General features: G+C 48.2%; 37 protein-coding genes across 37 annotated transcripts; 18 read left to right on the top strand and 19 right to left on the bottom strand.

The window, feature by feature from the left end:
• Window positions 1–1242: 1242 nt before the first annotated feature.
• K441DRAFT_619183 (acyl-CoA dehydrogenase NM domain-like protein) lies at window positions 1243–3195 on the bottom strand. Its single transcript, XM_067645863.1, has 5 exons — window positions 2996–3195; window positions 2649–2897; window positions 2325–2537; window positions 1934–2251; window positions 1243–1881 (listed from the first exon to the last, which is right to left on the bottom strand). Exons 1-5 carry the CDS (start codon window positions 3104–3106, stop codon window positions 1360–1362), a joined length of 1413 nt encoding a protein of 470 aa, XP_067499214.1. The 5' UTR covers window positions 3107–3195; the 3' UTR covers window positions 1243–1359.
• Window positions 3196–4930: 1735 nt separating this feature from the next.
• Window positions 4931–7313, bottom strand: K441DRAFT_680953 (DUF803-domain-containing protein; the record flags this gene model as incomplete). Its single annotated transcript, XM_067651420.1, has 2 exons — window positions 4931–6252; window positions 6359–7313. 2 exons carry the CDS (start codon window positions 7311–7313, stop codon window positions 4931–4933), a joined length of 2277 nt encoding a protein of 758 aa, XP_067499213.1.
• Window positions 7314–12506: 5193 nt separating this feature from the next.
• K441DRAFT_667324 (uncharacterized protein) lies at window positions 12507–13258 on the bottom strand (the record flags this gene model as incomplete). Its single annotated transcript, XM_067649816.1, has 1 exon — window positions 12507–13258. A coding segment is annotated over exon 1 (465 nt), but the record flags the coding sequence as incomplete, so codon positions are not given.
• A 1877-nt stretch (window positions 13259–15135) lies between these two features.
• Window positions 15136–16236, top strand: K441DRAFT_273772 (uncharacterized protein). The gene has a single exon (XM_067640898.1). The coding sequence runs from the start codon at window positions 15319–15321 to the stop codon at window positions 15820–15822; it is 504 nt and encodes a 167-aa protein (XP_067499211.1). The 5' UTR covers window positions 15136–15318; the 3' UTR covers window positions 15823–16236.
• Window positions 15971–19413, bottom strand: K441DRAFT_644558 (cap binding protein). Its single transcript, XM_067646760.1, has 7 exons — window positions 19151–19413; window positions 18852–19053; window positions 18533–18800; window positions 18038–18472; window positions 17525–17988; window positions 17285–17466; window positions 15971–17218 (listed from the first exon to the last, which is right to left on the bottom strand). Exons 1-7 carry the CDS (start codon window positions 19233–19235, stop codon window positions 16353–16355), a joined length of 2502 nt encoding a protein of 833 aa, XP_067499210.1. The 5' UTR covers window positions 19236–19413; the 3' UTR covers window positions 15971–16352.
• Window positions 19414–20032: 619 nt separating this feature from the next.
• On the bottom strand, window positions 20033–20671 carry K441DRAFT_273733 (uncharacterized protein). The gene has a single exon (XM_067640897.1). The coding sequence runs from the start codon at window positions 20541–20543 to the stop codon at window positions 20172–20174; it is 372 nt and encodes a 123-aa protein (XP_067499209.1). The 5' UTR covers window positions 20544–20671; the 3' UTR covers window positions 20033–20171.
• A 500-nt stretch (window positions 20672–21171) lies between these two features.
• Window positions 21172–22701, bottom strand: K441DRAFT_680951 (Pkinase-domain-containing protein; the record flags this gene model as incomplete). Its single annotated transcript, XM_067651419.1, has 5 exons — window positions 21172–21311; window positions 21369–21803; window positions 21883–22237; window positions 22291–22374; window positions 22432–22701. 5 exons carry the CDS (start codon window positions 22699–22701, stop codon window positions 21172–21174), a joined length of 1284 nt encoding a protein of 427 aa, XP_067499208.1.
• Window positions 22702–25091: 2390 nt separating this feature from the next.
• On the top strand, window positions 25092–25701 carry K441DRAFT_667321 (uncharacterized protein). Its single transcript, XM_067649815.1, has one exon. The coding sequence runs from the start codon at window positions 25276–25278 to the stop codon at window positions 25594–25596; it is 321 nt and encodes a 106-aa protein (XP_067499207.1). The 5' UTR covers window positions 25092–25275; the 3' UTR covers window positions 25597–25701.
• On the top strand, window positions 25505–26083 carry K441DRAFT_273675 (uncharacterized protein). The gene has a single exon (XM_067640896.1). It carries the CDS (start codon window positions 25644–25646, stop codon window positions 25971–25973), a length of 330 nt encoding a protein of 109 aa, XP_067499206.1. The 5' UTR covers window positions 25505–25643; the 3' UTR covers window positions 25974–26083.
• A 1530-nt stretch (window positions 26084–27613) lies between these two features.
• On the bottom strand, window positions 27614–31266 carry K441DRAFT_273650 (uncharacterized protein). Its single transcript, XM_067640895.1, has 2 exons — window positions 28019–31266; window positions 27614–27895 (listed from the first exon to the last, which is right to left on the bottom strand). The coding sequence occupies exons 1-2, from the start codon at window positions 31052–31054 to the stop codon at window positions 27809–27811; spliced, it is 3123 nt and encodes a 1040-aa protein (XP_067499205.1). The 5' UTR covers window positions 31055–31266; the 3' UTR covers window positions 27614–27808.
• An 894-nt stretch (window positions 31267–32160) lies between these two features.
• On the bottom strand, window positions 32161–33748 carry K441DRAFT_689898 (Pkinase-domain-containing protein; the record flags this gene model as incomplete). The annotated part of the gene is made up of 2 exons (XM_067652345.1): window positions 32161–32292; window positions 32342–33748. The coding sequence occupies 2 exons, from the start codon at window positions 33746–33748 to the stop codon at window positions 32161–32163; spliced, it is 1539 nt and encodes a 512-aa protein (XP_067499204.1).
• A 4569-nt stretch (window positions 33749–38317) lies between these two features.
• K441DRAFT_699686 (Pkinase-domain-containing protein) lies at window positions 38318–41496 on the bottom strand (the record flags this gene model as incomplete). The annotated part of the gene is made up of 7 exons (XM_067653175.1): window positions 41237–41496; window positions 41105–41174; window positions 40811–40960; window positions 40254–40647; window positions 39783–40195; window positions 39594–39731; window positions 38318–39511 (listed from the first exon to the last, which is right to left on the bottom strand). The coding sequence occupies exons 1-7, from the start codon at window positions 41362–41364 to the stop codon at window positions 38318–38320; spliced, it is 2487 nt and encodes an 828-aa protein (XP_067499203.1). The 5' UTR covers window positions 41365–41496.
• A 160-nt stretch (window positions 41497–41656) lies between these two features.
• K441DRAFT_644549 (trafficking protein particle complex 1) lies at window positions 41657–42475 on the top strand. The gene is made up of 3 exons (XM_067646759.1): window positions 41657–41776; window positions 41830–42043; window positions 42107–42475. Exons 1-3 carry the CDS (start codon window positions 41740–41742, stop codon window positions 42369–42371), a joined length of 516 nt encoding a protein of 171 aa, XP_067499202.1. The 5' UTR covers window positions 41657–41739; the 3' UTR covers window positions 42372–42475.
• A 402-nt stretch (window positions 42476–42877) lies between these two features.
• Window positions 42878–44733, bottom strand: K441DRAFT_619161 (Low temperature viability protein). Its single transcript, XM_067645862.1, has 2 exons — window positions 44614–44733; window positions 42878–44546 (listed from the first exon to the last, which is right to left on the bottom strand). Exons 1-2 carry the CDS (start codon window positions 44631–44633, stop codon window positions 43103–43105), a joined length of 1464 nt encoding a protein of 487 aa, XP_067499201.1. The 5' UTR covers window positions 44634–44733; the 3' UTR covers window positions 42878–43102.
• Window positions 44734–44889: 156 nt separating this feature from the next.
• On the top strand, window positions 44890–46989 carry K441DRAFT_680945 (P-loop containing nucleoside triphosphate hydrolase protein; the record flags this gene model as incomplete). The annotated part of the gene is made up of 3 exons (XM_067651418.1): window positions 44890–45027; window positions 45111–45770; window positions 45814–46989. The coding sequence occupies 3 exons, from the start codon at window positions 44890–44892 to the stop codon at window positions 46987–46989; spliced, it is 1974 nt and encodes a 657-aa protein (XP_067499200.1).
• A 441-nt stretch (window positions 46990–47430) lies between these two features.
• K441DRAFT_667316 (uncharacterized protein) lies at window positions 47431–48469 on the top strand. The gene has a single exon (XM_067649814.1). The coding sequence runs from the start codon at window positions 47854–47856 to the stop codon at window positions 48058–48060; it is 207 nt and encodes a 68-aa protein (XP_067499199.1). The 5' UTR covers window positions 47431–47853; the 3' UTR covers window positions 48061–48469.
• Window positions 48470–54872: 6403 nt separating this feature from the next.
• On the top strand, window positions 54873–55426 carry K441DRAFT_680944 (uncharacterized protein; the record flags this gene model as incomplete). Its single annotated transcript, XM_067651417.1, has 2 exons — window positions 54873–55107; window positions 55227–55426. 2 exons carry the CDS (start codon window positions 54873–54875, stop codon window positions 55424–55426), a joined length of 435 nt encoding a protein of 144 aa, XP_067499198.1.
• A 2844-nt stretch (window positions 55427–58270) lies between these two features.
• Window positions 58271–59047, top strand: K441DRAFT_583032 (uncharacterized protein; the record flags this gene model as incomplete). Its single annotated transcript, XM_067644483.1, has 1 exon — window positions 58271–59047. A coding segment is annotated over one exon (777 nt), but the record flags the coding sequence as incomplete, so codon positions are not given.
• A 1631-nt stretch (window positions 59048–60678) lies between these two features.
• On the top strand, window positions 60679–62507 carry K441DRAFT_734773 (uncharacterized protein; the record flags this gene model as incomplete). Its single annotated transcript, XM_067654287.1, has 3 exons — window positions 60679–60705; window positions 61411–61765; window positions 61851–62507. The coding sequence occupies 3 exons, from the start codon at window positions 60679–60681 to the stop codon at window positions 62336–62338; spliced, it is 870 nt and encodes a 289-aa protein (XP_067499196.1). The 3' UTR covers window positions 62339–62507.
• A 132-nt stretch (window positions 62508–62639) lies between these two features.
• On the bottom strand, window positions 62640–64719 carry K441DRAFT_644531 (glucose-inhibited division protein A subfamily; the record flags this gene model as incomplete). Its single annotated transcript, XM_067646758.1, has 2 exons — window positions 62640–64051; window positions 64101–64719. Coding segments are annotated over 2 exons (2031 nt in total), but the record flags the coding sequence as incomplete, so codon positions are not given.
• A 137-nt stretch (window positions 64720–64856) lies between these two features.
• On the bottom strand, window positions 64857–66097 carry K441DRAFT_667311 (ssDNA binding protein). The gene is made up of 3 exons (XM_067649813.1): window positions 65722–66097; window positions 65433–65521; window positions 64857–65322 (listed from the first exon to the last, which is right to left on the bottom strand). The coding sequence occupies exons 1-3, from the start codon at window positions 65994–65996 to the stop codon at window positions 65237–65239; spliced, it is 450 nt and encodes a 149-aa protein (XP_067499194.1). The 5' UTR covers window positions 65997–66097; the 3' UTR covers window positions 64857–65236.
• A 127-nt stretch (window positions 66098–66224) lies between these two features.
• K441DRAFT_734769 (uncharacterized protein) lies at window positions 66225–67242 on the bottom strand (the record flags this gene model as incomplete). Its single annotated transcript, XM_067654286.1, has 3 exons — window positions 66225–66844; window positions 66899–66992; window positions 67121–67242. 3 exons carry the CDS (start codon window positions 67240–67242, stop codon window positions 66560–66562), a joined length of 501 nt encoding a protein of 166 aa, XP_067499193.1. The 3' UTR covers window positions 66225–66559.
• A 620-nt stretch (window positions 67243–67862) lies between these two features.
• On the top strand, window positions 67863–69896 carry K441DRAFT_667310 (WD repeat protein; the record flags this gene model as incomplete). The annotated part of the gene is made up of 1 exon (XM_067649812.1): window positions 67863–69896. A coding segment is annotated over exon 1 (1526 nt), but the record flags the coding sequence as incomplete, so codon positions are not given.
• Window positions 69897–71071: 1175 nt separating this feature from the next.
• Window positions 71072–72705, bottom strand: K441DRAFT_619141 (uncharacterized protein). Its single transcript, XM_067645861.1, has 2 exons — window positions 72215–72705; window positions 71072–72142 (listed from the first exon to the last, which is right to left on the bottom strand). The coding sequence occupies exons 1-2, from the start codon at window positions 72419–72421 to the stop codon at window positions 71363–71365; spliced, it is 987 nt and encodes a 328-aa protein (XP_067499191.1). The 5' UTR covers window positions 72422–72705; the 3' UTR covers window positions 71072–71362.
• A 3958-nt stretch (window positions 72706–76663) lies between these two features.
• K441DRAFT_689889 (multidrug resistance-associated protein 1) lies at window positions 76664–82116 on the top strand (the record flags this gene model as incomplete). The annotated part of the gene is made up of 10 exons (XM_067652344.1): window positions 76664–76948; window positions 77050–79723; window positions 79883–80043; window positions 80135–80238; window positions 80450–80479; window positions 80534–80571; window positions 80626–81543; window positions 81596–81664; window positions 81722–81795; window positions 81865–82116. 10 exons carry the CDS (start codon window positions 76664–76666, stop codon window positions 82114–82116), a joined length of 4605 nt encoding a protein of 1534 aa, XP_067499190.1.
• A 2235-nt stretch (window positions 82117–84351) lies between these two features.
• On the top strand, window positions 84352–86649 carry K441DRAFT_734768 (uncharacterized protein; the record flags this gene model as incomplete). Its single annotated transcript, XM_067654285.1, has 4 exons — window positions 84352–84492; window positions 84624–84846; window positions 84897–85445; window positions 85763–86649. The coding sequence occupies 4 exons, from the start codon at window positions 84352–84354 to the stop codon at window positions 86647–86649; spliced, it is 1800 nt and encodes a 599-aa protein (XP_067499189.1).
• Window positions 86650–88176: 1527 nt separating this feature from the next.
• On the top strand, window positions 88177–89404 carry K441DRAFT_464369 (uncharacterized protein; the record flags this gene model as incomplete). Its single annotated transcript, XM_067641804.1, has 3 exons — window positions 88177–88356; window positions 88413–88547; window positions 88598–89404. Coding segments are annotated over 3 exons (1122 nt in total), but the record flags the coding sequence as incomplete, so codon positions are not given.
• A 3569-nt stretch (window positions 89405–92973) lies between these two features.
• Window positions 92974–95405, bottom strand: K441DRAFT_667305 (uncharacterized protein). Its single transcript, XM_067649811.1, has 4 exons — window positions 94371–95405; window positions 93542–94309; window positions 93377–93465; window positions 92974–93332 (listed from the first exon to the last, which is right to left on the bottom strand). Exons 1-4 carry the CDS (start codon window positions 95204–95206, stop codon window positions 93298–93300), a joined length of 1728 nt encoding a protein of 575 aa, XP_067499187.1. The 5' UTR covers window positions 95207–95405; the 3' UTR covers window positions 92974–93297.
• Window positions 95406–95587: 182 nt separating this feature from the next.
• On the top strand, window positions 95588–97000 carry K441DRAFT_582878 (uncharacterized protein; the record flags this gene model as incomplete). Its single annotated transcript, XM_067644480.1, has 4 exons — window positions 95588–95696; window positions 95794–95857; window positions 95921–96092; window positions 96143–97000. 4 exons carry the CDS (start codon window positions 95588–95590, stop codon window positions 96998–97000), a joined length of 1203 nt encoding a protein of 400 aa, XP_067499186.1.
• Window positions 97001–97349: 349 nt separating this feature from the next.
• K441DRAFT_644515 (PIG-X-domain-containing protein) lies at window positions 97350–99147 on the bottom strand (the record flags this gene model as incomplete). The annotated part of the gene is made up of 5 exons (XM_067646757.1): window positions 97350–98158; window positions 98223–98613; window positions 98666–98729; window positions 98800–98939; window positions 98995–99147. Coding segments are annotated over 5 exons (1557 nt in total), but the record flags the coding sequence as incomplete, so codon positions are not given.
• A 162-nt stretch (window positions 99148–99309) lies between these two features.
• Window positions 99310–100898, top strand: K441DRAFT_644511 (DUF1183-domain-containing protein). The gene is made up of 2 exons (XM_067646756.1): window positions 99310–99595; window positions 99646–100898. Exons 1-2 carry the CDS (start codon window positions 99425–99427, stop codon window positions 100420–100422), a joined length of 948 nt encoding a protein of 315 aa, XP_067499184.1. The 5' UTR covers window positions 99310–99424; the 3' UTR covers window positions 100423–100898.
• A 123-nt stretch (window positions 100899–101021) lies between these two features.
• On the bottom strand, window positions 101022–101861 carry K441DRAFT_583179 (uncharacterized protein; the record flags this gene model as incomplete). The annotated part of the gene is made up of 1 exon (XM_067644489.1): window positions 101022–101861. A coding segment is annotated over one exon (840 nt), but the record flags the coding sequence as incomplete, so codon positions are not given.
• A 1875-nt stretch (window positions 101862–103736) lies between these two features.
• Window positions 103737–104688, top strand: K441DRAFT_644506 (uncharacterized protein). The gene is made up of 3 exons (XM_067646755.1): window positions 103737–103961; window positions 104014–104106; window positions 104169–104688. The coding sequence occupies exons 1-3, from the start codon at window positions 103834–103836 to the stop codon at window positions 104293–104295; spliced, it is 348 nt and encodes a 115-aa protein (XP_067499182.1). The 5' UTR covers window positions 103737–103833; the 3' UTR covers window positions 104296–104688.
• Window positions 104689–104730: 42 nt separating this feature from the next.
• On the top strand, window positions 104731–105773 carry K441DRAFT_619124 (uncharacterized protein). Its single transcript, XM_067645860.1, has 2 exons — window positions 104731–104906; window positions 104960–105773. Exons 1-2 carry the CDS (start codon window positions 104771–104773, stop codon window positions 105700–105702), a joined length of 879 nt encoding a protein of 292 aa, XP_067499181.1. The 5' UTR covers window positions 104731–104770; the 3' UTR covers window positions 105703–105773.
• A 3288-nt stretch (window positions 105774–109061) lies between these two features.
• K441DRAFT_644500 (SGNH hydrolase) lies at window positions 109062–110936 on the bottom strand. The gene is made up of 2 exons (XM_067646754.1): window positions 109520–110936; window positions 109062–109467 (listed from the first exon to the last, which is right to left on the bottom strand). Exon 1 carries the CDS (start codon window positions 110787–110789, stop codon window positions 109551–109553), a length of 1239 nt encoding a protein of 412 aa, XP_067499180.1. The 5' UTR covers window positions 110790–110936; the 3' UTR covers window positions 109062–109467; window positions 109520–109550.
• Window positions 110937–115489: 4553 nt separating this feature from the next.
• On the bottom strand, window positions 115490–116959 carry K441DRAFT_273169 (uncharacterized protein). Its single transcript, XM_067640894.1, has 3 exons — window positions 116740–116959; window positions 116297–116548; window positions 115490–116240 (listed from the first exon to the last, which is right to left on the bottom strand). Exons 1-3 carry the CDS (start codon window positions 116825–116827, stop codon window positions 115603–115605), a joined length of 978 nt encoding a protein of 325 aa, XP_067499179.1. The 5' UTR covers window positions 116828–116959; the 3' UTR covers window positions 115490–115602.
• Window positions 116960–118193: 1234 nt separating this feature from the next.
• Window positions 118194–119431, top strand: K441DRAFT_273105 (uncharacterized protein). Its single transcript, XM_067640892.1, has 2 exons — window positions 118194–118751; window positions 118802–119431. The coding sequence occupies exons 1-2, from the start codon at window positions 118441–118443 to the stop codon at window positions 119328–119330; spliced, it is 840 nt and encodes a 279-aa protein (XP_067499178.1). The 5' UTR covers window positions 118194–118440; the 3' UTR covers window positions 119331–119431.
• Window positions 119432–132991: the final 13560 nt, after the last annotated feature.

The following is a 132991-nucleotide window of genomic DNA, read 5'->3' as shown; positions in this document are numbered from 1 at the left end:
AGCCCTGCGCCTCCCAATCATACAAAAAATTTAACATCCCCTCACGTGACTGCGATAGATAGATGTGGCCACACGCTCGAGGAGTGGGTTCAAGGGACCGAAAATTGGGAGGAGCTCTTTGAGCTGCGCATGATGAAGGATAGGGGTACTATGGTCTTCGCCAAGACAGCTTGGGGGAACGGCGATATCCCGGGTTAGATGACTAGCGTTTTGAAGCCAGACGGTAACGAGTCCATTGATCCTGTCGGACAGGGGAACTGGGTCAGATTCATCAACCATGGCTGTAAACCTTTGATGAAGTTCTCCACGATGTGAGCAGGCAAGACAAGGCTGGTTGTTATTAAGGCTATCAAGAATATCAAGCCGGTATGGAGCTAACTATCCATTATGGCGATAAGTACTTTAAGCCTGGTCGGATTTGTCGCCGTGTGAGGACAAATCGCATTCCAACAAGGGAGGATTGAGACAATTTTGCTTCGTTTAATATTATTTGCACACACAATTTCTTCTAAATGTACATTTTGTGACCTGTATTAACATGTGAAACATTCCTGCGTCTCCTAGAGCTTCCCAACTTCTCCTATAGGCGGCACGAACTTGCACGAGCCTTCTTGGTGCTTTTACGCAGGATGAAGCAGAACAAGTCCCCAGCAGAGCAGTTGACTGATATCACTCAAAGCTCAAATCAGAGTCGGCTGGTTTAGTGAGAAATTAGGATATGCTCGAAATTATTTACCCAGCTTTACCTTTCTACAAAGGAAAGCTGAATTATTGAGATGTACAACTTCATCCTACTACTCTCTCTTCAATTCACAACCTTCACGTGTCTTGTCCTTTTTCACTTATCTTCGCCCCATTGGCTACTGCATTCACCTCCGTGTTTTCCAATGGCTGTTTCTCTGCTCTGCAACGACTCAATTCCTACAAACCGTCCAAGACCACCAAGATAACCGGGGAGGGGGGCTTGAGAGCAGCTGAGTCAATCCTACTAGAACTATGCGATATGCTTCTAATCGTCCATTATCCGCTTCGAGGATAGGTGAGAAAGGACTTCTCGAGTCTGGCGTTGATTACAACTTGACCGTTGTTTAACTGACGACTAAAGCTCGAATTTGGAAAGAATGCGCTCTCGTCAGCCAAGGACAGGCGAGAGTTTACACAAAAATACCTTTAGATGGTCGCTTTCAGACTTTGAGTTAAGTCAGGGGACGGCCTTTCTTTAGTATTCAGCTAGTGCTCTGTCGTCTGTGATCAAATAGCTGGAGGATCAATGAAGGCACTTCAACTATTGCTGTTTTTTTTTTCACTTTGTCCAAATATCAATAAATACACGGTTCGCCAGAGCCCCTCTGTATCACCCTACAACTTGCTCACCTTCCCATTTACTCTATTCAATTGCAGCAGATCCGTTTTCTGAATGCCATACTTCGCCAGTAACCCCTCACTCTTCTTTTGCTGGGCTTCGATCCTCACCTTATGTGCCGGCCCCCGCTTGTTCTCATTCTTACCGAGCTGTAGAATATGTACCTCATCCGGGCCATCCACAATCCTCATTGTCCTTCCTAGGGCATACATGCTTGCTAGAGGCGTATCCTGACAGACACCGGCGCCACCATAGGCTTGGATAGCCCGGTCGATAACGGCCAGGTTCATTTCTGGAACAAGGACCTTGACTTCGGCAATCTCTTTGAGAGCGCCTTTAGCGTTGGATTCGTCAATTTTGATGGCAGCGTTCAGGACTGCGAGACGGGCGGCGTCGATTTCGATGCGGGAACGGGCGACTCGCTCGATCATGATACCATGCTTGTGGAGCTGTTCACCGAAAGGCTTCTTTTTAGGGTCATTGATACGTGCGAGGAACCATTCTAGCGCTTTCTCGGCCTGTGATGGGATGAGTATTTGAGGAAATGGGGTTAATTGATGAGGTTCTTACAGCGCCAACACTCCTCATGGCGTGGTGGATACGCCCTGGGCCAAGACGGCCCTGAATAATCTCGAATCCCCGTCCCTCGCCGAGAACCATGTTGGAGGCTGGTACGCGGACGTTGTTGAATGAAATGTGACCGTGGCCATGTGGGGCGTCGTCATAACCGAACACGGACAGCATGCGGTGGATAGTGATGCCCGGAGTGTCATGTGGAACAAGAATAACGGACTGCTGCTTGTACTTATCCTGGTTGTTTGGATCCGTTTTGCCTAGGACGAGGTAAATCTTGCAGCGTGGGTCACCGGCGCCGCTGCTCCACCATTTCTAAGAGTGTAATAGATCAGTTTGCTTTCTATGTAGGCCATAGAAAATTAAGTCCATATGAGAAGCCTCTTACCGATCCGTTGAGGACCCAATCGTTACCATCCCTCTGTATTTGCATTTCTATGTTGGTGGCATCACTTGATGCAACCTGCGGCTCCGTCATCAAGAATGCAGAGCGGATCTCGCCATTAAGTAATGGGTCGAGCCACTTCCTCTTCTGTGCTTCATTGCCGTACTTCGCAAGAACTTCCATATTGCCTGTATCAGGTGCAGCGCAATTGGTAGCCTATGCAACATTCAGCATGATGCCCAGCATGAGCTCCTCTCATTATTTAGCTTCCCGAACTCCATATCATTTCATATTCACCCTTGTACATTCTCAAGACCATATGCATACCTCACTGGCCGTTCTGCTCTTCCCTAGATATTCTGCCATAAGCCCATACTCTAAATTGCTAAACCCAGCTCCTTCCTTGAAGTGGTTCTTCGGCAGGAACATGTTCCACAGCCCCAGTTTCTTCGCCTTGGCTTTCAGTTCCTCCATGACTGGCGGGTGGCTTGAGAAGCGCTGCTCTGTGGTTTCGCCAATCTGGCGCGCGAAGACCGCGTCGGCGGGAATGCATTCTTCTTCGACGAACTTCTCGACCTGGTGGACAAGACTTAGTCAGTACGGGGCTGTTGTGACTTTCGAAGCAAGCCATGACGAAGAAAGAAACGCAAATGAAGAAGGTGAGAAGAGCATACAAGGTCCAGCGTCTTCATAGCCCTCTGGCTGACAAAAGGTCGAGCGATGGCGGGAACCCTGGCAGAGGCAGAGAGATGGCCATTCTGGCTGTTCTGGAGGAGCTCAGACATTTTGCAATTTTTCGTAAATGTTAAGGAATAAAAATTCAGGCAATAGGTGAAGAAGGGGAAGCAATTGATGCTGACACAATTGACTCGGCCATGTCGAATATTTAGTAGGTGCTTCGGCTTCTGGTGGAGCTTACCCCAGCTCGCGCTCCCCGCATTGTGAGTGGCTGCATACGGGTTCGATTTGTGCCGAGGTTGATCACCGAAACGGGCAAAGGAGGTGCAGGCGCTCACATTATCACGATAATATCATCCCATATATTTCGTATGCGACCCCTGTATCAACAACGAGCATGCACCGGAAACATTACTTTTACCGAAAAAAGAGTTGAGAGTCTAAAATTTTCAAAGATATCCAAAATCTAGCCAGAGACCTCTATCTCTGTCACAACTTTGCTCCTCTCAATTTTCACATTATTTCGGGATATGTATACTCTTCTCAACGTCGAAAAGAGAGAGATTCGCCTTGTTACAGTGCTGATAGGTTAGTGGGTTGATGAGGTTCAATGTGAGTGGTGTCTCTTACAGACAGTCCTAGCTATGAGGTAAGTGACATAAGATGACTGGGCATGATATCCGTACAAACGTTGAGGTTTGCGGTTTTGATAAAGGTTATGTTTATCTCGTAATGATATAGCTTCGTTGGTGTACCCAATTCTTTCACCGTTTCTATGAAAGGCTATTCCATACTAACTAACCGCAAGGCTTTATCATAATGCTATGGTTCCGCTGAGGATAGCCATCCAATATTGTTGAATGGACAACGACATGACGTAACAAAGAATCTTGAATCAGCTCTTCAGTGCCTCCGATACGCCAGAAATCTGAGAAGTCTTTGGATTGATGCTCTATGAAGCCTGGTGTCATTTCTCAGAATCTTCGCCATTCAAAGATGCGCAGGCTTCTCTTGGAACCTCTGACGAAGTTCCCAATCCCATCAGAACAACAACTACCCACCGCACTCTTCACCACGACTAGAGGCTACTTAGGTATAGGACCCCATCTGAGAGGTCACGGATGGCCATTGCGTGAGGAAACCTTCGTCCTTCCCGGTGGCCAAACACCGTTTCTCCTCCGTCAGGCAGGCGAACGATGTGTACCTGGACACAGGACCCAGCCATGTTACCACCTAGCTGGAGACTGCCCGTGCATGGTTTTATGGATAGGGAAGGCATGAAGGACTTTGAAGCACGGAAACAGAAATTTTTCCTCATTTAAGAGCTGCTCGTCCCTGAAATGTTCCGCCCTAGGAAAATTTTCAAAGAGACAATTTAGGAACTCGTTATGTCTGAACTAAATACCATTTTGCTCACCCTCAGATTGTAAAGCACATTCAGTCACACTGCTATGCAGCGGGTATTAAATTTTCCGGCTGACTGAAGTTGAAACAGATGCTCGATCGTATAAAGGCCCCAGACAACCTTGACCTCCCCACGGAAACCCCGCCTANCATGCAGAATATTCAACGCTCCTTCCCCCATTACAAGGTATACAGTAAGATCTCCATACCCTAGAATGAGAGCTACCATCTCTCGGCAAAATCAAGTACACAGGACCGGAAATACGACCGGACCACCCGGTACAACAAGTCCAGCGAACTGCAACAGTAGCAGAGAACAAAGAACGGTATCCACAAAGGTTAGGGAATCACATCCCAAAGGTGAAAAAGGCCCCAAGCCCCACAAGACGCCATACTATGCAGCCCTCCAAGAACGCACCGAAAATGCACAACCCACCCCCTTCCATTTACCTCAAGCCTGTACCCCAAACTAATTCTAATCCCCATCTCTCTCAAAAGGACCAAGCTCCTTCCAGTAGTTACACTAATTACCGCTGCGGCGCCCATGCCTCATCTCCCACACTCCCACTCCTCCCAGCCTCCACAGCGCCCACATCCTCCACACTCGTATTCGCGCTGCCCCTCCAGCCCCTCCATAGCTCCCCCAACGTCCCACTAAGACTCCGTCCCCTCCCTGTCGTCTCGCCCTCAGTGCCTCTACGCACTATCTCCCGTTCGCGCCCACCGTCGTCCGGCCCGTGCTCGTCGCCGTCCACGGCAATCGACCCGCGCCATCGGCTCGGCGTATGCGGCTCCACGCTGCCATTGCTGTTGTGATGGTGGCCGCCGCGCAGACTGCCGCCGCGGCGCAGCTCCGCGACGACGGCGCTAAGGCTGGAGCCGAGCGGGCTGGCGAGCAGCGGGCCCGCGATGGAGTTGCGCGCGGAGAGGCGGTCGCGGTCGTGGTCGCGGTCGCGCGAGCTGAGCCGCTCTGCGGTACCACTTCGTCGGAGGCGTGGTGCCGTGACTGGCGTTGCAGGCAGTGCGTCTGCCGTGTGCGTCGTGCCTTTTGGCGTGCGTGGCCTTGTTGCAGGGGCTGAGAAGGGGGCTTGGGCATCTGTGGGGAGGACGGGGTCGGAGACCGAGGTGAATAAGGGTGCTGGGGCGGGGCGGAGGACTGGTGATGGGGAGGGAGAGGCCGGTGCAGAGGATTCCCAGGGATTGGTAGTGAGAGGGGATGGAGCCTCTCGAATGGAGGATGATGGTGTCTCGAAAGCGGGTGTCGGGTGTGTGGTATTGTGAGGCGTAAGCTTGATGATAGGTGTCGAGGGAGCGGAGGCTGAGGCGTGGTGCATAGTTCGTCCAATGGCAATTGGAGGGGATGAATCACGCAAAGTGGAGGAGCGTCGTGTGCTCGTACCGGCTTCAATGTCTTCAGGGCCGTCCGTGTCCACGGAATCACGGTAACGCTCGCCATTGATAAGGTTGATGGCATCTTCAGGCTCTGGGTCCCTATCTTCCTGTTCGTCGGTTCGCCGAGGTCGACCACTAGTAATGAGCCAGACGCCCATAAATGTCATAGCACAGCCCCCGATGAATTTGCCAGCATCGTCGCCGGGAGTTTTTTTGAAATCCCGGTAAAGTACCGCAGAGCCTAGAATAACGGATAATGTGAAAAGCACAAATTGCGTTGGAATAACTTGAGTTGCGTCGAAATGTTGGAGAGCACGGTTAACATATTTAATCTGCATTACAGCGGTGAAAATCAGGACAGCGACGAGGAGGTACGTAACAGGGAAGGTGAGGGCACGCCAGAGGGTGTATGAAAGGAGAGAGGCAACGCCCTTGGTGGAGAGGGCTGTATAACCGCCTGTAGAACACGTAATTGTTAGTCCACCACATAATAAAATTCAGGCGCAGAGAATTACTAAATCTTATCCCAGGGAAGGAGTCAGTATGAGGAAATTTGCACTCACCGAATAATCCAACTAGCCCTAAATCGATGAATATACTCTTTCCACCATATTTGTTGCTAGCTGCCATCAACCCAATTATTACCGCAACTGTGATTCCAAGGTAAGTCTCAAACTCCCATGTCCCGATTAACTTCCAGATCTTCCCCGGTCCTAATTTAGGGTTATTGTCGCTGGCTGACAGCACCACAGTGACGGCACCAGTAACTGCTATAAACACACCCACCCCATCGCGTTTCCGGAAGGGCTCTTTGAGCACAAAAGGAGCAATTATACAGTTCGAGATGAGAGCTACGACGCCTAGAGGAGAGACGATGGACGCGGGTGCAAATCCATAGGCAAGGAAATTCCCAGCTTCGCCAACCGTCATCATGATGATGCCACTCCACCAGTACGGTGAATGGAGGTACGACTTCTGTTTGAAAGCCGCTTCAGCGCGCGAACTGGAGGCGGAACTGGATGTTGCCGTATCGATAGATGGGCGGGATGGGCTGTGCCGAGGTCGGGAGTGGGGGTAGGTTGGTGGAAGAGAGGCAATTAGAGGGTTGGATTCGCTAGCTAGATGTTCATCATCTCCATTTCGATCTAGGGCTTCCTCCTCTTCTTCAAGCCTGTACTCGGCGTCTTGAGGCGGATTATATCTAGGCGTAAGGTTTGCTTTGACTCTTTCTTCCGCAATAGTGGCTTGGTTTGTACCGTATGACTTTTTTCGTCCTTTTCTTATTCGTTCCTTCTCTTCCCATTCTCGGATCAAGCGTATATGCGCATACCGTTGCATGTTCAGCGCGAACGAGATCAGGATGTTGCCGATGATTGCCGTCACGATACCAATGAGCGACGACCAGTTCTCCCGGCCCATACCGGGTACTATGGAAGTCGGAGTAGATGAGGGCGGAGCAAAGGTAGTGGGAGTCGCTAAGCCAGCAGCATTGTGGAGGGTTGGTATGATCATGGCCATTAAGAGGAAGTTTGATGCCGGTTCCGGGGATGACGATGCGGCGTTAGCGGAGGTGTTTGCCTAGAGTTGGATGGAGGGCTGCGAAGGCTTCGTAGCGGACGCATGTGCAGGTACTAGGCAGTTAATGTAGTGGTTGTAGTGTGCGACATGCTCGATTCCTTGTGGTCTCGAGATGCGCGTTGTGTTGGTGGCAGAGGGTGAGTTCGTCGATATGCGAGCTTCCAACGTGGACGTTTCACATGACGAAGTTGATCCGAGCTTCCAACACCGGTCTTGGCATTAGTGGCTTTGTGGTCGTGCATAAGGAAAAATAACTTTTAAAATATCGGTGGAGGTGAAAGTGCAGCCAAATTTAAGGGGTATAGACATTCCAAGCTTCATCTCGTTAAGCCCATGTAGTAATTTAGCTAGAACGAGCATGCACTCAGGTCAGGTATTTTGGATTCCCGTTCATGCGGTACGGTTGAACCCACAATATTGGTTAACGCTTACGGTTACGTTGAAGATGTAGCTGAACGGATTTCTGAGGAAAACCCTTGAGGCGGAGATTCGCGTTACACAATTGGACGCATGCACCTGGTAGAAGACTTCGGTATTCAGGGAAAAGAGAGGTAATGTTTATTGTTGTTAATGTACAGCTTTGCAAGGCATTCTAATTAAAACTGCATTTCGTGGTAGGCTGGATGCATTAGAGCTCCGTATAGTGACGCTACTATTTCGTCATCTGCAGACGCCGAAATCCTACCTATTAGGTGACGTGTTACTCGCTTATTGTTCTTGCCGAAATATCGTGAACTCGCGCCGGAGTAAAGCCGGTCATCGCGCACCACCCAATTTCACATAGAAATCGATGCAATTGATTATTTTTGCTTGCACACGCCGTTATAATGGGCCGTTGTCTTCTAATTAAGGTTATAAACCAAATTAAGCTTCGTTTAGATCTTGATGAGTATGTACCTGATATAGCGGTCGCTTTAGGGCTGTTAAAAACAACCGTTTATAAGCTTCAATTAAACTGGGACCTTTGGGGCCAACCGTACGCGCCACCTAGTATAAAACTAGGTAGACCGGGCCTTCTTTTGGAGTATTAAAAGCAGGTCAGTATTCTTGGTATAGTATTAAGTTTTTTATTAACGTTCCTACCTACTTATAGCAACTGCTTAAGTATCTTAAAGATAGGCCTACTGCGTATCTTGATAAGATGCAAGACTTCCTCTTTAATAAATTCAACATCTAAGCCTCTATTACCACTATTCGCCGTGTTCTTAAGGTAGCTTAGTAGTCTTAAAAGGTAGTCTCTAAGCGTGCCGCTTAGTAAAGCTTATTGCTCTGTTATACGTGGCAAAGTAGGCAAAAAGAATAGCTCGCTAACTAGCTTATCTTTCTTAATAAGTTGGCTTTAAATAAGAGGACTAGTAATAGAAAACGAGGCTGGGCGCCAGTTAGTGCAGACTGTAAGGTATTAACGCCATATAAAAGATCTAAATAGTGGAGTATCTTATCGGCGTTAACGCTTAAAGGCTATATAGACCATATTATCTTTTAAGGAGCTTTTATAAGTGAGCTTTTTAAGGCTTTTATAAAGCATAAAGTTCTACCTAATTATACACCGTACCCAGGGCCGCGATTAATTATTATACTGGATAACGTATCTATCTATAAGTTAAAGCGGCTTTAAGAGCTTTACGACCAGGCGGGTATTATTCTTAAATTCCTACCACTATATTCGCCAGATTTTAATCCAATTAAAGCAACTTTTAAAGGTCTAAAGGCTTAGATAAAAAAAAACTATATACTAGCGGTTAACTTTAAGAGCTTTAATAGATTTTTAGAGTTTATAATTAGTTAAGCTTATAGAGTTTACACGGAAGGCTATTTTAAAAGGGCTAGCTATATAGTAGAATAAGGCTCTTTATAGAGACTCTCTATAATCTACTCTCTACTCGTGGTATACTACTCTCTACCATTTAAACTCTCCTATTTTCTCTCTTATCCGCGGTAGCGTGCCAATTGGAAAGCCATAATCCTTCCAGATCTTAATTATTATATCTTTTAGAGATCTTATTCTATTAATATCCCAATCGTCCTTTACTAACGTATGCCTAATTAACTCTAGAATCTGCCTTTAACGCTTATTAAAATGGCTTAGCTAAGCTATCAGCTAATTAAATAACTGTAAGAGGATCTTATAATAATCCGTTTCTAACCGTACTAGGCTTAACTAAGTAGGCGGCTCAACACTAGAGGGAGGCGGGGGTTAAGTATGCTGTTGCTAATTTAGATATCTTATTAGTCATCGGGAAAATATAGTACCCTTTCAATGGCCTCAATGGCTGGTGGTTGACGCAATTAGCGCGCAGTTGAGGTCATTTGGCAACTCGACCGACTAGCCTATATCGTGTTTTTTTAACACGCAGCCTACGCGTAGCCTGCGCGTAACCTGCGCGCAACCTACCAGCAATCTACGCATTTGGCAACCATAATTATATTTACCTCTTTTATACTAATAGCATATTTTAAATAAATAAAAGCTACTTTAAAGCTATTTATAAGGCTAGCAAAATAAATATTATTATTTTAGATAATTTAATATAATATAGCGATGGTTCTCTTCTACCTATCTACCTATTAACTTACCTACCTGCCTACATTACCTACCTGTCTACATTGCCTACCTGTCTATATCGCCTACCTATCTACATCTACTTGCCTATCTACATCTACTTACCTATTTATATCTACTTACCTATCTATATTTACCTACCTATCTACATTACCTACCCGTCTATATCGCCTACTTATTTATATCTGCTTACCTATCTACATCTGCTTACCTATCTATATCTGCCTACCTATCTACATCTACTTACCTATCTGTATCTGCTTACCTGTTTATATCTACCTACCTATCTACATTTACTTACCTATCTGCATCTACTTACCTATCTATATCTACCTACCTGTCTGCATCTACCTACCCGTTAGTATCTCCCTGTTTATGCCTACCTGTCTATACTACCTTAATTCAATTAATCAATTGAATCGTTTATAGTGTTCGCTGGCTAGTTGTTGTCGTCTAGCTCTAGCGACAGTCGTCTGGTTCTAGCAATGGTCGTCTAACTCTAGAGACGGTCGTCTGGTTCTGGCGACGGTCGTCTGGTTCTAGCGACAGTTGTCTGGCTCTGGCGATAGTCGTCTGGCTCTGACGACGGTCGTCTGGTTCTGGCGACGGTCGTCTGGCTCTGGCGACGGTCGTCTGGTTCTGGTAACGGTCGTCTGGTTTCTGGTAACGGTCCGTCTGGTTCTGGCGACGGTCGTCTGATTCTAGCGATAGTCATCTAGTTCTAGCAACGGTCCTCTGCTGGCTGCCGTTCTAGTGCCTCCCTAGGTAGGGAGGATGTAAGGAAGGAAGGAAGGGTAAAAAATAAGGCGGCTACATAGGCAGAGACACGTGTAGACGCTATCGGGAATTATAGCGGGGACCCGATGCAGAGCTTCGTGTAGAGCCCTCCGTACGCAGAGCTTCACGCAGAGCTTCGCGCAGAGCCCTTGTGCAGAGCCTCTGTACGTAGAGCTTCGTTATAGAGCTTCGTGTAGAGCTTCGTGTAGAGCCCTCCGTATGCAGAGCTTCGCGCAGAGCCTCGTGCAGAGCTTCGTGTAGAGCCTCCGTACGCAGAGCTTTCGCGCAGAGCCTCGTGCAGAGCTTCGTGCAGAGCTTCGTGCAGAGCCTCCGTACGCAGACCTCGCGCAGAGCCTCGTGCAGAGCCTCTGTACGTAGAGCTTCGTGCAGAGCTTCGTGCAGAGCTTCGTGCAGAGCTTTCGTGCAGAGCTTCGTGGCAGAGCTTCGTGCAGAGCTTCGTGCAGAGCTTCGTGCAGAGCTTCGTGTAGAGCTTCGTGTAGAGCTTCGTGTAGAGCCTCGTGGCAGAGCCTCATGCAGAGCCTCTAAGTAATAAGACTATATAAGATTGTATAAGATATATTAGATAATATATAATAGTTAAATATATAGTATACAACTTTACCTAATTGCATGTTAAGAAATATACAGTTACCTTTTAAAGTTGCTAAGTAGGTCAACTGCGTATATTATTTAACTTTTAAATATATTAAGTTAGTCAATTACCGTATCAATTGCGTGTTAAGTTAGTTAAATTGCGTATTAAGTTGGTCGAATTGCGTATTAAGTTAGTTAATTGCGTATTAAGTTGGGTCGAATTGCGTGTTAAGTTGGTTAATTGCGTGTTAAGTTGGTTGAATTGCGTGTCAAGTTAGTCAAATGCGTGTCAAGTTGGTCAATTGCGTGTCGAGTTGGTTAAATTGCATGTCAATTACGCGAAACGCGAAAATCAAAGTCTACTTGAATCTCATCCTGCGAATATTTTCCCGATGTAAGTTTAACTCCTAAACGGTAATTAGCTAAATAAGGTCCTTAACTTACTTAAATAGTAAGCCTCCTACTACTGTTAGCTCTTAACTTTTTAGTAGCTGCCGTTTTATCTTCTAAGCTAATAGCTAATAGACTATATTTTACAATAGCTCCTTAACCGTTAATATATCTAATTAGATCTCTCTACTCCACCTTTAAAGGATATAAGTATTAATAGGATAGTGGTGCTTAACTCGATTAGAATTATTTCTACATCTATTTTACTAGCAGGTGGCTCCTTTATTAGAACAGTAGCTATTAACACAAGGCTACCTACTTATTAGAGCCAGAATCCTATTACTAGCAGCTTCCTCTACGGCAATAATATTAGAGAGATTGGCTTCTTGGATTTAGGTAGCAGTTTTTTTACTAGATCTTACTACTTAGCTAGAGGAAGGTGTTAATAATGGTGCTAGTATCTCTTAGAGCTTCTCCTTAATTATATATAAGGTAAGATCCAAGTATAATAACTTAGTAGGATTCTGCTTATAAAGATCCTTAAGCAGCTTAGTTACCTTATATAGATTATAACAATTACCAATCTTATAGCGGAAGTAATTAGTCTTTAATTGCTTCTTATAGGAGGCAGCGGCTTTAAGGCGATTAATGATAAAGATCCGCGGTAGGTACTTAGCAATAATACTGTCTTGCTAGCGCTCAATTAGGTGGTAGAAGAGGTTAGTGGTGTTATATTTTAAAGATACCGCACCGGGTAAGGCCTCTCTCCTATATACTGCCTTCCACCGACTCATAAAGCTAATAGGAAGCTCCTCCGGCTCCTCCTCTGGCTCCTCCTCCGGCTCCTCCTCTGGCTCCTCCTCCGGCTGCTCCTCTGGCTCCTCCTCCGGCTGCTCCTCTGGCTCCTCCTCCGGCTGCTCCTCTGGCTCCTCCTCCGGCTGCTCCTCTGGCTCCTCCGGCTGCTCCTCTGGCTCCTCTTCCTCCTCCTCTTCCTCCTCCTCCTTATCTAGCTCCTCCTCCGGCTCCTCCTCCTCCTCCTCCTTATCTAGCTGCTCTGGCCGCGGTGGCGAAGACTCTACAAATATTGGTGACGGTAGTTGCTGCGGTGGTTCCGTACGACGCCTTGCTTGACGATTCGAAGACTTCTTTAAAATGAGCTTTAAACGACGCTTTAGAGTCCTTTTAGAAGCCTGCGTCGGCGAGGTAGTAGACAATACACGCTTGCGATTTTGGCCCTTATTGGCGCGACCAAATACACATGTAGGCGGCTCCATGGTCAACACCAGCAATTCTATACAATTGGCTTAATGCAGCTAGACCAAAGTATGATTTTACGCCATAATTGTTGGGGGTGGAAGGTGTGGGCAAGCAAAAATAATCAATGGCATCGATTTCTATGTGAAATTGGGTGGTGCGCGATGACCGGCTTTACTCCGGCGCGAGTTCACGATATTTCGGCAAGAACAATATATAACTATATTGTTCTACGCAGCGTATCCGGCAAGTCCTCCATATCGGTAAGCGCAACCTATACTGTATACGTTAGTTGAAATGAGGTTCTTGGCACCGTTTCAATATATAGCCTTCGATTCGAGCTCCCGTTCTGTATTCCATATCAATCTAGAGCTCTCGTATACACGCCAGGGTGACGACTTCTTGTAATATGGCGACTCCACGCGCCCCGATCGTGATGCTGCTTCCTCCATCTCGCCTGTTCATCTTATATGCGCGTTCCTGTGCACTGCGGGCGTCGCGGGTGTCGCGGGCGTCGCTGTAACTCTACTACGGCTCCTACGGGAGGTGGGCGAAGGTGTAGAAAGTGTTGACCGCAGAGAGGGCGTTGGCCGAGGAGTCTCCATTATTACACCAAAGTAAGGAGTCGCGATAGTGGCGGAGAGGGGCTCACTCGAATCGCTCACCGACGTCAATCACGCATTGTGCGAAGTCAAATCTGGAACCTCATCTGGAGCCTTACCGAACAATCGCCTTAATTACGGATTCAAATGAGCCATGGTAGTAACCGCCACTAATTAAAACGGGCGACACTAAAAGGCGCACAGACCGAACAGATTATGATACCCTAAACCTTCACACTCTCCCTCCAAACCGTGAGATTTCAACTTTGCATCTGCAAAACATGGAGAGTCATAACGAATTCAAGAATGTCGATACTGTTTCGGTATGGTGTTCGCAAGGCGCCCAACGGCGCGTTCACGGTCTCAGAATATTCATATTGCATAGCATAGGATATCCGCTATCCCATTAGGGTACTACGTTATCGATAAGGGTGTACTCAATCCATGCCTCCTGATTGGCCAAATTCTTATCGATAACGTAGGAAGATAATTGGCGGGTGATGGGATAAGAATACCCTGTACGGTCGCACAAAGCTCTACCAAGGCTCTCTAAAAACTCTGCACGAAGCTCTACTCAAAGCTCTACTTAAAGTCCTATCTGGAGCTCTAAAGCTCTACTCACACGCAGCACTAATATACTAGGAAGTCTTATAATCATCTCTACAAACGTCTCTACGAACGGCTGTACAATCGCGCATACAATCGTCTGCACGAACGTCTACACGAACGTCTGTACAAACGCCTATACTTCTAATATGTAGTCAGAAAGGAGTTCTGTACCTGCTGTAGGCAGTATAGGCCGCTCGATCGGTTCAAAACAAACCGCCTTGGTGCGCGTTATAAATCGTGTATAGGTTGCAGTTTTAGAACCCTTACCCTCCCCCCCTACAACCCCTAATATATAACTTATATATAGGCTTCAACTAATCTTACTTTATAGAGCAGAGGAAGAAAGCGCCGCCACCCGTCAGAAGAGATCGATCCAAATGTCCTTCTTCCCGTCAGGTCGATAGACCTTTCTTATCCAAAACAACGCGTATATCTATATAGAATTCAGCCACCACTCCACTAATGTGACATGGCGATAGCGAAGCTCGCACGGTCGTTCGACCCTCGGGTGATTTTAACTTTCTCAAGACCGGAAATCTTGAAAGAGGGTTTGTAGCAGAGGGCCGGCAACTAACAGCTGAAATGCGCCATGAAATGGACCCTGGTGGCTTTGGTGGTGTGTATCAGGGCTCCTGCAGGCAGAGCGCCAGAGTGCTTTACTTATGCCGCGTGAGACGGATCCCGTAACTAGCGTACAACCGGTCATGCCACTGTGAGGCCAATATCGTACGAGAAAGCGTTCTGCACGTCGCACCGCGCGTGGGGGCTTGGAAAATCTCGAGAGATCCATGCCCGCCGTACTGGGTTCGTGTTAACTTAGTGCTAGAACGTGGAACACGCACACTTGCTAATTTGACATCTGAAGTCGTGCACCTAGTCGTTGTACTGCACTGTTTTGCACAAAGTACAGATTTCATCATGTTGGGCTTCTTTCTGCTTGCAAAATTGTTGAGTAGGCTGTGGTCAAAAAGATTAGTGAAGTGACTGTTAGCAATCTAGCAGCACGATCAAAGTATTCGCGGGGTCGTGCAGAACGAGCATAATAATAAATCGCAGAGAACTCCACAACTTCCACAACCTCTATCTTGGTCTTTTCTATTCTAGCGATTAACAGCCTTCCGACCTCCAAATCTATGTTATCCTGACTACCGTTACAATGCATTATACGCAAATATCGTTGCTTCTCCTTCTCACTCATCTTCTCGCCTTCACCAGTGCGGGTCTAAATGACATAGGCGGAATGTTTCCTCCCAGAGACCTCATTGGGGACATAGGAGCGAAAGCCGTCGAATCCCTCTTACCTCGAGCTAACACTCAAATCGTTGTCCGCTGTGTAGTCTTTTACTCGCTTGATTCGACGATCGTGCCAGCTCCGGATATGATCCGCACCGTCAGTGTTCGGATCACAGGTCTCCCTGAAGCCGATAATCACGTTGATGCGTTTAAAAAGGAGGTCGAAGACGCCTGTTTCGCCGACAACCTAAAAGAATACACGCCTCGCGCAAATCTGGCGAAGGATGAGGTTGCTGTCACTATGTCAATCAAAGCTATAATACATTTTACGAGTGAAGGTGCCGCGCCAGAGAGCTGTCAGGAAGACGCCATCAAGAAGTTTACGGGCCTAACAGACTTCTCTGGCTGTGATTACCCCGCACATTAAAGTCCACCTGCGGGACGATCCTGCTATCGACCTCAACAGAAGTGAGTGCTTTGAAAGAAATGCCCTACTGTCTGAGCCAAGGGACTTGTGGGTACAGGTGCCTGCATTTGAGAGTTTGTTCCAGCTTCGTCAATTTCGATATATTTAAGGGTCTTTGGACAATTTTGTATTTTCATCCAGGAAAATCCATTGATAGATTTCTGTCACCAAAATTCCCTGTAGCCATTACTCTAACCCAAGTATAGGCTATGGTCAAATATAAATAGAAGTACAAGAGGAAGGCAATTCCGGAATGCTGTACTCTCAGAATGCAGCGAGCCTAAACCAATACAAGAGAACATGTGACTCCTAATCCACCACCAGCCTTTATTCCAACGAATTTTCTACGCAGCTATCCGAAGGCTCTCCGACCACCCACCGTGACAGCCAAAGAAAACCCCTAAGTGAGCACAAAGCTCCTTACCGATCCTTTGTTTTACTCATTAAGCCATGCAATTCCCCTATGAGTTTCTCAATTTGGTATTTTAAGCTTAAACCATATCGTCCTCACCGTTCATAACCTCCGTGGCCTCCATAATCCCATTTTCTTCATCCACCGGTTCGGCGTTGAGGGCCTTGACCTTCGCCTCCACAGCCTCCTCTCCCACAACTGCTTCCTCGACCTGCGCCTTCCGAATAAACACCGTCTGCCATCTCTTTCCCCACGCTTTAATCAGCGCCGCATCCTCAGCGCTCAACTCCCCACTTCCTTCCTTCTCAATGAAAGTGTTCGCAATGCCCTGAGCGACGGCCCTGACCGCATCGTCGATCAATTTGAAAAGCGCGCGCATGGCATCGCGCTCCTTCGCGAGCGTCTCATCCAGCATCGCAACCTGCTCCTCCGGCAGGCCCTTCTGCAACCTGGCTGCCACAATCTGGCGGACGCGATTCGTGACCTTGCCGACGGTGCCCGCGACCATCTCGAAGATCCAGCTCTCCGACAGCGCCTCGCCGGCGCCGAGATGGTCCGACAGCGCCCACTGCACCACGCACATGGGCGACAGGATCGTGTAGTTGAGCAGCTTGTCGACGATGTTGACGGCGATGCCGGGCTGGTCCTTCCAGTACTCGACCACGCTCGCTACGATCTGCCGGCGTGCTAGCTCCGACTGCGGCCCGATGGCTAGGAGGCGTTCTTTGCTGCGTTCGATGCACGAGAGGACGTGGGAGAGCGACTTGGAGCCGATGTAGCAGATGCTTGTGACGAAGGCGTCCGTAGACGGAACTAGGACATCGATGATGCCGGCATCGGCTGCTTGCGTGTGGATGGAGTTGATGGTCTCCTGGATATGGTCTTCTGATGCCTTTTTGCGGATCTGACTACACAGCTGGCGGCCTTCCACGGAGAAGGGGGTTTCTGTGCAAGTAGGTTAGTTGCTACTAGATTGTGTTGAGAAGACTTAAGGTGGGAGATATAACATACGTTCGTCAGCGTACTTAAAATCCGGAGTATCCTTGTCCTTACCCTCTGGGATAAGGGGATGGTATTTCTCAGGGAGAGTAGCACGGATACGCTTTGCGAAGGAAAGACGAATCTCTTTGTCTAAAGCACCAATAATGAAGGCTTTCTTCGGGTGCATGTTCGTGCGGTCGATGTCATCAAGCCTTTCAAGGGGTCAGATTGTCCGTCCAAACTTCAAAATTAAATAGCAGGATTACTCACCACTCCGTCCACTTCCACCTAAACTCAAAGTTACTCAGATGGTGTGAGAACCAGTCTAGAAATCGATAGACAAGCTCTAAATCCATGACGTCGAGATTTTTGAACAAAAATCTAATTGCTCTTCCTAAGCTTGGCGCTATGGCGGCCGGGGCGATCTTGCAGCTCTCTGTAATGACCGAGTGGTAATAGATAAGCTTGTGTTCTGGATTAGGAAGTAAGAAGATCTGAGAAAAAACAGCGTCAACTGCCATATCTTCCGGCTTCCATGTCGATTTGTCACCGGCTACATCGCGAAGCTTATCGAAGGGAGTCGCGCGCTTAACGAATGTTTCCGGTTGCCAATAGCAATCCAGGTCAATGAGGAATTTGGCCGTTGCGGTACGGTTGAAGTCCAGGATATTAATTGTATCAATAAGTGCATCTCGGAGCAGGGAGGCTGCAATATCTGTGGTTTTGGGGACAGTCTATGCCCGTTAGTATGTCTCTATAGAGATTGGAAAAGCAATCACTCACCTCGACATCCTGATCCGCATACAATGAAAAATATGCCTCCGGAAACAGCGGTGTCGGTCCAGGATTGACAGGGGAAGGAATCGTAATATTCGGGAAAGTATGCATGGCGGGTGTAGTAACCATTGCATCTTCGCCTTCCCCCTCGCGAGCAATAGGCTTAGAAAACCTCGGAATGCAGGAAAGTTCCCAGCCGCGAGCAGCTTCATTTTGCAATTGCATCTGCAGCAATCCGATGATACTGTGGTAAGGAACAGGTTTCTCCTCAGTATGGCCAGTATATGCCTCCACTAACGATTCTATGGGGAGCCTCATTGAAGCAACAATCTCAGTCTTTTGGAGTATGTCCATGGCCTGCTCTTCAAGGCCAGAGCCTGAAGATACAAGAGCATATGGGAGTGTAAGGAGGATGATCTTGACAAGTTCTAGTCCGACAACCTGCCCATTTAATCAGAGATAATGTCTCGCGAACCGACGCTTGACAAGCGGACAACTTACATCGTTTTCGTTTGCGCTCTGTAGGTCTACAGCGCTGTCAAATAGCTTATGGAGTATTGAGAAGACACCGTCTCCATCGAATAAACTCTGTAGACAGGCCAAGAATCGGAGTAGTAGCTTGAACTCCCTCCAATTCCCAGAGTTAAGAAACTCTTGTGTTCGTTCTGATACGCGTCTAAGGGCCTCTTTCGTGACTTCTGGCTTCGATTCGTTTGCGTAGAGGACGACCGCCCCAGCGAATGGGATTTTGAATGGCTGTTCAATGATACTAGAAGGCGTTAGCCATCAATCGCAGAGGCCAAAACATAGCAACACTGACAGTTTCACAAAAACATCAAAAAACTCGTTCCTAATTTCCTCATCTTCGAAGTTTTCCTCCAGCAGCCTAGCGATGTCCTTTGCCTCGTCCTCGGGGAGTCGCATAGGCGACTCGGCAATGCTCAGAAGCATCTTGCGCAGCTTGCTCGCAGTGGGCTCTTCATAACGCCTGCGCGTTGGGCGGCGGTCGAAGTCATCGTCATCTAGAATGCATTACTGCTTAGCATATTCCAATTGAGTGCGCGTGCAAGCTCTTCAAGATGCCGGAACGAAGTGCTTCAATAACTCGCAAAGGCTTACCTCTAAACCTTCTCTTCCGATTCCCGTTCCACCGTCCCCGTCCTCCCTCACCTCTGCCCTCAGGTCTTACATCCAGATCTGCCATCGCGTCAGACAGCTCTTGCTCGATAGGTCCTCCCCAGCCGTATGAATCTGCAGTTTTGAAAATTCGAGAGCTCGTCTCAGGGCGGTACGAATCGACGGCGCGACGCAGTAGTGGTCCGCGTGGAAGATGATGATAACTCCGGCGATGAAAACGGCTCTGATCTTGAGCTTGTGAGCGCGATGCTTCTTTCGGGCGAGGCGGAGGAGCCGCCCGCGCAGATTCGCCGTGATTCCGTAGTTTGTCATGTTTGCTGGATGATGGCCCGTGCACGAACGCATTTGATTGGAAATGTAGATCAGAGGCTGATGAGGGTGCGTTGGGAATGCTTTGAAATATGCCGTTATCTGTCATACTGGAGGGTAAATGATGAAACTAGTGAATATAGAGGAAGTCCTCTAGCCTCGGGCATAGATATGATCAAAGTGCCTTTTAGTGATGAAACCGCTGTCAACGGAGGATAATTCAATAGATGATGAAGCACAATCGAGTGAGTCTATCAGAGCAACCAAGTAGAAGTAATTGCATCAGAGGTAGTTGATTGTGGGTAGCCAGAGCTCTGGCGGGTTAGAGGGTTCGTTAGATATTCATCCCAGGACCAGAAGTGACAGATGCAAGTTATTGCACTCTTAAGGAACTGCGCGTAGGGTCTTGTCCTGAATTGTTTGCTTAGCCTGCGAATAGCTGTTGATAGGTGATATCGGTGGTGCTCAATGGACCCTATTAGAGGATCACGGATATTACTCGGGCGTAAATGGCTTTAATGGTTAGAGAAGTTATGAGCGAGGTCGCCAATAGCTGTGAATCAAGTAAGAAAGCGTTTTATTCCTGATGCTACTTAATACACCTGCACTGCCGTCCGAGGTTCCGCTCCAAAATCAGCAGCCGCTTCATGACCATTCCAAGCTATAACCCAGACCGCCGCCGGAGGCCGTTTCTTCATCCCAACTGCAAACATGCAGAGGTGGAGGGGCTGAGTAGGAAAATCGGCAGCCAGCTAGCATGTGTACTTATCGAGACTGAAGCCACTCTCCTAAACAATGTCTTTTCGCAAGCAAACAGAACCCTTGAGAGGAAAAAGAAACCATGCAAAGAGCCCGAAAAAGACAGGAGTGGGATGCGTTGGCGACGGAACAGGTTGGCCTCGAGAATTGTTCTGAGGTCAGCATAAGGGGAAGCGGGGGAAGCCACCACAACAAATACCCAAATTGAAAAAATGAGAACGAGAAAAAGTCTACTTATCAAAGAAGAGCCCCCGGGGGCAGACAAAATAAATAACAAAGCCTGATCCATTTCTGATTCCCTCGCCATCCCTCTCACCCTAGCGAGATAAAAGGCGACCTGTTACTCGCTACCCAAGCCATCGTCCCGCAAGTCAATTGCAAGGGACGAACCAGTAGCATAGCCGTCTCGCCCGTGATTCGGAATAAAAAAATTAGAAAGACCACACCTACATGCAAACAACCACATCCGCAACAAACCCGCGATATCAGAGCCGAGTAAATCCCCGCCAGTTTCCCATGTTCGTGCCAACCATCCCCGACTTTTATCAGCTACCCGTTCCACATGACATTTCGATCGCCGATTGCCAGCGAGCTTGAAGAGAAAAGGAGGAAGGAGGAAGAAATACATCTACGCGGCCTCTCACGGCAAATGGGTAGGAACGGGGGAGGATTAAGGATTCAGAAGCAGATAACAAGCCAGTCCGATAGGAAAAGGACGAGTGACATTCGTAGCATTTTCAGACGAGCACAAGGACTGCAGAGGATGGGCCTTTACATGGTGGTGTGCGCCATCCAAGAAACCGACGCCGGAATGAGTTTCGAAGAATTTGCGTGCGCCCAGAAAGAACATTTAGGTTTCAGGGGTGAAAACAAGCAAATGCCACACCGCTTAATCGAAAACATGATGTCGTGACGCATGCTTTTAGCTGGGAGTGTTAATCTAGCCGAGCCATCATTTCATCTTTCGTTAGTGGCTTGAAACTAGGAGATTCAAAATCTAAGCCCCGAGCTGCCAGGCTCGGGCGCGCATGCGGCGGAACCAGCTGCCGGTTAAGATGTGGCGCGATCGAAAGTTCTGGTGATGGTTAGTACAAACCGACTAACATATTGCGTTGGATCAGTCTAGACATACCATGAAGGGTGAAATCAAAGAGGTTGGGGAGATCTCTAGAGGTCCCATTCGGATGACGTGAATCGGGGAGCCGAGTAGTCGGGTCCCTCAACTCATCAAAGAAGGGTTGAACTAAGGCATCAATGGCGGAGAGTCGTTGCGTCGGAGTATACTCTAGGAGTTTCGAAATAAGATCAATGGCGTGTGGGTCAGCCTTTCGGAAGACCTGTTGTATTGTGAGTGACATGACACCTTTGGTCCACGCGTGCGAATCTACCTTGTTGAATGGATGAGGCTTAATTTGAGGAAACTTGTGTTCCATGTAGTTCGGATTCATGGTCCGAATCTGGTCTCGCGTGGGTGTCCCGAGAACCTTGATAATCTCCACTAGTTGGTCGATACCCGATTCTCCTGGAAACAACGGTTGCCCGAGCATGAGCTCTGCCATAACACAACCTGTAGACCACACATCTAGGAATGTCATGGATTAGCTAAGCAGAAACGGTAGAATGCAGGGACTGGGTTAATGACGTACCAATTTTGGTAGTGTAGTTTGTCGCGCCAAAGATGAGCTCTGGTGCTCTGTAGTATCGCGAGCAGATGTACGAGACATTTGGCTCATTTTCCACCAGAATCTTCGCGCTTCCAAAGTCACACAGTTTCAAAACACCAGTAGTTGGGTCAAGTAGCAGATTCTGCGGTTTGATATCCCTGTGGCAGATTCCTTGCGAATGAATGTATGCCAGCGACCTGAAGAGTTGGTAGATGTAGAGTTTGACCTCAAGAATGGGCATGACGGTTTTCATCTTGTTAAAGTACCGCGAGGCTCGGTAAACGGTTTCTGGGACGAATTCTAGAACTAGATTGAGGTAAACTTCGTCCTTCTGTGGCTGGAAAAGTCAGTAAAGCCACTCGAGTGGACTCTGCGCGTTGGACCACATACCCGTTCCCCATTGTTATAGAAAAAAGCCTTGAGCTCGACGATATTTGGATGCCGGACGATGCGCATAATCTGTAGTTCTCGATTCTGCGAAAAGTTAGCCATCCAGCATAAATCCCACCAAAGCCGCGTCCGCAAACACACCTTGAAGCGCTTGTCTTGTAGAACTCGCTTGATGGCCGCGTCTTCGCCACTAGGCGACAGCTTCGTCTGGAAAACTACTCCAAAAGAGCCGTTCCCGACGATTTTGCATTGTGTGTATGCTAGGTCTTTATATTCGCCGGTCTGTCCATCTTGAACCTTCTCACGAATTACCTCTGCGGCTTCGTTAGCATGACGAGATTTGGAGAATAACAACGTCAAATTACCACCCATCCGTAGACTCGAAAACGCCGATGGCCGATTCTGTGTCATCGTGCCGTGTGTCTCAACAGTGTGCTCAAAGAAATGTGGATTGCTATCGAGAATACGGCGGGCTGTAGTTCAGGAGCTGATGCGAGGAGCGCGGAGTCTGGGCGATGAAGTCCGTAGTGGGCGAGAGAAGCAGCAAGATGCTGTCGTGGGAGCGGTCGGGTGGTGGAGCAACGCAGGAGTCGGAGGTGTGTGTGGTTTTCGTCACGGCTGGTGGGTGGTTGATCAAGTGATTGATGGGGTTGTTGAGAGTGGTAGTGGCTTGTCGCTAAAGAGGCAAAACACAAGCACTGAGAGGGTGGTGGTGGTGAATCGCAGGGTACCGCCTTGGATAAAGATGAATTCGAGGTTTATTTATCTGTTGTTGAAGCGGTGCGAGAGATGACGAACGGGATGATGATGTTGGAGTGTGAGTGCTTGGAAGCCCCGCTACCAGGACCGGGTGGAGCTAAGATTCTAGTTGGTGCGTGACCTTGCAAGTGAATAACGGTACGTCTCACGCTGGCGGCCAGTGAAGGGGCGCTTCTGGGTCCAGGCGGGAGAACCAGAGCTGGCGGAGAGGTGCACGATTGAGGAAGAGGGCCGTAGGGAGAGTGGGTCGAAAAGGGATATTAACGCAGAGTTAGATTTCGAAGCTGTCGCGGTCAGTCACGATTCGCTGTCTGACGGCTGCGATGGAGTTGTGCTGCTGCGCGCTGCTCTCTCCTGCTGCTCCTGCTTCCAATCTTAGGGCAGGTGGCACGTGAAGGGTCGCAGAGGGCCAGTGAGAAGACGCGAGACGCTGAGAAGGTCGGCTAGGGAGCGCCTGTGTGGCTTGGGGAGAAGGTCAAGTCTGTGCTTCAGGGCCTGTTGGTAATTCAAACGGCCTGCATTGGCAACACGGCTGGGCAACGAGCATGGCGGCATTGGCAGCATGGCAGTAAGTTAGGGCATCACAGCAGCAGGGCAGCATCGCGGCATCGAATTGAGCTCTTGGGCAACTGGGGGGCGATGCGGAAAGCACAGAAAGCACAGGAAGCACAGCAATCAGATCAATTGTCTGAGCTATCTGGCCGCAAACACGAGAGACCTGTCCTGCCTGTTGCCAGCACTCTGGCACGCCCGCCGTGGCTGCGGCCTGGGTTGCGTCGCCGCGGTGTGCGGTTCCCAGTGGCATCAGTGGTGGCATCAGTGGAATGGCATCGGTGGCATCAGCGGCATCGGGGATGGGCATCGGGATGGCTAGGCGTGCCGCTCCTTTAGGGAGATTTGCATCACCATGTAATCAGAACAGGAACACCTCAGCCGTCACGTCTGCTGATTCTGCCCTCGTCTCAGCATCCCCTCTGGCCACCACCCGCAAGCGCCCTGCCTCCTTTGAGCTCCACTTTGGTCGTGTTGTCCAGGGCTGGAGCATAAACGCAGCAGGTCAGCTGTCCACTTGGGCAAATCCTCCCGTCCAGCCAAAAAAGGTCGGAGCCACACCACGGCCCAGCAGCAGCAGAGCCTCCCTCTCCGAGCGCTCGTTCCAGCTCTCCCATTTAGTTCGCGCCCAGTTCCGGCAGTGTTTGGTGCCTGAGCAGCACGCCCACAGCTCCTCTTCCGGGCGTCTAACCGCGCCTCTTGCTCGCTCCTTACCGCCATTCCGCCCTGTTCAAGCCCGCCGAAGTCTGCATCTCACAGAAAACACAGAGTAGGGCGGTTCAGCGCTGCGGCCCTTGCCTCGATCGGTTCACACCTGCAGCAACCGATACGCCGGCCGGGGACATGCCAGTCACCATGACGAGCGGTGCTGACACAGATTTTGTCGCCTCAAGCGCACCGCTCAGATTCCCACTGAAGAGAGAAACAAAGGATGGATTACGCCGTGATGCCGCGCCGTGTTTCAGATACATAAGCAGTGACAGCTGAAACCGATCTCACATCTAGCAAGGCGCAATGCTCGCGAGATCCAGTATCGTTCGGGAGGCAATAGATAGCGACAAAGTACAAGAGCCAGCCGTTTGGTTGTCTTGCACAAGGGATCCGCGGCGATACGTCAACCTGCAGCCATCTCAAACGTGCCCTCCCGTCTGCCACGGCGGTTGGGATTCCGAGGGGGAACGGGCTCTCCAATCAGACCTAATCCGGCATAAATCGAATGGTCGAAATATTGATACTCACACGTGACTGAGAGATTAATGCATGCAAGGTTCCGCAGACCAATATTCAAAAAGCTTCGCTGCGCTTTTTTAACTTCGGAATATTCGGAAGGTTCCAGCAGGGCACCTAGTGGCTGTCTGAGACCCTTTAGTACTCTTGCAACGCGATCTTAATAAGACCACCTGGTGCTAAACCGTCCTTTGGACGTAAAGGATCGTGACACCAACCTCAGAGCAAGTCTAACCGACCACTAGCAAGGTAAAAGGCAATTGCATCGATCGCCAATCGTTAGATTAGAGTTGCAGAAGCCAGTGTCCATGCTTCAGGCTTCAATAATCTGTTTCTATCTCGTTCAATCAAGCGTGCAGAATTTCAGCCTTGCACAGCCTCTCTGTGACATGAAAACGCGCCTCCGCAGCTCAGTCGAATGCCTGCAAATCGAGATCTTCCAACATCATGTCTTCACCTCCATCGGTATGGGAAAATTATTATGGTTCAAGCCACGTAGACTTCTGTCCGGACACAGTTCCTCCTATTGGGCCTAGCCGCTTCCTTGACCCTGGCGTTAACGGTGGTGTGTACGAGACAAGCTTCAACGGCGCGACTCTAGCGTGGAAGAATATATACTGCCGACATGCTATCAGGCTCAATGACCGCGGGGAGATTGAATCGGTAGAAAGGCTTCGACACAAGCACATCATCAGCATAGTAGGATCTTATGCCCATGGGATATGGCTCGGACTGCTGTTCTGGCCTGTTGCTGTCTGCTTTCCTTGAGGACCTAGAGAAACTTGGCTAACGATAAAGAACCAAACGAAACTTGGATGGACACAAAAGGCCGACTGAGAGCAATTTTTAGGAACGAGCTGTACGAGGTATATCTCAGCAGGCTCCATCGTTGCTACGGTCGCACTGCAAATGCTCTTTCTTATGTCCACCAACAACGTATTAAGCACAAAGATCTCAAACCACGAAACGTCCTGCTCACGCACAATGGCCTTTGGATCACGGATTTCGGAGCATCGACGGACTTCTCCGCTATCGGCGCCAGTGACCAGGAACGCCAAAATATCGTGCACCTGAGGTGTCTGAGCGCCAACCAAATCGTCGATCAGCGGACATATTCTCTCTTAGCGCTATGTTCCTGGAAATGACATGCCCTTGTCGAAATTCCTTTCGAAGACCTTAGGAGTCTCAGGCCAGAACATGATCGATCATTTTCAAGCTAACATTAGGCGCATCAACTCATGGTTTTCTCCTTTGAACCGGTTACCCCGTGCCCATGAGCGGCGCCTCGCTTTTGAATTAGACAAATGCTTGACCCTGATCCAGATGAGCGGCCCAAAGCTACAGATATCTGTCCAAGTCTTTATTTCATGAGTAAATTAAATTACAAACAAAAAGAGACCAGTTTTGATAAGTTTTACGGACCCTGTTGCGAGCAGCCTGCGCCAGAATTAGCATGCAACGAACAACAAGCGGAGATTGAGCGCCTACGTTCTCAGAATGCTGCGCTAAAAAGTCAGCTTCATACCCAAAGCGCGTGGATCGATAACCTGTCCAAAGGGATCTTTTCTTCATCACGCTTTAGCTTTCAAACACATCCTAGCCGGGATGGTCTCGCCAATCAGTGATCTTTTTGGATTGGAGTGGAGCGACTGCTAGCCTTGATAGGCAAGCGTTAATCCCGTTTAGGATAAACCACAAGTAGTTAATTTAGGCTGGAGTGGATTCCCAGCAAGGGCCCAGGGGAGGGAAAAGAACAGGAAGAAGTCGAAACAAAGCTGGGGCTTCGAGGCTCTAGATTCAATGGGTAACGGCTACGATTATGAAAGTTGTGATTGCCAGGCAGCGATGGATGGAACTGAGATCGAATCCACCTACTCCATCCTTTGGGGTCCCTTGGACCCTGTGAAGCCTTAAGATTGTGCTCTACGGTCTTTAACCACTCGAATAACAGTTGCCCATGTTTCTAAACGGCCCTCCAGGGGACAATAGACCGCTTGCCGAACATTCTAAGTGGTTAGACTTCATCAAACCCTTCTCCACATGCTAAAGAAAGTCTTAGAAGAAACGGAGCTAGCCGTAATGAAGCAGCCTTTCGGAGTTGGAAAACCAGGCTTGAAACACCATACTTTATCCTATAAAGTCATGCTTCTAACTATAGCCTTTCACTACCGCTAGGTGGATCAGGCCGTATGGGGTTTTCGGACCTCATATTCTTACATTTCCGCTGAGGTATGATCATGAAGTCGCCTGACAAGAGTGGAACTGATCCCGAGTCTATTCTTATCAACAGTTGATGCATGTATTAGGTCAATTTGAGTGTTGATCAAACCCTGCAATTTTTCTAGTCGCCAATGAGGTCCTCATGGCAACGTGGGAATTTTCAAAGGGGAACGCTGCATTACAGGTTTCCATTTACCCCTTGGTAGTGAACAGTCAGATGGTTGCATGGTGACTAGTATGATACTATCCCTGCCAAATGCAGGCGAAAGCAGCCACGCCAACCCCCGCACATAAAGGAGAGACGTCAAAAGGGAGTTAGCCATCGAAGTACCCCTCTTCATCAGACAATGCTTGGTGACTTTAACCACCATACACCGTCTCTTTGCATCTCGTTGTAAGTGCTTGCTGATCCTGCTAACCAAACGGTACAAATTCGCAACTTTTCGAGTAACAAGCAGAGCCACTTCGGCGTATTGGTGTCTTCTTACAGCTCTCTTTAGTTCGGCACATCAGATTATAGCTGAGGCGACTTTTCCAGAGACGATAATCTGATCATTGCACCCTCAACCTCAGCCCCCCCTCCCATCTCACCCTCAGCGCACCACCACTCACAGCCTTATAGACAGCAGAAATCGGACATGACATTAAGTAATAGGCGCGCTCCGCCCGCCACGAAGAACTAGTCAACCGCCCGAACACAAGGCCCGCCGTTACATTCCAGACGCCCATTTAAATGCACCGGCAACAGCATAATTAAACATCAGTACACCATGAAATCCAGGCCGTCCTCCCCAGGCCCAGACGCCTCGCCATCATCGTCATCATCAGTGTGCTCGTTATCCCCCTCCTCGTTCTCCTCATCCTCCTCATCCTCTCTAATCCTGTCATCATCATCCCCATCCCCATCACTACTTCCCCCNCCCCCCCNCCCCAACGGACTCCCCCGCCGCACCGCACCCGCACCCCCAACCCCAGGATCCGACCCCGCGCGCGCCCCCCTCAACATCCCAACCGCCCTCTCCACCTCCTCCCAACTAGGCCTACAATCCCTCGACCCCCTCGGCGTCGCCGGCCCGGACTGTGTCGCCAGAACCCTAAGCCCGCGCCGCGCCGCCTCGGCCGCAATCTCGCGGCCCAGCTGTTGGACCTCGCGCTCGGCGGCGCTGAGCGGGAGACGTGCGCGGGCGGCGCCGCTGTCGCGCTGGCCGTCTGCGGTAGCACCTGGGGGTGTCGGGGGGGAGAACTCGAGCCGGACAAGAGTGTGAGCGTCGGGGTCTGCGTCGGCGGGGTCTGAGCCGCCGCCTCCTGCTCCTCTGATTGTTGATCGCGCTCCGCCGCCCCTTGATCGCGCTCCGCCATGACTTGCATCCGCATCCGCGCCCCCGGCCTCCCCGCCACTACTCCCCCCCGTCTCGCAGCGCCAGATACCGCGGAAGCCCCCGGCCCCGGCACCACCACCACGGCGCACGCTCTCCGGGCTCGCGGGCGGCGTATCGAACCCCCTCTTCGCGGCCAAGCTCGCCGAATGCACCAGCTGCTGCACGATTGGCGCATCGAGCTGCGCGCCCAGCGTGCCGCTCCTCACGAACAGCACGAGGCCCAGGCACAGCAGCAGCAGCGTGCTCTGCACGACCGCCATGCGCTTCTGCCACACCAGCTCGTCGGCCAGCAGGCTCAGGCGCGCCGAGACGGCCCCCATCTCCGCCTCGTGCGACTCGCGGTGCGACTCGAGTTCCAGGATCGTCGATTGCCACAGCTGGTCGTACTGCACGCGGTAGGCCTTCAGCTCGGCGAGGACCGAGGTGTTGAGCGTTGCGAGGAAGGTGGTCGTTTTGGTGAGTTGCCGCTTTTCGACGTGGATGAAGGCGTCGCGTAGGATGCGCGACTGCTCTTCGATGTACTGCAACGAGAGTGTGCTGTTGGATTCGAGCTGTTGCAGCCGCTTGTGGATCGATTTGAAGAAGGATTCTTGGGTTGTCGGGTTGGCGGGCTGTGGTTGCGTGTGCGAGGGTAAGGGGCGGGTTTGGGCTTGGTCTGTGGAGGGGGAGGGAGGTTTGGTGGGTGGGGCGCTGGGTGTGTCGTTTGTGGACGGCTTTGAGGCGGCGTGGGAAGTTGAGGCTGAGCTGTCACTGGTTGCGTTTTGCGAGCTACTCGTTGGCGATGAGGCTCCCATAGAAGTTGAATCGGAGCCAGAGGGAGCCGGATCGCTACGTTCGGCTCCCCCGGACGCGGCAGACGCCGTACCAGCGCTACCCCCGTGTGTGCCGTTGATAGGTGAGGCCGATGCCGCTTTACGAGCATCAGAAGGAGGCTGTGATCCATTCTGGGTCTCTGAGGTAGACAGTTCGATGTTTGTCAATTGTGCTGGCTGAACAGACTCATTTTGTGAACCCTTCTGAGTATCCTGAACCGGTTCTGGCTCGGCATGGTGGCTTCGTGGGTTTTCTTGAGTTACCGACTGAGACGCATCTTCTTCCTTGCGGAACTCTTCTACACTTGACGGCTCCGTAACTTTAACATGCTCTGATGGTATCTCGAGAGCCCCCCCTGCTGCGTCTTCCTCAGCTACCGGCATAGCAGTAGTGACCGGTTCCCCCTCAGCCTCTTCAATCGGCTCTGCAAAGTCATATTCACCTCTTGCCGCTTCCTCCTGATGTCTGAACTCCTCCATCATGGTTGTGCCATGAACTCTCAGGAGACTGACCGGACAATAGTATTCGTTGCCATAGTGACTCAAGAACTCCAACCGTAAGTACCTCGCCCAAATAAGCGGGTTCTCAACCAGGAAAGCCTGGATGTCTCGTGAATTGCGGGCTTCGAACACTCCAAGCTCTTTCCACCGGTCAAACTTGACAGGATATCGATCCGAGACGCTGATGCGGAAAGTGCGGAACATGGAAGAAAAGAACTCAAAGTTTGCCAGGACGATAGTATCGATGAGGATGTCGTCGCAGAGCTCGACTATGATGAACTTGTTTTGAGCAGCACATTCGTTGAGCATGTAGCTATCCTTATTCTCAACGAGAACCGAGGAGGAACTCTTGCACTGCTGGTTCGTTTTGAGGACGGTAGCGGCGCAGTCGAAGGAGGCATAATTGAAACGTTCTTTGCACGTTTTGCCAGCATCTTTGCTGCGAGCTCGAGAGCTTGGGGGGACATTTTCGCCCTCATCACCGGTCTTGGAGGCATCAGACCGCTGGCGTGTTCCAGAAGCCCAGCTGGCGGTCCCGCCATCAGCTTGCCCAGCATCTCCAAACCCTCCAAAGTCCAGTTCTATCTCAGCATCTTCACCTAGCGAGTCCAACGCGTTGTTGATGCTCACAGGCCTCCGTCTACCTCCAGAACCGCTCGAGGCACCCCGACCTTGTCCAACATTCTCAGGCGATTGCCCAGCGCGGGCAAGGTTCTGTTTTTTCCACTCTTCGAACGAAAGGAAGTTCGCATTGTCAAGGGGAGAGTCGGTCTCGACTTCCGGCTCTGTGCTTGCCGTGCCGGTGGGAGAAGGAATGGCGGGGGATGCACCAGCCGCAATCGAGTGTGCTGGTGACGCGGAGTCTGGAGCTATATCTCCTGTTGGGCTGGGTAAGCTGGGTTCTGGGCTATCAGGTCCGCTTTCGGTTCCCTTAAAGCGGTCTCCCGCCCCATCTCCCCACCACCGCAGTACCAGAGTCCCAGCAGAAGCTATAGCCTCCGAAGCCTCTGCATCTGCGGCGGCAGCTCTCGAAGATGCCGACCAGCTCGTCTTCAAGCATTGCTGCGGCAACGTGTGCGTGATGTAGTTAATGGTGCGAGATTGACATGTCGATGAAGAGTAAGCTGCAGGGAGCTTCACAGAAGCGGCTGTAGTGGTCGAAGAGGATTGAGAAATCGAAGCGGAAGCTATCGAAGCTGAAGAAATGGACGGGGATTCCAAGCCGGTGGTTTCATTTGTGCTCTGGGCTAGTGGGATGCACAAAAGCAATAGTAGGTTTGCCCATATGCAGACATATGCGCCAATCGTGGGCATTGCTTGGGCGCATTCTCAAGCAAGCTGAAAATGGAGCTGGAGGTTTGGTGCGCGATTTTGCGGCACTATGAAAAACACGGAGAATTTTAAGAGAAGGCGGTTGTTTTCAATAGGCGGTGTCGAGTTGTTGACTTTTTTCGAGTTTGACATGGTGTCAAGAGGACCTGCAGCGACCTATTGAGGCGAGATCGACGCCACCAAGGAATTTCCCTCGAATCGTCTCACCCACCAACCTGCTAATCCTAGAGTGCAAGCCAAGCCCCCACACCGCATACTACGGACTTAATAATACAGAAAACATAAGACTACAATTTTCACAGCTTTACTAACTCCGGAAGGCTATCCAAAGCCACTATGTACATTATACAAATACACTAATCAAACTCCGCCCTCACCTGCATAAGCACAGATACCACATCGAATACTCACACATGTAATCCACTCAATAGAAAAGTTATCACGTCGTAAAGGCATGCCCATGAACCTAGTAAGCGCGTAGGGCGCAGCACGCAGCACGCAGCACGCAGAACGCAAAACGCAGCAAGCGTATATTTGCGTAGCGCGTAGCAACGTAGCAACGTATCAATGAAAGCACAGAGAGGGAGAAGTACTTTCAAACCGTGCACAAAATCAAATACCGAGAGCGAGTGAATGCTCCAGAGATCCCTCCCAACCCCGGTCCTGTCCGGTTCAGTCATATGCAAGGTCTATAGCCTCGCAGCCGTCCCGCCTGATCTTTCAAATGTCCGCCCATCCGCCTCTACCTCCTTCTCGAATTCCTAGAATAACGCCGTGCTAAATATACCGTAGAACGCCATGCAAAGAACGAACTAGATCTGAATATACAAAAGGTGCTTAAAGAAGAACGAGTCAAGTGTGCTTGCTATGCTATTGTAATACGCATGCAAGAGTATGAAGCGCCGAATGCGTCAACGCTTAGTCGCAGCAAGGTAGGTGCGTAGATTTCGGTAAAGAGAGCTGGAGGCCAGCAGTGTGCCTCGAGGAAAGGATAAGGAGATATTGAGCACCGGGGGGCCGAGGATGTCTCAAACGAGCTGCCCTAGAAGAGCTGCTAGCTGAGGTTCCCTTTTGCCCTGCTCCGTATGTCAGAAGCCCTCGTCGCCAGCACGGCAAACTTTTATCTCTTTAACCCATTCCGAGAACAGAATTTGGTGGGCTGTGAGACGGCGCGCGGGATTCGGGTCGAGAATCGAATAGATCACGTTACGGCATTGACGCTGTCGCCGCATTAGTGGTGAAATCTCTGAATGGGGTTGGATGGCTTACCCTACGCAAGACCTCGATAGGCCTGTACCCGGCTTCTTCCCTACGGTCTTCGAGATACCTGTCAAAAAATTCATCTTCACCTCTCTGTGCGACTCTCCAGAGGTGTCGGCCCGTTCGCATGGCCATGTAGATGATACCGCAAGCCCAGACATCGACTGCTCGAGGATCGAACTCTTGGTCGACGTACTCCTCAGGAGCGATGTAAGGAGCCGAGCCGCAAAGTCCAGCGGTCATGTGGGCCTCTTTCTCCCAAGCCATGCGGAAGCATTCGCCGTTACCGAAATCGGTGATCTTGATGGAGCCATGCTGGGTGAGAAGGAGATTCTCCGGCTTCAAGTCTCGGTGCGCAACGCCCATCTCATGCATATATTCGACTCCGCGCATGAGTTGCTTAAAGAAACAGTCGGCTTCGGTGACATCGAGCTGCCCCGCCGCAAGAACTAGAGTGTAGAGATCTCCGCCAGAGCAGTATTCCATGACCTCACAATACAAGCCCTTGTCGTCTTGAAGAAGATCGAGAGTATTGATTACATTAGGATGGGCCATTGACGAAGAAATACAGAATTCGGCCGTGAGACGTTTGTGGTATTTCTTCGCCGACTCTCCCGGTCGCTGCTTGAATTCTTTGACAGCATAGAGCTGCTCGCGCTTCGGATCCTTGGCGTCAGTCTTGTGGGCGACCCGCACAATGCCAAAAGCACCACGACCAACGACCTCCTGGCATTTGCCGTACTTTTGCGCAAGAGTTTTCGAGGTGTCGGCCGTGTTCTTTGCCTCTGCCAGTTTTTCCTTTTCGTTTCTCATAACGTCTGCCCAGTTAGCCATTAAGCTTAGCGGCTGCTCGTCCTGGTTGCCCTCCCGCCTCTTGCCTGTCATGAGATTCTGAAACATATCCGAAAGTGTCTCCTGACGCTTGCCCACTTTTAGGTGATGCTCGTGGGTGCCATCCTCATTGATCCAGAAACGCCTGTAGGGTTGTTGGGTTGCTTCTTTTTTCTTGTCAGCCCCGCTTTTCTTGTCGGCCTGTTTTTTCTCAGTAGTTGACGTCTGTTGCGTAAGCGGAGGCCGCCCGACGATGGATGGCGCCGGCGAAGCACCGTTCATCCCCTTGTCCATCATCCTGTCCGGCTGGGCTATTCGTGCAGAGTCTCTGCTCTCGGTATCCTTTCGAGTGAACATGCCATTGATGCGCGAGGACATTGTCGGCTTCTTCGGCTTCAGGCCCGGGGTGTTATTAGACTGCAGAGAGTTTGTGCCAGCGCTTTTCGGAGGTGATAACGAGAAGTTGCCGTCTAGCTGTGAGAGTAGCGAGGAGGTGGTAGAGGAGGACCGTACGGGTGAGGTTATGGTCTTGGGGCTTGTGCTTGGGGGACTGCTCGCAAGCTTGTCGGTGGCAGTCGCAGCCATTTTTTAATGTTATCGCGAGACCCAGCCGAGTGTGTTGAGACAGAAGCTTTGAACGTGGAAAAGGTGGTTGGTGGTGGTTCCGTTGAGACTGGAGTCTCGCGCGGCTGGGGCAAAGCCCAGAGTTGAAAGGTTTAATACCCACAAAACGGCCGACGTGACAATTAGTGCTTGGACATCAACGCGAAAAAAGAAGCCTCCCGCAGTATGTAAGAGTCGCTGATACTGGTAGCGTCAAGATTTTGCCGATGGCAAAACCTTGGCATCGGACGGGCAGTACGGAGAGAGGCTCGTAGATTCGATATTGCTGACAAAAGCGGCGAGGATGGTTTAGAAAGCTGGGTTGGAGTTGAGTGTGGCTGTGTCGCCGGGGTCGGGGCGATACGAGGGCGAGGTGGTGTAACAGAAATGTAAAGTTGACAGATTACTCTCAAATAATGCGAATTTGGGAGGTTTGCGTAGTGGTGGTGGTGGTGACGGTGGACTCGATAGAAATAGGAAATAGTGGGAGGGTGAAGGGGAATGATTGCTGCGGGGGCGAACGCAGATGGTCCCAGGTGGTCGCAGGTGGTCGCAGGTGGTCCGCTCGTGTTGCGGGCTTGTTGCGCGATTTACAAATTATGGGAGACAGACTAAGCTGATTCTAATAAATCTTATTTTCTGGTGGAAGCAGGGAAAACTGACTCCAAGCGCGAGCGGAGGAAAAAGAGAGGAAGAGGAAGGTCAGGCTGCAAACAGATCTGATTATTATTACGATCCGACCGCACGTCCTTTCGCGTCCTGTATAGAGCAGGCCCATCAGCCACCGCGTACTCTTGGACTTCTGGGAAGGACGTCTGGCTGTGCAGTCTGGCTGTGCAGTCTCCCATTCATCTCTCTGGCCGCCATTGGACCCGGCCTTTCACTCCGCATGACGAGCAAGCGAGCAACAAGAACAAAAGAGGCGTCTAGAGAAGCCACGTGCATGCCTGGAATCCCTTGCAATATCGCTTCCTCAAGCTTTCTGCCGAGACCAAACGCCCTGTACTCTCAACGCATAAGCATCGCACACCATTGTTAGAGGCGAAGATGATGCAACATCCGCTCACCCTGTCTTGCTGCTTTGCTGCTTTGCTGCTTCACTGCTTGCTTATTTGATGCTCCTGCTCCTGCTCCTGCTCCTCCGGTTGCTAATTCGGGGACAAGCCCATCAGCTCCTGCTCGTGAATGCTGTTCAGCCGACTAGTCGCATAACGTGTGCCGCGTCTCTGACGTTGGCCTGCCTGACATAGCCCATGAGAAAGAAGGTCGCTTGGTCTTCTCCATCAGCCCCGGGACTCGCTCGTCATCACCAAACTTCCCTTCCAACGGCGCGCAAAGCAGAGGCAGGAAGCTCCTGATGAGCCAGTCAAAAATCCCTCAGCTTTGAGGATCTGCATGCGACTCGACTTCTCCACCCTGCAAGCTGCTGCAAAGGCGCTGCAGAGCTGCTGCAAGGTCGGATGCACCGCCGTCTCTATTTGAACTGCAATGCACTCCCACAGCCCCCACGCTCTCCCACAGTCTCCCGCAGCCTCCCACACAGACCACTTACCGCTCCCCGATTCCGGGATGCTGGTTCTGCCCAGCCAGTCGGGATCACAGAGCACGTAAACAGCCGTAGTAGCCATAGGCACGATGCGTGTTGATTGGCCAGGGTTGCACTTTTACTTCGATATCCGTTCCCCACTTTGCCCATCTGAAATTGGAAATTTCGTGAGATGCACTTTGGTGGGCGCTATAGCGGGTTTGACGGACGTCCTAGACAAGCGACCCGGACAGGCGAGTAGACCGGCATCCCGGGACGATGCAAGCAAAGCATGAGCTGTTTACACTAGCAGTACTCGCCAGTGCTCTCCCGGTACTCTCTACCTCAGCTTCCCGCCTTCCGCGTCCGCCATACGCAACTAAGCCGTACTACTACTATTGACAAGCTCGCCAGATAAGCAGCCCCCGCAAATCACTCTCTCATTACCCACCTAGCCACCGCATCCATCGCGTCCATTGTGTTCCATCGCATCCGCCGCGAGGCTGATCCGGCGAGCCCGTGTAGTTTACCCCAGATATCATTGGAGGACGATACCAGGAACAGAGTGGAGCAGAAACACCTCAACCGCAGGTTGCATACATAACACCTACTCCACTTAAAACATTCAACATTATATCCCCTCCACTATGATGAAACATCACGCAGAATACCCCCTTCCTGATCGACTTTTCTTCCGCAAATCGACCACCCGTTCCACAGGCCCATCTACCCGGGTCGAATGTGGTCAGGTTGCAGAACGATTATCTCCGGGATCATACTCACACGCTCTGATCGTCTCGAGCCACCGTATCGAGGTAACACTGCCGAGGATGCCTGGAGTATGCAATGCACCGAACGAGAAAAAAACAAGGCAGATATACGAAGTTGCCTGTTCAGGCAGTTCTTAGACGCTTTAGCTTTGGGGAAAAAGAAAAAAAACCACTCCTTTATTGTTTTCTAATCAGCAGTTCGCCTGACCGTAGAGCTTATTCCAACCAAACACTTAACATGAGTTTTGAGATGCTAATACGGCAGCCACCGAAGAAAAGCGTCAGCGTCTCGTCTCTTCCCGCAACAACTACGCTAGGACAAATCGCACGTCCCGCCGGTAGCAGCTCCGCCAGCGCTAATGTACAAACAAAAGCGGTGTATCTTTTGTTGTTTATCTCGAGTTACCTCGTCTACTCAATGGCAGCTAGAATTTTTCGAATGACTAATGGTTTCGACAGCTGCGGTGTAGAAGTGGATTTCAGCCAGCATGTGCGTGCTGTCGAACGCTGGGGCTTTTCTGCATCAGCGCCACTTGTTGCCAAACGAGCCCGTTGAGGGCTTGTTTGGTAACCTTTTTTGGCCAGGTCAAATTGGCCCAGGCGGGCGGTCAAAAAAGCCACCTGGTGGCTCACGGGCCACCCAGACCAATATCCGCCTGGCGGGAGTCGTCCGTTTAGTGACCCCGGTGGTCTTGGCAGCCGAAAGTCGAGCCCCTATCTGGCCAGGTGGAGTCCTCATGTCAGCCGCAATTGTAAGGCCAAAAGTAGAATAGACTGCGCGATTTTGGCAAAAATCGCCCACCTGGCAGGTGAACTCTGCCCGATCTCACCAGTTCCCTCCACTTCCGTAGGGGTACTCAACTGCCTGTGCGGCCAGGTCGATCGACTTAACCGTACTTTAACCCTTGCAACGGTAAGGTCCTGCGCGTGGATGGCCCGTGCGCGAACAACCGTTTTCAAATAACGCTTATATCAATTACACCACTACTATGCCTTTTAATCGCGCTAAAGTTGACAAGGACCTTATTTGGAAGACTTAATATAAGGTTTCTCCTAATCGCATTGCTAAAAAATGGCCCCAAAGCCCTTAGTCTTATTGACCTAATTGGCTAGCCTTTATCGATAACGGCAGGGCCCATTTTACCGTTGCAAGGGATACCGATTTTAACCAAGTATCGCTATCACGTGACCTTACTTACCTCTGAAAATGACGCCTTAAATATCAACGGCAGTATCTATAGGCCTTCTAGTACTCCTGGCGTTGGTTTAGATGCTTATAGATTGTGTGAAGAGCCTTCTTACGCCTAGTCATAGACGCCAGCACATTGTTGACCCTCTGCGCGGTAAGATAAGGACGGTGGAACTGCTATTCAGACCTCCGCAGGCGATAAAGACGTTAATCTAGCTTATTAGCGCCCACTATTAGCGTTAACGGGGCTGACCGGACTTCGGAAGTGGCGTGTGCGGACCTAAGAACGGTTGCGACCATGAGGGACTCCACAAGTCTCTTAGAGAAATACCAGCGAAATTGGATCTGCGTCCCGAAACAATCTCCCAGTTTGGTCAGAATTAATCATTTACTGTGCTCTGATTCTACTTCTTTACCCTATGCACTTGGTTTAGAAATATTCCTGGCACCAGATATAATTCATGAATTTATCAATGACGCTGAATTTCAAGCATCTTAAGTCTACTATGTTTTCTTAGCCCTCATTCTCTAACTACCTTTTAGATGCCTGATTCATATTCTACTCTTTTCAGCAAGCACCATCCCGCCCTTCCCCTCATTTGAACAAGGCCACCCCAAAAATGCCAAACACATCCATCACCTCCCTGCCCTTTTCCATCCCTCTTAACCCTCTTTCAAAAAATACAAACCTCGCACACCAAACACAGCAGGATCAAACAGTAGGATCAGCAAACAACACAGTCAGACACAAGATGGTCGAGCACTTCAATTCCGAAGTAGCTACACTGATACCAATACCAATGCCGATGCCAATACCGATACCAATCCCAAATCCACCAGCCTCCTCGCCCAACGTCATATTCCCGCAAACAGAAATATCCAATGCCTACCAGCTCGTAAGGCGCATTCTCTCTTAAATGATACACACCACCAGCCCAACCCAACCCAGCCCGCAGCAGGTATGCGCGACAAGAGGAGTAGTGGAGACCAGGTACCGCAAAAGTGACGGAATCCAGCCGCAGCCAAAGCCGTTCCTCTCATCCCATCCATCTTATCCTATCCAACCCTCATTCAGCCACTCCCGCCCCCTCCTTCTCCTTCTCCTTCTCCCCTTCCCCCTCCCTCCCCTCCTTCAACCCCCTCAACCCCCTCGCAATGAGCCCCTCCCTCTCCCCCTCCCCCGCCCCCTCCCCCACCCTCTTCGCCTTCTCGATCAACTTCGCAAACCCCACCTTCGGCACCTCCCTCCCCAAGCGCGCCGTATCGAAAATGAACTCGTTCTCCCGAATCGCCTTAATGCCCTCAACCCGACGCGTCAGGTACAGCGTCGGGCGCCGCATCCTCCCCGCCGTACCATCCCCTCCCTCCCTTCCCACTCTCTCGCCCTCTCCCGCACCACCATCGCCCTCCTCCATTCCCATCTCCCGCTCCCGCCTCTTCTGCGCCTCTAGAATCCGCGCGATCTCGTCCTGGTACGCGCGCTCGTAGACGTCGATATCGACGGCGGACGGCGACTCGGACACGACGATCGGCCCGTCCGGCGGCTGCAGCGACGTGTTGTCCGGGTCCGGGTTTGAGCTGTCGATGGCGTCGCTGCCCGTGCCGATGTGCAGGAAGAGCGTGTCCTGCAGCGGGTCGTGCGCTTGGCCTTTGCCGGGGGAGGGGGTGCCGGATTCGGTGCGGGGCGGCTGAGGTTGGGCGAGCTGAGGGAGCGGTTGCGGTTGTGGTTGCTGTTGCGGGGTTTGAGGGGGAGGGTGCTGTTGTTGCTGTTGCTGTTGCGGCTGTTGCGGCGGTTGTGGTTGCGGCTGCGGCTGCGGCTGCTGTGTGAGCGGCGCTGGGGAGTTCTCGTGTAGGATGCGGACGTGGGCGTGGGGCGCGTCGGTGGTGCTGCCGGCGTGCGGCTCTAGCGCCGCGGCCGTCGTGGCCGCGTATCTGTCAACCTCGTTCTTGCCGCGGTGCGCCTCGGACGCCTGCGCCTGCGACTGCGACTGCGACTGCAGGAAGGCCATCTTATCGATGTGCTCGGGCAGCCGCGTGCCCGCGTCCGAGATTTCGATGTTGCGGTGCACGCCCTCGGTCGTCAACACTCCTTCGAGCGGGCGCCGGTCGTCTGAGTCTTGGGATTTCGATTTGCGGAAGCGCGATGTGCTGCGCATTGACAGGGGTGGTTGCACGATGCGGGAGGCGCTGCCGAGGATGCCTTCCATGAGTTCGGGGCGGCGTCTGAAGAGAAGCTGTTTAAAGCGTTTTACGGCGCGGACCTAAGAGGGGGTGAGTGTTTGGTGGAGGAAGGGGGGAGTGCGGGCGGAAGGGATATTTAAGGGGTTAGGTAGGGTAACTCACGACTGTTACTAGATGACCCATGTTCCCTGTAATGGCCGCGTTGAGTTCTTCTTCTGTGGGAGGTTCGACAATAATTGCGATGTTCTCGGAGGTGGGCAGGAGAGGATCTGTTCCACGTTTCGTGACCCAAGGGTGTTCCTACACCAAAGTCAATACTACAAGCTTTAATACCTAGGTCAGACTACTCACTCTTATCTCTTCCATCTTTATCCGTTTCTGGGGATCTTTTTCCAACAGCTTTGTCAACAGATCTTTCAGGTCTCCGTCGCAGTCGCCTCCTATCTCCACGCCATCATTTCGTATCGAGCCGTACAACTCGAGCACCCCCTTCTTTTCGAACGGAATTCTGCCGAATCGCAGGCAGTAGAGCGTTACACCCATGGACCAGATATCTGCAGCTCTCCCAGACACCTGGCCGTGTTTGGCAACGCAAAGTTCAGGGGGCATGAAAGCCGGCGATCCAGCCGATTTTGCTGTTTGCATCTCCGACTCCTTCTCGAACATCTCCGAAACTCCGAAATCGACAATTTTAAGGACGTCATCATCGGTTATGAGGCAGTTGTCCGGTTTGATATCTCGGTGTATTATGCCCTGAGCGTGTACTATACCAGGCAAGCGTTTTAGTGGAGCTCCGTGCCCTTGAGATTCCCTGGTACCTACGGTATTCTAACCCAAGAATCATGTCCCGGAACCAGCATCTGCACTTCTCCTCGTCGTATGGATCTGCTCGCTCCTCAAGACCCACCTGCATGACTACTCCCTTCTTGCACATTTCCATGACCATGTACAGGGAGTCTTCTTCAGGATCGTCAAGAACCTCAAATAGGGATACGACATTTGGGTGATTCAATTTCTTCATGATAGCAATTTCCTCTCTTATCAGGTCCAGCGAGTTATTCGGATCGGTGTCCGAGGACGAATGTCGATGCAAAGGGGAATTGAAGCCCAGGCCCGCAGCCAGAGCGCCCTGACGTCTGTTTCTCGCACTTGGCCGTCGGAGGAGGTTGGACTGGGCGCGCTTCCGCAGGCGCGATTTCGAGAACTCTTTAACCGCCTATCACACACACATAAAAAATCAGCATAAAGTCACTTTTCGGCCCCCACACAGGAAAAAAAAAGCCTGTCCCCAATTATCAAACCCCGCGCATACATGGAGGAAAGGTCCTATCTGCAAGCAGCTTTCGGTTGTACTTTTAATTCCAAGTGGGATTCCTCACATATTCTTGGCCATACTGGTCGACGGCCAGGTGGACGGCGCCGAAGGAGCCGCGGCCGATCTCCTGCTTGATCAGGTACTGGTTGATGCGGTGCTGGGCGGTGCCGTCATCCTCGCTGTTGCTGTACTCGGAGCGCGCGTTGAGCGTTTCCTGCTCGGACACCAACAACACGTTAGAGCTGAGCTGCTAACTTATGTTTTGTTTAATTTATATGTTTTTTTTTCTTTCTCAATTTGCCTCTCATCCCCAATTTCATTGGTGTGTGCTTGGCCGGGTGGTTTTGGTTTTACGGACTTTGACTTGTCTTGTGGTGGACGCTGCCCGGCGGTGGTGTCGGAGGGGGCTCTGGTAGGCTGGAGCTGACCTAGTGGGGGTTTCTCGATTAGAGTCATAGCTTTCAGAGTGCTATAGTAGGGAAAGCATTACATGTATTTGACGGTAGGCGGTCGAGTACCTTCTCCGGCAGACGGCACAGCCAAGCTGATGTCGTCTGGGGAAAGGATGCCGGGGATATTGTCTGTAGATAAAAGCTTCGTCGGGGGTGCGGGGGGCATGTTGTGTGATCGACGTCAGTATGAAATAAGGAAGAAATGAGGTGCAGGGTTATATAACGGCGCAGAAGTGGCTCAACAGAGCAAATGAACAAGAGCTGCAGTGGTATCTCTAGGTAGCAGAGGGAAGTGAGGTTGGACGAAGAGAGAGTTGGTGGTGGGGGCTGTTGGCTTTGGAAGTAACAATGGTGCCCACTTTTTTTTGGCCGGGTCCCTCATTTTCACGAGCACAGGGTCCACTTGCTGGGCAAAGCTTGGCCGGACTGTTTTTCCACGTTGCGTGTCCACCGCCCACCAGGCTTTACATACCCACCGTCTATTCTAGTGAAGACATTGGTGGATCTACTCGGCCCGTCTACACCTGCGAACACTCTCAATATGGTCGTCTATTCCTTCTATATCTTCGATCGACATAGTGCGTCGCAGTCTCCCTCACCTCTCCAGTGCCTGTCACTAACAACCCTCAAGCCGAGTGCATCTATACCAGGCGATGGACTCCGAGACCTATATCCTCGAGCGGTAAAAGTGTGCGGCCGCAGTCCGGCTCCAGCATTACCAGCAATGGCGACAACGTTCCCACAACCCGCAAAGCTCTGTCGAAAGAAGACGATGCCAAGCTAATATTCGGCCTGGTATTCTCGCTCAGAAATATGGTACGGAAGCTGGGAGGAGAGGACGATAGGTGCGCAAATGAGTTGCAATTGGTCTCGCATGCCCACTGCTAACCAGCTCTGGCCCTTCACAGCTTCCTCTCCTACCGGACTGGCGAATACAAGCTCCACTACTACGAGACTCCGACGAGAATGAAGTTTGTCATGCTCACAGATACGAAGCAGAACAATCTTCGAGTAGCCCTTCACCAGATATGGGTAAGCTTATACGTCGAGTATGTGGTTAAGAACCCATTGTCCCCAGTGGAACATCCTGGAGGAATCGGTGTTGCAAACGAGCTGTTTGAAAGAGGGCTTGATTCCTTCGTCGTAAGAATCCCCTTTGCAACTCCGGCCTAGGAGATATAGACGTTGACAAAAGCACAAGACCACTGTCTTTTCATCATGATACCGGCTATAGTATTGCCGGAAGGTAAGATGGAATGTGGACATGTCTCACGGGTGAAGGAGCTCTACCCAACCGTGCTTGACTCCACGCCTCCGATCAGAAGAAATGCATGGTAATTATCACCATGCAAGAACTCTGGCCGCGAGTAGGCGAGCACTGCAATGTCCGGGACACTGCAGCCACAAAGGTTACCAAGAGATACTCAAGCACACTCCTCAGGAGAAGCAATACTGCTTGGGTATGCCGGAGGAATGTCCGGGTGCGCGAACTAAAGGTGAAAAGTCTTAATAATATGTGTACATACGACAAATACCGTGATGCAGAATGAGTGCATAGATACGCAGAATTCGCCAACAGCTTTCGCTTCTATCAGATGCTGGGAAGTGTTTCGGCATGTCAGTGAAGTAATTTTGTAATCAGATGGATGGCGAGGAGCACTTTAGAAGCATTTGTAACTCAATTCAACTTTCCTACTCAGAGTAGATACTATCCTTCAGACCTCCCTGCATCAATTCCTTTGTTGTCCTAATCTTAACTCCAAATTCGTCCCATTTCTATCAGTCATCCGGGTATATCATGCTGCACATCTCCCTATGTCAAATTTCATGGCACTTTTCCCATCCGGCCACAGTCCTCCTTACGCTTCAACCCTTTAAACGCCCCTACCAAATAAAACTCGTGATCATGCTTTCTGCGCCCTAACTTTTGCCGGTCCCAACCCTTTCCTAATCTCATCCAGCTGCTCAAGCCCGGTCTGATACCCGCCCTTCTTCACTCTTCTCCTCCCGCTCATAGAATACCCTCCCAAAAAGTCATCCATGATGCCGTCGAAATCTGATCGCAGCTGCGGCACCTCGCTCGTCCCAGAAATGCCCGACATCCCTGACATTTTGCTCAACCCAGACATTTTACTCATTCCCGAGACCATAGAAGCGTCGTCAGGGAAGTCTTCGGCTGCGTACTCCTCTTCAATCTTCTCAAAGCGCTCGTCGAGCAGAGTGAGTCCCTCAGTACGATGTAGGGCGGAGGATGTCATGCTGTAGCCTGAAGTAGATGTCAGCGCGCCTTTGCGCTTCTTGCGACGTCCGCCGGCTGTGAGGGCTGATGCTCCGGTCAAGTCTGAGGGGGCCGCGGCTTTAGCGGCCTTCGATACTTTGGCATCTTTTTTAAATTTATTGAACTCGTGTAGCCAGGCATCGTCTCCTTCCTCAGCGGATTCCGGTACTGAATCTGGGGCCGGGAGATCTCCCAAAGGCGCCGGAGTCTTCTTTTTGCTGGGCTTGGGTGAGTTACCAGCCTTGATAGTATCATCAGTCTCCCACCCCTCATCCTCTTCATACTGCTGGCCTATCGAGACACCCCCGCCCTCGCCCTCATCCCACGCCCCTTCCTCCCACTCCACAGGATCAACTTCCAACCCATCTCCCGCCAATTCACCGAACAACTCGTCATCATCATCTACATACGCCTCGTCCTCGAGCGCCTCCAACACCTCTCTAAGGCGAGGATCCATATCGGGCTGGAACCCCGCCAACGCATCCGGCACATTCTGCTGATCCTGATACGTCGTCCTGCGCACAAACCCCGACGGCGCCAAATCCTCCCCAAACAGGTCCCGCGCATCCCTCGACACGACGCTGCCGCTGCCGCTGCCGACACCAACCCCAGCCTCGCTCCCCCCATCCAGCCCGACACCACGCAGCGCGTCCTCCAGCTTCATCGTCTTCTCCTTGCCCTTGCCCTTCTTCGCGCCGCCAGCTTCGACGAAGAACGCATCCCCGCTCGCGCCCAGCTCCCGCATGTGCTGCATGTAGTCGTACGCGGAATCGTCGTAGAAGACGCCATAGGTCGCCGCCTCGCCCTCGTTCGGGCGCACGCTCAGCCCGAACTCGTCCTCAAGGTCGCCGCGCGACCTGGCCTTACTGCGGGCCGGCGCCACAGCCGACGCCGCAGAGCCCGCAGAGCTCGCAGAGCTGGCGGCTGGGTCGTTAGCGGTGGCGGCGGGCTGGCGAAGGTTCGGCGCGCCCACCTCCTTGAACACCATGTCTGGGGCGTCGGCATCGTGGATGCGTGGGTCATTCTGGGCGCGGTGGACGAGCGTGAATGTCGTGGCGGTTTTTTTGTCGCTGGCGGAGGGAGGGGGTTAGTGGGGGTTCACTGTCCCAAAATCTTGACGGGAAACGGGAAACGCACATGAATTTTCGGCGCGGCATTGTGGGCGAGTCTCTTGCTGCTAGCTGAGGTGATTACTTGAGGCGGATCCCTAGGGGAAGTGAGGTGGAAGGTGGAGGAAAAAAGTGCTGACAAAAGCGTCGTTGGTGGATTTAACAATTGTCCGGGGTTGTCGAATTTCAATTTTTGGCGAGGAAGTGTGAATGACGTCTCCTCTCTCGCGAATAATCCTGACTTTCAACGCCACACCTTTCCTCACCACCAATACTCTAACCTCAATACCTCGACGCCGCGAAAATGGTACTAGCAAAGTCTAAGAATGCCGTCGGGCTGGGGAACAGCCTGATGAACGACCGCTTTGGCAAGGGCAAGGGTGCAGACATGAGGCGGGGCAACCACCAAGCCATTCAGCGAACTGGAGCAAATGGAGAGACCGTATGGCACACACCCCCAACCCACCCTTCTCAACCCCTCTCAGCCTTTCTCAAACCCTCACACACTAACATGGGAATCTACAGTATGTCACGAACCCGAAAAAGGAAGCCTCATGGGTGAAAATGCGTTCCGTAACCGAGCAAGCCGCCCTCGACGAATTCCTCAGCACCGCCGAGCTGGCCGGGACGGACTTCACGGCCGAGAAAATCAGCAGCGTCAAGATCATCCAAGCCGACCAGAAGAACCCGTACCTGCTGTCGGCAGCCGAGGAGCGGGCCACGATGAAGAAGCACAGCGAGAACCGGACGCGGCTGACGGTGCCGCGGCGCCCGGCCTGGGACGCGCGCACGACGCCGCAGCAGCTGGACGAGCGCGAGCGCCAGGCACTTCTCGAGTGGCGCCGCGGCCTGGCCGAGCTGCAGGAGAGCAATGATCTGCTGATGACGCCGTTTGAGCGGAACTTGGAGGTCTGGCGCCAGCTGTGGCGGGTTATCGAGCGCTCCGATCTGGTCGTCCAGATTGTGGACGCGAGAAACCCGCTGCTGTTCCGCTCCGAGGATCTGGAGAAGTACGTTAAGGAGGTGGATCCGAGGAAGAATAATCTGCTGTTGGTGAATAAGGCCGATATGATGACGCTGGAGCAGAGGACAGCATGGGCGGAGTATTTTGAGGAGGCGGGAATCAATTTTAGGTTTTTCTCGGCCGAATTGGCGAAGGAGATGAATGAGGCGAGGGGGTTGAGGGTGGAGGGAGGGAGAGGGGGAGGATGACGCTTATCTGGATGAGGACGAGGTGGATGAGGAAGTGGATGAAGAAGGGGACGAGCTGGCAAATGAGGCACGGAAGTTGGACATCCAAGACGAACAAAAGGAGGGCGAGCAATGGGTCGACGAAGAAGAGTTGGAGGCAGACAGCGCTGACGAAGCAATTCCTCTATCAAACGCAGAGCGAACGAGGATACTAACCACTGACGAGCTCGAAGAGCTCTTCCTCAAGCACTCTCCCGAAATCGACACAGGACCGGACGAACAACCACGCAAGACGCAAATCGGCTTGGTCGGCTACCCCAACGTCGGCAAGTCCTCCACCATCAACGCCCTCATCGGCGCAAAGAAAGTCTCTGTCTCCGCCACCCCCGGCAAAACCAAGCACTTCCAAACCATCCATCTCAGCGACTCCGTCATCCTGTGCGACTGCCCCGGCCTCGTCTTCCCCAACTTCGCCACCACCAAAGCCGAGCTAGTCTGCAGCGGCGTGCTGCCTATCGACCAGCTACGCGAATTCACTGGCCCAGCCGAGCTCGTAGCGCAGCGGATCCCACAAGCCTTCCTCGAGGCCATCTACGGCGTGAAGATCTCGACGCGGCCGCTGGAGGAGGGTGGCACCGGGGTGCCGACAGCTGAAGAGGTGCTGCGGGCCTACGCAACCGCGCGCGGCTTCCACACGACGGGCCAGGGCCAGCCGGACGAGTCGCGCGCCGCCCGCCACGTGCTGAAAGACTACGTCAAGGGCAAGCTGCTCTTCTGCCACCCGCCGCCATCCACGCCGCCGCTCGACCCCCGCGCCTTCAACCGCGCCCTCTACGCCGCCGCACACCTGCCCCAGCGCCGCGGCCGCCGCGCCCTGCTCGCACCCTCCGACAACGATGACGCCGCTTCCGCCTCGCTCACGGATGCGAAAACAGATGCGGACGAGCTGCCCCTGCCGCCCGTCCAGGGCGCCAAGTCCTCCGCGCTCGACAGGAAGTTTTTCGGCCCCGACCACGGCGGCGCGGCGCGCGTGGTGATGCCGTTCCAGTACCAGTACAGCGAGCAGGGCCGCGCGAAGCAGCTGAGCGGGCGCAAGGAGCGCGCCGTGGTGGCGCTGGAGCGCGGCGTCGATCCCGCGGAGCTGAGGCTGGGTGGGAAGAAGCATTTTAAGGGGAATAAGAGGAGGGGGAAGGGGAGGGCGGAGTATGAGTGATTGTGGCGTGATTTCATTTCTCTGTTTTTTTGGTTCTCCTTTTTTAAGAGTGGGGAGGTTGCGTGAAGGGATGTCGCGGGTTTTTTTAGGCGTTTGGTTTAGGGCTAGGTTACTGGCCTAGCTAACTAGCTAACTAACTGACTATGATATAGAGGTATATGAGGGGGTTTTCGACGTTGAGTCGATTGGGTGGGTATGGAATTGAATGAAAAATCTGGCTTGGGAGGCCGTCTGCGAGAGTCTACCTAGGGTTTGATATGTGAGCATGTATGAGATGGATTCTTTTAGGACAACCGAACTCGTCCCGGGACCTCCGTCTTCTCCACTTCATCGTCCTCGTCGGTCATGACTTGTTCTGCGAGTCGAGGGTGAGAGCGAGAGCGAGAGAGCGTGCGAGAGAACGAGGGTGTGTGAGGGTGTGTGAGAAAGTGAGAGAGTGAGGGTGAGTCGGCAAGAGTGGGTGAGTAGAGTGGATTCGAGGTTTAACCTGACACTCTGAGTACTTCAGAGCGATGGTTACCACAAGCTCCATATCCCGTTCCCTAGCTTTTACTCCGGTCCTCAGCTCTCTCATTCCATCTCCAACTTTTCCTATTTGCAAATGACATGTTTCCTACTAGAACTATGCACCTCCCTAGGAATCCAGAAGGTCCAATTAACAGAGACAGATTTTATATTGCCCACCTAAGCGGCTGAGCCAAAGGGGGAGGTCTAGCTTTGCAGCTATGGACATTGCTCGCACCACTCCATATCGTTAAGCAATACCATCTAGCAATATTGGACCGTGCGGCCAATCCCAGCTACAATGGACGCAGCATGCTCTGCTATTGTGCCTCCACGTGTTTCCGGACACACCCAGGCTAGATGGAGGCACCTTCAGATGCATTTCCACAGTGCTTGCTGGTTCTTGTCACTGGCCCTATTCTCGACGGCGGTTCTCTCTATGTGCTGGGAGGGTGTGCACTGATTTTGGTGGCTTGGGTATGCATTCGTGGACTGACTCGGGTGCTTAAGAGGACTACAGAAACCCTGGGCCATGTGCGGTTCAGTGGTACTTCAGACGGTCGTTAGGCTTTGCATGGATATCTTTATCGATGGCTTCTGGGACACGCTTGCGATCGAACAATTCCGGGGGCTCTGATGGCCTTGAGGGATTCTCTTCGTTCTCGAGGAAAGCTTGTGAGTGTATTCAGCGTGGTTGACTGAGGCCAGGTTTGTTTTGTGCCCGTCTATGTAAGCAACTCGTATTGCCATTCCAAAACGAACATAAGTGTACATGCGCGATGCCAACAGCTCGAGGTTAGAGGAAACAGAATTTTATAGGTTGTGGGCTACTAAATTATATTCCTGTTGTCTATCTGCGACCCTTTTGTTGCTTTAACACATATTCGTATTGGAGGGAACACAGACTCAATCTATGGGGTGAAAAAGTTTGTGGTGGATTGTAGGTCGGATTGCCTGTGCTATATTTAACTACCCCTTTACAACTTGAATTACCCATCACTCCTGCCATGACTTGCGATGGAGACACTGTTTCCTCATAACCCACCTCCTAGCCTTTCGGACGAAGAAAAAGCATAAGATGACGCCTGAGTCAACTACAACCAGGGTCTTGTGTAAGCTGAAACCTGACAAACCAGTATTTTCCATAGCGCTCTAGACACGGCAGAGAGGAGGTATTAGTCAAATGGACTCGGGAGACGAGCCTGCGAGATCTTTTCTGTGCCGGAACGTGCGCTTGGCTTTGTTGTCAAAATAAGAAGATGTTCGTGTGGGATCTGCAGGGTCACTGAGAGCACTGAAATCACCGAAGTTGCTGAAATCAATGGGATTCTGGCGGCGCGATAAATCTGGGAAGGGGCTGGCACAATTTCCCACGGCTGCTGCGGGAATTGAGCACCACAGCGTCGTCGAGCGATTCTCAGTGGCTTGTGGAGGTGCGTAGATCTGGGGAGATCATCTAGTTTTGAGGGGAAATAGGGATAGGAACTCCTTCGGAGAGTAGTAATTTCCGTAGACAAACTGCAATCCGATGTCACTCGATTACTTGCTGGTGTGGCAGCGTTTGTAGGCTAGGTGCGGAAACCGTTCGGGCAGTTAGATGTCAATCAGCTCGCCGGGTTCGGCGAGATGATTCTCGCATCCTAGCCAATGCTGTAAGATAGTAATTGTACGTAAGTGCCGTGATGGCTTTCGGCTTTCTTGGATTCGGCATAGACGGTACATGGTGAGGTGCGGCAGAGTATCGATGAGACAATTAGATAATGGGTTTTCGAACGGTATGTCATCTTCTAATCTCGGAGAATTTATTCATCTTTTGTTTTTGGAAAATCTTATTATCCAACTGGTCTAGCGTCTTGGGATTTTCACGCCATTGAAGCAGGTTTAATTTCACTATGGTTTTCAAGACAATTAGATAGGGACATCATAAAACAAGGTGGGGAGGTAGGCATGAAGTCAGAGGTCCCAGCGCAGAGAAATGTGGAGAAGGCCTGTGTCGTACTCCTTGGCAAGAGCCTCAATCCTACGGCATGTCGGGCACTTTTAAGTCCCGAAGAACTATGATCCGAGAATGCTATAACCTAGATTCGCACAGTTTCTCACTACAAGACCAAGAATCTCCGCAACTGAATCAGGACCACAGCTGCTCTACCTCGTGCAAGAGAAATCCTCCGTAAGCAAATCGGGGTTCGGGGCGTGCAATGTTTGGATTGGCGCACCCCACGCCGCGGCTTTCACAGACGTCATGGTGGACTTGTGTTAAGCAGGACATCCCGGACAACATGGTGAACAAACGCCCGGTTGAGCAATATCGTGGAGTGCATTCGATGCGTTCTCCAGGTCAAGGGCGTTCACTGGGCCGAAAGCGTGCTCTGTTTTCATCTTCTCCTAACCCTTGCATCAAATGATTTCACTTCGAGTCAGCTCAGAAGTGAAGGGAACAAGCTGGTAAAAATCGTGACAAAAAGCAAGGCGCGTGATGCGATGATTTGCAATAGCGACTGACGACAGGTTAGACTACAGGTTAGATACTATTCTGGTAACCCGAGGCAACATATGAAGATGTTGGAATAAGGCAATGGCCTGATACAAGGGCAGCACCTATGATGGGGCTGAGACAGGCAGCAGGCCATTTTAACTTTCGCATGCGACGTCAGAAGCGAAGAAAGCAGACATCGCGTCTCACACGGGTCGGCCCTTTCCAGGATGCGTGCGGGCGGCACGGTTATGGCATCCGATCGTTTTTTCTCCTTTGGCCTATCCCTTCGGCTGGTAGGGTTCTACGAGAATTGGACCGTGCGCGAACGCCAGAATTAAAAGTACGCGTATGATCACGGAGGCTTGATCTCATTGATTCTATTGGCCGGTACTTATGGATAACCGTAGGACCCATTTTACCAGCCGAAGGGATAAGCGTAGGAGGAAATGCAGCCGATCAAAAAGGTGATTGACGGCGTTGCTTCGAGGGAAGTGGCAGCACGAGGTGGGTATTGTGGCGTGGTGTTCCTCTGGATCGTCCCGTTATTTCAACGACTCCGTGGGGTGCGTTAGCGTGGGGAACGCTGACCGCTTTATCTCAGCAATCTCAGACGCTTACCTCAGAAAGCTCAGCGCATAACGTGTTTTATCAGTCATCCAGTAGCCCCAAAAACCACCAAAAAGTAGAAAACTGCACCTTGATATCTTAACAACGGCTTAATAATTAATTCCAAAATTTTATAATTAGCCTTTTTATACCTATATTAAGACTTTTAATAAAGTTCTAGTATAATAAGCCTGGCCATTATTAAAATATTGGGTTTTAGCCCCCAATTTTAAGCTAAATTGCGATATTTTTAGAGCTACTTAATAGATTTTTTTAAATCTAATAGGAGGATTAAAATATGTATAAAAGGCTAATTTTGGAATTTATTATTAAGCCGTTGTCGAAATACCAAGGTGCAGTTTTTCCACTTTTTGGTGGTTTGGGGCTACTGGATGACTGATATTACCATGACTGATAAAACACGTTAGTTAGAATCAATTGGCGGATAAAGTACATCCGCAAGCAGATATTGCTAACCATTTTAGGTGGAGGGTTGATTCTACGACTTTTGAACGAATTGTTAAGCGGAGCAACCTATTTTGTATATAGAGAAGTTACACTTTTTAACGAAATTAATCTACACCCCCACAACTGCTATTATCTTGAAAGTACTGTTATTTTAATCCGCAGAACCAGCTCTATGATTGATGAGTATATCTACTCCGTACGCCTCCACGATGTCAAGTAGAAAGCGCCGACATTACAAACACAACACNAGTCAACATGCCCACACAACCGCCATCCGAAGCATAAGAAGTTGTTCTTAAAGGCCCATAGCCGTCACTCCCGCTCCGTTCTATAAATTCTTTGATTTTAAGTATCCGTTACCTAACTTGGTAATAGATGTTCTAGTAGCTTATTTGACTTCCTGCTTCTCCGGTTTTCGATAGTGGTATATCACGGGTCTATCTAAATATCCATGACATAGTAACTGTGAGGCACGAGGTAGACAGGGGGTCTAATTGATGGAACAATAAGGTATATTAATAGGTTCCGAAGAACTACGAGACGAATCCTTGAGGAAAAGGGGCTTCTCGGTGCGAGGTGTGGAAGAGGTTTCCCGGGTCACGTGGCCCGCATGCGAGTCGCATGAGAGTCGCATGAGAGTCGCATGCGCCTCACAGCTATATATAGCTATCTACCTATTAGTAACTAACGCGTAATAAGGTTTCGGGGGGTATTTATACAACATCCCTTTATGTTGCAGAAGAGACTTTTCGTATTATGTGCTTTAGGACTCCTGCCTAGGTTAGCATGCTGCAGACCCTAGCTAGCGTGATTTTATTAGCAAGCTCACTAAAACGCGTCAATATTATTGCGATGCGATAAAATCCTGCAGAAGACCACCGCTAAAAGCACACATATATATATCTATTTTAAGGAAGTTAGGCAAAAAGTCGTGATATATGACGTTATGATTATAGGTTTCTACCCTTCCTCATTAACAGCCTTGGGGCTTTAGAGCCGAAGATATACGACTTTTTTAGGCGGTGTAAGGACGATATTTACTAATAATTAAATAATTAAATAGACGGTGAAGCTTTTTAATTAACTATACTAAATATTATGATAGGCTTCCTGGCCACGTTGCTGCCGTTTACCGCAATATCCAAGCGTTAAAAACGTCAATGAGGCGCCAGCAACCTTACTGCCGGGCAACCGCACTGACCAGGGGCTTCAATACCAAGCTCTATACGGTATAGAGCCGCTAGATTGGCTTATGAGGCGTGCATATACGAAAAGTCCATGAAAACTTGCCACACAAAGGGATAACGCGGGTGCTATATATCCGCAAGGCTCTAGTAGATACCTTAAGGTACCTATTATAGATTTATGCGGGTTTTATATAACGTGGGCGTAAGGGGGTGGACAGGTACCCCCTAGAGGCTCTACAGTAGGAGAGCAAAGTTTAGGATACTAGCGCGTCCGTAGGCTCACTACGGCAGCAGTGGTTACCAGGGAGATCGAAAGTAAGGATATACAAGGGGGTAACATCAATGCCTCAGACGCCCCCCTGCTAGTATGGAGAGGAAAATAAGCGAGCCCCAAGTAATATAGCAGGGCTAGGTTATTTTGTGCACCATACTAGCAGGGGGGGGGTCTGAGCAATTCGTGTTACCCCCTTGTAGAGGACCACAGGCGACTTGCAGGCGACTCACAGGCGCCACGCAGGCGGGGCCTAAAGGTGGAGAGATAGAGTAGGGGTTTTCTCATAGAGTTTTCTCCCCACACGTATATAAGGTGTAGTCCGCGTGGGCCCGACAGGGATCCGAATCGGACGTTAGGCAATGAATGAATAATAATAATAATAATAAAAATGATATATTCTAAAAGCCTAGATTCTGTTATATAATTGATGAACTTTAGAAGCTTTTTGGGCCGTGGTTGTGGAGTAGTTTATTGATTTATATAGGGACAATCATAATACTGTAACGTGTCCCGTCTCCACGTCGCCAAATGGCCAAAAAGACAGCAGTACTATCGCGACCGTGGCGGGATCCACTATATGTACTCTTACAAAAACAGGCCGACGCGTTTGACTCAGACGTGATTCCGGTGGTGTACCACGAATGTGATTAGTCAGCTTGCGGACCGATTGAAAATTCGCACCAACGGAATCAGGTAAGTCTGAGCCTGCTGAGGTAACGGACTGCTGGAAGAGTGGAACATCATGGACGGATGCGCAGCAAGGATGAGTGCTAAGCCTTGTCCTAGAAGCCTCGTGTTTCTGGAGATGGAACTATCGTGCATCCATCGTTGGGTTTGGAGTTGGAGGTTGGAGGTGTTGTTGGAAAATTCCCAATTCGGGACCGGAAGTTGATCCGCCAGACCAAGCCTCCCGTTTCAACTCCACGACGAAGCCGGATTGTATTTGAAGCATTCTATGACTCGAAGTTGACTGGATAAAATTGCAGAACGTAACGCGCGGGGAAATCTGCGGTTGGAAGACGGCGTCTTTCTACGGAACTGGCGCGAAAACTTGACGACAGGATAAAAAGGTTAACCTGCAAAGTAGAGTATTTTTGGATCGAGAGACTGATAATTCTGCTCGTGTCACAAATTTGGTTGAGGCATCTCAATGCTGTAAGACACTTCAGTATAGTCGTTCAAGGATGTTCAGTGAACGGTGTCTCGTAACAAGGGAGGTTTGTTTTATCTTCCATTGCTGGCGACTTTTGATATGAGCGATGCGGAGCGATTGGGAAAATCGGAGTTCTTCTGTTGAGTCTCGAAGTAGACGATTGGCAAAAGCACAACTGGACTGATCGCTACCGGCGTTAATTAGTAGCGGCACTGGTGAAGAAGTTTGTTAGCTGGCCACCCGACAAGTCTCAACAACGATCTCGATTTGGGGTGATGAGAAGCCAAGGACGACCTAAGTTTAGGACCATGTCGGAGGAACTATGCGTATCACATTCTGCATGTGCTTCGAGGTCATGAGTGCTGGTTTTGATTGTGCTGGGTTTCCCAAAAAAAGGAATCCATCATCACTTAGCCAAATAGGTACCTGTGCTTTCTGGAATGGAACGGAGAGAGCGGATGGGAACCACGTCTTTGCACAAGCAGAGGGGGTCATAGTCAACACACGTGAACAAACCGTGGAAGTGGTACTCAACCAGTCCGTTTATATGCTGCGCGATGGACATCAAGGTGCTCCCATTGCTCATGACGAAACGTGTCGTTCGGTTTAAGGTTCTTGGTGGAGAGTCTACTCTTTGGTACCTACGGAGCGAGGTACCCACATGGCGTCGGCGTCCGACTTTGAGTTTTTGTGCCTGGCCCGGCTTGCGATAAACTTTCACAACGGCAGCTAGAGAAGAATCCGAGTCTGTGGTTCCTGAAGCCCCAAGGAGAAGTTTATCTGGACTCAATGCGTCAGGACTGTGGCTGAACAGACCGACGACGCGTCCTTCTGCGAGGCGCACGGAAAATGAAGGGCTCTGTCAGCGGCATGCGCTCGATCGAACACGGCAACAGTAGCTAGCACTCGTCACTGCTTTTACTACATGTTTCGGCCTCCGGTTTGAGGCGAGTAATGGGTGTGGTGGGTTTCGCAAAGTATCGTGGATCAGCCGTGTCTGCTCCTCTCACACCACTGCTGATATCAGCCGATAAAGAGCGCTTTGCAATCCCGAGTATGTAAAAAGGCCGGGTCGAGTTGCCTGTGCGCCTACATACAGACAGCTGAGCGACCATGTGTCTTTTCCGCGACTAGTTTCAAGTCCCAAGATGCACGAAGGCGCCCCCTACCTAACGCCATTAGCAAGAACTTTCAACGACCTCTGCACGGACCAATATGATGTTGCGTTCTTTTGCGCCGTGCGGGTCAGCTTTACCCACTGCAGCAGGCACACATTTTGCAAGGTCCGGAAAATGGGAGGAACTCAGTCCTGCAGATGCACTTCAAATATCAACAAAACACCCCCGATGCTTCGGTAGTCCCTTGGCTTCGGCTCCGGCAGCGGAATGCACATGCCAGGGCAAGAAGTTGCGTTCTGAGACTAACATGAGAGGCATGCATGGTGACGATGGTAATACTGCAATCATCAATTGATCACGGTGGTTTTTCTTTTCAGAGGTTGGAGAAAAGTCCTGGCACGCAATACGAGTCTCGAGTCAATGGGGAGCCCGCACGCTATAGGACAAGCAGTGCCAGGCGATTATGAAACCCCTATGCGCAAGGCTGCCATGCAGCGGGCGCAATGGACGCCACTTGGTTGGAGCAGAGTGCCTGCGGCTTTTCGCGTCGTCGGCTTCCCTGGTGGTCCCATATGGCACTTACCGGGGGCATCTCAGCCGACTTGCAGATTCCAGAATGATTCCTTAGCCGACGGAGAGAATTGCCAGTGAACGAGCTCGCGGAAGAACGTCAATGACAGCCGGCGGTGCTTCCATCTGACGATGTGCCCGTCGAGAGGACTTGGACGTTGCCGAGCCATGTCGCGACGAGGTGGACATGGATACCATGTCTTACATGCAGCGTCTGCAATCCAGCTCGTTGCGCGAGTAAAGAGCGGTAGCAGGAACAAGCAGCAGCGGGACAGACACAAAACGGCGGGTACCGGAGTCCTAATAGCTGCTTGGTTGCCGATGAGACGGGCTGGCAGCGGTCAAGCAGCTCACCACGGCACATTCGGAAAGGGAGCAACGAAGTCTAGGGGGGAGGGCAGAGGAGGGCAGATGAGGATTTGCCCTAGGGGTCCTTGGGAGAGATGGCGGGGTGTGAAACATGGTGCATTTTCCGCCTCCGCGATATTAGATAAGTGACTAGAATCAACATCGACGCAAAGCACCCTGGCCTGTCAGAGGCTGCGATGCTCGAGCTCGATGCTTGTGACCCGCAGCCATCCCCACCTGCGGCATCGGATTGCACTCACGCCGGTCAAGGCGTCCTGTCAGACAATGGAGTGGTGGCGATGGGGAAACGACTGAATCGTTTTGAATCGGCAGCGTCAAACAGGCCGTGGGTCGTGGCGCGCCCGCGATTTTGGGAGAGGGCTTTTTCCCATGGCGGGCTTGGTGCGCGGCCAGGGGGGTGTTTTGACGTTTGGCCCTACCTACCTAGCATCCCTGTGCTGCAGCTTGGCTTTTTACTCCACATTTTTTGCAAGCTCTCTACTCTCTCGATCCGGCCTCGGGCTGCCACAGCCAGCCTGCCAACCTGCCAGTCTGCCGGCCCAGCACCGGCCACTGAGGCTCGCCGTTGTGTGCTAGGTTGCTCACTACTCACGACTCAACCATTCAGCAGTAGTTTGCCGCCCCAGGCTCCCCGGCACCCGCAGAGTACTGCTGCTGCTCGTCTGTCGTGCAGCATTTGCCACCGTCACCAATATCGCCAATGCTGCTGATGCTGCTGATGCTGCTGATGCTGCTGTTGCCTGTTGGTGAGGACGAGAATAGTAGCAGTGTGCTGGGAGGGAGTTGCTGGTGGGAATTTGGCTGCAAATGGCTGTGATGGCGGCAATGGCTTGGGCGGTGCGGAGAGCTGCTCCTCTGCCTTGTGCGTCAAAGGGAAGCAGGGCCAGAGTGTTGGGGGTTTGGCGACTCTGATCCAAAGCTGCTTGAGGCATAGCAGCAGGGGCGATCTTGACGCTACAGCCGGAAAGGTTTGGCCGAGGCCTAAGTTTTGAGATGTCTGCACTTGCCCTCAGATTTCAAGGAGGTTTGGCACCAAAAACGGGCGACGCCGCCAGCATCAAGCCCTCAAGCCCGTCAAGCCCGCAAAAAGCCTGCGCAAAGCAGCCATATCGATAGTGCTGCTGCCCGTGGGTAAAGGCAAATGCCTGCGTCCACCTCGATGCTGCCCTGATGCCCACCACCTGTCCGAGACCGTTGCTTGCCCTTTTCTAGTTCCTGGCCCCTCTGCAAAACGGCCAACAGCCAACAGCCTGCATCGCAATTACTGCTTGTTATTTGATGCTCGGAGAGCTACCGGCCCTTGCCTTGTACCTTGTACCTCGTCCTGTCACTGGCTGCAAGACGTCTGTTTTGAATGAAAACGTCCCTTCACCCGGTCCTGCGCTCCACGAGCAAAGCAGACCTTCGACCACCCATTCGTCCCATAGCCTCAACGTCAGGTCCCATTAACGCTGCGTGTTTCGCTGCGGGCCGCCAAGCGTGCTCCAGGACGACTACCTAACACTCTCCTCGCCCATTGGGCTCTCCCAACAAAGCCTTTAAGCCAGCCTCAAGGTCCCTCTCTCGCTCCTTCTCTCGCTGCAGGTCGCCCAGCAGAGTGACAGCTTCCCGGGCGAAGTTAGCTCACGGCCAGCGCCTTACGCGTTCGGGGCCAACCTTTCGTGCCCTGACCTGGTGCCCGTTCCTCTGGAGATCTGCGAACGAGCCGCCAAAAGTCCGGCCCGCCCCCGCTGTCTCCCTCACGACATCTTCAACGGCCATCTTCAACCAGAGCCTGCATCCGCCCAGCGTCATTCTTTTGTGCCAACAGCGAACGTTGCGGGGAGGTTGAGTACCAGGGTTGGAAGCGGAGGTAAGAGTAAGCTCGCACCGCCTCATTCATGCCCGCTCCCCAAAGAAACCTTTTCATTTCATTGCATTCATTGGATCCATTGGATCCATTGCGTTGAACCCTCAAAACCCTCTCCGCATTGGCAACCCCCTCAGCTAACTTTTTTTCGCCCGCCAGAACTTTAGCAATACGCCGATCACATGTGCGCAGCTTTGCTCGGTGCCGTAGTGCGCTTGTCGCTCTGACCTGTCGCTCTGACCTTTCAGGTACTCAGCCGACCAGTCTTCGACCATTTTACTCTCGTTGCAGCCGTGGGTGGTGGAGGAGCTAACCCCATTTTTACTTCTGCGCTCTCGTTGCACCCCAAAGGTTTTTCACGCTCTGACGTCCTTTTGGCTTTAAATCTCCTCTCTTCCCGCTAGCTGCCGCATACTCAACCTTTCAAATCTTCCACTGCCTATCTTCCAATACTGTGCGCCTCTCACCTGTGAGGTCTGGAAATCAGCATGAGTCTTTCGCAAAGCTATCCAGGCGTTGCACCAGTTCCTCATCCACCGTCGGCATCATTCTCGCGTCATAGCGCGCATTCTCAGTTCGATTCTTCCGCGCATGAACCGATTCCGCGTTCCTATTCATCCACGAGCATTCCTCTCCTCGACCGTACGGAGTCTGGACAGAACTCTTCGGCTTCTAGGCCTTCGCTGCCTGTTCGAGCCCGATCTTCGATGCCGTCTGCCACAACTTCTGTGCCGACGGGCCGCAGTCAACATCACAACGCCGAAGCTGAGTTCGCCCCAACATGGAACGGCGTTATTCATTCCACTCAAGATTCACTTCTGATCATCGAAGCTTGTCTATCAGGAAAGCTTAGCCATGTGCCCCGCCGCCCTCACGATAAGGAGAGAGGGGAGCAGATCAAGAGCGGTTCCATTTTCGTCTATGAGGAAAACGCTTCCGGCATCAAGCGCTGGACGGACGGTCTGACGTGGAGTCCAAGCCGCATAATGGGCAACTTCCTTGTTTACCGCGAGCTGGAAAAGCCATTCCCACCAGGTGAAAAGAAGAGGGCCGTCAAGCGGAAGCGTAACGCCGAAGACGGATACGATCCAACCGAGACTTCTGTTAAGACTGAAGCTAAACCATCCCCGCCTGTCGACTCAAGTGCAACTGTTGTACCTAATGCAGAGCGACCGGCGGTTCAATCAACTAACTTTGCTGCATCGTTGAGTGCTGACGAACAGCGCCGACTCCTGGGTTCCTTGGTCGACTCGTACGGGTTCAAAGAAGGAGGACTGGTCAAGAAGACCATGAGCGTCAAGTACAAGGGCGCAACCCATCATATTATATCCTATTATTCTCTGGAAGATGTTGTCGGCGACAGCTTAACTCGACCGATGTACGATATTACCTTGAGAACTTTAGCTATCCGCCCAGAACTCTACAGTGATCAAAACTTCCGAGCTGGTCTCCACGATGAGGCGGACCCGTATATGCCTTACCACCAAATGCAGCCGGCTGCTTATCATCCTCATCCTCACCCTCATCCTGCAGGGATGTGGGTGCACCCTGTAAACCATCCTGCCAGTACACCATATCACTTTGGTCATGGACCACGTGACAGCGTCTTTGAGCCTGCTTTCGTCTCTCAGCAGCAGTACCCGACATTGACGACACATATCACAATCGCACCAACACCAGCACTTGCGCCACTTCACACCCAAGCCCACCCTACTGAAAACGCATGCAACCCCGTCTTCCGTTACGACTCATTCCCGCAACCAGTAGTCTCCAACCATGGGATTCCTTCGAGCCATGCAACGTCTTTGTCACTTAATAACGAATGGTATAACAACCCAAATGTGAGTAGAGCACTTGAGCTCAGCAACCTAGCCTCCGCTGTCGACGAGCCTTTATCACCTCCAACCTTCGATCCGGCGTTATACTCAGCTGAAGAACATCACCAATCCAACGGCACTCAACAATTGGCAGACGGCAATGAGTACTCCCCAAATTCTCAGCAGGTCTCCAGCGGAGAACATTTTCAGCCATGGGCGACTACTACCTACTATTGAAATTTCTGCCTGTAGAGTCGGCGTTGCAACGGTAGATGCATTAAATATGGTAGCATTGCGGGCATGGGACGATGGCGCACGTTTTCTTTAAAGACAGCATTATTAGGTGCTTTTGCTTTTTCTGCCTAACCGGCCCATCTGCCTTCTCCTTCGTACGCCAATTATACCCCGGCAGAAGCCACGGTTGACTAAGGGTGGGAGCTTTTCTCACTCATACTTACTTTCGAACTTACTCGTCTTGCGTTAGTTCATGCTCATGTCACAATTATAGCGCTTGCACAACGGCGGTGTTTTGAGCGAGGGGGCGAAAAGATAATGAGATACCCCTCTATATACGATATACGTTTTATGGCGCCCTGGGGTAGACTTCTCGATTCATCCATGGCACGGCGTTTAGTAGGGGTCCAGATTAACTCAGACTTTTGTCTAGAGACATTTTCATACTCAATGCGAATTGAGTTATGGTCTCATGCTTTTTCTTATGATTTTTCTTTGTTTGGTTGCTTCATCAAAGGGCCGAGAAGATGCCACTACACTATCCTAGTGGGCCGGCTTTTCTTTTTCTATGGATACATGGCGCTTTAATTAGTGGTATTCCACTCCTAATCAACGGTAGTGCGGGATAGTGCCGTCAGACTCCTTCTTTCATCGTGAACTGAAAAGTTGATAGAGTGCTTTTCATATGTCATAAATAAATTCAAACCCCACTGAATTCTAAAATGATTCTCATAATATATAAGAACGTGCCAGTAGAGCATAACTACAATCTCTGCTTAAAGTGTTTTGACTCCAGAGTGTATTACGCATTTTAGTTATAACCCAGCCAGGGGAAATATGCTATGGTTATGAAAGACTAGAGTTAATCTATAGTTTCGCATATCACCAGACTCCTGTAACATTTCGCAATATTCATTCTCTTGCGATAATGGACGATATCCTTCAGATGCAAACCACGCAAACCTAACCTCGGCGTAGTCTTGTGCGACAAAGCTCTGACGTCTGACCTTGCACCTCCCAAACCAAACACACTCATGGAACTCCGGTTCCAATAGTTCCTATTCATGGCCGGGGCTAAACTCCCCACTGGAGTCATGCAATTACTTCTGTTTTCTCGCCCTTACCTCCGGATACTGCCTCGGTCCCAAAAACTCTGCTGTACTTCCCCACTCATCTCCTCACGTGCTTCATCGTTTGCCGTTCGGAACCGAGGCAATGACTGTTGTACGCGTAATAAATATATTGTGGCACATACTGGGTGCTATTCGGTCTCCCAGAATGCTTGGAGATACTTCTCCTCCTCTTCGTTGTGGCGTCTCGCAGCTGAGAAGGTGGAGCAGAGGCGAGATGAGGATATAAGCAAGGTTAAGAAGGTGGGCATTTTATTTCTGTTATTTCCACATCTATTCTTATAGGTTGGTGGTATCATCCTCATTGCTTGAAATTTCTCAATATACTTTTCGTAGAGGGTTTCCCTTTAGCTGTAAATATAGCTGCAACTCTGGTATTGGAGCCAATCAAAGAATTCTGACGGACTGGAACATTCTCACGTTTTGATCCAACATTGTTGGAAGAGTCTTCTTTATTTTTATATCTTCTACGAGTCAGTCGGTATAGTCCATGTCTTCGAAAGTCTCTCAAAGAGTATTTCTCTTCTGCTTCCTTTTAGAGTCATTGTTAAACCCACATATTTCTTTCATGGGGCTGTTCCTGATTTTAATCTCCACTCGTTTTCCTCTGGCGTTTTCCAGAATCAGCTCATGCCTTGCCTTATCGATTAGTTCTAACATATTCAGATAACTTTTCCATCTTCTCCCAATTCAAACCCTCGATTATCTCCCAAGGCCCTCCGTGCAAACATTGCCTCCAAACTCTCCGCACTCCCTCACGAGAACATTTATACTCTCCCCAACATCCTAACATTTTCCCGACTTCTCGCCGCGCCCGCAATTGGCTATCTCGTCCTCCAAAACCAACACGCCTGGGCCGTGGGACTCTTCGCCTACGCCGGCATCACCGATCTTGTCGACGGCTGGATCGCGCGGAAATGGAACCAGCAGACCGTCGTGGGCAGCGTGGTGGACCCGATGGCGGACAAAACGCTCATGACAGTACTAGTAGGGTGCCTAGCCGTAAACGGCACTCTGCCTCGTAAGCCGCTCCGCACCTATCCACGAATCCACCCATTGCCGGCCTACCCTTGCCTCTTAGACTGCACAGTTAACATGTCTTGCAGTTCCTCTAGCAACCCTGATCCTGGGCCGCGACATCTCTCTCGCCATTGCCGCAATCTATTATCGCTACGCCTCGCTCCCGTCGCCTAAGACACTCGCGCGGTACTGGGACTTCTCTCTTCCATCCGCGGAAGTGCATCCGACGACCATCTCGAAACTGAACACGTTCCTGCAACTCGGACTCATTGGTGCCACGCTCACCCTGCCTCTGCTAGTCCCAGAAGCAGGTGCTGCAGCGATCGGCGGGCTCACGGAAATTGTGAGGGAGGGACTAGGCGGCTCGGAGGGCGTGCAGACGGCAGTGAGAGGGCTACAAGGAGTCGTGGCGGCGACGACAGTGTGGTCGGGCTTGAGCTATGTATGGACAAAGGACGCGGTAAGGATCTTAGGCACGGACGAGGCGTTGAAGAGAAAGCAAGGGTATCGTGGTAGGATGGTGGTGGCTGGGAGTTTTGGGATTGTGTTGGCGATTACGGCGTGGCTAGGGTAGAGGGATTGGGTGCGTGAAAAGGAGAAGGATAAAGATGGAAGGTGATGCATATGTATCATATATGAGGCGGATCTACGTATCTATACCTGTACATTTGTATTATACAAACCCTTGACAGCCAAAAGAGTACTTACTCTACTATACCCGCGCCTTTAGCCCAGTAATGCTACATGATTCCCAAGTTCCGTCTCATGAACCTCCAACGCCCTGCAAATGCATTCGTCCCATCCAAGTCTTCCGGCATGAAAGCCTAAACCAAAGCGTACTCAAGCTCGCCCCCTTAATCAACCCCAGCATCCATGAAAATCCTCTTCCTATTTTCAATTTCCTCCCTCACCTCCTCTCTCCCCTTCTCCTTCCTCACTCCCTTAACATACGCCAGCAGCCTGAGCGCCCCATTCGGTGTAACGCCCTCAATCCGCCTCGCCTGCCCCACACTCTCAGGCCGGGTCACCTTCAGCAAAGCGCGTTCCTCAAAACTCAGCCCGTGGATAGATTCATAGTCCAAGTCATCGGGGAGCCTCAGATTCTCATCCTTCAAGAACCGCTGCTGGGCCGCAATCTGGAAAGTAATGTACGGCGCATAGATAGAGTTGATCTCGACGCGCCTCTGGACGCGCTCAGAGAAGGCCCTGATCTCAGGCAGCAGCGCGACGAGCGCCAGCGTGCCCGTGTTCGGCAGCCGCAGCAAGTCGTACGCCGAGCGCCGCGTCGAGTCCGTCCGCACCTGGAACCCCGCCGCCGCCCACTCGGGCGTGCTGAGCTTCGTGCCGGTCAGCAGCGCCGTCAGCGCCGCGATCTCGTCCGCCTCGCGCTCGAACGCCGCCCAGCGCGCGTCGCTGACCACGCCGGCCGCGCGCCCCAGCGCCGTCAGCCGCGTGTCCGCGTTGTCTGCCCGCGCCGACATGCGGTATTCGCTGCGCGACGTGAACATGCGGTAGGGCTCCGAGACGCCCTTGGTGATGAGGTCGTCGATCAGGATGCCGATGTAGCCGTCGGCGCGGGTGAGGGTCAGCGGCTTCTTGTTCTGGGCCGCGAGCCCGGCGTTGATGCCTGCGATGACGCCCTGGGCGGCGGCTTCTTCGTAGCCCGTCGTGCCGTTTATCTGGCCCGCGAGGAAGAGGCCCGAGATGGCTTTCGTTTCGAGGGTGGAGCGTAGGCTGCGTGGATCGACGTAGTCGTATTCGACGCCGTAGCCGGGTTGGAGCATTTTTACGTTTTCGAGGCCGGGGATGGTTTTCAGCATGGCTTCTTGGGCATCGACTGGGACTGTCATGGAGATTCCGTTCGGGTAGATGACGTCGTTGTCAAAGCCTTCGGGCTCTAGCCAGATGATGTGGGAGATTTTGTTGGTGAAGCGGATGATTTTGGATTCGAGGGAGGGGCAGTACCGTGGACCTTTGACGGTTTCGCGGATATGAATGGTCTTGTCCAGGTTGGCACGGATGATATCGTGGGTTGCTAGGTTAGTGTGGGTCGCATGGCAGAGAAGTTGGTCTTTAACGGCGACGGTGTCGTTGAGATAACTGAAGGGCATTGGGGGCTCGTCGCCTGGTTGCTCTTCGAGCTCTTCAAAGTTGATCGTTTTACGGTCAAGACGAGGAGGAGTACCAGTTTTCAGACGTCCCAACTTGAATCCTGCTTCCCGAAGAGATTTACTAAGTCCAAAGGTTGCTGCTTCGCCTATACGACCGGAAGGGTATGCTTCGAGACCTGCCAACCTTTAACATATGGCTCTATAACGATATCGTTGAGCACTTACCAATATGTATCTCACCGCCCAGAAAAGTTCCTGTGGTAATAACAACAGTACTCGTTGGAATAATCTCTCCGCTCTCCAACTTCACACCTGTTATGTTGCCATGTCGCCCTTTCTCCTGTTGACCCTCTTTATCCAGAATAATATCGGCCACACTGCCCTCGACAATCGCTAGATTCTTATACCCAACCATCTCCTCTCGCATATATTTTTTATATAGCGCACGGTCAATCTGCGCTCGAGGTCCCCAAACCGCTGGCCCTTTCCTCCGGTTCAAGACCCGGAATTGTACTCCCGCTTTATCGACAATTCGACCCACAACTCCATCCAGCGCATCAACCTCCCGTAGCATTGTACCCTTGCCAATCCCTCCAAAACTAGGGTTGCAGGAACATACCCCTAGGTTATCAAGTTTGGGAGTTATGAGGGCGGTGCGGGCGCCTGAGCGGGCAGCAGCCGCGCTGGCTTCACACCCAGCATGACCTCCGCCAATTACGATAACATCGTAGGGTCTTTTGGTAAAGCAGTGGTTAGATTCGGCGTTACACAAGGTACGGAGCGATCGCACTCGGGGCGCATGGCCCCAGAGCATTCGAGCTCGTGAAGGTACCATTGGGTTCATAATGGCAGATGTTGGAGGAATTGTAGCTGCCCGTATGACCCAAGGAAAAAAAGCTGAGGGATGCACTTCGGAGGTGTCGACCTTCGCCGAAGGTCACGTGTGAATGATTAATGGCACCGCAAATAGGCCATCTTTCAAGCAAGGCAAAAGTGGAGGTCATTACAGTTATTGTTCAGAACAGTGATGAGATACGCTGTGTTATCGACTCCAAGCAAAGGCAAGTTTGGCTCCAAGCACTCAATCAGTCCCATCCAAAGCGAAAGTATAACACATTGATTTACATACCCCACGTCATGACGCCAACCTCCCAAAGCTCAAATAGCGCTGCCTGAGTGGAAATACTACATAGAAAAAAGGGAAAGGTATCTGTACAGGGAACGAAAATCCTTACGTCTGATAGCCATAAACTCCTGGACTTCCCACGTTGAAAATAGGGTGCGGAGCCACCAGCTGACACAATAATTCGTATCCTTAGATCATAATGGATTCTATTCCATCTAGAGCTATTGCACATCAATTATCCTGACATTTCACTTGGCTCTCGCACCAAGCCTTCCTCATCTTCGACAACATTTCTAGGTCGGCTGAGCACGTCAATTCTGCCTAGTGAAGACACCATTAGCTAAGTTCAATCATGGCGAATTCTAGAAAGCAAAGGCAGTAATTATAAGTATCTTGGGATTGGTGGAATTTCAAATTAATGAAATGCTTACTTTGAATAAGATTGAGACCAGTGCGCTGGTTACCATCTTTGTCTGTGAAGGATTCCATGCGGGCATCTGCGTCTACGTATAAGAGCGCGCTGTAAAAGAATTCGAGTCAGCATATTAATCTCTTGCATGTCTTTGCGGTGGATTCGCTAGTCGAAATATACGACATCCATTCCAGCTCTCCCTTAGCTCCTACCCTCTCCTTTCTTGTACTGCACATATGCTTGCAATTATGACATTTTCAATCCCAGGGGCTTAACTTGTCATGAACCATTCAAAAACCTCGACTCACCCTTTTGGCAGATTCAGCAAGAAATCCTTCTGCGCACCCTCCGAGAATGCTGTGATCTTAAACCAACTTGTTTTTCTATTTTCAGGCTTGCCATAGCTCGTGCCAAGCGCGTATCGCACAAGTGTACGATCACTGGCGGTGGCAAATTCCTCCGGCGCGGCGGCAAGTCGTCCAACAATAGACATACGGGCTGCTGACGCGAGGGCAGTGGAGGAGAACGCGCGCGCGGATAACGTTGGGAGGCGCGTGGCCCGGAAGGCTACTGAGCTGAACATGGTCGCATAAGGTTGGTGAAGGTATGAGAGGCGATTGCTATAGATGGATGAGTTTGCGGTGGTAATATGGAGATTCTGATATCGCGTTGAAGAGGTCGAGCTGATTTAGCTTTAAATTTCTGTTTAGGTATCCCTTCCCGCGCTGACGTCCATAGCTTGGCGCCAAGATTTTAGGCGAACGAGAGCCTATGATTTAGGTAGCCAAACCCTTATCGATAGTTATGCGTGGACGCAAACCAGCGTGGGAAGCGGTGGCAGGGTTTAGTATTTAGCGATCCGCTGTACATAAAATCCATCGTCATTCCAACCTGGAATTGACTAACCAGCATTCAATGTCAGGAATTTTGTGAAAGCATTGGCTGAGGCCAATGAGGCATCTCAAATCCACCTCCAAGCACTCTTTCTATTACTTTTTACTACTCGATGAAAATCTTTGCATAATCTCTCCTCGGCTATTTAGCCAGCACTCATATCAAGCGCAGCGTACCGTTGTCTAGCTACTCTAAAATTTCAGTCTCCCAACTCCAAGCATCTTTTCCTGATCAAACGGTTCCCAAGTCTGATCAGCAATATTTCTTGGATTCAAGCTTTTCTGGAGCCACAGCACCGCCTACCGTCACCAGAGCAATATGAATCCCACTAGAGTTGAATGTCTTTGCCAAGCTCATGACCAAACTGCACTGAGCCGCTTTGACTAATGATAAAGAAAAGAGCTGCGGGATTGGATTGGCGTACAAGAGGCTGTTCGTGACAAGTAAGCTAGATTTAGCTGCCGCCGAGGAAGCCGAAAGCGCCCGGAGACGGGGAATCGCCCATTGTGCTACAATATAAAGAGCAATATTCGTAGTCTTTAAAGTAGTATTACCATGGAACCTTAGGCCAAAGGAAACAAACGCACATACCTCGAAATTCTCCTCGATAGTCTCAACGGATTCTAACAACCCGCCTAGAACAATACGTGCCGCATTGAAAAAACACACTCGATTATATGTCCAACTTTTTCAAGCTTCTCAGTGCTCCTAGCAACGCCGCGGCATGAGATATCTACCTTGATTTCATCAATAAAAATATCAGATCTTTCGGTTTTGGAGACAATCGCAGCTTTATCCAACTCTAGGCGTTACTCATTTCGGGCAAGGGGAATGATATGGCTGAAGCCTTTCACGGCAAAAGTATAGGCCACATGATTTCCGATGCCAGATCCTGAACCGATGACAACAAAGGTACCGTATTGTCGAGTAGACATGCTGGACGATATGGTTTTGCTTAACTTTGACCTTCGAAAATCAAGAAATACTCAGACTAATAATAATATGTCGCAAGGTTTTACAAGAATGCTCAATTTATTGAACGCCTGGACGTCTTATGTCCGTTCCAGCATATGAGAATATCACACTTTATACACATCGAGTCCGCTGGGTTAGTGCAAGCAGAGATAATTCTGACCGTGATGCTTAATGATGACGGTAAGGACACTACGCGGGTTGCCTCGTCTTACATGCGTATGCACCGTCTCTTTACATTTCATTGTAAGTGCTTATTGATCTTGCTGATCAAACGGTTCAAATTCACAACTTTTCGAGTAACAAGCACAGCTACTTCGGCGTATTGCTGTCTTCTTTAGGTATGGTCCTGCGTAGATAGGGTGTAAATCCGCATCGTTTGATCAGCGCGACTAGCAACCACTCACAACGAGATGTAAAGAGACGGTCTATGACAGTTTCTTCCGCCCCGAACCTAGAACGTTTTGTGAACTTTTATAATGATTCGTAGATCTTTCGTAGATATCTCGGAGAAATCGGCTATGGAATTCAACACCAAATAATTTTCTTGGCACCATCTTATCTTGTAGTCTTTCACTGCCGACGCCAAGGCAACTTTGCACAAGTTCAGTCTCTGACACACCACAAAATGGATGCAGACGATTTTCCCGCTGAGGATGAATCACTACGCAACTTCTTGCCAACATCGTTTGGAAAACAGGCTCTGACTGCTAACATCCAAGCACAAATTGATCAAAGTAAGCGCAAGACTGTTAACGAAAGTAAACAACTAGCCGCCAAGGACTCAGAATCAGACCGCGACGAGGACTCGGACGATGATGATGATGATAGTGATGAGGAGGATGAATTTCCGGTCTCTCATGAGTTACTTATCAAGACTCATGACCGCGCAATCACATCGATCAGCCTCGACCATTCGGGCTCGCGCCTAGTCACAGGCTCAAATGACTGCACACTCAAACTACACGATTTCGCAGCCATGACACCTACTACCGTACGCGCTTTCAAATCGGTGGACCCTTCTGCAACCAAGAGCTCCGCAAGCTCCGCAAGCTCCGAAACCCATCCCATAAACCAAGTCATCTTCAACCCCCTTTCAGCAAATCAGATGCTCGTAGTAACTGCGCTTCCCCAAGCGAAGATATTTAGCCGAGATGGAGAATTGATTACGGAGTTCGTTAAGGGGGATATGTATTTGCGGGACATGAATAATACAAAAGGGCATATATCAGAGATTACGAGTGGGACATGGCATCCTACAAATCGGGACTTATGCGTTACAGCTGGTACTGACAGCACGCTACGTATATGGGACGTCAACAACAAACGGTCACAGAAGGAAGTCATCGTACATAAGTCCAGGGCTGCTGGTTCGGCTGGAAGGACTCGGATGACAGCTGTTGCTTGGGGTTCTCCAATACAGGGAGGTAATAACATTCTGGTAGCAGCAGCTCTGGATGGAAGTCTAGTAATGTGGAGTGGCGAAGGTCCCTACCACCGCCCCGCGGCGGAGATCAGAGATGCCCACATCAAAGACACCTGGACTGGCGGTCTCGATATCAGCGCCGACGGTAGACTTGTAATCACACGTGGCGGCGATGATACCATCAAGCTCTGGGATACCCGTAAATTCAAATCTCCTATTAGTACCGTCTCGCACCCTTCAACCTCTTCTCAATACCCAACCACCAACATCCGCTTCTCCCCAACGGGGTCAAGTGTAATAACTGGCTCCGCAACTGGACACCTCCATATTCTCAATCCAGCAACCCTCCGTCCTGAACTTGTCACACCTATCACCCCTAGTTCACCCCTCATATCAGTTCTCTGGCATGAGAAACTTAACCAAATTCTCACCGGCTCGGCTAACGCCGAAACCCACGTTCTTTATAACCCGAACCTCTCCACAGGCGGCGCAAAGACCGTCATGACCAAAGCCCCCAAACGTCGCCATATTGACGATGACCCAAACCTAACCATGGATCTCACCGAGGGCCTCTCCGGCGACGCCATAATCACGCCTGGCGGGCTCCCCGGCACCAACACCGCCGCCACGTCGTTTGCTGCGCGCCACCCCACTGTCGGTCTTACCGCCTCCGGGAGGTCTCGGGACCCAAGAAGACCGCACATACCAGCCACTACGCCGTTTGCTAAGAGCCAGCCGGACGAGAAGCATATAAGGGAGCATATCCCATTGAGTAGCATGCGGGATGAGGATCCGCGGGAGGCGTTGCTGAAGTATGCAGAGAAGGCGAAGAACGATCCGCTTTTTACAAATGCGTGGAAGGATACGCAGCCAAAGACGATCTATGCAGAGTTGAGTGATGACGAAGAGGAGGACGGGAGAGAAGTGAAGAAGATCAAGAGGTGACCCAAAGAAATGCCAAGCAAAAGATAGAGCGTAGGGGGGCCATCTCGTGGATGGCGTTTAAATTTTTATACCCTGGACCCTACGTGGGATAGTTTCTGGCTGTATCTGATAGCAAAATAGAACTGATGATAATACTACGGGTTAGCTATGTCGCCTCATACCATTATGCAAGCATCTTCTAGTGCGCCTCAAACCCCCTCCCAATTCTTTCCCTTAATTACATCGTTAATTACATCACTTCTAGTTGATGAATGTGATATTTTATTTTTGAACTCCATGATAAAGTTGGGTTACTATTCCAACAAGGGAAAGGGCATAAAATCCCTGTTCAGAGCTGGAAATGGGTCAAGGTTTATCCGACTTGGTAGACTACGTTGAGATTCCAAAGGGCAAATGCGCTACGAGGCATTGCTTCTGGATACGAAGTCAGGATAGATTATATGTATTACAGGGAATGAACAATTTTTGAAGTGATATAGAAATGATAGCACAGTTACTTCATCACTGCGATTTAGGAAATGTGATTATACATGAGGGAAGTAGTGGACCCAATGCACACTTTCACGTACAGCAATAGCGGGAGGCAAGGGGTGATGAATGGTATTAGGACCGGGTAGAAGACGTCATGGTAGCGCTTACTTATCTCACTGTCGGTGTACTTTTTCTTGTGAGGCTTTCTCCTGTGAAGCTTTCTCTTTTCGTGGAAGTTTTTGTTGGGTTAAGGCCAGTTCCGGCTAGGGCATAAACGGTAGATATACGCCCAGCGGACAGAATAACAACAGAATACTTGAAATTCTCTAAAGTAACCCACCCGTTGGTGTAACGAAAGAAAAATTCCATCCTGCGATATGACAGGCACTAAAAATAATGATAATTAAGGAAGCAAAGATTGGTCGACTGGTAGGGGTATTGTATTGGAAAGACTTAGATTAGCCTGGCCATCAAGGGTCCATGACTTTCTTTAATGACACAAGGTTTGCGTATATCAAGCGGCTTTCGGCACCATAGTACGCAAGTCATGACGGTACAGTAAACAATGGCGAGAGTGAAGAGCTCTAGTGTCGTAACAGGGAGACCTATCAATTTGTAGACAAACCATGCGATTTGAGCGCAAGCTATCAGCTTTAACCAGCTTTGCTCTTATCTTCTATCTCTGACCTGTCGAGATTAGGCAACTAACGAATTCCCATTTTAATGAGACGAATAAATTCTTCGTGGTCTAATTGCGTACGTATGTCATCGCTGGACTCAACGGACAGACCGCCCATACGAATAAAGTGACCGTGGATGAGCTTCAACAAACTTCCTGGCTGACAGATAGTCGAATAGTGTGGAATGTAAAAGGAGACTAACTTGCACACAGCGTACTGTAGCCACAACCTCGCGTGCTTGTGGAGCCGGTCTGATCAGAGATTTAGTCTCCTAATTGGTGCTATCAGCTAGAACCAATTCCCATCAAATCATGTGCGAGCAAGGACCGTAAATTTCTGATTCCAACTCCTATCTCAGCGCATGTCCTCTGGCCCAAATATTGATATAAGAACAGTGTATGAAATCCGAACCAAGTTAGCTGGTTTAAGATTCTTCAAGAATCATTTATATAACAGACTCAAAACAATTTGTATCACTACGATTCATATCCTAGCTTAGAATCCGAGAATAACACCAATTCGCATGCATCATACCAAAGACTAGTACCATAAATCAAGCCATCAAGCGATTGCAGATGAAAAGAAATGCCCCTTAATATATGAGACGGCTACAAAGCCAACTCCGAGTAACGTACCCATAACGAGGCCGCCACATATGATCGATAAGCAAGATGGAGTATCCCCATTGCCATTCGCTGCAGAATCGTAATTGGAGATAGGAAGCACTGGTCTAGAGCTACAGTAGGTTGGCGAACGGGTGGAGTATGTGCTTGCTGAAGGATATGAGACCGATGATCCATGACGCACGTGTGTGTTCGCTAATTGGGCCGGTATTGTTCCATATGTGCTACTATCATGATATAGATGATATGCTGCAGGGCGAGTAGAGGGCGTTTGAGCTACGGTAGTTGAGCGGGAAGGAGCTTGAGGTCTTTCGCCTAATACCTCTGCCCTTGCACGAGCTTGAGGAATATGTGTCGGAGCATCGGAATATGGGGGCCTTGACCGTTGTGGGCTATGCAAAGTAGAGGATTCTGCGGGGAATACAGGGGATGGCTCGACTGGAGGAGTGAAGTTGATATATTTTATGAGAACGGTGAGCGATTCTTTACTGAGTTTGCCTTTAGTACTGCGGTCTGGTCTTAGAACGGATGGATCAACTGTGTGTTGTTTTCCAGTTTTGACATAGCTTTTCTTTGAAAGGGCAGCGTTGCCTTCTAGGTAGAGAAGTTCGCCATTGTCAGGGTGGGGGTTGCTTGGGTAGATGGGCAGATGGTCTAGTCGCGCGGCTTTGTTATTTCCGTGTTTTTCGAAAAGGCCCCGGCTGTTGAAAGAGGTAATCTTGCGCGGTCTTAGCCTGTACTGATAGACGAAAGTTACTGAGGCAAATAGGCCCCCTCGTGAAGTACTCACAATCAATATGGTCGCTTTTGTGAATCCTTGGTCAATCCAGATGATGAGTGCAGGGTGGTCAAAACATCCATCATCGATTTCTGTTCGACTTTGTAAGTCACCCGGGATTTGGTCCTTTGGGGGTAACCATAATATCGCTCCGACTTCGTATATGATAGCAGGTGTGACGGGGCTGGGTCTCGTGTGATCCCTCCACGCTAGAGCCATTAAATCTAAGGAAACTGAACCTTGCTGCCGGAAATTGAAGTAGTATAGTAGAAGTAAAGCACGAACTTTAGTTTATTGCTTTTGCCCGATTCATTCTACCCCGCACTGAGGACAACAACCGTTTGCATGCACGTGATTTCTCTTTTGCTCCCAATGAGGGATCCTGATTCTTCGTATATGGTAGTTCTTCCTAATCCACATAGAGGAGCCACGTGGGAGCATTCTAAGACGTGCTTCGAAAACAGTCTTGGAATGAAAAACATATTTTAGAGAACAGAGTTTTCTTTTTTTTCTTCTGAGTAACTATGGTACTTACGGTGGCCGATGGTATTGTTATACATAAAGTGACGTGTTGGGTTAATAAGCAGGAAAAGAGAGGCCGACATGTCCGAAAAGTTACCTCAGCGAGCTCAGACGTGATTTTTTAGCTAGTGTCGGAATAACCTACGCCGTCTTCCGAATTGCAAAATCACGTCTGAGAGCGTTTGGCGAGTTTTGTTAAAAGCATAAGCAAAATCTACTAAATAGATATTACGGATATCTAATTCATTTATTTATATAACGCGTTATTATTACTAAAAGTTAATACAATATTTTTAAGACCTAGGGCTTCTAAATAGTATACATTTTATAATACGGCTATTGCTTGGTCCTGACATTAATTTCGTCAAAGTTAAAAAACGCGTTGTTAAAAGCATAAGCACATATTACTCGTGGCACCCACTAGTAAGCAGCGCTTACTAGTGGTCCCGGGCTCAATGCAACAACCGAGCTCAATGCAACTTTTATATTTGTATGGCGTCTCATACAAAATCAACCTTTTTCCAAGTTGAATAACTCAACAACAACGCTATAATAAATTATTAAATATATATACTTCTTTTTTTATACCTAAATAAGTATAAAGAAACTTAATTTTAATATTAATTTTCTATTTTATAGAAGTTTTAGTATTTACTGGCCTTAAATAAAATATAATAATAAAAAGTATAGAAATACAATAAATACAATAAATATCAGCTTTAAATAAGTTATATTATTGATTTTTAAAGGATTATATATAAGCCTTTAAATTCTTATATAATTTCTATGTAGTATTGTTAAGTTATTCAACTTGGAAAAAGGTCGATTTTGTATGAGACGCCATACAAATATAAAAGTTGCATTGAGCTCGGTTGTTGCATTGAGCCCGGGACCACTAGTATATCTTATTAAATAGTCTACTAATATAGATAAAACTATACAGATATATAGATATCTACTACTTAAAGCTATTGCAATACTTAGTAGGTGCTATAGTTAGGTCCTTCCTTGAAAATATCCTCCCTTAGCCCGGAGTGCCTCCACTACTGCTAGGGGGCAGAGCTTCGTGCAGAGCTTCGTGCAGAACCTTAGCAGAGCTTCGTGTAGAGCTTCGTGCAGAGCTACGTGCAGGCGTGCAGACATGTAGCTGTGCAGACGTGCAGACATTCGTACGGGCGATCAATTGCAGACGTTTGTAGAGACGATTGTATGGGAATTTGTACGGGCGTTTGTATGGGCGTTTGTAGAACCTTCCTAGCATATTAGTGCTGCGTGTTAGTAGAGCTTTAGAGCTCTCTATAGGTGAAGAAAAGAGACTATATATACATAAGGCAGGTCGCGAAACGCTGATGACGATGCTGACGATAGACCTAACGACTACGATTTGTAATTGCTACTGTCGACAACGCCACTCAGTTAGTACTTGGTAATGGGAATCGACAATAGGGCTTCGAGTAGAGCTTTGAGTAGGGCTTCGAGCAGAGCTTCGAGCAGAGCCCCGAGCAGAGCTTCGAGCAAAGCTTCGTGCGGAGCTTCGAGCGGAGCTTCGTACGGAGCTTCGAGCAGAGCTTTGTGCAGAGCTTCGTGCGGAGCTTCGTGCAGAGCTTTTGCAGAGCTTTGTTAGAGCTCCATGCAGAGCTCCGTGCAGGTCTCCCCCTGAGCTTCGTTCTGCGGAGCTCTCGCGAAGCTCCACAGCTCTACGCAGAGGGCTGGCGGCGTGGGCGTAAGCGTTCAGCGTTGGTGTTTACTACGCGGCTCGGCGTAGAATTGGGCCTCTACGGCGACGAATTCCTCAACGTCGCGCTCGTATAAGGAGCTGAAGATCTCATAACTTATAGAGTAGGCTTTTCTCTATAATTTGGTGTAACTTTTTATGTCGACAAGTATTGTGGGAGGGTAGATCAATTTCGTTAAAGTTAATAAGGTCTTCTCATATAAACCGTGTTTAGGTTTTCTACAAAGCTCGCCAAAGTGCCTCAGACCAAGAAAACGATTACCGTCCTAAATTGGCTTAGTGGACGGTGCGGATATTCCTATATCCGCAATCGATTTCTTGGTCTGAGCTTCTGAGGTAATCCGAAAAGGGCGTAGGGTATCTACTTTACAGGCTAAATAGCTTCCATCCTATATAAAATTCCCTCCACGGATCCGTAGTTATACCGACTTTGGTGGCAGAAACCTAACAATATTATTAGAAGTTAGTTTATCGTAAAATACACCAAAAAGGCTTTAATTAAGAGATATAGATCGTAATACAGAGTACAGGCAAAACTCCTTAATACGATACCGGGTATATAACGATACATTTGGTGTTACGATCTACACGCCCTGATCAAGCATTTTTTGGTGTAACTAACGATAATCTGACCTTTGGCGATATCGCTAAGCTCTACGACCAATATTGGTATAACTAGTTATATGGGAAGGGGGTATATCTGGCCTATAAGGGGGATCGAAGAATTAGTTGTAAACGGCAGGATTGCCCACCAGGGGGTCTAAAGTTTTACTGCTTATTTACCCTACACGTGACTCTTGATAACGTGTTTCACCACTTACCAGCCTACCCCACTCAGTGGCTTACTCTATTTCTTACCAAAAATCATGAAAATCACGGTATAATATCTTAACAACTACCTAATAATAACTTCTAAAAATTTATATTTAAGCTTATATATATATATATATTACTTCTTCCCTTTTAACGTTAAAGAATTTTAAAGTAATTTATTTAGTAATTATAGATATATAAAGATTAGAGTAGAATTTACAGTCTAAAATTGTATATCTTTATAACTACTTAAATTAAAAGAAAGGAGGTAGAAGTTATTATTAAGTAATTGTTGAGATATTATACTGTGATTTTTATGATTTTTGGTGAGAAAATAGAGTGGGCCACTGAGTGGGGTGGGCCACTGAATGGTGAAACACGTTAAAGAGTTTTTATTGCAGGACACGATCCCAACCCTTATTTAGGGATTTGGAGCTTTTTGGCAAGCTGATGGAGTATACAGCTTTCCGCATGACCAGCTTCCACCCCCCTTTTAGTAAAATTTATTTCGCTACGCATTCAACTTCGCCAGATTGCCACCGACCTGTACATAGCAATCGTAGTAAACGCCCATGCTTGGCTGTAAGAACTTCAGGCTGTTCACGCTCCACAGCATCGTCATCTTTGTCAAATATCGTGAGGTTTCCACCTGTACGATAATGCCAAATTTGAGCGTTGTATTCGCGTTTTGGCAGCTGTTGTGAGTCCACAACGTAGGCGTAGGCGTAGGCGAAAAGGGGGAGGAAAGAAACTTCAACAAGTTGAAAGGGAGGAGTCGCGCACGTTGATCTTTAGGATAGTCCTCCCGGACAACCAAAATAACCCTTGCGTACAGCCACAGGCGTTCGCTACAATTACTATGTACAGTTGGTGGCAATCGAGCGAGCCTGCGTACTGTAGCAAAATAAATTTTTGCCAGAGGGGTGGAAGCTGGTCATGCACAAAGCTGTATTGGTCTACGCTCGAGGCAACGATCTGAAGAGTTTCTGCGTAAGCGCTTACGACTTTTGGGAATATTGGCGCTTTTAAACAGTAAGTGATCCGTGGTGTGTTCTTCAGATCTATGAGGCTTGGTGATGTTCTTTGTTCAATTGTTGACCTCCTCTTCTACGTATCATGCTACAGTAACAAAGCATTGCTGACAGAATCTATAACACGGAAGATGTTTCTGGCCCTTGCTCCTGAGGCCACTTCGTATTTCGGATAGCCCTTTGGTGGGGTGGTTTTAGTAATCGATCATCGGCAGTTTAGTCCCCGATGCTGGTCAAAGCTTTCAATTCAAATATTCGCACTTCTCAGGCGCCGTCGTCGCTGACTCCCAGCCTAAACTTTGCCTGCAACTCCTGCTTCTCATATAGAGGGGTTTGGCATAACCAAGTGTCTCTCAATCAATGCACGGCAACGACAACTTGCAAGTCCTGCTGACTCCGTTCAAGCCTTTCGCTCACGGATATCTCGAGGCAACAGACACTCGCCAGCAACCGTTATGCGGTAACTCGGAAGGATGGGGGCCTCTGAGTCCTCACCGATATGGTTTTACCCCTTGCTTTCTGGATGTTTGGATAACCGCAGTTGCTGTGGGGGGCATCATTGTAGGGGCAGGAGCAGTGTGGTATTTGCTGAAGAGATGCACACCCCAGCCTGTCAAGAAGAATTGGCATTTCTACGCTAAACTTGTAGGTTGATCTTTGCATATTCCCTTTGAGTGGTTATGGGCTCTACTGGTTGTTCAGCGTGGATTCAATTTTCACTAAGCTAATGTTTACTCACCCACTAGATTACTATCGGCGCTCTCATCATTACCACTGCATTGCAGGCTGCCCTCCAAATCGAATACTTCAAGGGCGTCTGGGCAGGGGACTTTCGGTTTTGGACGACGATAATCACAATACTATCTCTTTTCGTAATCTTTTATATTCAATACATCGAGCATTGGAGGTCCCGCAATCCCAATGGAGTTGTGCTCTTCTACTGGCTGTCATTGCTTATTGCATACGCCGTCAAACTACAGTCACTTGTATCACAACAGATGTATCGAATCCATCTGGCATACTTCGTCATTTTCTGCGTCAGTGTCGGGCTGGCGGCTCTCGAATTCTTCCTTGAATGGCTGGTACCAAAACAGTTGAGCGCATACGATGCATTAGGGGACGATGATGAATGCCCCTTCGAATATGCGAATGTATTCTCGGTCTTGACATTCAGCTGGATGACCCCATTGATGAAACAGGGATACCACACTTTCCTTACCCAAGACGATTTATGGAACTTGCGAAAACGGGACACAACTCGAGCAACTGTAGCCTCTTTTGACGAGGCTTGGGCCCATGAATTGGAGAAGAAGCGTCCATCTTTGTGGTTGGCCCTGTTCCGTGGTTTCGGAGGGCCTTATTTTCGAGGAGCCATGATCAAGACGATCAGCGATTGTCTCGCATTTATCCAACCACAACTGCTCAGACTACTTATCACGTTTGTGGACTCGTACCGAACTGATCATCCACAGGCCGTAATTCGCGGAGCAGCCATAGCGCTCGCGATGTTCGCTGTATCAGTCTCTCAAACAGCCGCTCTTCATCAATACTTCCAGCGAGCGTTCGAAACCGGGATGCGTGTTAAATCTGCTCTGACCGCAGCTATATACTCTAAGTCTACGAGGCTCTCAAACGAAGGTCGTGCCTCCAAGTCCACTGGAGACATTGTCAATTACATGGCTGTGGACACGCAAAGACTCCAGGATCTTGCCCAGTATGGCCAGCAACTTTGGTCTGCACCGTTTCAGATTATCCTATGCATGATGTCTCTGTATCAATTGGTTGGATTTAGCATGCTGGCAGGCGTTGGAGCTATGATAATCATGATACCGGTTAATGGACTCATAGCTCGAATTATGAAGACTCTCCAAAAAGAGCAGATGAAAAATAAGGACGCACGCACAAGGCTGATGACGGAGATTCTGAACAATATGAAGTCCATCAAACTTTATGCATGGACGACAGCATTCGTTAACCGCTTAAATTACATTCGGAACGATCAGGAGCTCAAGACACTGCGAAAGATTGGAGCAACGCAAGCATTCGCCAACTTTACTTGGTCCACCACACCCTTCCTTGTTTCGTGCTCAACATTCGGCGTCTTTGTGCTTACGCAAAATAAACCGCTTACGACCGATATTGTGTTCCCTGCGCTCACATTATTCAATTTACTGACATTTCCTCTTGCGGTCCTTCCCATGGTCATCACGTCCATTGTTGAAGCCAGCGTCGCAGTAGGTCGTATTACTAGCTATCTTCTTGCAGAGGAGCTACAGGACGATGCTGTGATCAGGGAGGGACCGGTGGAAGAGATGGGTGAAGAATCTGTGCGGGTTCGTGATGCAACCTTTACGTGGAACAAGGCCGAGGAGCGGAGGGCGTTGCATGATATCAACTTCTCGGCCCGTAAAGGAGAACTGTCTTGTATCGTGGGCCGCGTAGGCGCTGGAAAGTCATCCTTGCTCCAGGCAATATTAGGCGACCTGTGGAAGATAAAGGGAGAAGTCGTCCTTCGCGGCACTACTGCCTACGTTCCTCAGTCGTCATGGATTATGAATGCTTCTGTCAAAGAAAATATCGTTTTCGGACACCGCTGGGATCCGCAGTTCTACGACAGGACGGTAAAGGCCTGTGCACTCCTGGATGACTTTGCTTCTCTTCCCGACGGAGACCAGACTGAGGTTGGAGAGCGAGGTATCTCGCTTTCGGGCGGACAAAAGGCACGTCTCACTCTCGCTCGTGCTGTTTATGCTCGAGCCGACGTCTACTTGCTTGACGACTGCTTGTCAGCTGTTGATCAGCACGTTGGCAGACATTTGATTGACAACGTCCTTGGTCCAAAGGGGCTCTTAGCTGGCAAGACCAGGATTCTGGCGACAAACTCCATTCCAGTCTTAATGGAGGCTGACATGATTGTTTTATTGCGAGATGGAAGAGTCTTCGAGAAAGGCACATATGACCAACTAATGGCTATGAAGGGGGAGATAGCAAACCTGATACGGACGTCGCAAAATGAAGATCAGAGCGAAAACGAAAGCCGGGCCTCAGAGAGCATTACTAGCGACGAAGAGACAACCGTATACGGAACGAGTCCCAACTCGGAAGAGGATGAGGAACGAGAAGAGGCTGAAGCTTCGCAAGGAGGGCTCCCTCAATTGGCACCTTTGAGGACTGGAAACGGGACTGCTCGCAAGTCTAGCACGGTGACGTTGCGACGTGCAAGCGCGGCCAGCTTCCGCGGCCCTCGTGGCAAGGTGACGGACGAAGAGGGTGCCGGGCTGAAGAGCAAACAAACCAAAGAGTTCTCAGAGCAGGGGAAAGTCAAATGGAACGTGTACAGCGAGTATGCCAAAACTAGCAATCTCATTGCCGTCACGATCTATCTCTTGATGCTGTTCGGAGCGCAAACGACGCAGATAGGTAGGTTGGCGCATCGGAGATTTCTTTGGTGTCACATGAACCCCCCATGCTTGGTGTTGATCCTCAATGGGCCGATACTAGACGCTCGATGCTTGTCAAGCCGCAACGGCCGAAATTTCTGGAGTGTTGAGAAGAAAGACTAGCTAATCATTGTTGCAGGGGGCAGCGTGTGGCTGAAGCACTGGTCTGAAGTCAACGCATCGTACGGCGGCAATCCACACGTCGGGAAATATATTGGCGTGTACTTTGCCTTTGGGCTCGGGTCGGCCGCCTTGGTGGTGGTGCAAACTCTAATCCTCTGGATCTTCTGCTCCATCGAGGTAAGTTGACTAGCCATCGGTGTTGGCGTCTAGCCATGGATACCACTAGTCTCGACGTGCATCGCTAACGCCGCCTCCCACTTTTGACCAGGCTTCCCGGAAGCTCCACGAAAGAATGGCTTTTGCAATCTTTCGCTCGCCAATGAGCTTCTTCGAGACCACTCCTGCAGGACGCATATTGAATCGCTTCTCCAGGTATGTGCTTGTCATTCTCTCACCCTCCTGCAACCAAATTCGCAGGAGAAATGTCTCCTCTGTGTACTGTCTTGGTCGAGTGGGGTATGCAGATGCAGTGCGATGCCCTTGCTGCGCATTAAGCTGCTCGATTTTCTCTGCTAGGTCCACCTCCCGCCATTCGGCTTTCGAGACGGGCATGGCTTTTGCTAATGTGTTCGCACAAAACTAGCGACATCTACCGCGTAGATGAGGTACTCGCGTGAGTTCTCCACGCACACATCCTCTTTCTCTGGTTGGCGCTGACCGCATATAGCCGGACCTTTAACATGTTATTTGTAAACTCGGCAAGAGGTTTGCCTGCATCCTATGACGTCCCACTCGGTTAGTCAACTGACCAATCGATAGCTGCTTTTACCTTAGTCGTTATCTCGGCATCGACCCCCATCTTTCTTGCCTTGACCGTCCCACTTGGGGCACTCTATCTCTACATCCAGAGATACTACCTCCGCACTTCTAGAGAATTGAAACGACTTGACAGCGTTAGCAGGAGCCCGATCTATGCGCACTTCCAGGAATCTCTCAGTGGAATTAGCACCATCCGTGCGTACAATCAGCAACAGAGATTTGCCCTAGAGAACGAGTGGCGCGTAGATGCCAACCTGAGAGCATATTTCCCGTCTATCAATGCGAACAGATGGCTTGCGGTGCGGCTGGAGTTTATAGGCTCCATCATTATTCTGTCAGCAGCAGGCTTTTCTATAATTTCCGTGTCAAGCAATAGTGGTCTATCTGCGGGTATGGTAGGCTTGGCCATGTCATATGCTTTGCAAATCACCCAGTCTCTCAACTGGATCGTTCGTCAAACTGTTGAAGTCGAGACTAACATTGTGTCGGTGGAACGAGTTCTGGAATACGCTGGACTTCCGAGTGAAGCACCTGAGGTTATTTCGAAAAATAGACCTCCCATTAGCTGGCCTTCGCAAGGTGCTGTATCCTTCAATAACTACAGCACAAGGTATCGGCCTGGTCTAGACTTGGTTCTTAAGAATATAAATATCAAGATCAAAGCCCATGAAAAGGTTGGTGTGGTTGGTCGTACGGGTGCCGGCAAGAGCTCTCTCACCATGGCATTGTTCCGCATCATAGAGCCTGCAGAGGGGTATGTGAGTATCGATGATCTTAATACAAGCCAAATTGGACTTCTGGACCTTCGGAGGCGGTTGGCCATTATTCCTCAGGATGCTGCCTTGTTCGAGGGCACTGTACGCGACAATCTGGATCCTGGGCATGTTCACGATGACACCGAGCTCTGGAGTGTGTTAGGTGGGTTCCACCGGAGAATTTCGATCGAGGCTAGCAGCTGACGGTCCCACAGAGCATGCAAGATTAAAAGACTACGTTGCTAGTATGCCTGGCAAGTTAGAAGCGCAGATCAACGAAGGAGGTAAGGGCTGAAGATGTGTTCTCGTGGCGAAGTTAATGTAGCTAATGAACTACTCAGGTTCGAATCTTAGTTCTGGCCAGCGACAGCTTGTTTCTCTAGCTCGTGCCCTTCTAGCTCCCAGCAACATTCTCGTTCTGGATGAAGCAACGGCCTGTCTTCCTAACACCTTTGATTGAAATTTTAGCTGACTTGATGCGCAGGCCGCCGTGGACGTTGAAACAGATGCCATGCTCCAAGCAACGTTAAGGAGCAGCATTTTCAGGGATCGGACAATCATCACAATTGCGCACCGCATCAACACAATCCTGGACTCTGATAGGATTATCGTCCTCGACCATGGTACAGTAGCGGAATTTGACACGCCGGCCGAGCTGGTGCGTCGAAAGGGCGTCTTCTATGAACTTGTGAAAGAGGCGAATCTCTTAAATGCGTTAGATGTCTCACAGCAGTAGATAGTGGCGGTGGGGCGCTTGGGGAGTTGTCATGCGCCTGGTTTTTGTCGGGTGGAAGCAAACCTTGGTTCTCGCCTTTTTCTTAGCCTAGGATGATAACATGTGCATCGCAAAAGCTAACTATGAATAGAATGGTGGTCTGCTGTTAGATTCCTTTTGGCGAGTCTCCATCTGTTGGTGGGGGTGGCAGAAATGTCTACCACGTTTTACTCTGTATACGGCTGTCTTGTAGTAAGTATCCCCATGAAACATGGGAAGTCTGAGTCATACAATATCACATATTTTCAGCACAGGTCTTCTGGTCATTTTATGCAGTGATGGTTGTGTCCTTGAAACACGGTGGTTTCCAGAATTTATGAGCGAGAGTTTGATGGGGTTCACGTTCTCGCCAGTGTGCTAGATATCATTGCTTTTGGGCTGGCCTCAAAGCGCCGCAGCCCTCGAAAATTTTCCACCAGGGAATTTCCACGATGCGGAAAGAGGTGAGCTGTAACATTGAATGATTGAATGAGGTTTAGGGGAGGCGGGCAGCCCTCCTAGGGCTGTCCTCATGATGCAAGAAAACCGGGGTCGGCCTGGCGGCTTCAGGTACGCGAGGGGGTACAACGACCATTTATTCCGTAAGAGGAAAGAGGCGCTCTGTTGGAGACCGCTGGAGAGCGGAGATCGTAGCTGGCTTGGCTGGCTCTTGTAACCAGAGCTCGGACGGTGCAGTACAGCAGGGTGCAGGCGATCATGACGGCTTGCAGCAGGGTCGGGCAGATACGATCACAATATATTAGTGGACTTTTGCATTTCGGATCGTGACGGCTGGCTGAGTGGGCGTGAGGCACAGCGAAGGACTGACCTTTTAAGGTTGAGGCTACGGCCCGCACGTCTCTTGTTGCACGACTGCCGATGATGATGGTTCGTTATGCACGCCATGCCGCTTGTCCCCAGCTTCTTCGGGTGGGTGTGTGTGTGTGTGTGTGCACAAGCAGGCAGAGGGCTGCCAAGCGGTCGCACCATCTGCCCAATGCTTTCGCGCTTCTAGCTGCATAATGTGGTCCTAACGGGCTGACGCGTGGCGTTGAGATAAGCGCTCGCTCGGCGCGGCTAGCTAGGAGACGAAGGGCAATTCCAATCACGACCCTAGACGTCAAGTCGATTCTTCTCACACACACTCTCTCCAAAGATCGTAGTTAACCAAGGAGATAGCGAGAAGTCCTGCACTAGCTGTACTGGCTGCACTTGCGGTCTGGCCGGATCAGTCCCTGTTAGGGCGACTGCATAGCGAACGGCACCGCTGTTTCCAAAGGTTGTATCACTTCGTCCAGCCTCATTCTTCTACACTCAGCAGCCCGCTCGGCCCACTGTCCAGCCAGGGAACCTTGCCGGCATGATCATCGATGCTTCTTAAGTAGCGCTGTGCCTGTGCCTGTCCATTCGAGCTGGAGCCGTTTCCATCGTCCTCCCTCGACCACTTTGCCTGGCCTGTTGGGTTCCTTATGGTTGAGGAGGCTCGCCCCGCGCTTATTCTTGCTTGTTATCCTGCGTCTCCGCTTGACGGGGCCAGGCCGTCGTTTGAACCCTGAGTGCGTTTCAGGGCGGTTGTTTCTTACAGCCCGTCTCTCGCTTCGTCCGTTCATCACACTCCAAGGGCCGCCAATTACTGGGGAGCAGGTTGTTGAGATCAGGTGTTCAGACGCATCCCCCCTCGCACGCCCTCTAGCTAGTGCTGGGGGATCCCCCAGGTTTTGTGCGAAGCTCATCCGACCGTCTGTCCCACCGCGCACCAGACCCGCAACTGGTGAGCTCCACTACTCCAGCGGAGGCTAATAGTCAACCATCGACGCCGGAGTAATAAACAGTAAGTCCCCCCTGGAAGTGCGAAGTCTTGCTAGGGCATGGGTTCCGGGTAACTCCGTTGACGATAAGCTTAACTTCTGGGCACATTACTCGAGTATTTTGCCTGCCCCGGACGCCGACCGTTTTCTTAGCCCATCGTTCAGTTCTCTCATCTTTTCCATTTGCGCCCTCTGGCCCTGTCCTAGGAGCAGCGGCCCATTAGAACCATGGTGGCCAGGCTAACGTCTGCTAGTCCTCCCAGCGTTTTCTTACCGTGCCTGAGACGTCATTTTAACTTGCCTGGAGTTCCTGAGCGAGCCTTACCCGCTCGCCAACGCTGCTCTGGCCGACACCAGCTGTTCGAAGGAAGCCCGAGTCCATTGTCGGAGCTGATCCCACCCTTCTACAATGGTGTCCCGTTCCTGCGAGGCCAATGAGTCCAGCAGGGCGGCCAAACGTCAGCGCCGTGACCTTGGGCGCGACTCGAGGTCCGCCGAGTTCGACAGCTCAAATCCAGGGAACGGGAGGATAGCGCAGCCTCGATCATCTGTGCGTGCCAGCCCCGCTTTCATGAACTCACGTCCCTATTGTTGGCCCCTCATGTTCAACCCGCTCGCTCACACGCTCGCTTTTTGGCTTTGCTCAGCTTAGCTCCCGCCTGCTAACCACCATTTTGCTAGGCTGTTGCTCGCGCTACTGAAGCTGCGTTAGAATCGTGCGGTCTCCATGCGCGCGCTTTTGCCGTGGCCATCTTGCACGATGATGGTCATGTCACCTTTGAGGCTTCGGAAAACATTGACAAGTTCAAGCAGCAACTTTTTCCAAAGGCCGGTTGGGAGCAGCTGCAACAAGCTAGCAAACAGAACGCTTTACCTCCCCCAGTCGACGACCATGCCAGCCATGGTAGGTTGCTAGCATCTCTTTCAAACACAATTTTGCTGATTCACCAACAGATGACGAAGAGACTATTTCGCCCGCCTTTTCTATTGGCACACCATTCTTTGATGAAAGCGAGGTGTCGCATGCCTCATCTCCCGCTAGGAACCGCTACTTGCTGCCTCCGAAGGTATCAAGGCCGCGCAAGGGTAAAAACCCGCCGCCAATGGATTCTTCTTTGGATTCCCCTTTGGATTCCCCTCCTGATTCCCCTCCTGGCAGACTTCTGCGAAGCGGTTCTAGCGGCCGTAGAAAGACGACGGTTGATGAGTCACAGGACGAGGACGCACGTACAACCCAGAGACAGGATCAGCGGAGGGCAGTCTCGTTCTGCATCAATAACGAAGAAGCTGTTGAAGAAGCCTACGAGATACGCCTACGCCAAATACAGCAAATGGGACTAAAGAAAATACTCAAGGCGTGGATCAAAGTTGCAGAGCCTAAAAAGCAAACCAATTACCCGTACATCAGCTCGCGAGAGGGCCAGAATAGAGAACCTAAAGTGCCTCCGTGGTGGCCAATCGATCGGGTCATTCATAAAGAGCCTGACCATATTAATAAAGAAGGTATGTAAACAATGCGTATCGTAGACCTCTCGCTAACTAGCATAGCGCGAATCATTCTGGCAATTGTCATGTTACGTATGAGAGAAAGGGGACCGGGATGGATTGCCAAACTGGAGGAGTCTACGAAGAATGTGGACCTCAGGAATGAAGAGCGTTCAAAGGCGGTTGAAAGGGTGGTAAGAAGGAGGAAGCTGCTTCAGAGTCTTTATGCTATCGCCAAAATGGAGGAGGATTACTACCTGGATGACATTGGCAAGTTATATCCGTCCTCATAATTTAAGATACCGTCTAGTATGCTAATACTAACTTTACTACAGATGGGAGCACAATGTGCACCATATATGACATTCCTCCCATCAAAGATGTCCCAAAGAAACGCTTGCCATCGAAGGTAGGCGGGAACAAGCAATCAAACAAGAAAGCGAAACCCGTACCGTCACCACCTTCGTCCATGCAAAGTATACACCAACTCGTTTCCCCGACTGCGCGCCTGGGACTTGAGAATATTGCACAGCCCGTACCCAGATACCACTCGAGACAAAGCGAGCCGCTGGATACCTCCGTTCCTCTCTCGGAGGCTCCGCGTTATAGCCGGGATGATGGTATGCTGTCAGGCAATACCCTGGCTATGACTATTCAAAACAATCTTCAGCACAGATACTCGGGTCAGCAACCTGATGTAGTTCCTCAAAGATTCGCAGATTCGCAAATGCAAATTGATGAGTCATACGGGTACGATGCGAAGAGTAATCGGGGCATTTACGATGACCCATCGCCGACTTACATGTCGCAGCGTGATAGTAGCCACAAACCCCGGGCTCCTTTAGCGGTGTACGATAGCTGGCACCATCCCCCAGCTGCCGAGCCGTTTTCACCTGCGCCGACTTCATATGCGCCTACTCCTACGCATCCTTATCAACCTGCGATCTCGAATTTCCCTGGAAGAATAGACTACTCTTTCCAAACAGTGGGTCATACGGGCCCATTAGTCTATCAGACCCCTACACCAGTTACAAGTCCAATCTCACTAGCGCCATCCTCTACGTCACAGAGCTTCAGCCAGCCTTTAGCGCATGAGCTTCAAGAACGAGGACCACAATCGTCACTTGATACCTCACAGTATCCTGGGTCTACCTTCCGGACTACCTCTATGAACAACCCGCATGGCTTGCCTTTCCTCATGCCGGGTCACCAACAATTCTAACCCCACACCGCCATTGTCGTACCTAAGCAAGGACCAAATCTTCGGCTTCTTGATGGTTGACCACTGAGTTTATCCTTGATCTAATGTTTTCGAAATATAACTCCCAAAAGCTCTTTCGTCTCCGTATTCCGGACAAAAGCATCCAACCCACTGTGTTTGCCGGGTTCTATTCACTCATCTTGCATTACCCACAGGTTTTATACCTCTAGTCTATTTCATACCTCTTATGAATTCCTTTGCTTGTAATGTTATTACGATATATGCGCATCCGTTAATACTAGCGTTAGCGGCGTTCGTGAAGCGTTGAGTTTGCATCAAAGTGCGTTTCGTTGCCATCTTCATTGGATTTTTGGCTCGAAGGTTCTGCACGTTTCTTTTATCTTTTACTAACGACTACTTACAAAAGCGGTTTATTTTCCGCCCAATCAGATGATTTAGGCCTGATCTGTCGCGGAAGAAATGTTTTGGGATGCGACTTGTCGGTGTACTCTGCTCTGATTTGAGCATGTGCAGTTAGTTCATTGCTCTTTTGGTTTTTATTTGGGGCAGAAAGGTATATGGAATCATTTGGTATGAGATGGTCTTGTGGCTTTTTTTATTTGAAAGGAAAACAGGGGAGGAGGGATATAAGGAGGAAATGGAGCCCTTGTTGATGTGATTGGGAGAGTGAAGAGAGAAATGCTCTACGCGATACTGCAGCGTTGGGCAGAAGTAATCTAGTGGAGCCTTAATGAATTTCGGTGTTACTGCATTCCATCAACACTTGATGTGAAATTAATATGACTGCTTTGACGATGATATGTAGTCACTATTCTAGTGTTTTGCTCGCCTTAGCTATAAACCTACTGTGTTCGGAATATCTCTATAACTTATCGGCAGAGGAAATATTTCCTCAAGAACAATAACTTCCGTTAGATCATAAATGTGGGATTGATGTTCTTGCCCATTTGACATTGTCTTATTGTTTGATTCACACAATAGATCACGCGCACAGACCACTTGAATCATCCCGACCTTCGATCTACATCTCTCTCCGGGCAACTTTAACAAAGAACTTACACGAAAACCTCACCGCGACCGTCCCCCATCTCCACCCTTATTCCAGACCGCATAGCGATTGCACAACTAAGCAAGCGAATGTCCAGGTGATATCGGGAAGAATAGCTGCGACCATGTCGTCAGCGCGTCGGGGAGGAAGGGGACAGGCACGCGGTGCATTTCAGAATGGCTCTCAGAGCGGAGATGAACGAACTGGACGACGAGACAGTCACCCGAAGCGAGGCGCATCGAGCGCACCAACAGCAGCACCTTCAGGTCCTCAGAATTCCAGCAAACCCTTTCGCGGCCAGAAGAACAATCACCAACGATCTAGTACACCAACACCACAAACCAACCCATTCCAGGGCACAAGGATCAATTCCACAGGTGGAGGCGATTCTTGGGCACAGAGATACAAGACCGTACGTTCCCGCCCCGTCCATACTGACGAGGAATTTTCTTAGTGACTTCTTCGTCGTCGTGCCTTAGCTTAAGAAGAATCGCGAACAAGAACGACGCGATGCCATCACGAATGGATTCCTCGCGGACCCTGATAAACCTAGGAGACTAGCGGATGCTATAACGCCGGTAGGAACATGTCAAGATATGTGTGCAGAATTCGAAAGGGTGGAAAGAGTGGTTCAGAAAGATGTCTGGCTTCCGGAATACGTGCGTATACCTCGAAGGACAGTTGGAGGGATGAACTCCGGCTTATTGTCGCCTAGGATCCAGAGAGTTTAGGAAATGGCCCGGCCAACAAGGTTCCAGCGGAGCATCGGATGGTGAAGAAATTTCGACGAGCAGCGGCTGGTCTCGAAGAGCAATTACCTTCCGATCTACGTCCTCCCCTCGTATTGCAGGTACGAATCCCCGCCATATTTGGTAGTCGAATTGATTTGACAGTCCCCAGAAAACCTGTGACTACCTTTTCAAGTCGGTGCTTGCCGAGGTTCCTCTAGGTTCCGTACACTACTTTATCTGGGATAGAACGCGCGCAATCCGGAACGACTTTTCCATACAGCAGGTATCAAAAATATCCGACGTTCGAATCGCAATAGAATGCTTCGAACGAATCGTGCGGTTTCATGTCCTCTCCCTACACCAGCTGGCTCAGCCCAAGAAGAAGTTCGAGAATTATGATTGGAATCAAGATTGGGAACAAATGGATAAAACTCTATTGTCTCTCATGCTGTACTACGATGACAACAGGAAACACTACCGCTCTCCGTATGAAGCAGAGTTCCGGGCATACCAGGTAATCTTCTGCTTAAAAAACAAGGTTGCACATCTCGAGGACAGTATCCAGTGTTGGCCTCTGTATATACGCGAGGACCCAAGGGTGAAAAGGGCACTCCAGATTTATAAAGCGGGGATGAACGTCAGTGATGACCATGGCCCGCTCAGACCACACAGGAAACACTCCATCGCACGGGAGAACTGGGAGGCGTTCTGGGAACTGATCCGTTCGAACGAGGTCTCATACTTGATGGCCTGCGCGGCCGAATCCTCCTTTGGCCTCATTCGACACACGGTAATAAATTCTATATTCAACGCTTATCGACAGGGTGGAAATACCAGAACGGAGGATTGGACGCTGTCGGAGCTGGTCAATGTACTTGGCTTCGACGAAGAGGAGGAAGCCCAGGAATTCTGCCAGCACTACGGGTTTACCATTGCACAACGAGCTGATGGAACGCCCTTTTTGGACCTCACATCTGTACGAGGCAAGACACTTTTCTGCCCGTCATCTGGTCTACCGAAACAGTTGCTTTCATACAGCAACGTCGAATTCAAGCGACAAGGTCGCACTCTATCAGCAGTTATCAGTGGTTTATCAATTATGGATGCTCGGAAGACTGGGCTAATAGAAGAATCGGAAGAATCAGATATTAACAGTCCTATGTCAAAGGACGAATCTCTTTTTGTTACAGGGAATTCAGATAACGAGAGCGAATCTCGGCCTAATGGCGCGTCTGCCACGGCAACAGCAGCGACAGCAGCGCCCAGCATGAATCCCTTTGCTAAGCCATTTCAACCCGGCGGTTTATTACCGACCGCAACATCGAATGGAGCTGCTCCGTCTCCGTTTACTGGCTTAGCAAGCTTTGGGAAACCGTCCACTCGCTCGCCGAATCCTGCAATATCAGAAGCAGAGACTCCCAGTCCATCCTCTGCCTCTGAAAATGCTACCGCAAATATAAAAACCTCAACTAACTCCAACCCTTTTGCTCTTCCCAGTTCAGGGTCAGCTCCTACCGGGCTGTTCACGCAAAAACCGTCCGTTTCTCCCTTTACCTCATCTAGTCTACCGTCAGCTACGTCTTCGAGCATAACACCTAGGCTTTCCTTCGGTCAACCCTCTTATCCACCTACTACAACTCCTCCAGTGGGATCGCCGTCGCCCTTTTCTTTAGGGACCCCTAGTCAGCCGATAGCTGCAACCACTTCGACCAGTCAGTCCTCAGCAACTACGACTCCCTCAATTTTGGCGCCAAAGCCACAGTCTCCGTTTAAATTTCCAGCAACAACTTCCTCACCTTTGGGTTCGAATCAAACAACTCCACAACCAGGTGTTTTTGACCCAGCCAAACACACAATCCGATTTGCGCAACCAAACGGTAGCCCTCCATTTTCCGCACTGACGTCATCACCAGCAACAAGCTCCAAGGAACCGACAACGGGCTTTGCCGATAAGGGTAAAGAGAAGAAAGGCTTTCCGACACTCACACCGGCCAGCGCACAAGCTTCTCAACCCGCTCTGAATCAGTTCGGACTTCCTACTGTCTCTTCAGATGCTGCGAAACCTTGGAGTTTCCCAACTCCCACTTTAATCCAACCAAAAAATAATACAAAGCAAGCGGCGGCCCTACCATCCTTCACACCACCTTCAGCTCTATCAGTATCTTCAGGCAACGAACTTCCGAAACTTAACTTTGCTACGAGCAATGCTACTCCTTCTGTACCTCAAAGCCCTCCCAATTCAGTCCTTGGCCAGACTCCCCAACAGATCCAACCTGTACCGCAGCAAACTATTTCAACCGCAGCACAGATCCAACAATTAGCCTCTTCGCCAGCTGTACCACCAAAACCAACTACTCCAACATTCCAGCCACGGTCTTCACACCCACTGCAAAAGGAGCGAGAAAAAGCCAAAGCCCTCGACTCCCTGGCTGAGCAGATGGTGAAGGATCCCAAGGCCGGCATTCTACAGCAGTACATTGAGTATACAGCCAGCAACATGATTCTAGAAATTCAGCGTGAGCTCGAGCTGGAACGGGATCGTGAGCAAGCAGGTGAGTATTGGTATAGTATTTTACCCTGCCAACAAAAACTAAGGAACGCCAGACTGTCTCCGCCAGCGCAACCTTGCTCGCCGTTATGGCAGGCGTTGGCATCAAATCGCTTGGAGGTTGAAACTCAAGCGCCATGGACGTGAGAGGCGAGCGCGGTTCAAAGCAGGACAAGCAGCTCTGATTGCTGCGCAGGCTGGCACAAATACTGAGGCCAATGCTAATGCTACAGCTTTCACGGATAGTTTCAACTCTAGTACAAGCTCTTTGGGGAGTTCCAATACTCAACGACCAGATGTTGCGACGCAACCGACAGAAAAAATCGAAAAAACCCAGAATCGTATATCAAGGAACCGGCTTCAGCAGAGTGCGAACACGGCTCAAGCGCACAAGTCACAGTCCCGAGCTCCCAAGCCCACCAGCTGGAGCAATAGCCATCGCCGCTCACGAACACAGCCGGAAGCAAACCCTCAAACCATCGACACTACCAAAAAAGCCTCTCAGCTCAATAGCAGTATATCTAACCGCGCATCTCGCAACGGTTACTCTTTCCTATCAGGTGAATCTCTCTTCGGTCACTCAGTGAATGCACCAACCACCCGCATAAGCACGACCCAGACCGACTACTTCCGTCTCAAAGCCATGGGAATCGACCCCGAATCGCTCCGCGCAAGCGCCTCAAGCCGGAAGCGCAGCCGCACCATCGACGATGGCGAAGTCAAAGAGATCACGGCCACAGCCTCGGAAGAAAGCTCGCCAGACCGCAAGCGGTTCCAGACGTCGTGCATCCAGCGCGCTAGCGCGCCTTCTCTAGCATTCACGCCATCCCGCTCCGCCGGCGACTACGCGACCAACGACGAAGAGCGCTTTGCGCGCTACCGCGCCGTGAAGGAGGCACTAAACCGCTCAACAGCGCCCTCGCGCGCCCTCTCCATCACCACGGGCGCCGACATCGCCGCCGCGCCCGCCTCCCCCGCGCAGCCGCCCGCGACCGCCATCGCGACCGACGTCCTCAGCTCCGTCAGGCAAATCTACCAGGCCTTCGACGAGACTGAGGAGTTCTACCGCGAGGTGGCGCAGGAGCTCAGGCAGAGCGGCTCGAAATCGCGCGAGGGGTCCGCGAAGCAGAGTCCGGAGAATGGGGCTAGGCACGGCCAGCTGCGTGCGAGCCGTGGCCACGGGAACGGCCACGGGAACGGCCACGGGAACGGTCAAGGCCCCAGTCACGGCCATGGACACGGCCACGCAAACGGCGTGCACAAGCCTCAGAGCGTCGTGAAGGAAACGCCGCGCCCGGCGTACTGGGGCCGCGTGAGCCGCTTCGTGCCGCGCGAGCTGTACGGGAAGGGCGCCGCGGCGCTGCGGAGCTCGATCGGGAGCGGGAGGAGCAAGGGGAAGCTGGGGGGGAGGGTCCGCGACGACGTGACGGAGGACCACAGGAACGGCAACACGGACGAGTTCGAGCTGGATGATGAAGACGACGATGATGATCGGGAGGATACGGAGTCGTCCGCTTCGCTACCGCCGCCGCCGCAGGTCGTGTCGCAGTGGGCGGACGCGTTCGCGTCCATGAAGGGCGGGACGAGCGTCGAGGACGCGATTGAGTTGTGAGATCGGGGGTGCTGAGGAACGATATCTCGATGCTGTTTTCCTTTTCTTGTTTCGGAACGGACCTCTTAGGAAGGGAGGGAGGGGATATGCCGGCTTCAAATGTCTTCTTTTTTGGGCGCTGCTGCCTGCGGGCTCGCGATTTGCATAGCGTAGGCGTTTATTTTTCCCGGGAAACATCACTATGAATAATCGGCAAAGGAAGGGAACTTTTGGGGGTGGAGAGCATGCAAATTGGCGTCTTGGAAGGTGGGCCAGGGGAGTGTACCCACAGGGCTTAAGTGTGGCTATTGTTACGGTGGATGAAATAGATGGCTGGGCGCTTTTGCTACCTACAACGACTTTGCTTTGATTGGCGTCATAAGATACAAGGATCTGAAACGAGCATAAAAAGATTCTAGATATTGAATTTGGGATTTTTATCTAGTGATAGAATTGCTGCTTCTGTCTTTGCAAAAAGCTGTGGACTCCGCGCGTTTCGAGATTGGATGAGTCGCGAATGCAGCAGTGCCGCTGTCGTAAAATAAGTAAGAATGTTATGACATGAAATTTGCATTGGAAAGTGGACTCCCAAAGTCCTTCGTGTGTTCACAGGGGCTCAACCAAACGCCAATCGTGGGTGAAGAAGCGGTACATGCAACTTCCATGCCAATATCATGCCTTGTGTTATTCAATGAGTCAATCCGTCGTATCCCAAAAATAAAAAGAATATTTACACCACATCCCGAGTGTATATTCGGTACATTCCTGGAGCGTTTACCGCATTTGACAGGCGGGGAAGTAGCGCGGACCCGAGAAGCCGTAGAAGAGCACGCTCTCGATGTCGATGTTGCCGCCGTGCAGCGGACTCCAGAGCTTCAGCAGGACGTATTTGCCAGAGCTAGAGAGTGAGTAGGTTAGTTTCGCAGCATTTGTTTAAACAGAGTACTAGGTCATATTTTGAAAACGAAACTTACACAGGCGGATCAAACTTGACTGTGATCTTGTTCTTGTGCTTCGCGATGAAGAAGCGAGCGTTTGGCGTAATCAGGCCTTCTGCTTCAGGCGAGGAGTCTTTCGGCTCGATGCTGCTAGGGCTGCTGCGGCGAGCAGCGCGGTGATATCCAGCACCTCCGGAGCGCGGCTCATTGCGTGCGTCCCAGAAGGCATTCATACCGATCAGGTCTTCCTCTTCGTCATCGGATCCCGGACGCCAACGGCTGTCCCGTCTGATACGATCTGCCATGATAGCCGCGCTAGGCTGCTCGTCCTCGCCACTCGACTCGCCATCGCTTTCGGTGGTGATGGTAAATGGGGGAGGAGTTGGCGCTGACACGCCGACAGCAGGCGGGTTGGGCTCGGTGAGAGGCCAGTCACAGTTCTCTGACACATTAGCATTGGCATTGGTACTGGATGGTGCTTCGCGACCAGGCTGTCCAAGCATGTACATGTCATGGACGCGACGACGAGCTTGTATCATCCGAGCGAAGTGCAACGCGCGGTTTTGCATCTCTATACGCTCGATTTCCTCCTGCAACGCTTCTTCTCGGCCTAAGCGCGAGGCGGCCCACATGTCGGGATCAGTGAGGCTCTCTGCGAGAGAAAGCTGCTCTTCTTCGCGCGAAATGGGCGAAGAGTTGGATGAGTGGCACGGAGATTGCGAGGAGTATTCAATCTTGTATCCGGAAGTACCGGTGATTAGATCTTCGGAGAACATAGAGACAAATATCATACCTTCCTGTACACTACAGTCAAAGTCAGAAAGGGTTGTTAGTGACTACACAATAGATCACGACTAGCACTTACGGAGCGGTGAAACCTCGCTCAGGAGCTTTGATGACGACTTTCTCTAAGCAAAAAGTAGTCTCGCCCTGATGTCTGAGTAGAATATTACATCGTGAATTCTTAGTGCAGTAAACGCTCTTGTCATTCTTCAGTACATTCTCAGGCCGGTAGAGTGCCAAGGCTGAGTCCTGGGAGTACTCGCCGCCATCGCAGCTCACCATCTCCATCTTCAAGCGACCTGGAACGACTTGACCGAAATGACCATACTTGAAGCCTTCAAAGTTCTGAGTAGCGTTCTCGTGTTCGAGCTTTCTCCTCTTGACCCGGCGTCGTGGCCCATCCAGTTCTCCTGGTGGCGTCCGCCTACTGGGGCCAGAGAGTGAGATGGATCCAGGTACGAGTAGACTCGTCAGGTCAGAATCGAGCTCAGCAAGACGATTACTCGCTTCGTCAATCGCAGCCATATCGTTGGTGGTCTGCTCTCGCTGAAGACGATGACGCCGCAAGCTCTGGAAGCGGTCTCCAGGTGTAGCTCGAGGTCTGTAGCCGCTGGATGCAGGAACAGGCAGAGGTAACCGAGCAGAAGTGTTTCTATCACGAGAGTCTCGGTCACCAGCGGTAGGCCGATGCCTCCTCAGGTCGCCGCGATGGCGACGAGGCGGCATTGGGACTTCTACGTGAATGTTCTGACGGTCGTTTGCGGCGCTCTCTCGGGCAGCTCGGTCCCGTTCTCTATCACGTTGCAATGCTTGACGAAGCTGCAAAAGCGGACGAGGAAGGCTTCCATTATCTATCGAAGCTGCAGATGTAGAAGAGGACGAGGATGATGCAGGTGGGAAGTCAAAGTTGCCAGACATGGTAGACAGAGGAGTTGTCGGCCCGGTCATTGATGACGCTGTTCCCATGCGAAAAAGCGGGAGCAGGGAGCTGAAGGCAGTTTGAGCTCCAGTACGGTCAGGCCGACCGGCTGAGAGGAGAACGAAAGTCAAAAGAAAAAAAGATGATGAGGTGGTTCGCGGTATGGGAGTGGGTCCTGAAGATGCAGGCTGATTGACCCGATTTACCTGATTGACCGACTTGTAAGCCACCTCCACCAAGTACCCCGAGCTTCGCTTCGGCGGATGAGGCTCAAGTCGAAGCTTGGGCTCAGGCATGGGCCAGCTTCTTTTGCGTCTTAACGAACACCAACTTCCTCACCGCACCCTACCCTACCCCACCTCATATGCGATTGAATCGCCATGTCTGCTCCAGAATCAACTCTTTCTATTGCACATGGAGCGCTTCCTACCGAAGACCCTGCTAGTGAAACGGTCGCAGCAATCGCCCAGGCACAAACAATCAGTGCAGGTACACAGAAACCCCCTCCGACTCCCAAAACGAACCGTCAACCAGCCCTATATCCCTGTCTTGATTTTTGGTGTAGAAATATAGGCTAATGGCGGAGAAACAGACGAGATAGCGCTTTACGATCGGCAAATCCGTCTCTGGGGGGTTCAGGCGCAGGAAAGGTGAGTTTTACTCTGCAAACCCGGCGTTGGATAAACTAGACACTAACCGAAACTCTTCCACAGAATTCGAACCGCCAATATTCTCCTCGTGTCAATCAAAGCTCTCGCTAACGAAGTAGCCAAGAATTTGGTCCTTGCGGGTATTGGGTCGTTAACCATCATTGACAATGAGGCGGTCACCGACGATGATCTTGGCTCACAATTCTTCGTGTCAGAAGCCGACGTCGGCAAAAGTGTAAGCTTGCATAATACTCAAAGTCTAGCCATTTCCTAACAATTTTTCAGCGGGCTGAAGCTGCCGTTCCTCAGATCCAGAAGCTTAACCCCCGCGTCAACGTCCGTGTAGCGATCGAAGACATTCGGATACTAGGCCCAGAGTTCTACAGTCCCTTTGACATAGTAATTGCTACCGACCTCGACTTCAACATCCTTTCGACTCTAAACGCCGCAACACGCCTCTCAAAGCGCCCCTTCTACGCCGCCGGCGCTCACGGATTCTACGGATACATTTTCGCAGATCTCATAAGCCATGAATATGTCATCGAACGCGAAAAGTCCAACATTCCGACCACCCTTCGTCTTGAATCCGCAACACGCTCTATAATTTCTGTCTCTACAAAGAAAGAGTCTGGCAAGGTCGTCGAGATGGTCACGAAGCGGGAACTCTATACCCCCCTACTGCTGGCAAATTCATCTCCACTACCTCCCGAATACCTCCGTAATCGCAGGAAGTTGAAGCAGGTAACGCCCCTCCTTACTTGCATGCGCGCGCTTTGGGAGTATCAGAAAATCTCCGGCGGACCTCTCCCTTCGCACTCCAAAGCCGACCTCGAACTCTTCACAACACTCGCGACGGAAAAGCACAAGGAGTTTCAGCTACCTCCGGAGAGTCTGAGATCCGACTTCCTGCGCAGCTTCCTACAAAACTTGGGCAGTGAGCTAGCGCCTGTGACGGCGTTTTTGGGCGGCCAACTGGCGCAAGATGTGATCAATGTGCTTGGTAAGCGGGAACAGCCTATCCAGAATCTATTGCTTTTCGACGGTGAGGAGAGTAAAGGGCCAGTGTATGCGCTGCATCCCATATTTGACGATGCGGTGGCGCCGGAGATACCAGTAGTTGATATGCCAATTACAGTGGTTTGAGCCTGTTCGGTCGGGAATAAGGGATTATGGGAAGGGCATTTCGGATAGATCTGGAATGGCTAAAATGGCAAGTTAAGTCGGTGGAATGATATTTGGTGCGGCATCTGAAGGCGTTTTGGCTAAGGATACCACGGACTGAACTCGAATGGGTGGTGCAGAAATTCTCTAAAATTGGGCGAAAATTTTAGAGAGCAGGTGCAGGGATTCGCATCAATTGAGTATGGAAGGGTTGGGCAACGAGCCCCATATACCGGAATTAAACAAAACGCTGATATATCCCCTCTTACCCACAACGATCCGACCTTCCTTTTAAGAAGCCTTACTGCATCTTCTTCCCCTCGCCCTCACCCTTCCCTTCCACTTTCTTCGCCGCCACCACATCCCTCCTCATAATCCCGAACAGCTTCCAGCACACCCACAAAGTCCCAAGCGCCACCGCCACCACCGTCCCCCACTCCACATACCAAGCCTGATCCAGATCCAGCACCGGCACCTGAATCTCCTCCACCAGTCGACCCCCGCTACTGCTATTCGCAGGCGGGACATGATAAAACATAGTCTTGGGCCCAAACAGCCCCTCATACCCCAAATTGACGCGATCGAACGGGCTCGCCGCCATCTTAGCACCCTCCTCGCCGCGACACGCCCAGAACACGACGGGCCACGGCGCCGCGACGGCCTCGAGCCCCGACGCGTTGCGGTTCGGCGGCAGGTAGCGCAGGTGCAGCGGGATCTGCACGGTCCAGGCGGCGGCGGCGTCCTGCTTAGAGGCGGATGAAGAGGAGGAGGGAGGGGAGGACGCCGGGACGGCGAGCTCGAGCAGCGCGGCCGAGCCCCATTCCGGCACTACCCAGATGGGCGCCTCGAGGTCGGTGGCGCCGCTTAGGCTGCGTAAGCTGGTGAGGTGTAGCGAGGATAGGAAGAGCGGGTCGCTGAGCTGGTACCTGTCGATGAAGAGGGCGGCGGGGAGCGTGAGGTAGGTGTGCAGAGCGCAGGTTTCGTCAGGAGGAATGAGGGAGGCGGAGGGGAAGGTGAGGAGGAGGGTTGGGTGGAGACCGGTGGGGTGGCGGAAAGAGGTTGTGTAGGTTAGGGGTGGGGTGGATTGGGCGCTGGAGGGGAGGGGATGGTGGCGGGCTGGGAAGGAGAAGCGTGTTGGGCCTAGGACGGATGGTTAGTCGACAAAGAGAATATAAAATGAGAAGGGGAAAATTGGAGTGCGTACTTGGTTTCGAGTCTTTGCCGATAACAGTCAGGAATCCGCTGAAAGCCAGGTCTTCTGGATCGACGGCTTTCTCGCTGGTGAGGACGCCGACTTCGATATGATCAGTCTTCTGGCGGAGGGGAATTGTTTCCGTCCAGCTTTCTGCATCTGGTGCTCGATCCCAGAAACCGTTGAATACAAGAGCGTGTGAGATGGTGTCAAAGTCTATGTCAACATATGTCGCTGAAAGGAGAGATGCAGCTTGGGTTTGACAGCTTGGGTCTGACGTTGCGCAAATCTTTTGCTGGATATACGTGACCAGATCTTTCAGGGAAGGTAGAAATTGATAGTACTGAAACGCAGAAGACATGGAGAACCTTTCAGAAAGAATGGGCATTCCGATGAAGGTATCCTAAGCTAGTCTAAGCATTTATCTCTAAACGAAAGTAGAAATGTCAAATCACCTTTAGAGACTCGCACTTGAGATTATAGCCAAAGACCTTCTTGAGCATAGGACATAGCAAATCACTGAAAAATAGGCAATTCATTAACTTTGCGGACGAAAGATTTGATTGAAAAGGTAATAAAAGCTGCATACGCTAGGCTCCCCTTATGAGGCGTAAAAAAAGCATGGAGACCAGGGGATATTCGCGAGACGTATGGAGGAATAGAAGTATAATATTTTTCTGATGCCCAGCGAATATGAAGCTCATGGCATTGCCTCAAAACTCGATATAGCTATGTAGCGTAAGCCTGTAATCTTGAATGTGACATGCTGATATTCAAATCGCACCTCTTGAGGTAATTCCGACAAGCCAAAAGTCAGCCGATGCTCTTTTGCAGCATTAACTGAATCAAGGGTGAAGGCATCTTTGGTGGACAAGCGAAGTTGCGATGGATCAAAATCATCTGGATTGTGCACTACATATGTTATTCGTTGCTTCATTTTCTTTGTAAATATGGACGCAGTCTTGCTCGCTGAGATTCTGTGATGTTGTTTCGTTCCGTAATTTACAATCCAGCTAATCCTATCAGGGCAAAAAAAACGAACCCATGACCGAGATGGCTCGACTGCATGTTGACTTCCAGCATTGTCGCCTCATAAGTGGAAGTTGCCTTGCTGAAGGACCAACGTGTCCTTTCGCGTATTGCCTCCCACCTATGTGCGCCAGATATATATAGGTGCAAAACCGTTGCTACTAGCGCCAAACCCTTCAACAACCATGCGTTACCTGGGTTTTCTCTATCCAGCCTTGCTGGCTTCGTCTGCTCTCGTCGGTATAGTCGAGGGCGTTCGAAAGCCAGCTGACAGCGTTCTACTTTCAAATGTACAGTCTCTCACGCTCAGAAAAGACTTGAAGACAAGCCATCGACGAGTTCCAGCCATTCCCCAGGTAAGTACGTCCAATGCCACAATATTTTCTTTTGCTGAACATGACTTTAGCTTAAATGCGTTGGTGGCAATGCGAAAGGCCTCTACGATGTTGATGTAATGCGCTGCAAGAATGCTGGCTCTGATTATGACGACGACAATATCCAGTGGACCTGCACCGCGTCTCTTCCGGAGGAATTCAAGCTTGGCTCCACCGAAGTGATTTGCGAAGGCTACGACTCACCCAATGATCCTTATATCTTGAAAGGTAGCTGTGGTGTTGAGTACCGGTTAGTACTTACGGACAAGGGCGAGGAGAAGTACGGGAAGGGCGGCTGGTTCAGCGGTCCTAAGAAGGGTACGGACGAGTCTGGTGGGACTGGTGAAACAGTTGTGTCGGTCTTATTCTGGATAATCTTCATCGGAGTCGCCATATGGATAGTATTCTCCGCCTGTGTCGTCAGGGGTGGCGATGCTCGAAGGCCAGACACCTGGCGTCCAGGCTGGGGCGGTGGGTATGGTGGAGGTGGCCCGGGAGGCCCAGGAGACGATCCACCCCCACCATACGACTGGCGTCCTCAGCCCAAACCCGGCTCATCCTATCGAAATGATCAACAATGGCGGCCCGGATTCTGGTCAGGTGCATTAGGCGGCGCTGCAGCTGGATACATGGCCGGCAGTCGAGGGAATCGGCAGGACCACAATCAGACTACTCGGAATCAGCGTGGCGGTAGTTGGTGGAACAACGGGGAAGGCAGCTCATCTCGGTCCAGCTCCTCGGGATCATCAGGCCCTGCGTCATCAACACGTTATGAAAGCACTGGATTTGGATCTACTTCTCGTAGATAAGGCCATGTTTGGAAGACATGATGCTAAGATCGATATGGCGAAAACCATGCTAGTAAAGTATTCTCAAATCTTTGATGAATTCGAATTCTGAATGCCTTCAGGATTTCTAATTGTACGTGAAAATCAATATAACTGATAGTAGATCAAGGCACGAAAAGTTTACTCGCTGCTAATCAGAATTTTTACTCAAATCCCCTGGATACCTTCAAAGGCATCGACACAGCTTAAAAACATGAGCCATAATGCCCTGCAAAGGACTTTACATGCATAAAGCCTCTTCCTATATTCTCCACCTGTCCTATTTTAAAGTTCTTCAGAGGTTTCATCTAAAATTCCTTTAGCATAGTAACAATTGAATAAGCCGCGTCTAGGATTGCTTAAAATACTTCATAGATAGGCGTAGGCAACTTGTGGGGTTAATTGTATTAGCAAATTTGATAATCTATAATATCCAAATCCTTTCCATAAGTAGAGGGATGAAGAGCATTCAAGTGCCCGTTTAGGGGAATATGTAAATCCATGTGAGCAAAGCATACAGCCAGCCATTGCTGTAGCTCTAGAAATTAATTATCCACCCAGCCCAAAATATCCATCAAAACTCAATCGCCTTCCTTAGTCACCCAGGGGAAGTCCTTCGTCTCCACATCCACGCAAGTCAAATATCCAATGTTGTGGGCATCCACATCCAGCATTAGTTCATTTTTGCAGAGGTCATGGACTGTATCCTTCGCATATTCCTTTAATATTTTTAGGTCGTCTGCTAGCTCCATCCAATCATCAGACTTCACATTGTGTCTCATAGACGCCAATACCTCATCGTAAGGTAGGTAAGCATCACCTCCTCTCCTCATAATACGATATAGTCTTCCACGCTCCATCACCCTCTGGTCACCGGCTTTACTTATGATGGCGTTAAGGCGTGAGCAATACCAGTCTCGGAACACCTGAACAATGCACCAACCTTCGAAGTCCTTTTCCATGGTAGTCGGACCACCGCCGGCGGCCTGGATGCTGTTCAAGAAGAGGTCGCGCTCCACTTCGGCACAGAGTTCATTGAGGTCTTCGGCCTTCTTTTTGATCACTTTCAACACACTTTCTGGAATGGTATGGTTCCTAGTTCGCCACGGCCAAGCGGGATAACTGCCAACCAGATGAATTAGAGCTTCTGCGAATATTGAGGCCGATTCCAGAGTAACAGACAGCCTCAACCAGCGCGGAGGGTCGTCTTTGATGGCAATGTAGAGCTTTTGGCGAAACTGAGAAAATATATTCCCAATGTGAGGTCTAATTAAGTGAACGGAGTCGTATATCTGGGCAACTTCAATAAGAAGTTCGCTTTGCACAAGAGCGAGCTGGATATTAGTAGTCGTTATATCCGGTGGGAGATTATAGTAGGTGCGGAAGAGCGAGGAGTATGCCAGTAAGATATCTACATGGCTTGCTTTTCGGTGAGCACCTTGAGCACGACCTTCAAGTTTGATAACCGTCTCGAATCGAGGTAGGTCATCACCCTGCAGCTCTGATTTGATCTCGGGTTGGTTCGGAGGCTGTTGGGTTTCGGTTCTTGAGAAAGGTGTACTTGAGGAATTGACTTCTGCAGTATGCCGAACAAGAATAGGAATTTCAGCTTCGCCGCCTAAGGCAAAGTGGTGTTTGAGAGGAACCGGAGCATCGGTGCCAAAAGTGTCATTGTCAATTTTCGCAAAAGTGTTCCGGAACCATGTAGAACTTCGCTTTAGCACGAAGCGATGAAGCTGAAACTTCCGCCCATGATCCCCAAGTTTTATGGCTATGCAAACTTCCCCACTGTTGAACCAAGGAAAGCTATCACCTGGCGAGGCTGGGCTTATTGTCTCCGATATGGTTTCTTTGGGCCGCTTAGCATGATGTTGAGAATTGTCAGCAGGCCGCTTGAACTAGAATCAGTGAGCTACGTCAAGTAAGACCATTCAATAAGAAAGCGTACTATGGAACTTTTGACACTCACGGCAGGCGAATTAGGAGTGAGGCTGTCTATAGCAATCCGAATATCGGCCCTTACAGAAGGGGAGGCTTGTTCAGAAAGAGTTTCTTGAGATGACGGAGTAGAATCTTGATTGAGCTTTGTCAGAGTTGGGATTCCGGAATTTGAAGGTGGGTGAGGTGTTGTCATTGGTCTGAGCAATGATGAGGTAGATTTTCCCGGGTCATCTTGGACAGACTCTTGATTCGATTTATCAGTCATAATAGATTAGTATGTGTAGCCTGGTGTAGAAGCGTTATAATGGAACGTTGAGAGGAGGCGAGTAAAGAACCACAACGAAATTTGTGTAATGAGATTAGACCAAAATTAAGACGGAAATTAGAGGAGATGGCGGCTAGTTTAGTAACCTGTGTAGTGATTCAAGGAACTCTTAGTGCTGGCTTTTGGAAAGATCTGATTCAGTGAGTGGGTAGATTGGCGGCTTCACTGTTGATTAGTGGCGAGGATGGGTTAGTGGATGAACGGAAACTGGTTTTGGAAGTTGCTTGAATCTCTCACTAGCCTCCCAGCTCTTGACGAGAGTGAGGTAGTTCCAGCAATTTCAACAGAGCATTTAGTTTGGGTTTATAGCTCATTCAAATAGAGGTGCCGACAGTGGATTTTAAACGATGAGCAAGATTATGCATGTTGTCACACGCAACGGATATGGTAAAGCGAAGGAGAATTCACAGGCCAAATTCATAGGATTGAAGATTATGGACAGGTAATTGGTATGACCCCCCACAAACCTAGTCATGTAGCCACTGCATAATCAAACTACTGGAGAACAGTAAGGAAGAATTGGTGAGTGAGATGTGAGAATAACTGTAATAATACTAAATTGTCTTGATTCTTCTGAACATCGATAGTCTGCGAGTTAGAGTGAAGACACAGGATTAGGCCTTGTCAAGATTGGTGAACGATTCATTTGAGTACAGTCTCGGCACTGCTACCTTTCGGAAATGCTCAATTGGACATGGCTTGTTTCGGAACGTATGATACAAAACATTTGGCAGTGTAGAAGGCTGTTGGTTCCTATTACTCAAGGAAATACCACCTGCTCTAATTAAGCACACGGAGGTTTCAGAAGCTCTTGGAAGAATGCCGTTCTGCGAAAAGCGATATTCATATCCAATCGTTCAATTATCCGCTCAATCCCAGACCTTATTAAATAAATGAGTCATCGTAGTGGTCGATTCATGATTCATGGTGATGTAGATTTTGTGACGTGTTCGCGTCGTCGTTATGGCAACAATCGATACAAAATCGTAAACAATCAATTTTTCAATTCGGGCTCTCCATGGCAGCAACACCACCGCTTAAATAGATTCAAAAGCGCCATAACCCTTACTTTCGAAACTCAACCACTCTCTTATTACCGAGAATTCGCATCACCTACTTCAAAATAAATGTCTGCCAATATCCTTGCCGACCGGACAAATTGTCAACCCAAAGTCATAGAATCTTCCGAAAATGAGAAGCCGAAAACTATGGAGTACCACCGTCAGGTATTAGAGTCCCGCATTAAGGACGGACAGTGAGTAAATCCCCAATCTATTTGGGAGAAGAGCGATCCTAATTTTCTACAGAGCGCAGCAGACCTATGTCTCTCCCTCAGATGAGATTATGTCCCCGGCTACCCAGAAGCTGAACGCATTCCGAAATAAGCACTCAATGAAGAAGTAGGAATCACCATGGATAATACATCTTGATCATGCAAGAAATACTGATTCAGTGGGTGTAGGTCGAAGCCACAGACATTATTTGCGAAGACTAGCATGAAGAACATGGAAGCTGCGAAAGGAGGAAGTATGTTCGCAGATATCCCCAAAGCCGATCAAAACCCCGATACCAAGTCTGAAATCTTCTAAACGCGATTTTGGTTGCCTTTTCCTTCGTCATTGGCTATTTGTTCGTTGAAGGCTGGATTGGCTGGTCACAATTCTCCAGCTTTCTTGGTTCAATGAGCTTTGAGGGGCTCTCGCTGCTGTGATGGAAGATACCCAGACCCCTTTGGTTTTTTACTCTTTGTGCGAAGTCCCGTTATGGGCCAAATAACCGTGTTTTCCAGAAGGAGCATCCTCAATAGTATATGGACCAAGAGTCTCATTCTTTGAAGGGATTGGGCAAGCCCGGGATGGATGTATTATGGCGGCGTTCGGTGCTCAGTTAGAACTCACCTTCCGGGGAGGCTGAAGTCTGTCAATTAGCTTGGTGTTGTGATATATATCTTAGTGGGTACGAAATGAAAACTGGTTAAGGATATTTATGCTCAATCGGATTTCGCCGCATTCGAGATCTGTTCCCCACCACCCCACCGCGGTCACCACGACGCGGGAATCATTCATGACTTCTACCGGCACTGATCTTGAGCAACTTCAGGACGAAATAGCTGATCTTGAGCGACGTCTTAAAGATGCCAAGTCCAGATTAAAGACCGCTCCTCTGGCCTCACTTTCCGCAACTCTACCAAATAATGTTGGTCTGTCCTCTTCCCCTACTAGTTATAGACAATCACACTGACACTGCCTCCAGCCTTGCATGCACTCCTCCTCCTATCTGACTCCGCTCTCCCTCTCGGCTCCTTCGCCTTCAGCAGTGGATTAGAATCATATCTCGCTCACCACCGACCTTCTCCCTCATCCTCCCAAGTCCCCTCCTTCCACACCTTCTTTCGACTCTCGCTCTCCACACTTGCCAACACTGCCTTACCTTATGCGCTCGCGGCCTATCGAGAGCCCAGCTTCATAGAAACGTTAGATAATGACTTCGACGCAAGCATGCCATGTACGGTAGCGCGCCGGGCGAGCGTAGCCCAAGGCCGAGCTTTACTGGCGGTCTGGGATCGCAGTTTTCGATCTCATTATAGCGGCGACTCAACTGCGAATGGATCCCTAACACCAACTAATGTGTTAACTGAGTTCCAATCTCTGATACGGAGCTCGTCTCCCAATGGCGCGGAATTCCAACCAAACGCTCATCTGGCCCCGCTATGGGGCCTCATAACTCGGGTTCTCCGGGTGCCTTTGCCCGATGCGGCGTATCTGTTTCTATTCTCGCATGCCAGAACCGTTATAAGTGCGGCAGTCAGAGCGGGTGTGCTAGGGCCGTATCAAGCACAAGCTATTCTGGCAAGCAAGGAACTACAGGAGAGGATACGAAGCTTGGTGGAAGAAATGTGGGAACGGAAAGTCGAGGATGCTGGCCAGACTGTTCCAGTAATGGATCTTTGGGTTGGCAGGCACGAGAAGCTCTACAGCAGGATCTTTAATTCCTAAATACTCTGGATTCATAATTGCTTTGATATAGGAAGAAAAACGTTAACAATTTCAATGCACTGTGGCCTATCGTATTGTTCCTTCAACATCATCCGATAACCCATTTACAATAACCACCCTCACTTTCTCTAGCTTTGAATAACCCTGCAAGCACACTAGTGGAAGGAGGCTACCGTGAAACCACATAGTAAGATGGAGTCTTATAATTCGGAAGCCCATATTGCAAGATCCAGTAATGAGGCTTGCATCTGCATTATTAGATAAGTTCGATTCAACTGTGCATATGCACAACTTTGAAAACACGGAGATGCTCGTTCAATGAAACAATGCTCTGCATAACGTAGGTGATATGGTTATGACGGCGGTATTCGAGGCTCGGCTGATCGTCGGTCAGCGAAAAAGTCACGTGTTCAGCCAGCCACCTGCAGGATATTCGCGTATNTCCACAGCGCCACNAGCGCCAAGCGACATACGCGTATCAAGGGCCGCCCGCTGATCGAGCCGCTGATCGACGCTGACCATGGGGTAATTAGGGCCATTAGGGCCCCAAATGTATATAAAAAAGTCCTCCCTATATAATCCTCGATCGCGGTAGCACGTTTACTATTATACCTACTATATAAGATGGCGCTAACCAACCGCGTAGAGATTAATATCGCTAATAATGCCGAATTACGCGCTAACGCGTAGTATGTCCTTACCCTTACGCGTAACGCTAGGCCTAAGAATACGTCTTTAGCGTACAACCCAAAGCAGAAAGAGTTTAAGGTAAGAAGGGCATAATACCCCCCCTCCTAAAAGCATCGTAGCCCGCGGCTAACGCGTTGTCTAGCTCTAGGCCTTTTATAAACGGAAGCAGTACTATAATAGCGATACCGTTACGGAGGATAAGCTACTTCTTTTCCTTATTAAAGAGGTTGTGGGCTAGCCCTTAAAAGGGAAGAGCTGTAAAGCTAATATTAACGTACCTTAAGAGGAGATGCGGCTTTTGTGGCGGTTAGTTCGCGGCTATATTACTGCTTTAACGGACCTCTATTAGATGCAGAAAGCCATAGGAATAAACAGCTACCCGTCTCCGCGGGAGGATAGCGTTAGGGAGTACCTAAAGACGCTACAGTGGAGGGACGCGCAGCGTAAGAAAGAGCAGTTCGCCGACAAGGGTAGAGATACCCTTCTTAACGGCTATACCAAGGACGAGTTTTAGAACATCTACCGTGAGCTCTAGGCTAGGGGCGCCGCCTTATTGCCAGAGTGCTACTTCCGTATGCTTATTAATATCCTGCTAGGCCACTATATACTTACTTACGGCGGCGATAAACGCTCCGCTAAAATCTTAGATCTATTTACCTTTAAGTTTAAGGGCGAAGGCCCTACACACTATATGCCCCTAATATTCACTATATGCGTAGGCAAGCAGAACTAGTATAGCCGCCTTAAGACTATTAGAGCCCTATAGAATAGAAAGCCGCTTGTTTATATACTTAGTAGGCTAGCTTTCTATCTCCTATACCGCTAGGATCTTAGTACGGAGCCGTTTTTAGACTTTAGTAGGCGCTTAGTATGGTATAATATACGCCTAATTAAAAGCAGTACGAGGAACCGTAAGGCCGCCCTCTTATATAACTTATAGTAAGATTAGGTTATAAAGGCCTTCTAGTATATCGGCGTCTTCTTAAAGAAGAAGACGTATATTAGGCGGAGCGCCGACGCTAAAACGGCGGAGCTAAAGGGGGTTAGTAAGGACTAGATTTAGCGCGCTAGGAGGTAGAACCAAGAGCAGATAGTAGGCTATTACTTAAACTCTCTCCCGCGAGAGTTTATAAGGTTAATAGTAGAATACCCCTTATAGATGGGCTGCTTTAAAATCTGCTATGCGGGTATTACGCCGCCTAATATACTGCTATTAATAATATGGCCTAAACTGAATAAATAGAAGGGCCGTTTTAGCCTATAGCCATACTAAATTAACGATCTTGCCGCTGCGGGGGTTATAAACCTTCTCTTTTACCTCCGCGAGGTTATTTTATAGGACTTAGTAGCCCTCTATAAGATGTTCCCAAGCTATCCAGTATAGAGCCACCCTATTTTTCAGTATAAGGTGTACGAGGCCTTTATATAGGAGTTAGAGCCCTGCCTACAGAAAGAAGAGGGGAGCCTAAACTAGCTATTAATTCTCTACCAGGCTATGCCACTCCTTGCTAACTAACTAAAGGCTCTATATGCCAAAAATAAGTAGACAGCTAGTGAGGTTAAGGGCTTATTAGACCATCTAGATAAGTCCTAGCGGGCCTAGTCTTTGCAGCTTTAATTACTAACGTCCGGCGGCCTTATATTTTAACTAGAAGCCCCTTTAGCTACAGCTACGGTAGTAGCAGCGGCAGCAGCAGTATGGCCTTAGGGCCGGTCTACTAACCCCCCGCGTCCGCCTATAGAAGCGGCCCCTTTAGCTCTATTTATTACGGGATCTAGTAGATATACGTCCGCCCGGGTAAGCGCTATAGGCTCTCCTTCCCGTATAGCTTTGCCGCCACCGCCGCCGCAGCTATAGCTGCAGCCGTAGCCATAGCTAGAGCCGCAGTCCTAGCTAGAGCTAAGGTCCAAGTCTCCACCTATATACTATATAAGCCGCGCGGTAAACTCCGTACGGGCCCTTTAGCGTAAGTAGACCGAAGGGCTAGGAGGTAACCCCTCTATAGCAGCACTAGATTCTAAATAGGGTAGTAAATAGCGGGCCGGTCGGCAGAAGGAGGTCCAATAGTACTCCCTACAGCTTAAGGTTATTAAGGAGATTAAGCGGGTCGCATAGGCCTAGAAGGTCAGCGAGGAAGCGGCTATATAGTAGGTTAATCTACGGTAGGAGTAGATAGAGTGCTTACTAGATTAGCTTTATAAACGGCTTTAAGCGGGTAGAAAAGCTTTAAAATAGTTATATATATTATCTATATCTGACTTCTAATAAGATACTAAGGGGTCCTATTATAGCCTTTGTCTATAGCCCCCTAGGGGCTTATTTTAGTGCGATATAAGTTTAATAGGGTGCTTTGGGTGCCCGTACGATGGCGGCGCGCAACTTAAAACGCGAATATCTCCATCAACCCACGGCCGATTCTTACCATTCTAGTGCAAGTAGAAAGCGCTCAGCAGGCTCTACGCATAGCGCTCGACGGGTGTTAAGAGCGCGGTGTCGCTGGCAATCAAAAATCGACTATGGATATGGGGTAACATCCACAGTCGCTGAACGCACGGGCCTCATCGCCTGCGTAATCGTGACTCAGCCGCTGAATCAGCCATACAAACGTAACTGTGGACATACTATTGGTTTGTACAGCAGGAAGGGCTAATATGTAATCTTTTGAAGAGGCGTTAATAGCGGACAAACTACAATGTGCTAGTATTTAAAGTCTTTCAGTTGTTGTAGAATTTATAATTTCTAGCCATCAGAGTCATTCTGCCAGAAATATCTCACACTACAAAGCGTGGCCTGTTTGCGATACAGTGAACTTGGTTACAGGAAAGCAGAACGCGTGGGATTGGAATCTGGGTTAAGAAGGTCCTCAAGACTAGGTACAGCCAATGCATACCAAAGAAAAGCAGGAAGCCCTACTAGCATTACCCAACATAAATCACCATAAACACCACGGCGCCTAGCAGGTATGGCCCTCGAACGGGTCATACCGGCTTCGAGGGTATCTTAAAACATCCAATCGCCTCTAGTACAATTAACATCAATCTGGCGGATTTGGAAAATTAGGGTCGTTCATGCTGCTTGAAATTGTTACTTCTTAGTGTCCTGAGGGGTGAACCACAACCAACTCACTATATAGCCTAGCGGCTTGGTCTGAATTGAATTAAGTAGTTTCCAGTAATGCTTCCTCCTCAGATACTCTCGCTTCCGTTAATTTGATTCTCGTTTCCGCGATCTTATCCAGAACTAGGTTGGCAATAAGCAGGTGACCCATCGGTCTTAAGTGAAACACGCGTTTCCAGAAATCGGGAAGAAGCCAGTTAACAGTATCGCCAATAATTTCTGATGACCTTTCCTTGTCTGTACCGAGAACTATCTTCTCATCCTCTTCTGGTCCAAATTTCCAGTCCGGATGCTCTTGGTGAGTTCGGTTGGTCCACTCAGCGATGTCACCCTCAAAGGATCCTTTAGGCACATCATCGCCAGGCAGGCTTAAAGCGGTACTATTGTCGCCAGCGTCCACTGTTTTCCACTCATAGAAATAGAGGCCAAGGCGGTTAGGGTCGGGCTCCACAACGCCTGCTTCACAGTATCTGCCCCTGTTTTTGGCGACGTAACGGTCGTAATCAACAAACACGACATGGTCACCCGCCTTCTCAACAGCGTCTCTAATTCGCTTGTTTACTGCGTCGACCATGGCGTTCATCGTCTTCCGGCGTTCTAATGTCAGATATTGCTTAGCGGATTCGGATTCGGGGCTCCAGACAGCCCAAGTAATAGAGTCGCATGTATCATCGTCTGTACCAAAGAATCTTGCATAGCCGGTATAATAGATAGTCCCATTACGTTTGCTGACCTTCGGTTTGAGAGCGTCCAATAGTGTGGTGAGGTTTCCTGGAAGCTCATTCTCAATCTTGGACCACGTTTCCGATAGTGCTGTTTCACAGTTATCCTTGTTCGACATAAAGAACTGATAGATGCAGTGGTTCATAATAACGCTCAGGCCAACGTCGTTGCCCCCAGCAGAGACTGTCACAATATCTAGATTATCATCCAGAGCTGATATCTGCTTTGTGACCACCTCTTCAGAGGTAGCTCCAGAGCAGGCCAGGAACTGAAAATCCCGGTTCGGGTTGGCTCCGAGGAAAGAGTCCGAGTTCAAAAGCGCGGGATATGAGCGATCATATCGCGAGCACGACCAGTCAAGTCGTTTGCCTGCGCCTAGTCCCGCGGCATATGAGTCTCCGACGGCTCCCAGCTTGTGAATCCAGGAGTAATCTACCGAAGCTTGTTCGGATGGAGGGCCCCACGGTAAAACGACTTGATCTTGAGCTAATACCAGTGGCGAAGATGCTAGTATCGTAGTGAGCAAGACGGTGCACACTTGCAAGGAAGGTGCCATGGTTTAAGAATGCTTGGCAACTGCTCTGCAGCGCAGGAAAATAAACAACAAATACAAGTATTGTAGAGCGCAATGCTACATTAACAGCTAGATCTGGAGACTATAAGGAAAGGTGAAGGAGCAGTTTATCTGGCAGCCTGTTGGCAGGAACACGAAGTCGGTATAGTGTTTCAGCCGAGAAAGCCGCGAGGCGAGAGGTTGGACCACGAGCTGCACCCTGCAAAACGACTGGTCCGGAAGAAACGAAACTCAGAAACACCGCACCACCATTCTATCACAAGGACTGTACCTTGTGAGCCTCTCTTCGACTTCACATGAGTAATAAAATACTGAGATAAGGCATTCTATTTAAAGGTAGAGCAACCTAGTAGTCTCGCTCACGCAAAAGACTGAACCGCTGCAATAGTTCGCCAATAATAAACTTACAGTAAAACTGGTTAGTATGATACAGTTTATACGGCCGAGCGTATCGTTGTACCAATGGTATTGTTATATAAAGAGTCACGTGTTAGGTTAATAAGCAATAAAAGGGAGGGCTTTATACTTAAAAAGGCCTAAGGCGTCCGCCTTACCGGCTAAATTAGGCTCCCTCCCATACAAAATCTCTACTGGTTATACCGATTTTGGTAGGGGAGACTTAACGATATCATCAAAAGTCAGAATATCGTACTAACCAGTTTTTACTGCACAATAAATCTTTCATTATATCAAGCGAGCATTATCTCGATTCTAGACAATTATCCAATCACAAGCTGCCCACATAACGCTTACATCAGCCTAGATGATCGTCGTCTAGTACGAGTACACGGATCAGAAAAATAGGAGAGGCGCACGCTGATTTGTATGTATCTCATACAATTGCTCGCGTCATTCTAGAAAATCATTGATCAACCAACCACCAACTAACGCTTATACAATCAAAAGGCCGAGGAGAAGTTGTAGATCTGGGCAAGACGAATCCAACGCCGCAAAAATTATTCCAATTGACCCGGTGGCTGTTGCTGCATTTGGGTTCGGGCAATAGTCAAAGCGGCGGTTGTCAGCCATTACCACCCTCTCCCATTCAGTCCCCCTATTAATACTTATAGCAGATGAGCTTTTAAATAGCTAATATATTATAGGAAAGCCTCTTCTACGCGATTCTACCCCCTAGCAACACTCTACTTGCTGCGGTAGGAACGCCGCTTCGCTGGTCGATGTTTGGGAGCAGGAGCTGGAGCTTTAGGACGTTGCGCGCGACGACGCGGCAATGAGCTTAAATTTAGTAAATCAGACGACGCAGCCTTCTTCGCCACGGTCGATTTAGGTATTCTAGCCATTAGAAATAACTTGAATCGTTATGGAGGTTGCTAGATTTGGGTTTGGAGAAGGTGTATATTGATCAAATTACCCCGCGATCGCATTCTAAAAACTCGATGCGTACCAGACCTTCTTACGAAGGTATGACTCAAAACGGCTTAGTGTACGGTTAAACCTCGGAGGAGCTCTGAGAACGACATACAAATAGATTACATAAAGAGTAATTAATACCCCCACTTCAACAACATGCTAGTATAATGAAACCTTTCTGTCACAATTTCCTCTTAATGGTAATTCCTACGTCTTAGCTAAATTCACTAAACCCAATGATGAACCCTTTGTAGGAGGTCATCACCATTTCTATTATTTGAACAGCACTGCCCCGCTCATTCTTACAGCAAGAAAAGGCTTACAAGTACCTCAATGAAGATCCTTTGCCTTTGGTTCAATCAAATTACGCTTCAATTGTATACAATGGGGCGGCATAGGAGCGTATCGGCAAGAGTTCGTTAGATAACAAATTCCAATCGGTATTTACTAAATTAGCAATTCGTACAACCTCCAGCTGGTCCCCTCGGAGTTTCTTTACCAAAATTTTAAAATAAACCGAAAGTCGCCAACATAAGTAGAGGGAGGTTGAGAAAGCCTCCAGGCTGTGTCGGTCTTCTTGAAGGCAGCGTTTCATCATTGGGTTATAGCCCCATGGCTAAAGGATAGCAGTCTCTAACATTGCCCTTAGTATGTGTATAATACCAGAAATGCCTGCTTAGGTATCCTTTGAAATAAGCAGCACATGCACAGACCAAGTTCTCCTTCTGTACCGCTGAAGATATCAAACCAGCCAATGTTTTGGCCAAGTTCTACAAGACCCTAGCCGCAAACTCTGCAGCGTTAGGAACTTTATCTAGGAAGAGGATACTGCATTTACTATTGCAGGACAGCGAATCGCAGAAGTCTTGAGTATGGTATATTGGAAGTTTAGCAGAAGAAGATATTATTCTGTTACCCTAGATAGACGGGCCAGAATATGACAAAATCAGCATCTTGCTCATTCTCTCCAGTTGTTCCAGGAGAGTTGGGGAGCCACTCATGCCTTTTTCCTAAGGCGGATTTCTTTTAAGAATAACAAATTTCCACTCGCTTTATCAGCATAGTTTCCCTACTCCCCAGACCACAAATACACCAGACATATCTTGATCTAGCATGTCGTCCTTATGTCATCTGTGGTTCACGTGGATTAGCAGCTGTCGACCTGAATCAGGTTGTTTTGCCACCCGACTCAGTTACCTACCCCTTGACTCAGTACCTACCCCTACTTGACTCGACCACCTACCCCCGATTATGCACCCCTCCCCTGGTTCCTGCATCTGTATCATGTATATATAGTCTCTTTTCTTTCATAGATCCATCAATACACGAGTTCTTCTTTCCTGAAATCTACGCACGGACTTCAGATCGACAGCAGCTCAGGTCTTCCAACATTACTTTATTTTTATGGGAACAATCATCTCACAGCGCTGCGTCTAGAGATAAGAAATTGACCCCCAAATGGTCGCCGAAATATCGGTCAAGGGAGAGAGATTAGGAAACTACTTTATTACTGCCACTTGTTCCAGTTGACTGAGGCAAGCATTATGACTGCAGCACTTTGACATTCTCTCCTTAATTTTTCAAAAACCAGGGCCAGGGCTGATAGGTATATCCATATTCACTCTTAGATACCCAGCTCACAAATCAGTATCTTCCACCCTCTCTCCCAACACGCCCCAGCCATATGCCCTTTGTATGCAAAGTGGCCTTAAGTATGAATACAGGAGTGCTTTTCAGTTTATATCGAAAGTGATGGACTTGGTATTATCTGATCAAGCAAGCCAATTTACCCGTTGTGCACTATTTGGCCGGTTTACGGAAGTGTGCTGTGCATGTAACGTGCCTTGGAAGCAAGTAGAGTCATTCAGCGGTGAACCTAGTCCCAAGTTACAGGCTGGTCAAAGACTTCGATGACTCCTATGCTGAGAAGGACCCTGTTTCACACGTTTCCTGTCAATGCGTTGGACGGCTCCAATACGCTGAGGACCCACTTATGCATAAAATCGAGCGAGTGCATGACACAATTGGAGTACTGGACTGGACCATGAGGTCTCCACTCGCATTCCACAAATTCCTTCGGATTATAGATACTGTCCCTTGTCTTTTCATAAGGTGTAGTGTTGATGAACTTTGATGTAAGGAAGATCTGAGTAGTTCTCAAAGATCGAGAGAGTCCCTCCCGCTGCAGTTATTCTGTGCCTCGTCATTCCGCTTTCGTCATCCCTGTCTCACTTTTCATGCCACAATCCTTCGGAAACCAGAACTTGCTACTAATTTAAGATCTAAAGTGCGTTCCCGCAGTTCCACAACTGCACGGCCTTTTTGTAGGTGAGATTTTGGTATTTTTGCTGTTTAGGGGAAAGTTGATAAAACACGCTAACCACGGGATGCGCCAGGATGCGTAGTTTGATCTGCGCGCTTTCAACCATGCGCCAAGGTAGTGTATAACGCCCAAGAAGCTTCAGCACTTCCGGTCTGCAGATAATGCACGCCTGATGCGTTTATTGAAATCGCTCACCCTTCCGGACGTGACGGAATACAATCAGCTCAGTCGGGAATGGTTCGCAATGCGTAATTTTCAATCACAATCAGCCCATTCGTGGCCCCAAGGGATGCAGTAATCTTGGGGGCCTCCTGCCGAGGCTTTTGCTAAGTCCCTTACCACGACGAAAAATCCAAATAATCCTGAAATAAACCGCGAACGATGTACCGCGCATTTTGAACTGTAAAGACGTCCGAATTAAGTTTCGAAGTTGTCTGCGAGAGCATTGCAAATCCATGCCTAATACATAGGTAATTACTGTGTGGCTTGCGGTTTCAGGACTGAATATCCGGGAGGGTGGCCCTCGCCTGAATTAGGCTCAAATAAGTTGGTGGGTGAACCAGTTCTCAACCCAACAGCCGCAAATGTTATCCGTAAAAGCATGCTTTTATTGCTGTACGTCTGCCTGGCGGGCCCCTCGCCTGAAAGTCGACTAATTCGGTAAGCTTCATTTCCAACCGCCGGAGTTCCCGCCATTGGATTGTGCCAGAAAGAAAACGGTTATACCCTATTAAGCCAAAAAGTCTTTCAAATTCGGTAAATATTACGAGTAGCGAGTTATTCATATCATACTACAAAGCATATAGAGATAGATATGACCGCCTGGTCCCCGATCAGCCTTGTCGGTGCTTCGTTCCAAAGACAAAATTCAAGTAGCCAGAAACAATCTTAAATCCTCCAACGCCAGACCGTTAGATTACCCGCCCAACGACTACGCTCCGCAATCGCCTCAGCCACTCAACCATTCGAAAACCGGAACTCCTGACTCTCTTGGTATATGGGAAATGCACTTATGTCTCTTCTGTCAACACACACCTGGGTATCACACTCTTCCACACTCTTCTTGGCCCTATCAGTTCGCCGGACACCTTGACTCAGGCTTCAGACAGCCCGAGCAAGTAGTTCAAATGGTAGCAGGATCAAACTTCCCACAACTTTCAGCCTGGCCCAATATACAGACGATTCTGGTTCATTAGGTTGGTCACCAGCCGACCATGTTGCCATTTTTTTTTTCGGGTTGAGCGAAAAAGATTTACTTGTCTCATTGAAAACCTCACTGTCGGTATGACTACGGTTACTGGCAAGAGAAGGTGCAGCACTTGGTCGGGAAAGAGTTGAGGTCGCGGACATGGTATCTGGACTACTTTTTTCTTGGATCGGCTGCATACTGAGGACGGTATCATGCGTCTCTGGATCTTTCGTGAGAGGAACCCGATCAGAACACGGTGCCAGAGTAGGATTGCTGGTAGGAGCCGGCGATGATGCTCCAGGAAGAGACAGCGTCCGATTGTTTGGAGCTCCCACATCAATGTAAGATGCGTCTGACTCAGTACCATCGCCGAGCCTGGCCTGAGTCGTCTGTTCCGGATACCCGATTTGGTCTCCTTTCATTCCCCTTTCCTGGGCCGACTGTTTACCTTTTGTAGGTTTTGTGTCCATCAGTGTCTTTTCGAGGTAACGTTTTACGACTTGGATGGAATTATCAGTGGCTCCCTTACACGAACTCAAGCAAGCCTCGGCTAGAAGAGTTAATAAAACGGTGCTTGACACTAATTCCGAACGGTTAAGCACTTACTGTATAGGTTACCCTCATTTGTCTTCAAGAACTCGGATATCACGTGGAACAGACGATCCCTGCATTCCTCGAAGTCGCTTTCAAGTACCTTCATGAGCTGGGCTGTTCGCCTTCTCTTGTATCTCGATATCGGTTGCTTCTCAAGGCAATGGCAAGCTTCGCGGATTGCGGCTCCTTGAAAGGCTTGTAATTTATTATCGACACCGTTGATACCGGCCTTGATCGCCTTCTTATCTTTCTTCGTAACCTTTGCTACTCGATACACCCTCATCAGTGATAGAAACAGGTTGGATAACATAAGAGGTTTTTGGGATGGAAGTGCATGCAGAAGTCGAGGCGGCTGTGCTGGAGATGAGGAAAAGGCACATGGTGCCATAGCTTTCCTGATATCTTCGGCAATACCTTTCTCCAAGTGAAGCTCACTGGGCAGGGGCAACGCTTACTCTTTGCGAGTCTGGTTTTACGGCTAGCACTCTTCCATTTATGGGCCGCCACTAGTGTCATTCCAAGCGCAGACAAACGGGTCGCCATCTGGAAGAGACCCTCGCGTAACTAGATTATGCCGCAGCTACTTGTGCCAGATTTCGACGGTTCCAAGTGTACCCCACCAACTTGAGAATTAAGGCGTCAGTTCGCGTTGGCGGATATCCGGGAGGGGACTGTCGGCGTGGGCTATCTGCTGTCGTTAGTAATGCATGTCTCATGGCGTGTTCTCTTCCAACATACTTTGATGAGGACTAATGATAGAAGCTGATACGGTAAGTGGAAGATTCTCCTTACTAATATCACCACAGTGGAGGTGGGGTGTATCACCGCAGATTGGGAGTCATGTCACTATTTGGAGGGTTAGAATATAGAATTAACGCATATGGAGAAGCAATAAGAATTCCGGTCGATTCCGTGCGGGCTTGAACGTTCTGAGGGCGTAGTCACTGTTGTGGTGATTCGGAATCCAGGGTAAACTGATGCGCGAAGCGACGTCAAAGGTCTTGGGGGATCATGGATGACCGTGCTCAGCACATGAGCATCTACCCTACCGGGTTGCAAGTACCATGAATACAACGGCATTACTAAGGCATGCATCGGCTTCAGTGACATTCATTCTAATTAGCTCTTTGGATGAATTAGACTACGCGATCGGTGCTCTTGATTTGAGCCCAAGTTGTCCGCCAGCCATTGACAAATGCGCCCATGTATTTCGCTGGATCTTGGAGATATAGATTTTCCGTCCGCCGTTGAACGAGCCCAGCACCGGCCTTGCCTTCATACAGACGTAGATGATCGTCATCATACTCTTCACCATAAGTTGCTTTATATTTATCTCGGCGAGCCTCACCTCAACGTTGGCTTGCAACTCAAATACTCTATGGCCTAATGCGAGATGCCAGTAAACTCTAGCTCGATCATTCAGCATGGGGCGGAAGTCGTGGATGTCTCGACAGAACTGCTCTCTGCCACCCGCCAGCTTATGCTCGTTAGGCGAGAACATAGAGGTAAGAGGAATTATCATTTATAGATAAAGGGACTATGTCTAACTTAGTATTACCAGGAACCTTTTGGCCTTCCGCATACATCTAGTAACCCCGTCGAGATTTCGGGGCAAAATGGCCTACACACAGTCAGAACATATACCAACCAAGGACCATGCATTAGCAATAGTATCACTTCTGGCTATTCTGACATGGATACTGCCCTAATTGGTGTTGGCAGTCACATCCAGGTAGACCCGGGTGGGTATGCTACGTTTGGGGGTGACGGAAGTGGAACGTTATGCCTTGAAGGTAAGCTGCGAGTGGCCGATAATGCTACCCGCGGGCGCCCCGGGGACCAAGGTGTAAACGATGAAGGACTTTCATGGGGAATCCGCAGGAAAAATTTAACGATACTCGACGCGGCGGAAACCGACTCACTAGTTACCTCCAATAATGAAGTTGAACTATTCCAAGGCTCGTCAAGCTTCATGAATTCGATGTTCCCGCTGAGCAATACGTTCTACAGCACTACAGATGCTTTGGTTAGTTCAGGCCTCGATGCAGAAGGAACATGGATCTGGAATTTCGATTCACTAGAACCCGTGGTATATTGTCCGAACGGTCTTTCACTATATTTCCACTGATAAGTGGCAGTATTCGTATGAGGAATTTATGCACCAACCCCCCTATTGGCCATGTCCGAACTCGGTACCGTTTCCAAGTATTCTATCTCAATCTCCTGGAGGATACTCCCCATCACTGCACCAACAGGGGAGACAAAATGCGATCGAGATCGAGTCTACTATTGGCTGGGGTTCAGGCATCCAAACAATAAACGAATCACTTTCTGTTCCTGCAATACAAGGTGTGCTGTCATCCGAGACACCACTTGATCGTAGCTATTCCATAAGGGGCGACCCTAATATATATCGATGCTCAATCGACGGATGTTCGAAGACTTTTGAGAGGCGTAGTGAGCTCAAGTAAGTGAATCCCTAAGTATGCCTATGGCGACTAACACTCTTTCTACTAGTAAGCATAAAAAGACCCATCTTGACAAAAGTGACCGACCCCACTCGTGCAACTCCTGTCCTGTGAAGTTCCTGTACAGCAAAGACCTAGAAAGACATTATCGGTCAAAGCACGCTGATTTAAGAACGGTTGCCGAGAGACACTTCTGTCCTGTGTCTGGCTGCAAATTCGCCTCCAAAGGATTCGCTCGAAAAGATAAAAAAAACCAGCATTTTGAGAATACACATAAGAAGAGGCGGCCTTCGACCAGTAGATCAGCGTCTCGGGGGCCTTCCAGTCCAACGTCCCTCAGAAATGAGAAAGCGCACCCTTGCACTTTCGAAAATTGTTCCAGGCCGGAAGGATTTGATACATTGCATGATCTTGTCAGGCATCAGAGAAGTGTACATGGTAGGCTTGATAAAGCCTACCGATGCATGTCAGATGGGTGTAAGAAGCAGGATAAGATCTGGCCACGATTAGATAATTTTAGGAAGCACGTGCTCAATATGCATCCAAGTGAAGACCCGGATGCTTTGATTGAAAGGTAAGAGAGCACGCTAATCCCAAATCTGACGTATGGCTGTGCTGAATCATATAGGTCCGGAAATTGGGACACGGATATCTTCCCGCCTTCTCCTATTACAACTGGCAATTCAGCATCTCCTCTCATAATGACCTTTTATTCACGGGTTCCTCAAAAGCACTGCGCTGAAGACTCCATCCAATCTGACACGGAACGGACCTGAGCAATGCCATTTACAACGCCTTTGCGGGTTTATATATTAGTACAAGGCAACAATTCATCGCCAAGCATACACCAATGTTTGGAATATACGTTATTAAGTTCGGGCTACGAAGTAGATACGTCTTATTATAGTAGCTTTAGCTTCCTAATGCAACAGCCTGTTAGGGGGTTTTAGTTAGGCAAGAATCGTGCGTTCGGCGCAACACCTGATTAACTATGTGATGTTAGCTTTTATCAGCTGCTTTTATTCGGATGATAAGCGAGCATGTATCATTGCATATCCGCTCGAGAAGCTCTCTCTCACCTCTACCGAACTCTATAGCACACACAGTTATTAGCCGAATATTGTAGCTAGGGTTTAACATTTCTCGAGGTCTCGACAGTTGATCTTGAGATTATCCGTCTTGAATTCAGCGTACTAGACTATAAAAGGTTGAAAAGGTTGAAGCGCCTAAGTATCCCTTAACCCGCTGACTCTGGCTAACCCTTATCGATAACTGAGAGCCAGAGTCAGCGGGTTAAGGGATACCGAAAATGTAGCTGGAGCTTCCCAAGCGTCGGATTCTTGGGTATCTGCGTTGCATTAGGCCCTATTAGATAAAGTACTACATGGTAATTAAAAAGCTAGGGCTGCATATAGGCTTAAAATAATCGCAAGAGCCAGATCTATTAACGATGAATTTCTGGTTCTTGTGCGCATGCTCGTTGCGACGTTATGCGACGTTAGAGGCATACTCGTTGCTAAGTCTGTAAATCCTTAATAATGACTTTACTTTTTTGGTGAAAATAAGCACGGCTCTGGGGGGTTATGGGCTAATTTAGACCCGATATTCATAGAATATCGGGTCGTCTCTCTAATCGATGAACTTCTAGTGGTATTTTAAGCCGCTGTGGTTGAGCAATTCAACCGCGAATAATAAGCGTGCCCCGCTTATCCCTTAACCTGCTGGTTCGGGTCCTACGTTATCGATAAGAATCTAGCCAATAGGAAGCTCTTGTTTAAGCCTTCGTGATAAGAACTACAGTGACCTAAGGTTCTTCGAATATGTGATTTCTGTCTATATATCTATCTGTAGAGCTAGTCCTTAGTGTTAAGCCTAGCTAAATATTCGCTCTAATAGGGCCCTCTCATACAGAGTGGAATTTTGCACATAGAACAGCCCTAACAGGTTCTAACTAACCTCGTGTCGACCGTGACGGGTACTGTCAGACATAAACTTCAGATTTGTCTCGACCTAGTTTCAATCTAGTTTCACCGTTCTCTAGGGACCCCTGTGGGGGGGTACTACCTTATGTATAAATAGTCTCTTTTCTTCATAGATCAATCTACACACGAGTCTTCCTTTTCTTACAATCGGTGCACGGATTACCGATCGACACCTCGTACGCCGCTTCCAGCCTACACTGTCCTCTCTACGCTTTCTTATAGTGTTAACTAATAAATCTATAAGAGGCTTCCAAGCGCCTATATATAGTATAGCAGTTATACGCCTAGCCTTAATATAGGCTGAGTAAAAGGCCTATTTTAACCACAGTTTCTTATATAGATACTTCTTAACCGGGCGCTATATTATATCTACTATTCCTTTACGCTTTTATAAGGCTAGCTACTATCTAATATAAATAGAGGCGTAAAAGAAGGTATTACGTAGGCGTTAACGGAACGTAAGGTGTATATAGTATTATAAAGTTCGCTCGCTTATAACTCTGTAGTTAGAGAGCTAATAGCTATTACCCACTATAGTATCTAGTAGGAAGGAGAATAGAGGTTTCTATATCTTCCTATAAACTCTCTTAGTATTATAGTAAGACCGTAGCTAGTTAGCAATATTAATACCGTATATTTATAGATTATATTTATCTATAAACTCTAGTATATCTAATAGTGACCTAGGCTTATTCCTAAACATCTTAACCGTCTACCTATAGCCTATAGCCGTTATAAAGGGTCGCTTTTAAAGCTTTATAAGGTAGTTTTAACCTAGTAATATATAACGTTAGCGGCTCTATAATACGGTATTAAGAAAGAGACACCCACTATTATATACTATAGATAGGAAAAGAACTACTATAGCGTCCTTCTATGCAAACTCTATTACCTAGTAACTTTTAGATAGCTCTGCATAAAGCGTACCCTATAAAATCTAGGTATTATAGGCCAATTTAAGGTTAGTAAGTGATACTAAAAAGGCCTCTATAGACACCTTCTTTTTATACTTTATCTGCTTCTTTATATATAGCGTAGACGCTATAGACGCAGCTTAGTCTACTAGCTTAACCTCTATTATCTCCTCCTAAATAACCTAGACATTATACTCCTCCTCTTTCTACTCCTCTTAATATATATATATTATTCTAACCGTTCCGGCTGCCCTAATCCCTAGCTCTTATAACCATTTAAATAGCTTTACGCTGCTAAAGAGATTATTAAGCCAAATAACGTACTTATACGGCGGATAGAGTTACTTATTAGTGACGTTATCGAGCTATATAAGGAGGTTTAATACTATAGCCTAGGTCTTTATAAAGCCCTTATTAAGGAAGGCTTTATTAAGGTTAACCGGGCCCTTCTTATCGCCTTTAGTATACTACAGCTAATCTAGGACATAGCCCTAGTTAGCTAGTACCTATATCTTAAAGCCCTTAGGCGTAGGCTTATTAGGTATATTAACCGTCTCAACTACACAGCTTATAAACCTCTAGATAGTCTTATTAACCGCTAAATATAGGCCAGCGTTAGGAAAAAATTTACCAGCATCTAATTTTACTTTTCTGCCATTTTAGCATTTTCTAGCATTTCTAGCATTTTCTAGCATTTAGCAGCTAAATGCGGCATTTATTACTAAGTACTAGCATTTAGCTGCCAAATGCCGCATTTATAATTAAGTATTAGCATTTAGCTGCATTTATTACTAAGTACTAGCATTTAGCCGCCAAATGCTGCATTTATAATTAAGTATTAGNATTTAGCTGCTAAATGCTAGAAAATGCTAAAATGGCAGAAAAGTAAAATTAGATGCTGTAATTTTTTCCTAAAGTTTTATATAAAGTTCGAAGTTCTGTATAAAGCTCTATATAAGGCTCTACACGAAGCTTTACATAAAGCTCTACTTATAAACTCTGTCTAGTAGGCTTAGAGCCCTCTAAATCTAAAGGGTTTAACTACTAGTTATGGAGGTATCTAAGCCGGGACTTAGAAAATCTTATATCCGCAGAAAATTAAGTTTCTTAGCTAATCTTTTGGTAATCTAGTATTCTTATTTAACGTCGACCATAAAAGGATAACCTTCCCCCGTTCTCTGTATTTTACCTTTTAATCCTTCTTTTTCTCCTAGACTTTCCAACGCTACGCTACCTCTTTATTAGATTACAATCCCTACCGTAAGGCATTTTTTACTAACTTAGCGTTAATGTAAGTGCTATACTGCCCTCATATTCCTAATATCCCGTATCTTATACTAACGATAGCATAAAGTAAGCATGCTTCGGCCTCTCCTAATATTACACCTATAGTTTAATCCTCTAATATCCAATAAGCGCTCTTATACTGCCTTTAGGCTTCTTGCCTAAAAATAACCCTTCCGTACATCTGTAGCTATTCACTTTACTTAAATTTGGTCTCTAGACTACTCAAATAACCCCTTTTATCTAGAAATTACTCTTCTCGAGTAATCTAAACTTAACTTAAACCTATATCGTCCCTTTAGTTCTTAAAGATACCGCTCCACATTAGCGCGAACTGTTAGATGTTATAATTAGTGCTATAAGGACAATTCCGTAAAGGGCTAATATTAAGAATCCTTAAGCCGCCTTAGCTTATCCAGCGTCCTAGTATTACTCTATTACATACATTAATTAGTTAGTGCATTTATACGTTTTTAGCTAGAAGCCTCGCTAGATTACGCAGCCACTCTAGCTTCTATGCTATCCTTTACTTAAGGCAATATCCTACAGCAGCTTATCTATAGAATCTACATTTACTACTACGTTAGTAATAGCACGAAATGGTAACAGAGACGCTTGTGGGTGCCCTAGCTCCTTATATCGCTTTATAGGGCTTAGTTTAGCTAGCCGCTACTCTATATAATTTTAGCTAAACTTCTAATAGGACTATACTATTATATCTTTATTTAAGGAATACCATTAATCCTAATCCTTTAAGTATTACTACTAACCGCCTTTTAATATATAGGGCGGTTTTAGCGGTATAAAGCGTAACCGCAACCTATAACTCTAATCCCTAGTAGTATAGCTATAAATAGCCATAGGGCTATACTAGGCACTACTTGGAACTATAGTCTTGCAGAGAATCTAGTATAGAAGATCTAGTTTGCTGGTATAATTGGGTTAGAAAACGGACACGTTAGCGCTAGCCCTAACTCTAAGGAATAAAGGTAGAGAAGGCACTTCGCTACCAGCCTCCTTAATAAGGAGGCTTAGTACAACGCCCCTATTAAAGGCTAAATGTGCTAGCTTGGTTAGTTAGGTCTTAATCCTAGTTTCCTAATAGGTATTAATCTTGTAATAGAGCTTAAGCCTATATAAACCTTTATATGTTATAAACGGCAATTACTAACGGAGTATAGATTATATGTTTTAATTTGCTATAGAGCTAGTAGGGTTATTCTAGTATAGATGCCGCAGATAAGAGCTAGTGGCAAAGAGGGAACTGGCTTACATTTAAAAGCCTAGCATAATCCCCCCTTAGAGTTATTAGAAAGGTATAAGATAATAGCAACTCTAATAATAATAGCAGCAGCAATAGTGGCACCTTCTTAACCCCTTTATTTTTATTTAGAAATTTCGCTTAATAATAGTAAGTTCTATACTAGTCCCTCTAGAAAATAGACAGCTTTACCTTAATATTATATAGTTATAGCTTCCAAGAAAGGCGCAAGTAGTATATCTTAGATAAAGTATAAAATACCCCTTTCCCCTCTAAGAAATAACCCTAGGGTATATTAAGCTTAGCTAATTAAAGGTATATTATTCTATATAGAGCCTTAGTCTAAAGATTTCGTCTAATAAAGCGCTTATAGACCCTAACTATAATTACAAGAATAATTATTATAAAAATTTTGAGGATAATAAGGAAGATGTCTATGGGGATATATCTAGTTAAGTCACTAGAGGAGGCAGTTAAGGTAATTATCCCTACTACTCTCTCCCTATTCTCCTAGCAGCCATAAATATATATATTTAACGGCTAGCAGTAAATTTAATAGTTATTAAAGATAGTACAGCCGACCCTAACCTAGAAGCTAAAGGCAATGGAGCTAATAATAACACTAGCAATAAAGCTAGTAAAGCCAACGATTAACTAATACCTTATAAATTAGGTATGCTCTTCTCCTCTATATAATAGCTTTGCCTAATAATTATTAGGTAACGGAAATAACCGTAGTAATAATAATAAGGGTAAGAAGTTACCTTTAAAAGAGTTCGAAGATCTCTTTAGCGCATTTATATATAACCATATTAAACTTACAGCGGAAGATATTAATGAAATAAACGGTCTAGTTAAGAGAACTAATATTATAACTATTCCCTAGGCTAGTCCGCTTACTAGAAAAGAGAGTAATTATAAGAAAAAAAACATTAGAGGCAAATTACTTTTAATACTAAAGAAGCGGAAGCTCGAACAGCTAGAGCGGAGTAGCATTATTAATTATAATTCTAATAATTCTACTAAAGATAGCAGCGGGCGTAACAAGGGTAGTAAGGGCAGTAGTCCACAACCCTAGAAATAATAAAAGCCGCCCGCCTCTCGCGAAAACTTGGCCCCCCGGCCTCCTATTAGCCTTAACTCTTAATACCCCTAAGTTAATTATAATAATTACTAAGCGATATCTACTATATGGCCCACTAACCCTTCGCTTTAGGGGCCTACCTTTCTTTATAATATTAAACTACTGCGTAATAAAACTAGCAACTTAAGCGAATATAATTATGGCGGCGATAATAACTAGGGCGGCGTTTTAAACTTGGAGCCTACTACGAAGTATTATACCCTACAGTATTGTGCCTAGCGTTATTGCTATTACTTATAGTTTATCTTACGGAGATCCCGCGCTAAAGATAATAAAGCTAATAAAACAACCATAGATAATAAATAGGAGATCTGTAAAATTCTAGAGGAAAGAATAACTGAGTTAGGGCTTAAATATAAGGTAGCTTAGATGCCTACCTAGGTTTATAAAAGCGGGCTTTTAAATACTAAACATGCCCTTAAGTCTTATAAAAAACGCGTCTAGTACGCCAAAGTTAAATAATAGATATACTCTTCTGCGGAGGTAACTAAAGTAAAGACTAAAGCTGCTATGCGAAAGGGATAGGGCTAATAGCTTAGGCGTATTCTTATATTTTAGGTAGTAGATCTTTTACTTAGAAATCTATTTCTAGTTAAAGTCTTATTTTTAGCTAATACTATCCCACTAATTATCTTATATATAATATTAAAGCTAAAAGCCAACCCAATAATAGTATAAAACCTATAAGAACAACCGCTATAATCTATATTCCTTACTCCTACCGTTAAGTAACACTTATTAGGTTTTATATTTAGCGCTGCTTATTTATACCTTATTACCTTTTTTTCCTTTAGCGCTGCTTTCCGCTTTACTACCTCCTTTTCTTTAGTATTACTAGTCCTGCTAGTTGCCTTATTCCTTTTTTAGGAAATATATATATATAATACTTCCTATATAAGAGTCGTATTCTTTCTAGAAACTACCTTTTAAGGTTATTTTACGCTATGCCTTTTTCCTTATATATGTCCACGAGGCGTTTCTCTTTATTAGCTATCTATGGTTTCTTCTTTATAGCCTCCTCTTTAGGCTTAGGCCTTAGAATCTTATAATAGCGCCTATATTCCTATAGTATTCTACCTATAAAATATCTAGCAATTTCCTCCTATAACAATTCTTTATTAAGTTTTCCATTATATAAGCCTATAAGGAGGGCCTTATTATTAGCTATTTATGGCACTATCTAGGCCTATAAGGTTTTATTTATAACTTTAATCTTTATAAATAAAAGCAAAGGATAAGGCTGTATATTATTTAATAAGGGAGACCTACTAGTAATACGCCCTAAAACTCTAAAGATATACCAAAACTTAGGTTAGGCCTTTACTTAGGTAAAAGATAATATAATTAATAAGAAAGGGGAGCTAGATAAGCAATATACGGCTATTAAGATTAACTATAAAACTAAGGTTATTAGGGAGTAATATAGATAGCTTTTAGTAAGCTATCCTATATCTACTCTTCCTTTTATAGTACTATATTAACGCTAAGCCTTATATAAACATATAAGACTACTTAGCAGCGGCTCTATCCTCTAGGAAAGTATATAGTATAGCTTAATAACCTCTTTACTAGTATTAAACTATTTTAAAGACTTCGTGAACTTAGAGTTAGAGTAGCTAAAATAGTTAGAACAATAAAAACACAAAATAAGGAGTAAGGGGATAATTCTATTAATATATACTAATCCTTTAAGTTTTAAAACTCTATTAGAAGTTACGTTAAATATATAAAAAGTATTAAAAAGTATTCCCTAAAGATTGCGTCTCTCTAGGGAGATTATTAATTAGGTAGGGTGTTAACTCCATACGTTTCTATAGCCGTTATCCTCAGATACTAGCGCAGGCCGCTTCTTACTATCGTTAGTGCCTTCCTATATACTTATACCTGTTAAAATAATTCCTAGCAGCTATTTCTAGCATTCCTTAGCAGACTATCTCTACTTAGGTTCCTTATATAATAGTCCCTTTAGTATAGACCTAAACGTCTCTAGCGCACTTGCTATATAGATAGGGATCACGTTATAAACCTAGTCATTATACTGTTTAGGACTTAATAGGCCGTAGGAGCCCTATATCTCTAAGTTAGGCTCCTAGTTAGTTAGAAGTTCCAGTATAATAAGTCTAAAGGACTATATATTAATGGCTTTAGAATAAGGTAGGTTTATTATATAGAGTTTGGGGGCTATATATAACACTAAGCTAGTAATAGTCATTATATTTCCTAAAGCCTTAAATTTTAATTCTCTAAAGTTAGTAATCTTAGAAGTAAGCCCGTTATTATTAACTCTAATAAGGATATTCTTTAGCTTTAGGTCCTAATAAGCAAAATCTTTATTATATATAGTAACTATTCTATTATAGACCTAAAGCATAAAGTTAGGAATATTATAAGCGTTAAGTTTTATTAAGTTAAGGCTATATAAGATCTACTTTATAATTATCTACGGTAGCTGCTAATTCTCCGGTAGTATTAAGTTAATTACCTTTACTAAGTTTGGCTAGAAGAAGGATAATTAATTAGCACTTAACGGCAACGTAGTTTTAGTAGTATTTACTTATATACTCCCTAAGCTCAATTATATTCTTATATTCCGCTCTTAATTCTTTCTACACCTTTCTTACTATACTATTATTATAGTTCCTTAAATATAGCTCCTTAGCGGTAAAGATAACTTCGGACTTTAATTTCTATACCCTTATAACTAATATATAACTTCCTTTCCTTTCTAATCCCCATTTTTATATATATACAGCATTATCTTTTCCAAATCTAAGATTGCTGGTTTGGTTCTTATTTATCTTAGCCTTAAGACTAGAGAGCTATTTTAGTAGGGAGTCTAGAAGCTCTTTAGTAAATTTTATAGCTTTTTCTCGCCAACTGCCTTCTTCCTTATATAATAGGATTGGACGCCATGCCTGGAAACTAGCCGTTTAAAGATTAATAGTGACTAGGTTAGAGATTTCCATAGATAATCCCTATATAAGGACTACTTCGCGGCCGTTACTATTAATTATATAAACAGGATTTATTAACAGTATCTTTACTCTTAGGCGTCTTATAACTAGGCTAATATTAAACCTAATATACCGCCTACTAATACTAGTCTTATTGTTCTTAATAAGCTAAAGGTTATATATCTTAGTTTCGCCAGAAGAACTAAGGAAGTATTTATTTAGATAATAGTAATCTCTAAAAGTTAGGGTAAAAAAGGGGCTGGTAAGCTCCTACTCCTTAAACTAGCCTTCTTTCTAGTTCGCCGGAAGAGCATTAATAGAGGGAGTAAACTTATATCGTAAATTCTTGGACAATATAAGGATATTAGGTGTACCCTTAAAATTTTTAAAAATTAAGAAAATATTAGAGAGATTAATAGTCTTAGTGGGTGCTATAGTTATAAAGACGGGAAATAAATTAATAGGGCGAGTATTAGTAGGTAATAGGGATAAGAGGACCTATAAACTTATACTAAAGGGGTGCTAGGACCCTAACTTATAGTAGGGGGTGTACTAAAATAGAGGAATGGTTAATCTGGATTATATAATAACGTAAAGGGTTAAACCTAGCGTGCCTTAGCGCCGACCCCGCCCCTATATTTCGCCACCCTCGCCCCTATAAAGTTACTAGCTTTAGGCCTTATTATCCTAGCTAATACCTTACTAGCTAGAACTAATCTAATAGTTAGTTTTAACTACTATGCTTATTATACTTTCTTCGCTAAGTACTTCTTTACTATCTATATCTCTTAAAGGGCCGAAGCTTCCTAAAGAAGCTTTGCCTTAAGCTGCTAGTAGGTCTAGGTCTTAATTAATAATTAGCATTCCCTTACTTACTTTAAAAAAAGCCTATATTACTTTAAGAGATATATATAGAACGCCACGACACCCCACTAGCTATCTGTAGAAGGTATCTCGTCTATATTATATTTACGAAGAGTATTTTACCAAATATGCTTATTAAGCGCGTCCTTTAAATATTAGGCTTCGCATTCCCAGTATTTAGGCTAAGTAATATTCCGTTAAAGCTTGTTAACTTAGCTTAGTGGGAATCTGTTATATTCTATTTCGCATAACTATTAGTATAATTACTAAACGTTACTAGTTAGGAATTCAATCTTAGAAGTCCGCCGGGCCTCTTCTTTTAGAAGTCTAGCTAGATCTATAGCCTTAATAGGAGGTACACTAAATTTAGTAGGCGTGGCTATCTTATAGGACTATTATGGTAGAAGATTTTAAGTGTCCCTAACTATAAGGAGGACGTATACAAAATAGAGGAGTTTTCTTAGGAGATTCGTTAAGCAACCGAGATAGTTTTTTTAATAAGTAATAAAAAGTAGTCCGGTAATAGTAAAGGCGTAAAGATTAAATGCGTTACAGTTAATAACGGTGAATAGAATTTGCTGCGGCGGTATATATTATATTAGCCACTAGCTACTAGCTATTAGCCACTTATAAGGTATATATCCCGTTCTATAACCGCTTTAAGTTTATAAGCTAAATATTTAATTTAATTAGTAATATAACGTCCTAGCTTTATATCTTAGTACTATTCTTACCTTCCTAAAAGGTAATAGCTATAGCTCTAAATATTGGACTATATAGTAAGATTTGGCCTTAGCTAATAGAGTAGTAACTACTTTACTTATTATAAGTAACTAGTATCTAATCTAATCCGAGCTTATCTCCTTTAGCTATTTATATAAACTCCGCCTACCTAATTAACCTCCAAGGTTACTATAGTTAGAATAGCCCTTATAGATAGCTTAACCTAGTTTTTTAGATATAATTATTTAGGTTAGGACTTGGCCTTGCTTGCTAATACCGTTATACCTACTAGTACCCTTTATTTTACTATAGCAGTTACCTAAAAGAAATAGTTATTTTAACTTACTTGGGCTACTATTTAAGTAGTTAAGATAAACTGCTGTTTTTATTAATCCTATACTATTTATAGAGAGTATTAGCCATATATTAATATATTAAAGTATTTATTCTTATATCACGACTATATTTACTAGGCATTTTACTCCTATTTTCTAGTATTTTATATACTAAGCCTTTACGGTATACTAGAGATAAGTACACTTATAGTAAACCTAGGTGTAATTATATATTTAGTAATATATAGTAAGCCAAATAGCTATAAATGCTAACTATAGGATAGCTCCCCCTATAAGTTAATATATATATAGCTAATAAAGCTAAAAAGAAGTAAAATATATATATTAGAAACATATATAATATTACTCTTACTACTATAAGTATCTTCGGAAATTAGGGAACTTAGTACTTATAATAACCCCCACCTCCTCTATTACCTATAAACCTAGCCCTCTACTATCTTTAGGGTACTCTATATATTAGCCCTATATAGAAATTACTAGAAAAAGTTTCTTACTAAATACTTTAACTAGTTTACTAGAGTACCGCACTAGGGATAGTTCTTTCCTAAAATTACCTAAACTTCTTTACCCCTTTTAGAATAAGCTGGGCATTACCTCCTAGGAACCTAAATAAATTATTAGCTAATTTACCTTAAGAATAACCTAGTTTTATAGTTAATAGGTTTTATTTACTGGCATAGCTGCAGAATGAATTTAAATAGAAAAATCCTAACTAATTTTGCTAATCTAGTTAAGATATTCTATAGAAAATTAATTGTAGACGCTAGATATAGTATATATATTTTAGTAAATCTAAATAAATTTAAAAGGAGTTGGAAGGAAAACTAATAAAATAGTAAAAGAAAGCTAAAAAACTTATTAGATATATATACTTACCTTTAGCCTTCCTTAACTAAACCTATATAAACTTGTATTATCTAATTTAATCTATATTCTATTAATATAACCTAGCTTCCACGTCTTTATTAAATTATGTCCTATATATACGGCATAGACGCTACCCTATTGACTATTAGCTAGCTATAAGCACTATTTCGGCCTTTACGGTAGTAGTCTAGGCATAGTATTATTGCTTATATCTATCCCTAGGTAGAAGGTTAAGGAGATATTTCGCTCTAGTACTAACTTATTCTCTCCGTTTAGTTATTAACTTAGGGAGTATAACTAGATGCTACCTAGAATTAATAACGAATTACTAGCCCCTTATCCCAATAGAATGCATATAAGTAAATAGGTCACTATTAGTAAAGCAAGCCTTAAAAAGACTATAGCTTTAAATAATAAGTTTTTAGAAAATACATTTATAAGTAAGAGGCTCGGATTAGCCTACTTTCCCTATTATTATCCCACCCTAGGCAAAATTATCAAGCGAGCCGAAAACCCTAAAAAGCTAAATCTATTAGTTCTACCGCGTAGAAGAGCACCACGTTAAAATTAGGACTCTTAAACTTCTGTAACCTCTTTAGCACTAAAAACTAAGTTTCTATAGTTCTGGTAACTTCTAGATCTAGTTTTTTTTAATACGGCCTCCCCCCCTATAAGATGCGCAAATTGGGCTAATATAAATTCTTTAAAGTTATATTTTAATTACTTATGCACTAGTATTACTAGAAAGTACTTATACATTAAAACATTTACTAGGATATTATGTCTAAATACCCTAATTTATATAATTTAAGTAACTTCCTACTTAGATATAATAGTTAGATAAAATAAGGCTAAGTAAATAGGGTCTATACCCTTCTAATATATATAAGAGTAATAAATAGCGGAATAGGTGCTAGAGGTATAGTATTTAGCTAGCCTAGTAGAAACGTATATAGATAGAGTTATATAAGAAGGTAATAAAGGTAAGGTAATAGAGCGGGGCGTAAAATGTAAAGTAATTAGGTAAATAAATATTTATAGCCTTATAAGCTAACATCTACTATATAGTAATAGTACTAATCCCTAACTTTAGCTACCTTAAAACCTAAAAGCCTTAATACTTTATTAAGGCGCTAATACTAAAACCCCCTAGTTATAGACGTCTATAGAGGAGATTACTATTATTCTAACTGTCCGTATTGGCCGGTTTTATTAACTTACTAATTTTGTAGTCTTATTTATTAATATAATAATAGAAATAACGAGGAAGCGGGTAGTAGACTCTATTTACTTAATTTTATAGGAAAATAGATAGGATAAGCGATGATAGAATAGATAAAGTGGAGAAGATATAAGGATAATTAGGCTGCGGATGCGAGCGGTAAGATAAAGGGATTTAGACTAGCTTAGCTAATAGGTATAAAATAAAACTAACTAAAATAGTGTCTAAAATGTTTTAGGAATATTTTAGAAATACCATTTCGGCTAAGCCTATACTTATTTATTTAATTTTAACCACCCTTCTTTACTCCATTAAAAAAGAAAATGGAGATCTAACTGCCGTTTTTAGAGGGTTCTGTCGCCGTTTTTAGAGGTTATGTTACTAAAACTCCCTGCCGCCCTAAGCCTCTTGCTTACCGGTCTAACGTTAAGCCTCTCGCTTACCTAGCCTGTGCCCCGTTTTTTACAGGTAGACTAGTTTATTTAGAAGTATAACCCTTTTACGCGCCTGGCGCTGAACCTATATATACTCTATAGCTTTTACCTCTAATCCGTTTAACCTAGGCCCCATTTCTCTTATTCTTTACCCTCCTATCTCCTTAACCCTATATTACTCTTTATATCCTTTCCGCTATTACTACCCTAAGTTTTCTTCTAGCTCCCTAA

The sequence above is a fragment of the Cenococcum geophilum genome (genome assembly GCF_001692895.1).
Source record: "Cenococcum geophilum 1.58 unplaced genomic scaffold K441scaffold_54, whole genome shotgun sequence".
In the NCBI taxonomy this organism is placed as follows: domain Eukaryota; kingdom Fungi; phylum Ascomycota; class Dothideomycetes; order Gloniales; family Gloniaceae; genus Cenococcum; species Cenococcum geophilum.
The sequence above is the reverse complement of the archived record's forward strand: the minus strand, read 5'-3'. Positions and strand labels throughout refer to the sequence as shown.

Coding starts and splice junctions, on each gene's coding strand:
- K441DRAFT_644506 (XM_067646755.1), top strand. CDS start 103,834: ATGTCTGCCAATATCCTTGCCGACCGGACAAATTGTCAACCCAAAGTC. Junction 103,962..104,013: donor TCCCGCATTAAGGACGGACA/GTGAGTAAATCC, acceptor AATTTTCTACAG/AGCGCAGCAGACCTATGTCT. Junction 104,107..104,168: donor AATAAGCACTCAATGAAGAA/GTAGGAATCACC, acceptor CAGTGGGTGTAG/GTCGAAGCCACAGACATTAT.
- K441DRAFT_667311 (XM_067649813.1), bottom strand. CDS start 65,996: ATGTTCAGCTCAGTAGCCTTCCGGGCCACGCGCCTCCCAACGTTATCC. Junction 65,522..65,721: donor TTGCTGAATCTGCCAAAAGG/GTGAGTCGAGGT, acceptor ATTCTTTTACAG/CGCGCTCTTATACGTAGACG. Junction 65,323..65,432: donor TGGTCTCAATCTTATTCAAA/GTAAGCATTTCA, acceptor TGTCTTCACTAG/GCAGAATTGACGTGCTCAGC.
- K441DRAFT_644511 (XM_067646756.1), top strand. CDS start 99,425: ATGCGTTACCTGGGTTTTCTCTATCCAGCCTTGCTGGCTTCGTCTGCT. Junction 99,596..99,645: donor GAGTTCCAGCCATTCCCCAG/GTAAGTACGTCC, acceptor ACATGACTTTAG/CTTAAATGCGTTGGTGGCAA.
- K441DRAFT_644549 (XM_067646759.1), top strand. CDS start 41,740: ATGGTCGTCTATTCCTTCTATATCTTCGATCGACATA. Junction 41,777..41,829: donor CTATATCTTCGATCGACATA/GTGCGTCGCAGT, acceptor ACAACCCTCAAG/CCGAGTGCATCTATACCAGG. Junction 42,044..42,106: donor CTGGGAGGAGAGGACGATAG/GTGCGCAAATGA, acceptor GGCCCTTCACAG/CTTCCTCTCCTACCGGACTG.
- K441DRAFT_273169 (XM_067640894.1), bottom strand. CDS start 116,827: ATGGCGACCCGTTTGTCTGCGCTTGGAATGACACTAGTGGCGGCCCAT. Junction 116,549..116,739: donor TAAAACCAGACTCGCAAAGA/GTAAGCGTTGCC, acceptor TGTATCGAGTAG/CAAAGGTTACGAAGAAAGAT. Junction 116,241..116,296: donor AAATGAGGGTAACCTATACA/GTAAGTGCTTAA, acceptor TAACTCTTCTAG/CCGAGGCTTGCTTGAGTTCG.
- K441DRAFT_667321 (XM_067649815.1), top strand. CDS start 25,276: ATGTCTTCACCTCCATCGGTATGGGAAAATTATTATGGTTCAAGCCAC.
- K441DRAFT_273772 (XM_067640898.1), top strand. CDS start 15,319: ATGCATTATACGCAAATATCGTTGCTTCTCCTTCTCACTCATCTTCTC.
- K441DRAFT_619183 (XM_067645863.1), bottom strand. CDS start 3,106: ATGTCTGAGCTCCTCCAGAACAGCCAGAATGGCCATCTCTCTGCCTCT. Junction 2,252..2,324: donor ATTGGGTCCTCAACGGATCG/GTAAGAGGCTTC, acceptor TTACACTCTTAG/AAATGGTGGAGCAGCGGCGC. Junction 1,882..1,933: donor CCATGAGGAGTGTTGGCGCT/GTAAGAACCTCA, acceptor ATCCCATCACAG/GCCGAGAAAGCGCTAGAATG.
- K441DRAFT_273675 (XM_067640896.1), top strand. CDS start 25,644: ATGGACACAAAAGGCCGACTGAGAGCAATTTTTAGGAACGAGCTGTAC.
- K441DRAFT_644558 (XM_067646760.1), bottom strand. CDS start 19,235: ATGGCAGATCTGGATGTAAGACCTGAGGGCAGAGGTGAGGGAGGACGG. Junction 18,801..18,851: donor TTTGATGTTTTTGTGAAACT/GTCAGTGTTGCT, acceptor AACGCCTTCTAG/TATCATTGAACAGCCATTCA. Junction 17,989..18,037: donor ATGCGGATCAGGATGTCGAG/GTGAGTGATTGC, acceptor TAACGGGCATAG/ACTGTCCCCAAAACCACAGA.
- K441DRAFT_273105 (XM_067640892.1), top strand. CDS start 118,441: ATGCACCAACCCCCCTATTGGCCATGTCCGAACTCGGTACCGTTTCCA. Junction 118,752..118,801: donor GAGAGGCGTAGTGAGCTCAA/GTAAGTGAATCC, acceptor TCTTTCTACTAG/TAAGCATAAAAAGACCCATC.
- K441DRAFT_644500 (XM_067646754.1), bottom strand. CDS start 110,789: ATGGCACCTTCCTTGCAAGTGTGCACCGTCTTGCTCACTACGATACTA.
- K441DRAFT_273650 (XM_067640895.1), bottom strand. CDS start 31,054: ATGCCCACGATTGGCGCATATGTCTGCATATGGGCAAACCTACTATTG. Junction 27,896..28,018: donor GCGCGGGGTCGGATCCTGGG/GTTGGGGGTGCG, acceptor GAGGAGAACGAG/GAGGGGGATAACGAGCACAC.
- K441DRAFT_273733 (XM_067640897.1), bottom strand. CDS start 20,543: ATGGCGAGGGAATCAGAAATGGATCAGGCTTTGTTATTTATTTTGTCT.
- K441DRAFT_667305 (XM_067649811.1), bottom strand. CDS start 95,206: ATGTCTGGCAACTTTGACTTCCCACCTGCATCATCCTCGTCCTCTTCT. Junction 93,466..93,541: donor GTCAAGTTTGATCCGCCTGT/GTAAGTTTCGTT, acceptor CTCACTCTCTAG/CTCTGGCAAATACGTCCTGC. Junction 93,333..93,376: donor GCTCTTCTACGGCTTCTCGG/GTCCGCGCTACT, acceptor TAAACGCTCCAG/GAATGTACCGAATATACACT.
- K441DRAFT_619124 (XM_067645860.1), top strand. CDS start 104,771: ATGACTTCTACCGGCACTGATCTTGAGCAACTTCAGGACGAAATAGCT. Junction 104,907..104,959: donor AACTCTACCAAATAATGTTG/GTCTGTCCTCTT, acceptor CACTGCCTCCAG/CCTTGCATGCACTCCTCCTC.
- K441DRAFT_619161 (XM_067645862.1), bottom strand. CDS start 44,633: ATGCCGCGCCGAAAATTCAT. Junction 44,547..44,613: donor ATGCCGCGCCGAAAATTCAT/GTGCGTTTCCCG, acceptor TCCCTCCGCCAG/CGACAAAAAAACCGCCACGA.
- K441DRAFT_667316 (XM_067649814.1), top strand. CDS start 47,854: ATGGAGGCACCTTCAGATGCATTTCCACAGTGCTTGCTGGTTCTTGTC.
- K441DRAFT_619141 (XM_067645861.1), bottom strand. CDS start 72,421: ATGGCTCTAGCGTGGAGGGATCACACGAGACCCAGCCCCGTCACACCT. Junction 72,143..72,214: donor CAAAAGCGACCATATTGATT/GTGAGTACTTCA, acceptor AGACCGCGCAAG/ATTACCTCTTTCAACAGCCG.